The sequence below is a fragment of the Pantherophis guttatus genome, chromosome 4, assembly GCF_059756535.1.
Source record: "Pantherophis guttatus breed Tessera chromosome 4, ASM5975653v1, whole genome shotgun sequence".
Taxonomy (NCBI): Eukaryota; Metazoa; Chordata; class Lepidosauria; order Squamata; family Colubridae; genus Pantherophis; species Pantherophis guttatus.
The window spans coordinates 56,554,004-56,698,182 of record NC_142066.1 but is presented as its reverse complement, the minus strand read 5'-3'; the positions used below and the strand labels follow the sequence as shown (position 1 = coordinate 56,698,182).

General features: G+C 40.4%; 2 protein-coding genes and 4 long non-coding RNA genes across 6 annotated transcripts in view; 2 read left to right on the top strand and 4 right to left on the bottom strand.

Moving 5' to 3' along the window:
* LOC117664749 (uncharacterized) overlaps positions 1-13,162 on the bottom strand; it is a 13,510-nt gene extending 348 nt beyond the window's left edge. The window contains exons 1-3 of the long non-coding RNA XR_015733854.1: positions 9,385-13,162; positions 7,376-7,502; positions 1-236 (exon numbers count right to left, since the gene is read on the bottom strand). The exon at positions 1-236 is cut by the window's left edge and continues 348 nt beyond it. This is a non-coding gene — a long non-coding RNA (uncharacterized LOC117664749). The remainder of the gene's footprint in view (positions 237-7,375; positions 7,503-9,384) is intronic.
* Positions 13,163-25,148: 11,986 nt separating this feature from the next.
* On the bottom strand, positions 25,149-46,776 carry KIF18B (kinesin family member 18B). The gene is given in 20 exon segments (XM_087893664.1): positions 25,149-25,328; positions 25,330-25,374; positions 25,376-25,482; positions 28,966-29,285; positions 29,381-29,628; positions 33,256-33,260; positions 33,642-33,903; positions 34,074-34,331; positions 34,333-34,388; positions 35,097-35,175; positions 38,273-38,376; positions 38,378-38,446; positions 39,397-39,594; positions 40,603-40,713; positions 41,469-41,544; positions 41,546-41,577; positions 44,553-44,669; positions 44,671-44,714; positions 46,353-46,395; positions 46,397-46,776. Coding segments are annotated over 20 exon segments (2,505 nt in total). The 5' UTR covers positions 46,667-46,776; the 3' UTR covers positions 25,149-25,267.
* A 1,801-nt stretch (positions 46,777-48,577) lies between these two features.
* Positions 48,578-51,994, top strand: LOC117664753 (uncharacterized). Its single transcript, XR_004591160.2, has 3 exons — positions 48,578-48,666; positions 48,794-48,866; positions 51,351-51,994. It is a non-coding gene; the product is annotated as an uncharacterized LOC117664753 (long non-coding RNA).
* Positions 51,995-64,239: 12,245 nt separating this feature from the next.
* C1QL1 (complement C1q like 1) lies at positions 64,240-114,161 on the bottom strand. Its single transcript, XM_034416019.3, has 2 exons — positions 113,452-114,161; positions 64,240-71,266 (listed from the first exon to the last, which is right to left on the bottom strand). Exons 1-2 carry the CDS (start codon positions 114,073-114,075, stop codon positions 71,087-71,089), a joined length of 804 nt encoding a protein of 267 aa, XP_034271910.1. The 5' UTR covers positions 114,076-114,161; the 3' UTR covers positions 64,240-71,086.
* LOC117664752 (uncharacterized) lies at positions 101,139-102,953 on the top strand. The gene is made up of 3 exons (XR_004591159.2): positions 101,139-101,485; positions 102,157-102,363; positions 102,609-102,953. It is a non-coding gene; the product is annotated as an uncharacterized LOC117664752 (long non-coding RNA).
* Positions 109,112-111,731, bottom strand: LOC148114110 (uncharacterized). Its single transcript, XR_015734334.1, has 2 exons — positions 111,684-111,731; positions 109,112-109,464 (listed from the first exon to the last, which is right to left on the bottom strand). It is a non-coding gene; the product is annotated as an uncharacterized LOC148114110 (long non-coding RNA).
* Positions 114,162-144,179: the final 30,018 nt, after the last annotated feature.

Sequence of the window (144,179 nt, the reverse complement as noted above, 5' to 3'; positions counted from 1 at the left end):
GGGAAAAAACTGTTCTTGTATCTAGTTGTCTTGATGTACAGTGCTCTATAGCATCGTTTTGAAGGGAGGGAAGATTGCTGTGGCCAATGATGTTCTTCAGGCTTCCCCACACATTTGCTATTATATTAGCTGAAAACTAATTCTTCAGTTTTTCGGAATAGCTTCTCTTTGCTACTTTGATCTCCTTTGTTGATGCCTTCCTAGCCTTTTTTTTTCTTCAGAAGTTTCTTTGCAGCCTAAGTGGATTGAATTCTGATGTTAGATGATGTTCCTGCTGGTTTATTACTAGAAAATGATAATAAAGTTCTTATATATCTTTATTAGCTGTGCATCCACCTTGCCTTTATAACACATAGAGTGAACCAAAGCTCATACATGGATTTAAAATAACCAATTGCATGCCTGATTGTAACATCAAGCTAGTCACATCATTTTATTGTACTTAACGGTGGAACAACAGGGTCTTGTTTTCATTTTGGCAGTCTCACTGTTGCCAAGGAAGCCACTCTGGGACCAATTAACAAGAGCTTAAAAGTAGAGAAAAGCAGGCACCGAGAATAACTCTCTCACAGTGACCTGCAGCTGAATTTGAACTGTTGACCTCAAATCCAGTTAACCCAGAATTGGGAGAAATGAAAGTGGATTTTGGATAGATTTTGAAAGAAATTCCATTGTAATACTCTTGTTGTGGGTAAGCTGACCATCGGCCAAACCACTTGCAGCCCATGTCTTATGCCACCTTTCATTGTTTAATAGCCAGAGAGGCAGGGGAACATTATGACATCAGAATCAGATGAAGGGAATCAGAGACTCTAATGAGGCTACAGAGCAAACACAAAAGTTTCTTTATTCCCAGTCAAAGTGGTGTGGGTGCGTGTGGGGGGCATTTTTGACTTTCCCTCTTGAACAACAGAATTGGTGGGAGACCAGAGAAGTAGTCTGAAAAATAGGTGGGGTTCTGGAAATTGATGGTCGAGGATGCTAAAAATCCAGGACATAGATTTGGAAAACAAGGACAAGAAAAGGACAGTAATATCCCAGAAGGACCACTAACTAGCTTATAAGTAGTTTAGTAAGATCAATTAAATAGAATGGACGTTGGACTTACCTGATACGTCCGTTCTCTCTTAGTAAGGAACGTCTGTCAGACTGGGTTATGGACTCCACTATGCAGCCTATGACCGAGTCTGCGGATTTAAATAACTCCGCCCTCTCCTGGATGATCCCCAGTGTTTCGGCGAGGGCGTAGACGCAGACTGGGGTGTCTTTCTGGAAAATACAAAAGAGAGGTAAGAGAACACCACCCACCCCCGGGAACAGGGCACGGCAGAAGGGTGGGGCTGACAGACGTTCCTTACTAAGAGAGAACGGACGTATCAGGTAAGTCCAACGTCCATTCTCCTCAGCGTAAGGAACGTCTGTCAGACTGGGGACATACCAAAGCTGAATGTCCGCTGGGAGGGAAGATCAAGGGCCCTGTTACCTCAAGTCGAGTGGACCGTCTGGAGAACTCTGCGCCCAAAGGCCGCATCCGCAGAAGCAAACGAGTCCACCCGGTAGTGGCGAATAAAGGGAGAGATGCTCGACCAGGCGGCAGCTCTGCAGATTTCTTCCCACGAAGCCTGGGTCGCCCATGCAGCAGAGGTCGCCGCGCTCCTGGTGGAGTGGGCAGTGACGTGGTGAGGTACAGGCAAGGATTGTCTTTGGTAGGCCGTCGATATTGTAGCGCGGATCCAACGACCCAACATAGGAGCAGATGCCTTGGCCCCGATAGAAGCGGGTTGGTAAGAGACAAATAAAGCCTCTGTCTTCCGAAAGGAGGAAGTGCGCCTCAGGTATATTTTGAGAGCACGACGCACGTCAAGCGTGTGCCATGAGCGTTCTAAGGGATGCTGAGGGGACGGGCAGAAGTTGGGTAGGACCAACTCTTGTGAGCGATGAAAGGGGGAATTGATTTTGGGTATGAAGGAAGGGTCCAGTCGGAGGACTACCCTGTCCTGGTGAAAAACGCAGAGGTCCCTTCGAGATGACAGAGCCGCAAGCTCCGAAATGCGGCGGGCCGAGGTGATAGCGACCAAAAAAGAGACCTTGAATGACAAGAAACGGAGCGAGACGTCTCGAAGAGGCTCGAAGGGGGAAGCCGTAAGAGCTGAGAGGACCTTGTTCAAATCCCAAGTAGGGAAGCGATGAACGGGAGGAGGTCTTAAATTTGCAGCTCCTCGCAGGAATTGTTGGACGACAGGATGCCGGGAAATCGAGGATGCGGAGCCGCAAGTCAGAACCGTAGAGATGGCGGCAGCTTGCCTCCGGAGGGTGTTTGGAGATAGTCCGGCAGCAAATCCCTCCCGGAGAAAAAGTAAAACGTCCAGGATTGAAGCAGAAAGGGGATTAACACGAGCGCGCTGGCACCAAGAGGAGAAGGAGGCCCAGGTGGAGTTGTAGATCCTGACAGTAGAAGGCCGGCGGGAAGCTAAGATGATGTCTATCACGGACGAGGGGACCTTGGCCTCTTGCAGGAGGAACCGCTCAGCCTCCACGCGGTTAAGTGGAACCATGCCGGATCCGGATGGCGAAGGGAACCCTGGACGAGGGCAATCTGGTTGGCCGGAATAGACCACGGCCGAGCGACAGATAGGGAGATCAAGTCCGAGTACCAGTGTCTCCGGGGCCAGCGGGGCGCGAGGAGAATGATTTCCGCTTGCTCTTGAAGGATCTTCCTGAGCACCCTGGAAAGTAACGGAAAGGGGGGGAAGGCATATAAGAGACCGGGAGGCCAAGGGCTGCGAAGAGCGTCCGTGGCTTCCGCCCCGGGATCCCAGAACCGAGAGAAGTACCTCGGAACCTGGTGATTGGCCTGCGATGCGAAAAGGTCCACTTCTGGGAACCCGAAGCGTGTCGTGATCTCCTTGAAGAGAGAAGGGGGGAGGCTCCATTCCGCGTTGTCCAGCCGACGTCTGCTTAGAGCATCCGCTTGCGAATTCTCCATCCCGGAGATATGATCTGCACGAAGGGAGTGAAGGTGAGACTCAGCCCAGAGACCAAGTAGCAGGGTCTCGTCCATTAGCGCTCGGGAATGGGTGCCTCCCAGTCTATTAACGTGAGCCTTCGCCGTAACGTTGTCCGTAAGGACAAGGACGTCACGAGACACGATAAGGTCTCGGAAATGAAGCAAGGCTAGACGGATGGCTCTTAGTTCCAGGAGGTTAATTGGAAGAAGTTGCTCTGAAGATGACCACTGACCTTGCGCCATGTGATGTGTCAGGTGAGCTCCCCATCCCTGGAGGCTCGCGTCCGTGGTGACTATTACTCGCGGTGTTTCCCTGAAGCAGCAAGCTCCTGACAAGGCCGAGGACGTCCACCACCTGAGGGAGGATATGACGGATGGGGCTATAGGTACTCTGATGAGGGACGTACTTGATCGCTTCCGTTGATGGGGGAGCAGGAACCATTGTAATTCCCTACTGTGGAGACGGGCCCACGGCACTATATCGTAAGTAGAGATCATCTTGCCCAGAAGGCAAGAGAGACTAAGGAGAGAGGCTGATCGATCTGCCATACAGCGGCGGGCAAGCGAGCGCAAGCTGTCCTGGCGGTCCAAGGAGAGGGAAACTGTAGACCTCACTGTATCTATGACAGCCCCTAAATGTTGGATAGAAGTGGCAGGGACCAGATGGCTTTTGGTCCAGTTAATGGAGAACCCGTGTGATTGGAGAATTTGGATGGAAGTGGCCAAATCGGATTGGGCCTCCTGGAATGAAGAAGATTGCAGAAGAATATCATCGAGGTAAAATTGGATTCGTATGGGGAGGGAGCGAATGTGTGCCACGAGAGCCGCCATGATCTTAGTAAAGACACGGGGGGCTGAAGAAAGTCCAAAAGGGAGTGCAGAATATTGGAAGTGTCGCCCCCGGTAGTGAAAGCGGAGATATTTACGGAAATCCGGGTGAATGGGGACATGGAGGTAAGCCTCCGTTAGGTCTATGGAAGACAAGAAGTCCCCGGGGCGAATGGTTTCCAGGATAGTATGGAGAGTGTGCATCTTAAATTTGTGATACACAATGTAACGGTTAAGAGCCTTTAAGTCTAAGATAGCCCTCCACCGCCCAGAGGATTTGCTAACTATAAACAACCGGGAATAAAACCCAAGGCCATGCTGGTCGGGAGGTACTGGTTGTATGGCCTTGATGGTAACTAAGTGGGAAATAGCCTGAGAAACCAGGGATCTCCGGACCCTGTCCCTAGAGACTGGGCAAGAGATAAAAACCGAGGGGGGAGGGGAGGAGAATTCAAGAGAAAGACCAAACTGAACCGTACGTAAAACCCAAGAGTCCGAAGTCGTGGAAGCCCACTGAGCGGCAAATAAGGTTAAGCGACCGCCAATGGGAGCTTCCAGGTGAACCTCACTTGGACCGTCTAAACGATCTGCCCCTGCCTCCTCGAAAGGAACGTTTCTGGAAGGGCCTAGGGCCCTGTCTAACCTGTGAGTCCTGGGAAGGCTGGGATTGAAAGGAACGTTGAAAGCGAGGCTGGGAGAAGCCGGAGTCTTGAGGTCGAAATGACTGAGACCGGTGGTAAGGAGAAAACCGCGAGTTGGAACGACGAGAGACAGACGGGAGAATCTTGCGGTGGTCTCTGGTTTCCACCAAAAGTGGTTCCAGGGGAGGACCGAAGAGAGAAGAAGATGAATAAGGAGAAGAAGCTAGTTGCCACTTGCTCTTGGCGTCCGCTTGCCAATGGCGGAGCCATAAAAGGCGACGTGACGTTACTGTGGAGCCGATGGATTTGGCTGAAAATCGTGCAGAATTTAATGTGGCGTCTGCCGAGTACTCTAAGGCGGCGACTATCTTGTTTAAATCTTGGTGTGTACGAGAGTCCGAAGGTGGTAACCTGTCTTGTAATTGTTTTAGCCAAAGCAGAGAGGCTCGATTAAAAAAAGAAGCGGCCGTTGCGGTTTTGACTGCCCATGCTGCGGATTGATGAGCTTTGATGAGAGTCTTCTCCGCCCGTTTGTCTTCGGGTCGCAGAGATTCTTCCGGAGAGCTGGGAAGCCTGGAAGGAGCAGCCAAGGCTGCGACGGGGGCGTCCACGGGAGGAACCTGTAGAAGGTCCGAAAGAGCAGGAGCGGTTTGGTACAATCGCTTATCCAAACCATTGGGTGCCGGGGCCGAACCAGGTAAGGTCCATTGTCGTTGGACAATATCCGTAAAAAGCTTGGGGGCCGGAATGAGTTCTGGTTCAACCGTTGGTTCAGCAAATAAGGATGAGGCTGGATCAGAGGACACCTGTGATGTTGACCCCGAGACATTGGGAGACCCCAGTCTTGTGACTGCTAGAGCTTTAAACAATAAGGAACGGAATAACTGGGGCCTAAAGAGGCCAACAAAAGCGGGCTGGTCCGGAGCGAGGCCCTCGTCGTCAGAAAGAGACTGATCCCGAGGTTCCTCTTCCTCGGAGAGGGAACCATGGTCCGATTGCTCAGGAGAAGACAGGTGTTCCTGGCGGTCTCCAGAGTGGACCCGGCGAGATTGGGCTCCAGGAATGGGCGGGGGGGGCTGAAGGAGGCCTTGTTGCAGTCCTTGAGAGAGCCCCCGTTGAATGGCTCTGGCTATGATGGCCTCCAAGGCAGCATGGGGATCTGTGTGGGAAACGCTCCCTGCGCTGGCCTGAGAAGACCCATGCCCGGAAGGCTGGCAAGAGGGCTCAGGTGTAGTGTCTCTCCTCTGCGCCAGAGTATCAGAGGGGTCCGGAAGAGTCTGGAAAACCTGTTCTGCCTCCGATGACGTGGGACCCCGAGATGAAGGGCGATCAGGAGAAAGGTCCCGATCGGAACGGGCCATGGTAGATTGAGGCGCAGGAGGAGAGGGCCCAGGAGGTAAAATGGCCGACGTGCGGGACAAAATGGCGGCAGGCTGCTGTTGAGCCTTGAGAGCCGCTTTTTCCAATGCCCTGTGCCTCCTAAGTTCCTCCCTGGTGGGTTTGGTTAGGCCAGAGGAGGATGATGTTGTTTTAGATGGGGCTTTGCTCGGGCGGTTTTGATTGCTGGGACCCTCCCCCGGATCGCTAACATGTCGATGACGGGACCTGGTAGCAGCGGAGCGAGAACGAGGGTGATGAGAGGCGTCCGCCATCTTAAAATGGGTCAGCGCGCACCGCCGGGGGCCCCTGAGCGATTGGAGATCTCAAACCTCTAAGACGATGAAGCTCCGGCGATGAGTGAGGGGGAGGCAGGTCCGCTGCTGGTAGGCTCCTGGAAAACCGTCCGTGCGAAGGAGGCAAGCCGCTTGCTCAAGGCAGTCAGGGCGGCAGGAAAATAATGGCGCCGTTTGAAAAGCCCGCCAGAGAAAAACGGCGCCGATCAAGCTGCTAGGCGAATGCCGTTAAGAAGCAGCTATTTGTCTCCCGATGGTAAGGGGAGACTGAGGGGGAAATTTGAGCTCCAACCCCTCAGGGGGCTGTCGGCAAGCAGCCCCCTTGCCGCAAAAGCGGCTGCGGCCGGTATCGAGTAAGGACCCTTCGCGCCGCTGATGCGATTGAAAGGAAAAAAAAAAAAATTCTTAAAGCGTCCAAATTGAATAACAGCCGAATTTGAGAGGAAAGAAAATAAAAAAGAGGTAAAAATAGCAGAAAATACGTTGGAAACAGACTGGGTCCAGAAAGACACCACTGTCCAGCATAGGACCGAGTCGAAACACTGGGGATCATCCAGGAGAGGGCGGAGTTATTTAAATCCGCAGACTCGGTCATAGGCTGCATAGTGGAGTCCATAACCCAGTCTGACAGACGTTCCTTACGCTGAGGAGAAATGCATTTTACTCTTGCCAGTATCTCAACACAAAGACTTCTTTGAACTGTTAAAGGCAGTAAAGTAAGAGAATTTACAACTAGAAAATCAAAAATGAACTATTCATTGCTTAGTTTGCTTTTTCTTTCCCAATGACAAATATATAGCAGGGCCATAATAGCCTAAACAGAGCAAGAGGGGGAAAAATAGTTGCTACATGGATCCAATTCTCAGCTTCAGTCTGTACTATTGGATGCTTGCAGCAGGTTTTTTAAAAAATACTTTGAAACTCAACTAAATATTGGAAGTAAACGATTGAAAGGGGATGGGGCTCTGCCTCTTAGATAATAATAAAGGTCTTAAAACTGAACAGAATGGATCAGATTTGATGCAGAGGAATAAACCAGCAAAAGAACAATCAAGTCTGAAAATAGGCTGGAACCAATTGTGGTTGTGAAAAGGAAATCCTAAACATGTCTTCCTTTGCATCCCAATGGGAGAGGCAGTTGAGCAGAGACTCCAAATATTGGCTGCGGATTCAAGGCACCCCCACAGCACCCCTTATTCAAGGAGACCTTGTGCAGCCAGACTCACCCTGTCCAGTTGCATGCATATACATCTTGTAGTACAAGGGGAGAAAAGAAACACTTTCCCACATCCAAGGGGTATTTTGTTTCTCCTTTATGGAAAAGAAAATACAGATGCCTCTTATGAGCTGCTTCTGAAAAAATGGTTGGGAATACATTAAAAAGCCATGTTTTGAACACTTTTCCTACTTTGTTTTTTTAATGCATATAAACTTGCAGCTCCTGTGCAACATTGGTTTAGAACCACAAGTTTTGTGACATATTCTAACACACAATTGCTAAGCTAATGTCTTCATGATTTGTTGCACCTGAAATTGTAAGGATATGTATGCTGGGAGTTAAGATCCAACCTAACACTTAACTAATCCAACCTAACACTTAGAGTCATTCAGACACTAGCATAGGGGGACATTTAGAAACTAGCATGTGAATTGGGGTGTTGAGCATGGCTGTCACAGGGAACATAACCACTCATCAACCAGAATGCTCCTCAGTCTCTCTGTCCAGCAGGCTGTTCCATATTGATCTTGCTTAGTTTTGCCTTTGTTCTTTTTTATATAGTTACTGATTGATAAATATAATAACCCAAAGATATGAGGTACAACCAAAAATATAAGTGTTAATAAAATAAGAAAATTACAGAGTAGTGATTAAATGAGTACCATTGGAAGAAACTAAAAATATAACCATAGTGTTAATAAAGTCTAAATTCAGTAGCTCAGTTCTTTAACATTGTTATTAAATTCAGCCATCTATTGCTTCATCTTCTCGATTTTCATAAAATATAGTTTCAGTAATGTTATTTATATAGTACACTAGATTATTGGTATTCTATTATTAGGGCACCTTAAAATACTGAATATAGTTAAGAAATGGATATTGTATCATTATTAATCCTATTCAGGATTACGATTGTTACAAGCATTACAATTATTTGTCTTTTCTTCCAAATTAAATATTGCATTGGAAATGAAATGAAAGAGAACACATCAAGGTATTTGTTTTATAATAAAGGTTTCAGTCTTGCATTCCTTTATATTAAAAATTTATTTGTGTTGTTATATGGTGTATGTATGTATGAAGATGGATGGATGTGTCTTTATATATGTTAATAAACTCTATCTTTTTTTCTGGGCAACTGAGAACATTTTCAAACAAAGCATTGGGGTGCCATTCCCCATCAACTGTACTTTGTAGGAAAGATTATGGGATCCATTTTTGGAAATAAAGAAGATGCTAGAGGCTGGCATTTTTAATTATTCTTTTTTAAAAAAATATTACAATATTATTAACCAAAAAATTCAGGCAGAGCATGAACCTTAGAAGGCATCAAGGGAAGAGTCTGTAGGGACACTGGTGTGCCCAGGGGCTGTAAAACTGAGAAGAGCAGCTGGCCTTCTATGCTTTCACTAGCAACAGAGAGGGAGAAATTCTTAAAGAAGGGCAGTGCTACGACAAGGCTCAGCAAGATTTTTGTAATGTAACAAGCTGCCCAGGGATTCCATTTTGAGGCTCCAAACTGCAAAGCAGTGTGCTTACCGGATTTCTTCATGACTAAAAAAGGGGAGAAAAAGAACTGACAATATGTATAAAAGTTGCACTAATATGCAAGGCACACATTTGGAAATAATCATTATAGCAGAAAGGAGGGGGGGGGAGAGAAAGCAACTTAATTACAATGTGAATCACGGGAAGAAGAAAAAACTGCAGTGGGTATAATAGGAGTCTAGTGATCTTTATTCCTGCTTTGTCTCCTTCATGAATACTAGGTGTTAATGAGCAATTTCAGAGCTTCTGCTGTCTTCCATCTTATAGTTCTTGAGTGGGAAACATTATTAATAGAGGATATCTTTACACACAGGGAGTATCTTTTGGAAGTAGGAAAATGTTCATTGTAAGAACATAGAATAATAGAAACTGAAAGAACATAGAATAATAGAAACATTTAAAACTTCCCAGTGATGGAACACCTGCAAGTTCCAGAGACAGACTGTTCCACTAATTAATTGTTCTTACTTTCAGGAAATTTCTCCTTAGTTTTAGGTTGGATCTCTCTTTAATGATCTTCCACCTGTTACCTCTTGTGCTGGCCTACAATAAAGAAATAAATAAAAGAGAGAAAATAAAGAAATAGAGAAGCTTTCTATTGTCCTGAGTGTCTTAGTAGTTCCCTGCCAAACTAGTGTAAAATACACCAATCTACCGTATAATACAAAGAAAATACCAATGGATCATTCAGATATTTTACTGCTGTAGCATTTAAGAAATGAGAGTTGTGTCAGAGGTGGGTTTCAGCAAGTTCTGACCAGTTCTGGAGAACCAGTAGCGGAAATTTTGAGTAGTTCGGAGAACCAGTAAATACCATCTCTGACTGGCCCCGCCCCCATCTGTTCTCTCCCTCCTGAGTCCCAGCTGATCGGGAGGAAATGGGGATTTTGCATATCCTTCCCCTGGAGTGGGGTGGGAATGGAGATTTTACAGTATCCTTCCTCTGCCATGCCCACCAAGCCATGCCACGCCCACCAAGCCATACCCACAGAACTGATAGTAAAAAAATTTGAAACTCACCACTGAGTTGTGTTCTTCCAACTCTTTAAACAAGAAATTGCAAAACGTCTAAAGCAGAGGCAGTGAGAAAGTCCCAATCTTGTTGGAATAAAAGAACTGCAAAGGATAGGACCAGGACTTGTGATGGGAACTGAAGTTATGGGTACCAAGTAGCTGTGATCTTATTGCAGTTTTTTTCTAGTCCAACTCTCCAGAAGACTTGGTATTCAATCTCCAGTCAGCAGTAAGAGTACATCAGATTTGGGAATGGTTTTTCTTAATAATTGGCAATGTCAATAGTTATTGGAAGTGTACATGCAGTGATTAGACATATACAAGAGAAATATCATATGGATGGAAAATTTTGTCTTTTGAAAGAGCAACAACACAAGACAGACATAGATTTAGAAATAGACCTCTGTATAACAATTACCTCAATATTGATCAGCTTATTTATTTCTGGCTAGTTGACCAGATATATTAGACTACGGCCAGTGGAAAGGAACTGTGAACAAATAAAACAGACTTAGTTTTGGAATAACACTAGATGGCAGCTATGAATTGCAGTGCTGAACATTTTACCTGCTTGGGCTCCAGATCAAAGGGAAAGTGCCTGATCGCAAATCAAATATTTTATTCAAAATTGGTTATTAAAAAAAGAGCCAAGGTTCATGTCAATCATGAGAAACAAAAACAAAAATGTAGTAAAAAAGTTATAGGAAACAGCTTATATATCTGAAAAATAATATGAATTAACATAAATATTTATTTTATTTTAGTTTAAAAGCTTGATCCAATGCCATTCTGCCTAAAAACAGTCAAGACAGTGCAGGTAGTCTTTGGCTTAGAATCATTCATTTAGCGACTGTTTCAAAGTTAAAACAGCACTGAAAAAAGTGACTTATGACTAATCCTTGCACTTACGACCATTGCAGTGTTTCCACAATCGTGATCAGAATTCAGGCAGTTGGCAAACAGCATGTATTTATGATTGTCGCAGCATCCTGGGATTATGTGATTTCCATTTGCCAGCAAGCTTCTGACAAAGTCAATGAGAGAAGCCAGATTTGTGTAATGATAGTGTGATTCACTTAACAGCTGCACTGATTTATTCAACCATTATATCCCAAAAGGTTGTAAAGTTGGCCATGACTCACTCAACAACTACACAGCTTAGTAATGGGAATTCTGGTCTGGAGTATCATCATAAGACAAGGATTACCTGTAAACAATAAAAATTATATATATGGGATTTATTATTCCCGTACTATACTAAATTGCTGGCATATGCTGAGGATAGGCAAAGGCCACACTGCTCTTCTAATGGAAGGGGAACAAATCCATTCTCAAGCACTTTACAGCTGCTTTCAGCTGATGTAAATCTGGTATGGCAGTCAAAAAACCTCATCAAGGGAGACATGGTGTTGGTTTAGGGGTTTGGAGTAGATTTATTTATATATATTTTTTGTATGGAGATACAAAGTAGCACTAGTTGATTTGTTTAAGTTAGCTACTACTTAAAAGGTAAATAGAACCTTAACCCATTTAAAAAAATAAAATTTCCCAGCATTATTTCAGATGAACAGCATTATCTCAGATGCACAGAATTCTCCAGATGAACCCTCAGATGCAGGCTGGGATACCTTGAAAGGTGTATACATTACCATTGAGTAACAATCTAATTCTATAACCAATCAAACTGTGCAACATTTCCCCAAAATTCTGAAAAGTATATTTCATTTTTAAAAATTTCCTATAAGCTCGAGTGGCATGCCTGACAGCTGTGGGGGGGGGGGGGCACACACGCTCTGTGGTCTTCCTTGATGCACAAGTATAAGGCTTATTCATTTCTCTAATGGTTGATCCAGAGTGGGCTCAATTTCTTAGCCCAGAGGGAACTTTTGGAACCAAAGCCTACCTATTATCAATTCCCCATTCAAACATTAAGAGTATGCTCACACCTCAGGGATGACTCACACCCTGGTCACCACTTCTTTATCCTCCTACCATTGGGAAGGAGATATAGAAGCATAGCCAGCTGCACAAACAGGTTGAAGAACAGTTTTTATCCGTGGGCTGTCAGATTCCTGAATGCAAAATAACATCATAACTATGTAGTACAATGGACTTGGACTGGGTGGTTGTTAATATGATTTATTGGGTTAGGGATTTTCTGTCTTCACTGTGAATTGTTTTGTGTTGGTGAGGTGTGCACTGGGGGAGCTCAATCAATCTCATTGTACATATGTTGTGCACTGACAATAACGATTTGAATTTGAATTTGCTATGGATCTTTTCCCAGAATGATTGCCTTAGTGGTCCCCTGGTCAAGCACAAAACAGCCATTTACCAAAAGATGAAGTGATATGCTTTCTTCTCCTCCTCCCCAGTATCTCTGCTGCTTCTTGTTTATCTTCATCTTTTTTGCTGGGCAGTGATCATATTTCCAAACAAAGCCTTCTTTTTAACTGCAGCCATCCATAACTTTCTAAAAATACCTCTGGAGCTTATGTGGGACCTAGAGACATTCTTGGTAAAAATAGATGATACTAGAACTGACACATTGCTTTGCAGCATGCCAACTTTCAATGTATTTATATGTCTATTTTTAAAAGCATTGGGGAAGAAATACAGTCAGGTGAAGTAGGTATCCTTGGTAAGTGTTGAAGAAGGACACATTGGTCTGTCTCACTGCCATAACTTCCAAATTAAGCAGTTAAAATTACAGGAACAAGTTGATCAAATCAGTTAACTCTGATTTCTCTGCCACTCCCTCCCTCCTTTGCATCTGTGTGGCCAAACCTATCATCTCTGTGTTCAAGGTTGAACATCAATGTTGTATGAAATCTTCCTTCATCTACTAAGGGAGAATATTTTTCTCCTCAGCAATTCACTCATTGACTCACAGAGAATTAGAGTGGGGGGCAGCAATAGTTAGCAAAGATTAGGCCATGTGCCCTCATGTGATCCTAATTGATTCTACTATTAACCTATTGGGAATCCCACATTTATCCATGTCTATTAATCTCCCCTTATTGCCAATACATGTTGGGTAACTGAGAAAGCTTAAAAATGTCAAAAATAAACATATTCTTCACTGAGTATAGAAAGGCTTCTGGTTCAGGGGTGGGATCCTACCGATTTAACAACCGGTTAGCTAAATGCATGCTTTGCGCACATGCTCTCGTTGTGTGCGCAGTATGGAGAAAACTCACCTTCCGCATTGCTGCCAGCAAGGAAGACAGCTGAGGCGCGGTAATCCACTCTGCCGTGCCGATCAACTGGGCTTCGGAAATGGAAATATAGGTGAGTATAACACAGGGGCGGGCAGGCGGGCGGGCCCACATCAAAATCGTAGCGAACCAGTTCGCTCATTGCTGAAAGTCAGAGCTAATGGTTCGCCCGAACTGGTCTGAACCGGTAGAATGTCACCACTGTTTTGGTTGTGTTGATCATATCAAGTTATGAAATGTGCTTAGAAAAACACGAACATCTCATTATCTTCGTGCAAAATCTATATAAAGATCAGGAAATGACGGTATAGACAGAATTTGGCAAAACAGACTTTGGTAGCCAGATTAGATTATTGATATTTCTTTCTCCAGTTCTAACAGTCCTCTTCTTCCAATCCTGTTTCCCTAATATATTCAGCCTATGAGGGTATATAGCTTGTTCACTTCTGTGGCCGTGGCCAGGGGAGCTTTTTATCAGGTTCGCCTGATACACCAGTTGTGTCCCTTTCTGGACTGGGATGCCCTGCACAGTCACTCATGCCCTCGTCCCGTCTCGTCTGGACTACTGTAATGCTCTCTACATGGGGCTCCCCTTGAAGAGCACTCGGAGGCTCCAACTGGTCCAGAATGCGGCCGTGTTCCTCTCCCCTCCTGCGCGAGCTGCACTGGCTTCTGGTGGTCTTCCGAGCGCGATTCAAGGTGTTGGTCACCACCTTTAAAGCGCTCCATGGCTTAGGACCAGGGTATATACGAGACCACCTTCTGCCAGCAACAGCCTCCCACCGGCCAATACGCTCCCACAGAGAGGGGCTCCTCAGGGTGCCGTCGGCCAAACAATGCTGACTGGCGACACCCAGGGGGAGAGCCTTCTCTGTGGGGGCACCAGCCCTCTGGAATGAGCTGCCCCTTGAGATTCGTCTCATCCCCGAGACGAATGTGTACCTTTCGCCGCGCCTTGAAGACCCTTTTGTTCCAACAAGCTGGCCTGGCCTAATACGAATTTTAGAATGGGTGTATGTTTGTTTTAATCTATGGGCCAAATTTTTTATATATTCAATTTTAAATTGTTTTAAATTTTGTAAATTTATATGTGTTTTAATATGGCTGTACACCGCCCTGAGTCCTTCGGGAGAAGGGCGGTATAGAAATTTAATAAACATAAACATAACATAACCATAAACGTTCACTTCCTTGTCATCCTGGAAATAAAATAATAGGATGGGATGGGATGAGTGGTGGGCTGCTCCCGGTTTAGTCCGGTTCTATAGAACAGGTAGTCAAACCGGCAGGAGGCTCCGCCCACCTACCATGACATCATCACGGGTGATCTGTGCATGTGCAGAAGCGTGTGTGCTTCCGCTGCGAACTGGTAGTAAAGATAAGTGGAACCCACCCCAGGATGGGATGGGATGGGATGGAATAGAATAGGTTTATTGGCCAAGTGTGATTGGACACACAAAGAATTTGTCTCAGATGCAGAAGGTCTCAGTGTACATATGAACAATAAAGTAATATAATCATAAGATATCAATAGGAGAAGGTGGTAGAAAAGATGAGATAGTAGTAATACAGCCATACTACATGGGACTCTGTCTAGGTTTGGTACAGCAACCACACAGGACAGGTATACATTTCAACAGATAGGACCGCAGAAAAAACAATTGTAACCAGCCTGCCTTCCACTGACTTGTATAGTGCAAGAATAAAAAAAGGGGGCTGAAAAAACAGCAACAGACCCTTCACATTCTGGACATAAACTGTTTCAACCCCTCCCCTCAGGATGCTCTTTATAGGGCAGTGTTGGTGAACCTTTTTGGCAGAGTGCTGAAATGGGAGCGCGCACGGGGGGGTGGGGGGCAGCACCAGAAACCAGAAGTACCAAAAACCGAGAGTAGTTCCCTGGTGCGTATGTGTGCGCTGGGACACATGCCAGTCACCTGCTCTTCTGGTTTCTTCTGCACGCATGAAGACCAGCTGCCTGCACACATGTGCACGCCAGAACCCAGGACAGCAACGGGCGACAGCTGGCATGCCTGGAGAGATGGCTCTGCATGCCACTTCTGGCACACGTGCCATTGGTTCGCCATCACGGCTAGAGGGCACTGAATGCCAAAACAACTAGACACAAAGTTTTTTTCCCCTCATGACATCACTCTGAACACCTAATTCCCACAGTCTTACGTTTAAGGATATTTACCCATATAGTATGCACTGTTCTGAAGGAACAAATGTATTAACCTGGTCTAAGAAAAGTATACAATTTTCATGAGTCAAGGACTGCAACAGTATTTGAATGGTCTGTTTGGAAACACATTGCAAAATGACAACATAACAGAGTTAAAATGTGGGGGTAAAAATTGCATTAATTAAATATTAATATTATGCAACAACCCTTCAGTCCTGTTCTTCCTCAAGAAACTCAAATGCCAAGGGACAGTGAATAAATTCCTGTTTTTATCCTCATAACAACCTTGCAAGGCTGATTAGACTGAGAGCTGGCAAATAGGGAGCTTCACGCCTGAGTGGAGATTCAAACCAGATTTCTCCAATGGATGCCTTCTCATCCAACTATTTTTTAAAATATACCACTGATTTAAAGGAAGAGTTAAAAACTGTAACCAAGTGAAATTAACTGAGTTTCATTTTACCAAAGTTAACCAGTTTAATCTTTGCATTTTACTAATAAACCAGTCTTATCCCAGACTATTAACAAGGTCTCGTGTCATGTCTTTTTGTTCTGACATAAAGAACTGTAGTATTTAATTGCATCTTTGCTGCATCTTCAAAGAGCGAGAGCAGACAGGCGGAGAAGAGGATCGAACCATGGCAAGCATCTAGCTGTACTGCTTCAGCAGGCTTGTTATTTCTAAGGTGATAGCTTTGCACCTGAGGAATAAAAGGCCCACAACTGAATAATAGGGTATTTGGAGTGACCAGCAAAAGAATCAGTGAAACCTCCCCATTTGTTTTTGCTTTACCTCTCCAAGACAGGATCAAAGCAGGCATGTCATTTGTAACTACTGCACCCTAATAATAAAATCAAGTACTTCCTTCTTTCAGCAGAGAGCTGTCCTTTCCCCATGACCTCCTAATGAGAGGCACAAACTCAAAGGCAATTGAAATTTTAATTTTAACCTTTTTGCACGAGGCAAAGTTGTGCCCCATCTGCAAACCAGATTCTCTCTGAGACAATTCTTCCATAATCTAGGTCAGGAAGCATAGTAGGAGCACATGTGTGAGCATGGAGGTGGGGGTATAACTGCACCCTAGGGGGAGAATATTCAGATACTGCTTTTTTACCAATCCCAAGGCTAGCAAAGATGGATGATTGGCTGTCAGAAGAGATTGCATCATGAACCAGTACCCCTGAGAATTAGACTACTTAATGGTCTAATGGTACAGTGTTGGCTGGTGTTATCTGGATTGTAAACCATGAGAAGTCAATTGTTTTGCGATTGCAGGTACATCTCAAAGGGCTTTGCTGGGGTGGCTCAAAAAGTGAAGATGGTAGCCATGATTGCATGATAGTTGCTCATGAATCACACGAGACATTAAAATGAGCAGAGCTTCAGTCATAAAGCTGCCATGTTGAGTGTTCTGACTCCTTTCCATGGATGCCACTGAACATTTCTATAACTCCCCCCCCCCACAATTTGTTTCTCCCTAGGATATTCATATAGACACAGTCAAATTTTAGCTTCTCCATAATGAAATAAGAGCATTTTGTTTTGTCAGCAAATTCATAATATACTATGAGTTTTCTAAAATAGCAACAAAATAACAATCACATTTTGTAGCTTAAATACCACCTTTAATAATGCATCATTTTCTAGCAGGTTGAATTTTCTTGGTATTGGAATATGAAATGTTAGGGAGTTTTTAATTGCTACATGCACTATTTTCCAATTTTGATAAGATAGTAATTGCACATCTCCATGTTTTTTGGATGGCAAGCTAAATATGGCAATGCCTTATATCCCCCCCCCCCAGATGTTTTACTATAAATGAAAAGCTAGGAAATGAAATGTGTAGGTAAGACTACTTAGCCCTTCACCAATGTATTTCCTTTTTTAAAGGAAATACTAGAGTTGCCATACCCCCAGGATCTAAGCATGGAGAGAGATGGGGCAAACAGGTCGTTTCATGAGAAAGGATTTAAATTGCCTTGCAGAAGATTTATCTTTTATTGTAAAATGTAGAAAGTAGCAGGATCAGCTACAACATAGTTTTTTTTGTTTCGGAGTTCAGAAATTTGCCACATGGTGCTTGATACAAATTGCTGATCCTTGCCTGTACCCCATCCCATATACATAGTCTCGTGCATAAAGGATTCTGTTTTACTCAACTATACATTGCTGACTATTGTATAAATTTTTTTTAACTGTTGCTTTTCAAAATAGTAATATCCAGATATGATTTTGTTGTTGTTATTCTAATGGATCAATAAGGCAATAAACTGATAGATCAATTCAATTTAAAGCAATTGCTCTATCTACTCAATTCAAAAGATGTCTTCTGATAAAAATTGCTTATGGGCTACTTGGCTTTTCTGTAAAAACATTTTTATAAGATTAATGAGGCAAAGTTTTACCTTTCCCCCACAAGTAGATTGGATTATTCTTTTTCCAGTTGCAATATTCCCCAAGAAAAAATATTCAGAAAGATGTCAGATGTTTGAAAAGCAGACGATTTAGAAGCTTCTTCCTGTTCTTGTTCTTATATACCGTAATTGCAATTGTTCCAATTGCACATATTTTAGAGCTGAATGGAATGCAAAATATGTTGATTGCTTTGAACCTCATTTCAATTTGCACATAATATCAAAATAAAAATAAAATCATTTTGAATAAAAATTCATCATAAGATAAAGCATGACACACCTTGCTAGCATCCACATGTACTCTTTTCAACTTTCTGCTTCAGTTAATTACTGCCAAGTTCCCATACTTTCTGGTGCAAGATATCCTACCCGAAACATGTTGGGCCACCAATCTTTCTATTGTATTACTTTTTCAATAATATGTGCAATGAGACCTATTTTTGATTCAGAATAGATTTCTCTGGCTTGTAAAATCTTGCTTCTGTCATCAGTACTTGAAAACACCTTGTACTAAAAGCTTGCTAACAAAAGGCATGAACATGAGTCAATGTCTTTTCAATGCTTCTGGATGTGACTGAGCTTCAAGCGTCAAGTTTAATTTGAGAGTACATTCAATTGCTTGCAGAATACCCAGAAGATTCTGTGACTGGATGGATAACATTGACCCATGTTGATTAGTATGTTTGAACTGTATATTTTTTCTGTCCAGAAAAAACAAAAAAGTTGTTGCCCATAAACAAGATATACAGTTGAAAATATCAATATAGGTTGGTGCGGCATTAATACTTATAAGATGTAGAGAATCAGAAGAACAAGTAGGATAAGTTAATATTTGAACACAATGCAGTCCTGAGCACCTTTTATTTTCTCTCTGCAATCAAGATAACAGATTAAAGCTGTTATCAAAATTTTGCTCTCTGCAATCAAGAGGAATGTTCCTTTTTTTTCCAAGCTGATAATTTGCATTTCAGATAACTGTTCTTCAGTATTTACATCAAAGCTGATAAATTCAATAAAGCTTTGTTTAATGTTAAATGTACCAGAATATTTGTTGTGAACTACAAATTGGAATATCAATATATGCTGTTCTTGATGGAGGAATCAGGAGTAAAACCACACATGATAAAATAATAAATAGTCTTCTTTGTCTGCTAGGATGGCCTTCTATACCACATTTAGTGCATAGTTCAGTAAACTCATTCTGACTCTTCATGAGATAATGCACCTATCCTCACCTTAGTTTTCCCCTGTTTGAGTTTGGCCAATTGGTCACAAGGTATATTGTCACGGTAAGCTAGAGCCTTGATAGTACAGTGGTCTAAGCACCCTGTTATTAACACAGCTGCCTGCAATTACTGCTGGTTCGAATCTCTCCAAGGCTCAAGATTGACTCAACCTTCCATCCTTTTTAAGGTAGGTGAAATGAGGACCCAGTTTGTGGGGCAATAAGCTGACTTTGTATAAATATACAAAAGTATGAAGGCTATTGCTTAACGCATTGTAAGCCGCCCTGAGTCTCCGGAGAAGGGCGGCATATAAATCAAATTTAAAAAAAAAAAGCTATTCCAAACACCCCCTACCAGTCATCAAGTTGGTCAACTCATACATTATGTCATGCTAAATCTACTGGAGCAAGATGTAAAGTAATATAACATCCCATACTTTTTTTCAATATTTCTCACCATTTTGTGACTTCTGTTAGTATTTATTTTTGATTCATACTGTTTACCTAAAAATGAACAGTGCAATCAATGATGTTTTAATTTTGTTACATAAGGTTTACTGAGTTGTTTTTGTTTCCCTTCAAAAAATAACTAACGTGACTGGCCTTGACTGATAAAGACTCTTGGTAAAAATCCTGCCCTGAAATTCAAGAAATATTATGATCTCTTTTTGGTAAATCTTTTGACAGGTTGATAATAGTAATATTATTACTATTAATCATGTTTAAAAGACATTTTAAACATGATTAATAGTAATCATGTTACTAATCTATCTAATCATGTTTAAAACACATTTAACTGAGCCACATGATATACCCAGTAGTATCTCAAATGATCAGAATCAGTTTTCTTCACTGTAGACATAATCTTTCCATCCAATCAATTCCATCTTGCTTTGGTCATCTGTCTTTGTTTCTATTGCCTGGGACAGTTTGCAAAAAGGTCTGATCTGATTATAAAATGGGAGCATTGATTACTGCCCTTTAGCTTCTTTCATTTTATCTCCTTACAACTTTAGCTGCTTGATTAATATTTAATAAGAGAGTGAGAATGAGAAAAATTCTGTGAGACACGATGTCACTGTCCCAGAGAGCACTATCCCTTGCAATATAACCCTTGTGAAATATTCCATGTTCTTCGTTCTTCTCTTTTCTCCATGCACACAAGGGACTTTTAGGAAAGCATAAAGCATAACTCTCAATAGTCCCAACCCTAATTCTAAAATTACTGCACTGACACATCTGTTAAAAAGGGGCTTTGCTGGCCAGCTAACTTACTCTAACTAATTCACAGCACCACTTGTGCTTCTAATTGACTCCAGCAAATTTTACATTGAAAGCTTCATAGATAAGAAATATCCATATTTATTTTAAAGGATAACTGAACATAATTTGTCGTCCCTCCTGAAAATAGGGTTGTCATGTGGACTGGGACTCCAGTTTTTCCACATGCCATTAAAGAATATCTTTTTTACTACCTGCCCTTCCATACTTGAATTCTGGTACAAAAAGAAGACAAATAGCAAAGTTAACAGTGGATTTTTTAAAAAAAAACACTTAATTTTGTATCATAAACAATATCAGTACAATGCACAATGTTACAGAGTGGTCCTGGCAGCTTACTTTGTTCAGTTCACACGTTTACAAACTTATCTTCAGTGCACCACGGGGGAGGAAATAGCTTTTATTATTAATAATAAAAGCTAGTCAGAGAAGCTGACTAAATGAAGAATCATTCACTTTGGTATAAAATCATTAATTTAGGTCCAGAATGAGCTAGTTTTGAAAACTGAGTGCTCTTTTTACCCAACAGATACATGCTGAGCACCGTATTATCATTACAATGGAAGATACTGTATAATATTGAAACAAACTTTACACTTTAGGTTTTCCTAATAATTTATGGCAACTCAGATGTCATCTGTTAATTCAATGTACACCTGCTATTAAAAATGTAGGTATAGATATACAGATACTGTTATATAAGAATAGATGAAGCTAAAGAGATAGGGTGTCAGAATGTTAAAATGTTCAAGTAGCAGCTTGAAAGAAATTTAATGGAGTGAGCCTACAGTAGAATGCTGATTGCTAGGAATGAACAAATCTCTAGCACCATTTCCATGCAGGGATGCCAGATGGACATCCTGAGCAGAGGGGGAAAATATTAAGATGGGAGTTCCATGGGTAAAACTGTAAATAATAATAACTAGGGATTATTCTCTCTACTTCTGTTCCAGCAATGACAACTACCATTTTAAAACACTTACTCCTTTAACAAATAACAAAACAACCTCACATAAAACTAGATTGTTGCTTGAATAGAGAAGGGGCCAACTAACAAGTATTCAAAATAGCATACACATAAACATTCAATTTATAGGACAGTATTGGCACTATTATTGAAATTCCTGTATGTGCTTAAAAACTGACATAACAACCAAGTACTAGGCTAAAAATGTATACAGACTGAAGAGAATTGAAACTGAAAGAAGAGAAAAAAATTTGCTTGGCTTGAGAAAATATGAGACATTGCAGAAACAGTTTCTTACACCCATGATGTGGATTTTATGATTTTATTTTTATTTTTATTTTATTTCCAATTTATATACCGCCCTTCTCCCTGAGGACTCAGGGCGGTGTACAGCCAAAATTAAGAACATGAAATACAAATATTAAAAAACAATTAATATATATATAAATTTGGCCCCAAAATTAAAAATCACAAACCAATTTAAAACTTTTAAAAATTACTTCTTAAGCCAGCCCGGCTTGCTGGAAAAAGTGGGTTTTAAGGGCACGGCGGAAGGCGCTGAGGTCTTGGATTCTCCTTATCTCTGGGGGCAGCTGATTCCAGAGGGTAGGTGCCCCCACAGAGAAGGCCCTCCCCCTGGGGGTCACCAGCCTACATTGTTTGGCTGATGGCACCCTGAGGAGGCCCTCTCTGTGGGAGCGCACGGGTCGATGGGAGGTCGTTGGTAGCAGCAGGCGGTCTCGAAGATAGCTAGGCCCTATGCCATGGAGCGCTTTAAAGGTGATGACCAACACCTTGAAGCGCACCCGGAAGACCACCGGGAGCCAGTGCAGTTCGCGCAGGAGTGGTGTTACATGGGAGCGCCATGCTGCTCCCATCACTACCCGCGCTGCTGCATTCTGGACCAGTTGGAGCCTCCGGGTGCTCTTCAAGGGGAGCCCCATGTAGAGAGCGTTGCAGTAGTCAAGGCGAGAGGTGACGAGGGCGTGAGTGACTGTGCACAGGGAATCTCGATCAAGAAAGGGCCGCAACTGGCGAATCAGGCGAACCTGACAAAAGGCCCCCCTGGTTACAGCTGTCAGATGTTTCTCCAAGGACAGCTGAATATCCAGGAGGACTCCCAGATTGCAAGCCCTTTCTGTGGGGGCCAAAGACTCGCCCCCAATAGTCAGTGATGGAGTCAACTGACTATATCGGGATGCCGGGAGCCACAGCCACTCAGTCTTGGAAAGGTTGCGCCTGAGCCTGTTCCTCCCCATCCAGATCCGCACAGCCTCCAGGCACTTGGACATCACTTCAAGGGCATCGTTGGGGTGGCCTGGGGTGGAGATGTACAGCTGGGTGTCATCAGCGTACTGGTGGTATCTTACCCCAAAGCCACGGATGATCTCGCCCAGCGGCTTCACATAAATGTTGAACAGAAGGGGCGAGAGGACCGATCCCTGCGGCACTCCACAAATGAGAGGCCTCGAGGTCGACCTCTGCCCCCCTGCCAACACAAACTGCGACTGGTCGGAGAGAAAGGAGGAGAATCACCGCAACACGGTGCCTCCAACCCCCAACTCTTCCAGCCGGTGCAGCATGATACCATGGTCGATGGTATCAAAAGCCGCTGAGAGATCTGACAGGACCAGAACAGAGGAGCAACCCCTGTCCCGAGCCCTCCAGAGATCATCCACCAACGCGACCAATGCCGTTTCCGTGCTGTGCCCAGACCTGAAACCCGACTGGAACGGATCTAGATAGGATGTTTCCTCCAGGAATTGTGGAAACTGTCGCGCGACCACACTCTCAACAACCTTCGCCATGAAGCGAAGGTTGGAGACAGGACGGTAATTGGCCAATATTGCCGGATCCAGGGACGGCTTCTTGAGGAGAGGCCTGACCACTGCCTCTTTCAAGGCAGCGGGGAAGTGACCCTCACTCAACGAAGCGTTGATAACACCCTGGAGCCAGCCTCATGTAACCTCCCGGGAAGCCAGTACCAACCAGGAGGGACACAGGTCCAGTAAACATGTGGCCGCACTAAGTCTCCCCAAAATCCTATCCACATCATCGGGAGTCACAGCATCAAACTCCTCCCAGATAACATTCTCAAGACTATTCCTTGTCACCCTGCCCTGATCTACCCAGTCAGAGTCCAAATCCCCCCGGATCTGAGCGATTTTGTCATACTGGTATTGTCCGAAATCCTCCGCCCTGCCTTCCTGATCATCCTAACTTGTAATTTCCATGCTTTTGCAAATATGAATGCACATGTTTTGCCAATACAAATACGAATGAACAGAAAATATAAATCAGCATCAATACTTCTACAACACTCATTTGAGAATAGAACAATAGCCCTTTAAAATAAGAAACTTTTTCATTAATTCCATTTTCTCTGATTTTCCACTACCAACTGAAACTCCATCCCAAAATCACTGAAATTACAATATGGAATATGCCCATTGACTTCCTAAAGCAAATTTACCTGGTGCATTCTCAATCTGAAGACTTTATGGAACCTACCAATGCAGCTGCTTGGCAAGTGAGAAGTAGAACTGAAAAGAGAGAGAACAGTTTTATTATAGCCATATTTGGAAGCCAGGGATGATGGGGTTGAAGTTGAGAGCATAATTGAAAGTTGAGAGCATAATTGAGAGCATCATATTCGGAAAAATATTCTAAACTTCCCTATCTATTTGACATAGTTCCCAATCCAACAACCAAATAATTTGCCTATTCTTACACACATTCAGAATATAGGTAATCAATTTTTGTATAGCTTCCCATACCAAGAATCTATTACAATGGACTGTATATATTCCATCCATCCTTAAGCAAAAGATTGAAAAACAGATACAGGTAGTCCTCAACTTATGACCACAATTGAGCCCAAAATTTCCACTGCTAAGCAAGTGGTTAAGTACGTTTTGCACCATTTTATGACCTTTCTTGCCCCAGCTGTTAAGTGAATCTCTCTCTCTCTCCTCCCCTCTCTCTTTCCCAGACAGCATGCCATAATAATAAGATTTCATCAGAAAAGGAAAATCTATTCAAATCAAATCTTTATTCAGTCATAGACCAGCAAATGAAATACAAGAGTCACAATTAACTAAGATAACAGGACTTTTTTTTTTTTGCTGATCTATGACAGAATAAAGATTTGATCTGATCTGAAACACACATTTTCAAAAAACTGGAATATACTAATTTCAGAAAGCTGACAAGGATGAAGCTTATCTTAGGTGAAAAGAATTGAAAAAGTATTTCAACTATATTCAAATATATCAAATTATAAAATGTGCTTTCCCAAAAGACTAGTAGCATTTAAACAATACACTCTACTTTCCCTCAGGATTAGTGTTTGAATCAAATTATACTCCTTAACCCCTAGGCAAACTGATGAATGGTGTTGGGAATATGTTTGCTGGAAATGTCAGCAAACTGTCCATAATCTTTTATTTTTCAACAGCTTTAGGTGAGGTAAGATCACAAGTTACAAAGGGAAGGTGCATGGGTGTAGAATAGTGGAATGTCTGGAACCAGCCCCATCCAACTTTGGCTTCAGCCATACTAACTGCCTATTACTTTCCAAACCAGTTTATCACTGCAAAACAACAAAATGAAACAAAATCCACAAATCTTGCCTCATCTTGTCTGGACACAGAACAAGGCAAATATTATTTGTAAATTTCATATAATGTAGAGATCCACATTTACTCACAGTTTGTTCTGGATCTGTTGATCTTTTCAACGGATCCTAAAAAGACAGTGTGGATTAGGAAATGACTAATATACTAGCCTGCCATCTGAATATTACTCAGGATATCACACATGTCATCTGAGTTTTTGGTCAATGTACCGCCATCATGACATTTAGCAGATATTGCTGAAAATCAATTATAACTTTTGTGGAATTCTCTGAACTCCACAAAAGCCATTTGTTTGAGACTACAGTTGGACAACAGAATGCCCACCCCTATTAGTCACTGGAATCTAAGAACTGCTGGGTTAAATCTCTGCAAATAAGATAACTGGAAACAGTTGCCTTTCTGAAGATCCTACCTGGGTATAAGCGGCATGCCCTGATGGTTGGAGTCATGTGGACACTTTCCCAACCAGGCATTCCACAGTATTGACCTTCAAGACTGGGGGGCAGGATTCCTCAGAGGTCAAAAGTTATGTTTAAGCTTTGTAAAGGAGAGCAATTCAGAATGGTTGAGAAAGCCAAGGACATGTGACTCTTAGTAACTGTCAATGGGCAATATAATGGGCTTCCCCCGATTATTTAGATGTATTTGCCAGCGGAGCTTCTTATTCTGCGAGATTCCCCCCTCTCACAGGTGTGGCCCTCCACTCTATTGAGGACCTACCTTTATGACGGGCTTTGGCACCCCGAGAGGTGGCATGTTGCAAAAAGGGGATTGAGGGGTTTTCTGGGGAAATTTTTAGATAGATTTTAAGGGGTTCTAAGGGGTGGGAGGGTTGTGTGTTTTGGGGGTTAACCCACAGGGGGGAGGGGTCTGGCCCAGCTGCCAGTCGGGCCATGGAGGGTGCGGATTCCGGGGGTAAGGGGAGCATTAGAGTTCATTCTGCTCAGGGCTTCTCCATCAATACGCTGAGTGGGAGGGGCAGATATGGCGGGAGCAGGGGGCCATATCATGTGGGGGCGTGCACTCGCTATCTCCGAGCGGTGGCACACCCTGATCCCCATAGCCCTTCTCGTTTCCCAGGCTGTTCAGACTCTCAGGGCCCGAGCCTTCGGCTGTTGCTGTGCAATGCCAGGTCTGTGGTAAATAAAGCCCCCCACATTTGCGATTTTATTCAGGAGGGGGGAGTGGATCTGGCAGGTATTACGGAGACCTGGTTGGGCCAGGAGGGGGGAGTTCCCCTCGTAGATATGTGCTCACCAGGCTTCCGTGCATTCCACCAGCCAAGAGCTCAGGGCAGGGGCGGGGGAGTGGCAGTTATTATAAAGGAAGGTCTTGATCCAAGGGAGATCACTGTTCCACAGATAGCCGGATGTGAGTCCTTTCTTGTGAAGTGGGGCCGTGGAGTGCAGATGGGCTTGTTGATCATGTACCTGGCTCCCTGCCACATGGCAACAGCCCTGCCTGAGCTGCTCAACGTCATAGCCGAGGTGGCGGTTGATACCCCCAGACTTTTGGTCATGGGGGATTTCAACATGCCATCTATCGGTGAAACGTCTGAGGTGGCTCGAGAGTTCATGGCTTCCATGACGGCCATGGACCTGACTCAGTTAATTCATGGCCCTACTCACACGGGCGGGCACACTCTGGACTTAGTTTTTATCTCTGGTCAGTGGTCGAGTGGCCTTGATACAGGGGATATAGCCATCGAACCCTTGTCATGGTCTGACCACTCGCACCTTCAAATTGACTTTCTAACCACTACACCCCGCCGCAGGGAGGCGGGACTAACTAGGTGGTTCCGCCCCAGGCGCCTGATGGATCCTGATAGGTTCCAGATGGAGCTTAGGCCATTTCCTGAGACTCTGGCTCATGACTCGGCTGAAGACCTGGTGGCCACCTGGGATAGTGCGGCTAAAGCTGGGGCTTTAGACCGCGTCGTGCCTTTGCGGCCTCTGACCCGGCACCGAACTCACCTAGTTCCTTGGTTCTCCGAGGAGCTGAGGGAGTTGAAGCGCCAGAAAAGACGCCTGGAGAGCGGTTGGAGGACCAGCCGTTCCGAATCCGACCAAACACTGGTGGGGTCTCATATTAAGATTTACCTATTGGCGATAAAAGCAGCAAAATCTAGCTATTTTGCCGCCCTTATTGCGTCATCAGATAATCGCCCAGCCCCCCGGTTTAGGGTGACCCGCTTCCTCCTCCATCTGGGAGCGCGGGATGATCCCTTGCAGGGTCGAGCTGAGGATTTTGTGCAGTATCTGTATGACAAGATCGCTCAGATTCGGGAAGGCCTGGCCTCTGACTGGGTAAATCCGGACGGGATGATTGAGGCAGGTCTTGAGAGTTTTGATCCTGTGGCTCCCGAGGACATGGACAGGATTCTGGGACGGCTGAACGCGACCACATGTTTATTGGACCCGTGTCCCTCCTGGTTGGTGCTGGCTTCCCGAGAGGTTACACAAGCCTGGCTCCAGAGGATTATTAACGCTTCTTAGAGGGAGGGTGTCCTACCGGCCGCCTTGAAAGAAGTGGTGGTGAGGCCCCTCCTCAAGAAGCCCTCTCTGGATCCGGCTGTTTTGGCTAACTATCATCCAGTCTCCAACCTTCGTTTTATTGTGAAGGTTGTTGAGTATGTGGTGGCGCGGCAGCTTCCACAGTACCTGGATGAAGCTGTCTATCTAGATCCGCTCCAGTCTGGCTTCAGGCCTGGGCACAGCACGGAAACGGCATTGGTAGCATTGGTGGATGATCTCTGGAGGGCTCGGGATAGGGGTTGTTCCTCTGTCCTAGTCCTGTTAGATCTCTCAATGGCTTTTGATACCATCGACCATGGTATCATGTTGCACCGGTTGGAGGGGTTGGGGGGCACCGTTTTGCAGTGGTTCTCCTCCTACCTCTCTGACCGGTCGCAATCTGTGTTGGCAGGGGGGCAGCGGTCGACCCTGAGGCGCCTTGTTTGTGGGGTGCTGCAACGGTCGGTCCTCTCGCCCCTTCTGTTCAACATTTATGTAAAGCCGCTGGGTGAGATCATTCGTGTCTTTGGGGTGGAGTTTCATCAGTACGCTGATGACACTCAGCTGTACATCTGCACCCCAGGCCACCCCAACAATGCCCTTGAAGTGATGTCCCGGTGCCTGGAGGCCGTGTGGGTCTGGATGGGGAGAAACAGGCTCTGACTCAACCCTTCCAAGACTAAGTGGCTGTGGCTTCCGGCGTCCCGATATAGCCAGCTGGTGCCATCGCTGGTATTGGGGGCGAATCACTGGCCCCCACAGAGAGGGCTCGCAACTTGGGCGTCCTCCTGGATGCACGGCTGTCTTTAGAAGAGCATATGACTACCGTGGCCAGGGGGACTTTTTATCAGGTCCGCCTGATACGCCAATTGTGTCCCTTTCTGGATCGGGACTCCCTACGCATGGTCACTCAGGCACTCGTCATTTCCCGCCTGGACTACTGCAATGCTCGCTACATGGGGCTCCCCTTGGGGTGCACCCGGAGGCGCCAGTTCGTCCAGAATGCGGCCGTGTGGGGGATTATGGGAGCTACAGGGCGCTCCCATGTGACACCTCTCCTGCGCGAGCTGCACTGGCTTCCGGTCGTCTTCCGGGTGCACTTCAAGGTGTTGGTGACCACCTTTAAAGCACTCCATGGCTTAGGGCCGGGATATCTACGAGACCGCCTTCTGCCGCCAATAGCCTCCCACCGGCCAGTTCGCTTGCACAGAGAGGGCCTCCTCAGGGTACCGTCGGCCAGATAATATCGGCTGACGACCCCCAGGGGGAGAGCCTTCTCTGTGGGGGCACCTGCCCTCTGGGATGACCTACCCCCAGAGATACACACGATACCAGACCTCCGGACTTTTCGTCGGGCCCTGAAAACACATCTATTTCATCTGGCCGGGCTGGCTTGATCCCATCCTTTCGGTTTTAATTTGAAATTGGTTTTAACTGGGTTGTTTTAAATTGAGGGCCAAAATTATTTAATGTCTTTTAAACTGTTTTTTAAATTTGGTATGTTATGTTTTATCTCGGCTGGTCACCGCCCTGAGTCCTGTTGGAGAAAGGCGGTATAAAAATAAAATAAAATAAATAAATAAATAATGGAATATGATGATCAATTGGTCTGGAAGATTTTGCTTTCACTCCAAGAGGGGTGCTGGTACAGTCTACTTGGGCAAAATCAGACCATTCCTTCAGAGAATCCACTTTCTGGGATGAAAGACAAGCCTTCCGACAGCACTTTGCATACTACCTTTGGCTAGGTGAAATGCTTCTTTCAAACTGCAATACCTTCCTCCTCTTCTTTGTTGTTCTCTTGTTCAAGAGAGCATGTGGAATCAGCTCAGCTTCTGGTTCAGCAGGTTGAATTCTGGGATTGACTTTAGGACTGGCATGCTTGGTTGCAGGAAGATTGGCAGGGAGGATAGCTATGATAGAAAAACAAACAGTAACAAACATTGTTGGCATTCACTACACCTGAATTGGTCTGCACTTTCAACATTCACCCTTCTCTGAATTTTACCCAAAGAATCATCGTGATTCATAAATTGTTGCACATCTGGTTCTTCATCATGCCCATCCAAAACGGAAATGTTTAGTGCTCCATGGAACTCTTGATGAAGTATGGAAGTCAGCTCTTCAAACTGTGCTATAATTTCAGGAGTAAGTAGGTTGGTGACTTTCAACCAATTGTACTGTTTCTTGGCTACCAGCAGAGTAGCTATTATAAGCCTGCAATAAAATAATTCTATGAGATTTGAAACTGGAGAGCTAGTTAGTGTTAAAGTTTAAATAAGTGTATACAATGGAATGGAGTGGGCTGGTCTCTGTTTTCTTTCAATCCCTGGAAAAAGGCAGGGTATGGGAAATTTAAAAATCATCTGCAATGTTTCTTTGTGTCAGCCTCAGCTTTGCCTGCTTCAGCTGCCATAAGGAACGGGGGGAGGGACTAGTTAAGGGGGCGAAGGGGGGGAAGGTGCAGGAGGTGGTTTTTCCATTGTAGGCCGTGTCTTCCCAAGAAACGAAAGTGAATCTCCAAAGGGGCCGGCTGACCAACTGCCCTACATTCCTGATGAATGACGTTGCCAGACGTGATGCCACCTGACTTTTGGGAGACCTTTGGATTGGATGATGGCCAATGGACACGGGGGTGCGGTGGGGGGAGAAGCTTAGTAGATGCTATTTCGCGCATTTAGTTCACTTCCAGCTTTACCTGGGTTGCGATCATTTCATATTCAGTAAAAGTACTAATCTCTTCAAAATGATTGAGTTTGGGTTTTTCTTTCCTGGATATTGAAGGAAGCATACCTGACATTAAGCTGGAAGTCACATCCAGTCATCCTGGACAAAAACCGAGGGGACTGTAAATCCAAATTATGTCAGATCAAGAGAGTGACGGAGGAGAGCAAATGGGGGCAGCGAGTTCAACTGCAGCCGCCCTCCAAGCAGAGAAAGAGAATGCAGAATGGTTGGAAAAACTCCGTTTAGAGCCGGAGGAAGTCAGATGGTCGAAAGGAGCTGCCTCAGACGTTTCACCAATAGATGGCAGGTTGAAGTCCTCCATGACCATAAGCCTGATCAACCGACATCTTTTGTACATATATATAACACATTGAAAGTGCAGCTCGGGAGTTCATGGCTTCCATGATGGCCATGGACCTGACCCAGTTAGTTCATGGCCCCAATCACACTGGGGGACACACTCTCGACCTGGTTTTTCTCTCTGGCCAGTGGCTGAATGATTTTGATATAGGGGATATTGTGATCGAGCCCTTGTCATGGTCAGATCATTCTCTCCTTCGACTTGACTTTCAAACCGCTACACCTTGCTGCAGGGAGGCGGAGCCGATCAGGTGGTTCCGCCCCAGGCGCCTGATGGAGCCTGATAGGTTCCAGACGGAGCTTGGGCCATTCCCTGAGGTTCTGGCTCATGACACGGCTTAAGACCTGGTGGCCGCCTGGGATAGGGTGGCTGCTGGAGCTTTGGACCACGTCGTGCCTTTGCGGCCTCTGACCCGGTTCCGATCCCAGGTGGTTCCCTGGTTTTCCAAGGAGCTGAGGGAAATGAAGCGCCGGAAAAGATGCCTAGAGAGTGGTTGGAGGGCCAGCCGGTCCGAATCTGACCAAACACTGGTGAGGTCACATATTAAGACCTACCTTGTGGCGATAAGAGCGGCAAAGTCTGATTACTTTTCCGCTCTTATTGCATCTAAAGATAACTGCCCAGCTGCCCTGTTTAGGGTGACCCACTCCCTGCTCCATCTGGGAGCGCGGGAAGACCCCTTGGAGGGTAGAGCTGAGGATTTTGTATAGTATCTGCATGACAAAATCGCTCAAATTCGGGAAGGCTTGGAGTCTGACGGGATAGGTCCAGACAGGGTGATGGAGGAAGGTCTTGAGGGTGCTATCTGGGAAGAGTTTGACCCGGTGACTCCCGAAGACGTGGACAGGATTCTGGTTAGACTTAGCGCGGCCACATGTTTATTGGACCTGTGTCCCTCCTGGTTGGTGCTGGCTTCCCAGGAGGTTACACGAGGCTGGCTCCAGAGGATTATCAACGCTTCCTTGAGTGAGGGCTGCTTCCCCGCAGCCTTGAAAGAGGCGGTGGTGAGGCCCCTCCTCAAGAAGCCCTCCCTGGACCCGACAGTTCTAGTGAATTATCGTCCAGTCTCCAACCTCAGCTTTGTGGTGAAGGTGGTGTGGAGAATGTGGCAGCGCGACAGTTCCCCCAGTACCTGGATGAAGTGGTCTATCTTGATCCGCTCCAGTCAGGTTTCAGATCTGGATACAATACGGAAACGGCATTGGTCGCATTGGTTGATGATCTCTGGAGGGCTCGGGACAGGGGTTTTTCCTCTGCCTTGGTCCTATTACATGGCTTTTGATACCATCAACCATGGTATCATGCTGCGCCGGTTAGAGGGGTTAGGAGTGGGAGGCACCGTGTTGCGGTGGTTCTCCTCCTTTCTCTCTGACAGGTCGCAGTTTGTGTTGACAGGGGCCCAGAGGTCGACCTCGAGGCGCCTCATGTGGGGGTGCCGCAAGGGTCGGTCCTCTTGCCCCTTCTGTTCAACATTTATGTGAAGCCGCTGGGTGAGATCATTCATGGTTTCGGCTTGCAGTTCCACCAGTACGTTGATGACACCCAGCTGTACATCTCCACCCCGGACCACCCCAATGATGCCCTTGACGTGATGTCCTGGTGTCTGGAGGCCGTGTGGATCTGGATGGGGAGAAACAGACTCAGGCTCAACCCATCCAAGACCGAGTGGCTGTGGTTTCCGGCGTCCTGATATAGTCAGCTGGTGCCATATCTGACTATTGGGGGCGAGTTGCTGGCCCCCACGGAGAGGGCTCGCAACTTAGGTGTCCTCCTGGATGCACGGCTGTCCTTGGAAGAACATGTGATGACCGTGGCCAGGGGGGCTTTTTATCAGGTTCGCCTGATCCGCCAGTTGCGTCCCTTTCTGGATCGGGACTCCCTATGCACGGTCACTCATGCCCTCGTCACTTCCCGCCTGGACTATTGTAATGCTCTCTACATGAGGCTTCCCTTGAGGAGCACCCGGAGGCTCCAACTGGTCCAGAATGCAGCCGCGCGGGTGGTTATGGGAGTGTCATGGCGCTCCCATGTAACACCTCTCCTGCGCAAGCTGCACTGGCTCCCAGTGGTCCTCTGGGTGCGATTCAAGGTATTGGTTACCACCTTCAGAGTGCTCCATGGCTTAGGACCTAGGTACTTACAAGACCGCCTGCTGCTACCAATAGCCTCCCACCGGCCAATTCGCTCCCACAGAGAGGAGTTCCTCCGGGTGCCGTCGGCCAAGCAATGTCGGCTGGTGACCCCCAGGGGAAGAGCCTTCTCTGTGGGGACTCCTGCCCTCTGGAATGAATTGCCCCCGGAGATACAGAGGATCCCGGATTTACGCACTTTCCGCCGCGCCCTCAAGACCTTTTTATTCCAACAGGCTGGCCTGGCCTAACCTCCCTTTTTAATTGTAAATTTTAAATTTGTCAAAAATTTTAGGGTTGTTTTAATCTGTTCAGGGCCAAATTTATTTAATTAGGTTTTTATACTGTTTTTAAATTTTGTAATTCTGTGTGTTTTATCTCTTGGCTGTTCACCGCCCTGAGTCCCTCGGGAGTAGGGCGGTTTATAAATCGAATAATAAATAAATAAAATAAAATAAAATCAGCTGGGACTTGGGAGGCAGAGAATAGTTGGGGGTGGGGCCAGTCCGAGGTGGTATTTACCGGTTCTCTGAACTACTCAAAATTTCCACTACCAGTTCTCTAGAATTGGTTAGAACCTGCTGAATATCACCTCTGGTGCAGAGGCAGGTTTGTGAAACAAGGACTTCAGCAACTGCACTCAACTGAAACAATTGATAAACCAACTTAACCTGGAAAAAAAAGTTCACTATGATAAATGCTATATTGTATACTCAATTAATGCCCTCTCATTGACCCTCACTGTTTCTTCTTGCTTGAGAAATGCAGAAACCTAATCAAACTCAGCATTTCAGATTTTCCTTCCATGTGAATTAACTTGAGTTCTCACCTCTTCAGGGTGAGGAAGTAAGGAGCAATTACTGGTGGGTGTTAGTTTAGAAATGTTCATAGGATTCATTTACACACTAGGCACAGAGAAATCAGCTTGGATGAAATAAAAATGTAATGCTAAGTAACTCTCACAAAAACTGTGAGATAAATTATCTATGTGCTGGACTTATCCATGTGCTGGACTCTGACTTAGCCTCCTCTCATAGTTCTTGTGCTCTTACCTCCTTCATGAGACTTTTTCTTGAGCAATTTTGTTTCAAAATTTGGGAAGGTCCCATTTCTGTGCAATCATCCTTTTGCAACACTTTTGCAAGTATCTTCTGATCTATTTCCAAAACAAGGATGAAAAAATATTTAATATCAACCTCAACAGAATCAAAAACATGCCAGTCCAATTTGCCCATTCCCCTCTTTATGGCACAAAATTGTTCATTTGATTGTTTTCTAATGAAATACAGACTCAAATTTATTAACAAAGTGTGAGATAACACAGATATTTATTCTGGGAAGAGATAAGAGTTTGGCATTCCAGTTTGGAACTCAGAAGATAAAAATAAAAGGTATTGACTCACACAGAAGTGATCATATTTACTGACACATTGCCCATCTACTACCTTTTCTCCTCTTAGAGCAGGAGTCCCCAACTCCCGGACCACAACCTACTACTGGGGGACCCTGAGCCTTTCGGAACCGGGCTATGGAAGTGGCAAGTGAGCATGTGTGTGCACATCCCTAATTGTGCAAGTAGAGAGCAAGAGTGTGCACAGGTGCGCTTGCTCACTGCTCGCGTAAAACCATCCTCTTCCCCCTGCCAGTCTGCAAAACTGGAAATGTTGGGGAACTCTGCCTTAGAGGTAATGGACCACCTGAAGAGCTCCATCTGCTCAGAAGTATAAGGAGCCAGGGAAGGACTTAAGCTCTGGCATTTTTTCTTCATAAATTCAGAGACTCCCTTTTAAGTATGCCACCTGAAAGGAACAAAATGGTATGCTTATTTGGCTAGAGTTTAACTTTAATTTTAAAGTTAGAATTACCTAAGATAAATTAAAGTATCCACATTACAAACATGTTGCCCTGACTGAAACCCTGTGGTGATAAAGGTTGGTGAATAAAGTGTGTTCTCGATGCCTTCTCTCCCTTAAACTAATCCCAGTTGGGAGTTGCAAGTAGCTGGCAATTCAGGCATTAACATGGATACCAGCAACAAGAATAATCAGATACTCTACCAAATCAGACAGCCTTGTGCTGATATTTACTACAGCATACTTAGAACACTACATTAACAGAAATATTGCATCTTTATCTTGTATTGCCAACATGTCTCACAATGAGCAGCATCCTCTACCCTGAAAAGGCTTCTTCAAAAGTACAGTGGTTACTTATTATAGAATGCCCTAGGCTGCTATTCTCCAAAGGATTTGCCGATAAGAATCTTTCTCAGCCCTGTCTGGAGATGGTAGGTATGGATTACCAACTGACATTTTTCTAAACAGTCAATATCCCCAGAATTTCTGATGGATGCATCAACAGCTAAGGTTGTCTTAAATGTGCATTAGGCCAGAGGAATCAAACAAAATACTGAATCTTATTCTATTATATGGAACGCTTGCCTTTCATTGACTTCTCACCCCAATAAAAATCTTTTGGGTTTGAGACATAATATCAGAGCCTCTTACCTCTGCCTTTAGTTGCTCACAAATAGCTGCATATTTGCTGCTAGTGTGGTTCAGCCTTACCATGTTAGGTTTTACCAGGGCAAAAAATAGAAAGCAAAAAATGTTTATCATGAGAACTGCAAGAAGGCTTAGACACAGGGATTAATACTGTATCACAAACTGGAACTCCCACCCTACGTTTTCAATAAAGTAGAACATGTTGTAGAATAGTAGAGATTCATAAATATATCAGCAAGCCAAAATATGCCAGGCTTAAGTCATCCTTGCCCATGTTGCCAGAGTTGACCTAATGAATTTCAACATATTGGAAAAAGAAATAGAACCTATTAAATGTAATCCCCTACATGAGAAATTGAATTAATTAAATTTGCATAGAATTTGTCAAAAATATATCCAAGAAAATGGAAGACTGCCAAATGCCAGTGGAATATAATTTGTCTCCAAAGATTGTTGGAATTTTTGGTACAAAAGGAATGTGAAATATTTACATCATTATTATTTCAAATATAAAATTTGGGATTCTAAAGTCTGAAACAGCATAAATTTCTATCAATTACTCACAATATATATATTCTATAAACATGATGTACAATACTGAAAAGATTGTTGGGACACATGACCCCTTGACCTCACCCAGTAATTTTCCTTGGGAGAAGAAAATAAGTCACTTAGAAGCATCCGTACTGTACAATTACAGAAAACTATAGGAAAAAATCTAGGCTCCAAATGTCATTAGTTTCATATATATATGAAATGCAGATTTCTAGCCTGAATGGAATACAAATTACTATAACACCATCAGAAAATAATATATACTGTATTTCCACAAAAATAAGATCCGGTCTTATTTTCTTTGACCCCTGAAAAAATGGCTAGGGCTTCTTTTTGCGGGGAGGGGGTGTCTAATTACTGACTCACCTCATGGCCGTGGCACCGATAACCCCACCCAGCAGGAGCCTGCTGATGGCCCACTTCTTCTGCGGCTGCTTGCCGTCGCTTGAACACATCACCCCCAACCTCCATTTCGCCATCACAGCCTTCCGGAAAGCCCTCTACAGCTGAGAAACGGGCTCCAGATTGACACGTGTGGCATCCCCTGGCTTCTGTTTTGCTATCAGAGCCTTCCAGAAAGCCCCCTGCAGCCAATAACAAGGCTTCAGAAGGCTTTCTGGAAGGCTCTGGTGGTGAAATGGAGGCCAGAGACGATGCACGCATCAATCTGGATGTCATTTCTTGGCTGTAGAGGGCTTTCCGGAAGGCCTCTGATGGCAAAATGGAGGCCGAGGGCAACACATGCAAACGGCGGCAAGCAGCCGCAGAAGTGGGCCTGCAGGGCAAGGCAGATATCAGGGTGTACGAGGCCTGGTAAGTAGGGCAACTCCACTCCCCTCCCCATCCCCACCCTAGTTTAATTTTTACCCATGTACCTCACCCCACCCCCTGAACCCTGGGGTGGGCAGAGTTTTAATTAAGGCTTAATTTGAGGGTAAGGCTTGTATTGGGTGCATGTGTAAAAATTAAGCTAGGACTTACTTTTGGGGTAGGTCATATTTTCGGGAAAACACGTTAGTAGTTTATATGGTGAGAAAAGAAAAGGTTAAAAGAACAAAAGGGGAGAAGATCCATGTAGTATCAATATAATTAATTCAATATTCAAGATTAACATTAAATCTAGACCATAACTAAAACATATTATTTACTTTCAGGTTTTGAACACAAAGGTTTTTCAAAAATGTATAACAGAACTGATATCCAGAATCCATTCCTTGATGTCACAGGTAAATTATCAGAAAAAAAAATCTTTAAAATAACCATTACGAACCAACTGATTTAAATAATGTGTTTCTTTTTTGTCCCAGAGATTCCAAAATAACATCTTCCACGCTATTTTCAGATTTCAGCTCTTCCAAACTTTATTTTTTTTCCATGTGATTCTGGATCAAAACTTGCTTACTTGTTAAGAATTAAATATGTTCAGCAGCATTCAGGACTGGAAATGAAATCTCTGTTTAATTTACCCTAAAATTTGTGAAGATTTCAGAGAAATTACAAACTTGATCTCTCAATAGGCCCAAAAATGAATCCCCAAAAAATTCTCACCCAGAATATAGATGTCAACAGCCCAATGATAAAATTGGAAGTTTTATAGGTTAAAGTTAGACAGCAAATTCAATTTGTCCAGTATATTTGAATGATTTTGGTCTACCATATTTTTTTTTCATTCTTTTGTCTATCTGTGTAAAATACCTGATATGAAGTAAAACTGGAATTCCTCTTATAATATACATTAATCCTAATGTAATATTTACTTTAATTACTTTAATTTTACTCCAACAATTTAGTGGAAGTTTTTGCCATCAGGTTATATCTAATGAAATTGCATCTATATACTTAGTTCAATATATTATGATAAATTTCTGATAAAATATAAATTCAAGTATTTTATGGAACCTATAGATTATAAATTCTAAGTCCTTCTAGAGGTTTCTAGGCCTCCTGCTTTAGAATAAAGCTTTAACATATATATAAAATCCCCAGTGGAATTTCTGATTTCTCAAACAGAATTACAGGTAGACCTTGACTTACAATCACAATTGACCCCAAAATTTTTATTGTTAAGTGAGACATTTAAATGAGTTTTGCCCCATTTTACAATATTTCTTAACACAGTTGTTCAATGAATCACTGCAGTTGATAATTTAGTAAACCAGTTGTTAAATGAATCTAGCTTCCTCATTGACTTTGCTTGTAAAAAGGTTGCAAAAGGTGAACACATGACCTTGGGATACAGCAATGGTCATAAGTATGAACCAGTTGCCAAGAATCACATGATCATGGGGATGCTACCAAGGTTGTAACTGTGAAAAATAGTCATAAGTCACTTTTTTCAACGCCATTGTAACTTTGAATGGTCACTAAATGAACTGTCATAATTTGAGGACTACCTGTACTGGGCTACAGAGAAGAAATGCTTTAGACATATTTCTTAGAGTTTTTTTTAACCTAGAATTGTAGGTCTATAAATTGAAGATTTACATTACTCTGAGCTTTTCAAGAACTCATAGCAGATATACTGAAGGACACAATAACATGGGTAAGATTCATCCAGAAGCAAAAGTAAAAAAAATAATTTTCAAGCAATTACGCTATAAATGCAACTTTTGGTACCTACTAAAAGTTTGATTTTTTTAGCCCAGTTTGCATATTTGAGGGTGTTGTATGTGTCCTCATAGGAAAGTATGGAGGAGCTAATAGCTGCAGTCATGAGGGTCCAACGGTTTTCCACCAATAGAATCCCTTAGGAGGCGCGTTAGCTTGCTGTCCCAGTATGGAATGTGGATTTTTTTACTCTGTGTATCAACAAAATTAATGGAGGATTCAGAGATTCTATAAGAAACAACTGTTCCATATAATTCTTCTGCCATTACAAACACTATTCCTCCATGTATTCCTATTGTGTCTAAAGCAAATGAGTATATGAATTATATATCTGAAATATACGCTGTGCTGTTTATTTTAGAAGATTATTTATTTATTAGTTTTTAATCCTGCCTTTATTATTGGTGGTGAACAAACATAATACTCCTTTTTTGTATTTTCCTCGCAACAATCCTGTGAGGTGAGTTGGGCTGAGAAAGAGTGATAGGCCCAGAGTCACCCACCCAGCTTTCATGCCTAAGTCAGGATTAGAACTCAGAATCTCCTTGTTTCTAGGACAGCATTTTAACCACTACGCTAAACTGGCTCTTCCATGCTGTTATAGTATTACAGTATCATCTGTCATTCTGGAGGAGAAAAATCCTGCCCAGAGTTGAAGCTTAAGATTTTTGCCCTATCTTTATCAATTTATAAGACACGAAACTATCAAGGATTACAGATGTTAGTTTAGTAACATTATTTCATAAAAGTAGATCATATACATTCCTCAATATAGCGGTTGCACATTTATTTATATATTCAGGGGAATGTGAATCTAATAATGGAAACATTGGAAGGATATCTATATGGAGGAAATACAGCAAGCCGAGCTGCTTTTTCAATGTATCTTGCTGTCAAACGTGATTGCAGGGCATGGTTAAAGTGATGGCTGTAATGTTGTGATCAGATATCCATTGTTCCACTATCCCATTCCTTTCCATCTTATAGCTAGTTTTATGAGGCCATAATAAAGGTTTGATTTGATTTGAGAGGGAATAATTATGTGTAAATTTAGAATTAAAAATACAAAGCAAAGGAGTCCCTATACTATAAATGCTGTCGAGACAAAATAGCAGTAGATGAGGAGTAAGAGATAATTTACCTTGGCATCTGCCAGGACATTAGTAACATTGATAAGAGCCAGTAGGGATCGATTGATGTTGGCACCCACATGGAGTTGTTCTCCTTTGGTGTTGGCAGCAGAGGCACATTCAGAGCCAACCAAATCAACCAGGCTCGTTTTTGCCACTAGTTGATCCTGATGCATGCCCACCACAAGGTTTTGCTGCTTCACGCAGATCTGCAAAAAATGGCAGAGTTCGGTATAGATACCAGAGTGCTGGGTTGTCTAAAGAGCAGACAAATCTCAAGAGAAATCTGTCTATTCAAATTGAACTGAATCACTATTCAAATGCATTGCTATAACATCTTTCTCATTTTTGCTCTGATTTGTCTTTCCTTTTTCCTTCTATAAATGTGAGGGGCGATCAGGCCGTGATATCTGTTGATTGCCAGGGTTGATTAGGCTGATCTGGCTGCCTAGGCAGAATTTTTGTTCTGATTTGTCTTTCCTCTTTGCATCACTCTTATATATTTTGTACTATTCAGTTCTGCAGAACTTGAAAAACTATTCTCTATGTAATGGACGTGCTCATTGCTAGTAATAAAAGTACTGCCTGACTATGGATTTTATGGTTTCTTCTAGGTTTGCTATTTCCATTCAGGGGCCATTCCAATATATCAGACTCACAGAAAAACACTAGGTAGATGACAAGTATTTCTCATATTTCTGTACTTTAAAGCTAACCCTTTTGGAAAGAGGAAGTGGATCATCCAAATCTCAATTTCTAAAAACTATGTGCCTCTGCTTCAGCAGAAAGGCAAGACACTATAAAAAATTCAGAGGTGCTCCATCATTTTCAAGTACAACCAATCAATGTAATTACCTTTGTCATTAGCTGAAAGGAAAGTAGATATTCACTATCCTACCTTTGCCTAATCAAATACTGAGTGCCATAAAATAAGTAAAGGGTATACATAAAAAAAATTTCTCCTCCTCCCTTTCAATAGAAAAAGAAGGCAGTAGAACTACATGATTAAGAATCCATCTTATCCAGCACTCTACTTCCAATAATAGCCAGTCTGATGCCTCCAAGAATTCACATGCTGGGAGAAGATCTTATGGTAATGATGTTCTTGAAGGAGAAAATGTGATTGATGGATTAATGATATTAATGAGGAATTTTCCCTAATTACAATGTCTCGTAAGAAGCTATTAAGCATTTCTGATGAATCCTACTATACTTACCTGGAAGATTGCATGAGATTGTGAAGAAGTGGCATTAATGTCTGCGGGGTGGTGGGTACAGTTCAGATTTCCTTGCTTCAGCATCTCTAGAAACTGCATAGCAGATTTTGGCTAAAGGGATGAAGGGGAAGAAAGATTTGGTAAGACACTCTTTGCAGCTACACTCTCTACAAAGAGGCTTCCTAAATAGTTGCCTCCATAGGAAGATATATACAAATCATTTTGGACTTCCTTACATGACCAATATATTACAAGTATTCAAAATAGTTCTGATTACATTTTGCTGTATTCAAAGTAGTTCTGATTACATTTTGCTGCTGTAACTTGTCATTTGGAAGGATAAAGTCTAAGGAGCATCAAAATCTTATTTGCAGGGAGATCTAACAGCTTAGCCAATAAGAGCTGAAGAAAAATCAAATCTGCAGCAACTGGACTATTGACTTTATTACCCAGCACCAAATTCCACATTAAGAGGCACAATAAAAAACTACTGCAACACTTTCTGGCTGACTCTCTCTGGTCAGCCATGTGAAAATTAATATTAAGTTCACCCTAGCTCCTTCTCTTTTCTCTGCCCATTCCTATTCACAAACCCCCTTTTCAAACTTTTGCTTGTTTCCCTCTTCCCTTCAGTTTTGGTTAGCTACTTCTTTATTTCCATCTGATTCTGTCTGGCCTTTTTTTCATGACCATTCCTTAACTACAATGTGGAATAAAGCTCTCTGAGCAAGCATCAAATCAATGTGGTCTGTATAGCAATTTATATATAGGGCTGAAACTATATCAACATTATATGAATAATTGAGGATGACTATTCACTCATGAAATGCATGTCATCCTTGAAGTTCATACAATGCAAATATCACACTCATCTTATGAACTGAAAGACCTTGCACCAAGACACCTTTCTCTGGATTTTCCCGAATAGCCAGTGGACTCTGATTCCGAAATATCATAAATCTGCTCATTATATACCTAGAAGCAAAAGTTATGCATCATTCTACTTTAAGACAAAAACTGACTGTTTTGGATGTCTCAAAGTTCAGATTTTCAGCAGAAGCCAAGGGCACAATCTTTTCCAAATCCAAAGAACTAGAAACTTGGAAATTACTCTTTCAACCAATTGTGCTTCTTAAACCCATGAAAAACAAAATAAGTGATTAGTGTTTGGGGAATCTAGATAGTTGATATGAGCAACGAGGAAAATGTAGGCAGGCACCTAAAAATCTAAAGCTGATTACTTATTGAGGAAAAAGTACATTATCCCCAAATGACTATATTCTAACAAATTTCTGTTTATATATTGACACTGCAAACCCAGAACTGAGTATTTCCAATGGGCATCCTATATAATGGAATTCTATGCTATACTTTGTCTATTAGCTTGGCAGCCAAATTTATTTTTAGTTTTTCAATCTTTTCCTTTAAATAGGCGATGAACCCTAATAGGCTTTGATAGAAAATGGTTGCTTCCGATTTTAGCATGTATATAAAATGCAATCTTTCAATTGGATTTACTGACCAGTTTGCTTAGGATTGTAGCTATAACTGTGCAGAGAGATGCAAATACATGTCAGACTCTGAATTAAGAGCACAAACAAACAAAAAGGCCCCGTTTTTAAACCGTCACCTCCCTCTTCCTTGAGCAATCTCTACAAAAATCTATATACTTGTCAAAGTTAATTACATTTAGTATAGAAGAGCACAAAAACTGAAACTAGTAGAGTTGCTTAATTAATCTAATCACTAATTTGATTAGATGGTTAGAAAGGGATCACCAGATAATCAGGCAGCTACATTTAACTACACACACACACACACACACACACACACACACACATGCCATATTATTCCAGATGGTCCCTCAGCTCTCACTTTTATTGGGCAAGGTGGAGTAAATCATTTTATATAAACATAAGGTCTTTTAATATTATCCTGTGATAGATTTATACCATAGAAAGTATGTGTTTATCTTCTTAAGTATGGTTCGTAGGTATATACAAAGTTAAATAAAAGGTTTTATCAACCCCAAATTCACAATCTCAGAAAATTACAATATTACATGAAATCAATAAAACAAGGATTGTACATAGAACAATATTGGACCTTTGAAAAGTATAAGCATGCATATGTACTCAGTTCTTGGTTTGGGCCCCTTTTGCATCAATTACTGCCTCAATGCGGCGTTGCATGGATGCTATCAGCCTGTGGCACTGCTGAGGTGTTAAGGAAGACCAGGACGCTTCACTAGCAGCATTCAGCTTTTCTGCATTGTTCGGTCTCATGTCTCTCATCTTTCTCTTGGCAATGCCCCATAGATTCTCTATGGGGTTCAGGTCAGGCGAGTTTGCTGACCAATCAAGCAGAGTAATCCCATGGTCATTGAACCAGGTTTTGGTACTTTTGGCAGTCTGGGCAGATGCAAAGTCCTGCTGGAAAATAAAATCAGCATCCCTATAAAGCTCGTCTGCGGAAGGAAGCACGAAGTGTTCCAAAATCTTCTGGTAGACGGCTGCATTGACCCTGGACTTAATGAAACACAGTGGACCAACACCAGCAGATGACATGGCTCTCCAAATCAACACAGACTGTGGAAACTTCACACTGGACTTCAAGTATCTTGCAGTGTGTGCCTCTCCATTCTTCATCCAGACTCTGGGTCCTTGGTTTCCAAATGAGATGCAAAAGTTGCTCTCATCAGAAAAGAGGACTTTGGTCCACTGAACAACAGACTAGTTCTTTTTGTCTTTAGCCCAGGTAAGACGCTTCTGATGTTGTTTGTTGTTCAGGAGTGGCTTGACAAGAGGAATACGACATTTGAAGCCCATGTCCAGGATCTGTCTGTGTGTAGTGGCTCTTGATGCACTGACTCCAGCCTCAGTCCACTTTTTGTGAAAGTCCCCAACACTTTTGAATGGCCTTTTCCTGACAATCCTCTCCAGACTGCGGTCATCCATGCTGCTTGTGCACCTTTTTCTTCCACATTTTTCCCTTCCACATAACTTTCTATTAATGTGCTTTGATACAGCACTTTGGGAACATCCAACTTCTTTTGCAATTACCTTTTGAGGCTTTCCCTCCTTTGGAGGGTGTCAATGATGGTTTTCTGCACAACTGTCAGGTCAGCAGTCTTTCCCATGATTGTGATTCCTACTGAACCAGACTGAGACCATTTAAAGGCTCAGGAACCCTTTGCAGGTGTTATGGCTTACTTAGCTGATTAGAGTGGGTCACTTTGAGCCTAGAATATTGAACCTTTTCACAATATTCTAATTTTCTGAGATTGTGAATTTGGGGTTTTCATGAGCTGTAAGCCATAATCATCAAAATTATGATAAATCAAGGCTTGAACTATCTCGCTTTGCATGTAATGAGTCTATCTCATATATTAGTTTCACCTTTTAAGTTGCATTACTGAAATAAATGAACGTTTGCATGATATTCTAATTTTTTGAGTTTCGCATATATATACATATATATACATATATATATATATACACACACATATGTATGTATATGTATGTATGTATGTATATGTATGTATGTATGTATGTGTATATATATATATATATATATATATATATATATATATATATATATATGCATGCCTGTATGCTATTCTAACACCCTACCCTCTAGTCCAAATAAAAATAAAATAAATAAAATAATTGTGCATTCTTGATATTTCCAACACTGCCACTATTTCTACAAGCATCTCAGATATAACACTGTATGCAATATTCATCTACCCATTTAACCCCAGGAAAAGCAACGCTTTTGAATAAAACCCATATTGAATCAGTAATTATGTGCACATATATGCCACTAGTGCGTATCTGGACTTGTTAAACTAGAATACCAGTTCATAGAAGGCATGAACACTTCCATTTTACTAAGACAGAAAATGTAACAAAATTTCTCTGGAAAAAGTTGCTAGAGATGAACAATACCTCTTGATAGGAGATTAACACCTCACAGAATTTCTCTTCCTTTTTAACCTCTATTTTCTTATACAGCTACTTCATGGTGAGGTACATGATACCAGGTTCCTTCTCTGATCCCAGCCAGCATGGTATATGTTTTACCAGCTCTTGTTGCACCATATGCAAATACTGGAAAAGAAGGAAGACAATCATTCAGAGAAATTTCCCAAATATAACCCATATTATCCTAAGATGTTTTAGAATCAAAAGAGGCTAAAACTACCCAAACCCTGAGGCCAAAATACCTGAAAGAGTACACATGCATCCCTCTTTCTTCCCTTCAATCTATTTTCAGCAAACTTTATTTTTCACCCAACTTAGTCAGGTTTCCTTTACAAACTCAAACACCAAGAATCTTGATTTCAGATTCTGATTATGTGCCATCAAGTAGTTTTCAACCCCTAGTAATCACTGAGGTTTTATTGCTGAACAAACTTTCAAGAGCAGAAATATTCAACTTTAAGAACCAAAACAAGAAAGATCCATGAGGTATGGCACCTAAAATTAATTATTCTTGCACAAATGGGCAGTGGATTCTAACTATGTTTTTAAATTAATTTTTTTCAACAGTTGTATCTTCTTATTCCTAAAGAAACATTTGCTGCATCGTGTAGCAAATGTACACATTCTCAGCATCTACCTGGAGATGGAAGAAATAATGTATCATTATGCCTATGACCTTTTGGCTAGCACCTCTTCCAATGAAGTACAAGGAATCCTCCAAAACATCCTAAGTAAATCAAAAACCCAGCAGCCCCAGAAGAAAAAACAGGAGTCATTTATAATCTACGGTGTAAGGACTGTAACAGCCATTAGTTATATAGAACTAATAGGCAGAAGACTAGCAGAGTACATCCATGAACACCAACTACAGTAGCAGTCAGAAGACATGATGAAAACTCCTTAATATCACAACACATGGATAGACTCAACAATAGTTTCAACTGAGAAACTGTGAGTATCCTAGATCAAGCCAAATTCAAAAATGCCAAATAATTCCTGGAGACCTGGCACTTGGACAAATCAGTTATCAACAAGCACATAGAGATAAACAACATCTATATACCACTCAAAAGAGACAATCAAAAAGACCAAAAGGAAACAAAAAGACCAAAACACCTCCTCACCAGCAATCAATACCCATATGAGCAGAGATTAACATCCAAATTAATACCAGACAATCAAGTAAACAATAACTCAATCAAGCAATTATTAACACAGACAAACAAGCTAACAATAACAACAGTCTAGTCAAGGAATCACCAAGAACACTCCCATTAACACTGACACTAAAATAAGAACAAACCCTATTACCTTCTAGCATTGATGTTATCTAGTTATCTGCAAGAAAGCCATCAAGCTCAGAGAACACCAAAGACTCCAAGTTCAACCCTGAGGTACAAATACTCTCTTCTAAAGTGCAAGGAGTTAATTACAAGTATTACAAAAATTACCTTTGCTCAGTATTGAGAACAGGCTGGAAATAGAATTGGCTATATTTTCAATATTAAACTGAAACCAACTGACATTGCATTTTTACTAATTTATATCTTGCCTGTTAGATTAAAATCCCCATCATTTACAGGCAGCAAGGCCAAACTCTCAGACTGACACAATCTGATATGATCAATGAAAGCTTAAAATTTAGTTCAATGAGTGTTAGCAGAAAGTTATTTCTTTTTTTATATATTTTTTATGTTAGGCAACATGCTGTTTTTTTTGCTGTGCTGCTGTCATACTGTGAAGCCAGGAAAATACATTCCTTACCAGAGTAATTGTGGCCACTCAGCACACCATTCAGGATCTCTTTTAGTTGTGTTCTCAAAGACTTCCACTTGGGTAGCCATTTCTCCAAACACCTGATCAAAAATAAACTTCATATTCTTGTCTTTCTTCTGGGAGACAGACTCATGAATTTGGAAGCCCAGCAGGCTTGTTTCTTCAGGGTCAAACACTAGCATGCTGTCCCTGAGCACTTTCACTGTTCTTTGCCGGTTTCCTACTTGCTCTCGTAGAGTCTGTGACTGCACTCAGACCACTACTGTTACATTGCCTTCTTCAGCAGGTGGTATGAGCACCATTATTAGAGAATGCTGTGTCAGGGACAAGATGGGAACATGTTGATATGTACAGTATCAGATTCATATCTTTCTTAAACCTAAGAAACTGTGAAGAGTTCTTGAAAGGTCTCTCCAACTGGACACAGGGTATCAGAATATTGAAACCCTAATACAGTTCAGCACAAATCTATACAAGATAGATAGATAGATAGATAGATAGATAGATAGATAGATAGATAGATAGATGCCTACTGTCTATTTATTCATGACTGAGTGCAATTCCATTTTAAAATACAGAAAGAGTAAATAATATCCAGCCACATAGTTTTTCTCAGCATTCTTTCCAAAGTCTCAACAACCTTCTTGAAGTTCAATGCCCAAGAGAAAGGACAATAAATTTGCTTGCTTTAATGCTGCTAAGGCAACAAATTTACAACTCAGCTCAGCCACAAGGGATTAAGGGCAAAAGACATTCATTGATTGATTGTACTGGCTAATCAATGCATTCATTTGTTGCAAGACTATAAATGTGGGTTTTAATAAGACCTGTCTTCTCTGAAAAGAGCAATCACTTCTGATGGCTTTGTAGTAAGGAGCTTCTTCACATTCACCTTAAGATTCACTTCATGTACATCAAGCTATTTCCTAGTGATCCTAATTCCCATCACCTTACCCAATTTTAACTTAAGGGACATACTGGAATTAGATCAGAAACAAAAGCTTAGGAAAATAGCATCATGTAATGCAAAATTATAATTCCAACATTTTTTAAACAAGCTATGTAAGAAAAAGAATGTAGAGATGCCACATTTCTTTTTCATCTGAGTGTATTTCAGCATCAAGAAAGTGATACAAATACCAAAAAAAAAAGTGTGATGCTGCCCCAAGATAATTTCCTAACTTGCTTGTTAACATTTTTTTTTAAAAAAACAAGAGGCCCAGAAAAAAAGCAAAATGAAAAATGAGTATACAGTAGTCAAATTTTTGTTAACAGTGGAGAATTAGGAATGTAAAGAAACAGCCTACCCCAACATTTTGCCCTCCGGATCGTTGGCCTAATTGAATTACTATAGGACTTTGGGGGGGGGGGGGTTAGCCAGGCATGGAAAAGTCTATTTTAATAGGCACGAACACCCTTTTTCAAATTAACTTGTGGGCAACCCGACCAAGAATAAATAGCATTTGATTGTATGTGATCAAAGTCGTTTTCGATCTACTAACGATCCCAGAGACAGTTTTTCTCTATGACCATCCAGAACCGTGAAGGTACAAAGGTTCCCCCGTTTTCCGGGTCTTAGGGGCTCCGTTTCTAAGCCGAAGAGCTCACCCCGTCAGGCGGCGCTAAGGAACTACCGACCTTCGGATCGACAAGCGTCTTAGCCACTGACCCACCGCGTCCCTTACTTTAAAAAAGGAATACAATCCCTTTATTTCATAAGTAGACCTGACAGATTTTGAGCACTTGAAAGGTGTTCTTTTATTAATTATAACATTAATATTAACCAGGGCTACTCCTAAGTCACTTCTCCAAGTGTGCCTGCACCGAACAGCCACCCCGCTTTCCCCGTAAGACGACAGTTAGTTTCGGTACCGACTCGGGATCTCAACAAGAACCGAGTACTGTGTGCAGAAGGCCAATCCGCCAACTGTTTCGGCTGCCGACGAGATCTGGAAATGGCAACCGAATTCTAGGCCGTCACTAAACTACTTCACCGGGTCCTGCGGCTGTTGGAAAGGGAAAGACCCAGAACGGATTATTCCCAAGGTCCAACGAACTCTTGAGAACAGCGTCTGCCGCCAGTCCCGTTGTAAAGTTCAAATCGCCTGTCACCGCCTATTCGTTCACTTCCGATTGGTCGGCTGGCTTTCAAAGCGAGCTTCACATTTCTTCTAATTGGTCAGTCAGCTTCCCCTGAATTGCGCTATGCATTCTGGGTAGGATCGTTTTGAGGAAAGATGGGAGTCTGGCGTAGAAATTAGTCGTTTCTCCGCAGAGCAGACGCCCAAAAAGTAACCCAAAAGTAAATATTCTTGAACTTCCTAGTTGATTCTCTTAAGTAGGAGGAACTGAGGTTTTTGTCTTTTCCTCGAAAGTACGGATTTGAGAATAGACGAAATTAATGCTTTCTATACCATTTCTTTTTACAGTCAGAAGCGTTTTCGCATAGCTGCTTTCACGTTTTACAGTCAGAACCGTTTCACGTAGGTTGGAGATCGTAAGGTATTTTACAAAAATAATCAGCTGTTCCTACCCTATGCTCCCACGCCATCGACCTTGCAGCCACACTGTTTTCATTCCAGCAAATAAGTAAAATAGAGCTGTGTTACTGATGTTCGCTGAAAGATTGTTCTCAGCCATATGTCTGCTATACAACAAATGAACGTCAGATCACGTTTCTTCTACTATAACCCTCTCTCCAGTGGTGGGATTCAAATAATTTAACAACCGGTTCTCTGACCTAATGATTTCTTCCAACAACCAGTTTGCCAAACTGCTCAGAAAGTTAACAACCAGTTCTCCCAAAGTGGTGCGAACTGGCTGAATCCCACCATTGCCTCTTTCTGGTAAAATTGAACATAAAATAGTGAATTGTATTTGTCATTTAGTGGAAGGGATTTTTAAAGACTGATAAATCCATTTTATTTAAGGCAATTCTTTAAATTGCAAAATGTGAAGCATCTTTTGACTGATGGGTTCAAAAGAACACCTAGGATTCCACCGCAGTTTATTTGCATAAAAAAACATAGGTGTTACTGCTGTTACACTATGTTACATAAGTGCCAGATTCTGAGACCCAAATATTAGGTTTTAATATTCGCTTTACTCTGCCTTGCAGCCTGTAATTTAGTGACTTACCTGTCATTTAGCAATATTCAAGCACTCAGCATTTGCAAAAGTGTAATGAAAAGTTATTTGCCTTGAGCACTTTTGCATGATTAACTAATAATAATTAATAACTAATTAGATAATAAAGGAGTATATCCATAGTTCAGGGTTTAAATGAGGGATCCTCAATGCTCTCTGTTGTTTTCCTATTTCATTACCCAAAATAGATAACATCATCAGTACTATCAGGACTAGCAATGATGATGTTACCTAGTTTGGGTAATGAAACGTCTACAAGAAAACAATCAAGCTCAGAAAGCACCAAGGACCCACCCCTAACAACTTTGCATCTTTTTTCTTCAGAAAAATGAGAGTGGTGGACTCATCTCCAGGGGTGGGTGGGTGGAGGGATGAGTCTGCCTATCGAGATGAGGTGGACCGGTTGCTTTTGTGGTATGGAGGCAATAACTTGCTCCTTAACACCAATAAGACCAAGGAGCTTATAGTGGACTATAGAAGGAATAGATCAGACATCCAGCCCATGTTTATTAATGGAGACCAAGTGGAGCAAGTGGCCAGTTTTAAGTTTCTGAATGTTATCATAAAAGAGGACCTGACCTGGAGCGCTCACATTGCAGCACTGGTCAAAAGGGTCCAGGAGAGATTATACTACCTTGAGATTTAGGAAACAACTGAATGAAAAACTGCTGGTGACCTACCGCTGCACCATAGAGAGTATTTTAACTTACCGCACCTGTGTATGGTTTGCCAATTGCACAGTGGCAGATAGGAAAGCATTCCAGAAGGTTAACATCATTGCCCAGATGATCATTGGTTGCCCTCTCCCTTCTTTGGAAGAGCTTTATAGCTCCCACTGCCTTAAGAAAGTTCAAAACATTCTTAAAGATCCATCACATCTTGGGCACCCTTTTTTTGAACATTTACTATCTGGCAGACGGTACAGGACAATAAAAACAGAATTGCATAGACATAAGAAGCTCAAGATAATATATCCCCAGAGTTCTCCAGAGCAGAAATAACTAGGGCAATGAAAGGAATAACAGTTATAGCTACTGCAAGGCTGCTGAACTGGTTAATAGGATTGCCTCCATCTAAGAGCTGTTAATAATAAGCTCAATGGCATTCATGCCCTTTGAACTCAACAAAGAACAAGGAATTATCAATGTCTGATGTTTTTCTGCTATCCCATTCTGAAATAAAGAGCTCTCATCAGTAGACAAATTCCTGTGCAAAGATGTGGTTGGTCAGCTGTCCTTCTTTTGCTCTTCCACAGACTAGCCTCTAGTCATCCATTCTCTGAGTCCAGAGAATTGTTTGGTTAAAAAAAAAACAGCCTGTCAAACCTTGTTAAATATCAACAATCTTGTAAAACAGAAAGGAATCAGACATTTTTGTGTCCTGGATTATAAATTCCGGTACTGCTCATAAATGACAGAGAAATGAAGGAACAGAAATAAAGGACAAAATTAAGAGAAAGTCAGGGAGAGACTTCGTTCAAATACAGCACAGTGCAGAGAAAGGGAGAAGCAGAGGCAACTGCAAGTTTGCCAGGCCAAATCAAGGGCTGTCTTTTTCTCCAGCAACATCTCTCAGTAGTTATTCCTAGAACACATTTCCCACAGAACCATGTGTGGTGTCAAAACTTCTTGTTCTCTGCTTCCCTCAGATTGAAGGAATGGAAGAGGAAGTGACTGACCTCTGTCAACTATTCTGTGAAAGTGCTATACCTCATTATCAACCTATATCTACATGTACATGCAGGCAAAAAAAAAGTATATTATACAATTTTAGGTTAAATTTTAGACTGCATCAGAAAGTTTGAAGTTTTGATTAATAAATTGAAATTTATTCATACAGAATAAATTCATCATGAAGAATGGAGATTTATGTCCTGCAGTCACACCAAATCCAATTGTTATCCCTGCTTTAGGACTGGTTCTACAGCTTCAAGCAATGAGAAACATTTGTTAAAACTAAACTCCTATATAACACCATATATTATACTCAGGAATTCTGGTAGCTTTCTGACAATTGTGGGTAAAAATATCAGTGACATGAAAAAAAGTTTTGAGAACTACTGTATTTTTTCAACTGATGTTTTTTGCAATAGAAAAGGGATTTCTAAAATGAAAATTAGGATGAAGATGATAACATCTGATTCATGTTGGCAGTATAATATTTCTCTAGTTTTCTTACATATTTGATACAGAATTATTGTCCAGTAAAAATTTTTCGCCTCTCTACAATTGAAGTAGTTCAGCTAATGTCAGCCAAGTATCTCATACATATTTCTATCAATTTTTGTGACGTAAATCGGTTCAGCCGGACATAGTTAGCTTAATTGGTTTCACCAACACCAAAAGATTTCTTATTTTAATGTGTCTGCACTAATAGATATCCTGATTTAGAATATTTATTCATTTAAACGACTTATATAGCCACCCATGGTAACCCCGACTATTTCAGAGAACAACAATAAAAATATAAGCAACATAACAATAGTTTTGTAGCTGTAGATATTTTTTTATTTTGTGACTCTAGTTAAGTGTACAATGGCTTGAACAAAGGTACCTTAATTAAATATTTAAGAGTAGTATCCTAAATGTTGTTAAAACATTTACATTTATTATTTTGGTCACAGAAAGCCCTGAACTTGGATATAACTTGGATAAAATTAGTTTACTGTACATAATGGGTATTTCAAGTTCTGACTTCTTCATAGAATAATGATTAGAGGTACTGTGTTTCCTCGAAAATAAGACAGGGGACAGGTAATAAGGGCTTGGCCTTATTATTGGGGGTCTTATTATTTCAGGGGTGCAGGAGTCCTCAGGTGGCTGTGCACTCATAGCTGGGAGTCCGGCAGAGAGAGGCTCCCTCTACACGCCGCCATCAAGCCCCTCCCCTCCTGCGGTGTGTGTGTGTATAGAATGCAGAAGGGCAAAAGGCGCCAAGCCGTGTGAGTGCCTGACTCACCCTTCCCCTCCGGTTGCGTGCCTCCCAGGCCTCACCACATCGATGTGGGCAAAGCTGGTGAGCACCAGGTCATTGTAGCCAATGCTGCCAGCGCCCAGCACCCACACAGAAGCCATGGCCTGGGCCAGTTCCCCCTGTAGGATCCAGGTCCAGCCGTCACCATAGAGTGGGAAGCACACTACCAGAGCGGCCACTGCCCTGGCTGGGGTTTGGAAGCCGCAGAGGCGGAGTTTGGGGGAGAGAAAGAAAAACTTCTGCTGTTTCTGCTGCTTTCCTTGCATGCAGCCAAAAGATAATTATTTATATCTATATGTTTTCCCTTATTGGGCCAGAGATTTGAGTAGAAGAGATTTGGATCAGGAATATGATGTGAAGAAGATTAAAAATATTTCCCATTGCTCTAACTACCATTTGAACTGAGATTGCCTCATGGCTGCATATAGCATTAGGATGAAAAAGAAAGGAAATTCAGTCATTGTTTTTTCAGGATCTTATAGCATCACACATTCTTTTGCCCTTGAGACAAACTATAGTAGGAGAAGGATGAGGAACTTCCTGCCTTCTGAATTTTAGAATTCCATAATATTGATCAAGCTAGCTTGTGCAACTGAGTATTACTGTAATACTGAGTAAGGGAAATTCCTCAGATTAGCAACTTTGAACAATTGCTTTGAAGACCACAAAGATCATTGCTTTGGTGAATGCAATATTAATGCAACATCAGGGGTTTTCAATTTAATTGTATAGAATGCAAAGGATGTGTGTTTGTGTTTTATTTTTATAGTTATAATGCCACACTGAAGATGGCATTTAATTTCGTTGTATGAAGTGCAATGACAATAAAGTAAACTAACTAACCATTTCACCAAACGTAAGCTTCTTCAAGTTTACATTTCATTTCCACACCACAATGAAGAAAATGAGAAAGAAAAGATGCAAATATCACTTGATCTGGTCTAACCTAACAGAATCTGGGTAAGATCTAGTCTACAGCACAAGGGTCCGAATTGTGACAGAGTAAGGACGGATACTCCCATGCTGCTTCCAAAATTGACTTAACAAATTCCAATTGAATTACACTGGTTTCACAATAGAGTTAGGTTGGTTCTCAGGCTGAATTGATTGATTGCTTTATTATATTTCTTAACCATCCACCTACCTTGGAAATTAATTATGGCCAGTATAAAGCCTAATTGGTCATTTCCAGGGGTGAAATGTAAAATTTGTTACTACCGGTTCTGTGGGCGTGGCTTGGTGGGGGGGGGTAATGTGACTGGGTGGGCATGGCCAACTTTAAAAAAAAAACTTCAAAGCATTTTTTCTGCAAATGCAAAAAAATGCTTTGAAAAGGCTCTGCCGATCAGGCAACACAGCTGGGATCGTCAGAGCCTTTTCAAAGCATTTTTTAAACCACCTCTTCCGCTGAAGAGGTTGCAGAAAAAAATGCTTTAAAAGTCTCTCTGATGATCCCAGCTGAGTTGCCTGATAGTCAGAGCCTTTTCAAAGCATTTTTTTTAACCACCTCTTCCCTGGAAGAGGTTGCAGAAAAAAATGGTTTGAAAAGCCTCTGATGATCCCAGCTGAGCCGCGCGATCATCAGAGGCTTTTTTTTTTACTTTTAAAAGCATTTTTTCGGCGGAAAAAGTTGTAGAATAAATGCTTTTAAAAATAAAAAAAACAATGCGGCTCAGCTGGGCATGGGGGGTGTGCAGGGATTTTTGCTACCGGTTCTCCGAACCACCCGCCGCCATTGCTACCGGATTGGGCGATCTGGTCCAAACCAGAACCATTTCATCCCTGGTCATTTCCCTGTATCTTGACTTTTTCCTCAATGCAGGAAAGTCATACTTTACTGACTGGTCCTTATGTAGGCAGGTAATAAGATTTATCGCTGCCTGCTTTCTCTCTTCGGTATTGTTTCCTCCTCAGTAGTTCCATTTCCTTTTCCATATGTTTGCAACATATGGATTCCTTCACCACCAGCCCTTCCTACATTCTTTTTCTTTGACTCTAGTACAGATTTTTTCCTCTTTCTTTTATTGTATCATTATTGCTTCAGTGATCAAAGCAAAAGAAACACTGTTTCATTCTGGGCCCATAGAAACTGTGGCAATGAATATGTGAAAAAACAATTGTGACCATAAGACTACCAAACTCCAAGGTCTTTATGGATGAACTGGAAGAGGAAAAATGGAAGCTGCTGATTATCTGAGAAAATAATATTCCTGTAGACCAGTATGAAATCACTGTAGGTTATAATGACCAGATACTGGGAATGGATCCCAATTGTTCTAGCCAGAATTGGAATGTTGCTAGATTTGAATGAGATGCAATGGATCAAGTTTATGGAAGGACTTAAGATGGCTCAGGATGGAAGACAATTTCAAAACACAGGCAAGACTGCATTTGCAGTGAACTGAGAATAAATTGAGGACAATTTTGTCTGTTCTTGCACTTGAGAAATAGGGGATGGGGTGGTCTGTGCTTTTGATAATTGAACAGTATGGATCTGAACTAAGAATTCTGCCAAAGACATGAAATCCTTTTTTGCTTTGTCCATGTCTGCAAAACTTTAAAAGCCTGTGGCCCTTTTTGGAGCCACAAAGGCATGGGAGTGTCATTTTCAGAATATGAGCTATCAGTTAATGGCAGGACTGCTCACTCAAGCTGACTGGGATAACAAAAAGGGGGTGCTGAAGGCTTGACTTGGGGTGGTTTGTCTTCTTCAGGTCTTAGCTGTATTTTTGACATTGGGGATGTGACAGTGCCTGTTACAAAACAGCTGCAGGAGACTGCTGCTTATTAAAAAGCCTTTTCCTTTCTCTCCCAGAAGGTTTTTCCTATTTCATAGCTGAATTTCAATTGCTAAACTTCTATGGCAGAGTTTCCCACTTCTTAAAAGCAGGAAAATGAAAACATTAGTACAAGCCACAAATATCAAATCAACACATTCAAAAAGGAAAAGAAGTATTTCCCAAATCAGGAAAAGGGAAGGAAAACCCCAACCACACACAACATTCCATGTCTTTCAAGACATACTAAGTCTGGGCTTTGTCACTGAAAACTTATCCAATACTCTGAATAGATATTAGATTAGATTCTCCCCCCCCCCTCATATTTTGAAGGGATGCATCAAATATTAGAATCTGGAGAGAACATACAGCTTAAGTGTGGCATATTTTACTGGTATGATTGCTGTTCTGCTCATGTGAGTATTGGATTGGGTAAAAGGAAAGAGAAGCTCAGTGTTGGTTTTGAAGGACAGGTATGCTATCACAAGGTCAGATGAGCTGCCTGCCTCCATTATCCTGATTTTCTGTGTCAATTGCCACCTTTGTAAATCAATATACAGGTGGTCCTCAACTTACCACAATTTACTTAGTGACTATTTGAAGTTACAACAGCATTGAAAAAAGAGACTTATGACCATTTTTCACACTTACGATCATTGCAGCATCATGTGATTTATATTTGGATGCTTGTCAACTGATTCACATTTATGATGGTTGCAATGTCCTGGGGTCATGTGATCACCTTTTGGAACCTTCTGACAAGCAACGTCAAGGGGGCCCGGTGGGTCAGCAGACTAAAAGCATTGTGATTAACACCAGCTGCCTGCAATTACTGTAAGTTTGTATCTCACCAGGTTCAACGTTGACTCAGCCTTCCATCCTTTCTAAGGTAGGTAAAATGAGGACCCAGTTTGTGGGGGCAATAAGCTGACTTTGTATAAATTACAAAAGTATGAAGGCTATTGCTTAATGCATTGTAAGCCGCCCTGAGTCTCCGGAGAAGGGCGGCATATAAATCAAATTTTAAAAAAAGGGGGGGGGAACCAGATTCACTTAACAACCATATTACTAATTTAACAACTGCAGTGATTCACTTAACAAATGTGGCAAGAAAAGTCATAGAATGGGGCAAAACTCACTTAACAAATTTCTCAGTAATATAAATTTGGCCTCAATTGTGATCGTTCTTCCAATTAAAAAAAAAGAATATTCCTCATGGTGCAATAATGTGAGTGAGGCAGTTCCAGAGAACTGCACCTACTCTTCTTTTTTTGGGAAGACAACCCTATGTATGTTTTGCAGATGAAATGTAGATATAAATGTGACATTGGAATTACAAATCTAAATTTTAAATTATATTAGCTATTGTATCAATAGCTCTGACCAATGTCCTTCCTGAGGACACAGTGCATGGGAGAAGAAGGCACATTCTGGGGAAAAAACAAACAAGCACTGATCTGCAGCACAGAATGGAGATTGCAGGCATTCCAGAGCAGGCAAGCAGGTCAGCAACAACTACAATCTCTGGAGGAAGGAAGAAGGAATGTGGTGATAGTGGTAGCCATAGGCACTAGATGTTGTTGCTCCCCAACTGCATAGCCAGCATGGCTCCTGGACTGTACTAGGGGGTGGGGCAGTGAATAGTGATAAGAGGACAGAGTTTGCTGTGACACATAGTGTGTCCTTAACTTCTTTAACTTGCAAACTGCTGCCAATCTGTAAATAAAACTCATTTGCAAATCCAGTCGACTTCTCTGTATGAAATAGAGTGTGTGGGTTTCCTCTGAGGTGTGCAGTGCTTCTATTTGAGTCTAAAAAGATGCTTTAGAGGACAGCTGGACCAGTTTACAACTTTTTCAAGCAGCTTTACCTTTCCCTGGGATTGTGTGGCGGTGCATCTCTAGTATTTACTTCTTTATTTCAGGTTGCAAAATGTCCTTGGCAAGTCTTTCTTTGTTCATCCATTACTTGTTTACCCTCCTCGTCCTACATTTCTCCTATTCCCAACTTGTAGAATACAAGTTCTTTGAATCAGTAGAGCAGTCTCCGCCCCCCCCCCCCATGAAGCCAAATGTGCATTGATGCTAAGAAAAGCTGTACAAAGAGGTTAAACAGATGAATAGATTTTGGTGACTTGGTTTATTGAAACAGCAGAAAAGTGGCATTAACTTGGCAAATTGACAGGGAAAATACACATTTATTTAGTCTGAAGAACAAAAAAAAAGTTAATTAGTTGTCTAACCTACCAGAAATAAATAGCATTTAAATTTGTATATGCCCCATAGTGCTTTACAGCACTCTCTGGGCAGTTTACAATGTAAGCATTATTTGCATGTTGCCCCAACAATCCTGGATACCTGGTCTCCATACCTGTGACCTAAGGTTTATTCCTATAGTCCTGCTATTGAAAGTTAAAAGGCCTTTGATTTGCCCCCCTTTTTAGCAATCACTGGCTCCATCAGGGAGACAGGAATCCTCTCAGGATAAGGGAAGATGGCAGATCCCCTCATAATAATTTACACCTACGGGCAATCTTCCTTTACAGATTTCACAGGTACCTCAGGATCAAAACCCTGGGCAGGAGCACCTCAATCTTCACATCTGAACCGGGAGGACCATTACCTTTGACAATTACCTTTGACAGTCATACACTAGAACCAGCAACTACACAAACCATGCCCCCGTTAACCCCACACCAAGAATCAGTCCCACCTATAAAACAAAGTCTCTGGACCCCATTTTCTCTGTAGCCTACACCCAGGAATAGACTTTTTGTTTTGGGGAATAAATGAATCTCCTCCTCTCATAGTATGTCTGAATTTTATTTTGATTAGTTCTTGCATAACCCCAACTTGAATTGGAACCCCAAATTATTTTTCTAACAATTCCAATGCTTTAACCAGTATGTTGTGTTTGAATGAATGAGAGAAAGAATTAGAATTCTACCTTTGGTGCCCTCTTCCTTTGCTAATCAAGCCTTCTGCTATCCAAGGCAAAATCCGATGTTCATAGATAGCCTCTCCTGACAGAAGGAGGCAAGTGTGGAGGAGGCGAAAAGGGAAACTTTTCTGGTTCTTGAAAATAGTTTTACTGTGGCCAAGCAGCATCAGTTTGACAAGCCCCTGCAACACTATGAACTATGGTGACAGCAAAGGGCTTTACACAAGATGAACTGCCCAACAGCTAAATGTACAAGTTATGCACAAGTAAGAAAAGGAAGGAGAGAACTGCTCCTCATCCTCAAGATTGAAATTAATTCATTTACAGCAAGAACAATTCATAGTGTTTGTTTCTACTGAAAAGCTGAATTAGTTATTTAGAAAACATATATTGTGCTTTAGTTCCTTATTAATTCCTACTTTTGTTTTCCTGATAGGTTTCCCAGGAGCTTTTTTAATGTTAAGTACTGAACTGCTTGAGCAAAGTCTCAGTGACAAAGTAAGAATTATGATAGCTATGTAAACTCCACCAGCTTGTTTGGTCTCTGACTCCTGATTCTTCTGCAGTCCTCATACCTTCAGTTTTCAAGGTGTTTTGTTTTTTTTCCATGCTAGCAACTGTATTTTCTTGAGGTCCCAGATAGGGGATTTGTCTTATCCAGGCTAATATTTCATGTGCAATATAGCAGCTATACAATTCATCAACATTATGCTGCTGACATCCCTCTCCTCAGGATTGGAAATCTGTGGAGATTCTGTGGCATCAGAACTGCTAAAAATATGTTTAAACCAAGAGATGACAATGATAGCATCATCACTTCTTTCCTAGAAATTATGGAGCAGGGAGGGGGAGAAATATTGATTCTTTGTCTTTTAATCTGCCTGTGTAAGGATGTGTTTTCTTCTCTACAGTACTCCACCCACTCCCCCAATTAAGCTAAAAATTGCCCTCAGATCCAGCTTAGTCCAAAGGTTAGAATTGCAGAATATTTGGCTGGAGGAAATCCAGGAATTAATTGTCAGTTTTTCATTACATTTTGCAGCTAATGCTGCAATTTCTGTTATGGCACTTGAGCTCTCCCAACTCAAACCAGGAAGTTTCATTTTGAGGATGTGCTTCTTTCTTTCTTTTTCTCTCCTACATTCTTGAAAAAAGAAAGCTAATTAAAGCATACACTTCAAAAATGGATATTTGCTGCTAAGCAATTATCGTCTGAAACAATTATTCAAACAGTAATAAAGTATAGGCTGGAAAGGGCAGAACAGACATTCCCAAACAGGAGGTTCAAAGAAAGGTTGGTTTGTACTCCAGGCATAATCTGATCCTGTTTTCATTAGGAGTGCTTGCAATAAGCCTAAAGCAATCAGGCCAGGAACTTTCAGAAGTCATTGACTTGAGATTCATAGAGGCAAATAGCACAGCCAACTCCTGTAACTGAAACAATTCTATTCTCTATGCAAAATTTAAAGCACAATCTCTAGCACATTTATCCAAGGAACCAGGTAGCCTAGCAATTTAAATACTGCGTAATTCTTATTTTAATGGACTAATATTGGGAGGGGCATGGTATTTGTTAAAACAGAATATCCCTTTAATCCCAGTGGAATTTATGCACACGTAAAATAATAAATGGGATACTATACACATGCATAATTATATATTTTGTTTTTATATAAATGATATATTTTATACCAACATTTTACATGTGCATAAAATAATGAATAGGAAGCGAAGGATGGCAATCAGGATTTAGCACACACAGAGCAGCAGAGGATGTATGGACAGGGCATGCTATGAGATTTAGTACCCCAAATCTGCTAAACTGAGGTTTATTAGATCAATGGTTTACTAGATTACCTGACAGCCAAGCATAGCTTTAGGATAGCGTAATGACCTGAGTGCCTTGACACCAAAGGTTGACAAAAAAAACAATAAGTTGCCTTAGTGTGTGCAACCATAGTGGAACTTTAGATATGGCTATTATTTTCACACTTTCCCTATTCACTCTACAACCTAAGCTACTTCCAGATCTCTTAATGTGCAATGGCAACTGTTTACTGCAGTCATTTCATAGAGCTCATCCCCATTAGTTAAAGTCCTTGAACCTTGAGATGGACAGCAAATAACGTTGATAAATAATTAAAGTTACCTGACAATGTTTTATGTTCAATTAATGCCCCCTCCCCCCACTCTAAATGACCTGCTATTTATGTCAGGAGGCACTGTAGTTTCAAATTATTTTTTTGTGTATGTGAATCTCCTAAGCTTTCGTTTCCTTTCTTTTCTTTGTCAGTGAAACTGAGGAAGTCAAACTGTTTTGTTTTAACAGTTGTGTTAAGGCTGTCTCATTCTTGACTGTCAACACAGAAATGGGGGCATTTGATTTAGCCAGAAAAATCTTTTTAAAAAATTATATAGAAATGAATGTCCCATAGCATGTTTCCTAATATTTTGGGTGGAAATTCTAACATCTCTGTCCCTTCATCCTTCTGGTATTGTCTTCGTCACCCTCCTGAGCAGTCTAGTTATTGTGATGATGCATGCAGGTATATTATTCACAGAATCACATGGCTATTTATATTGTAACATTTTTATACCTAAAATTCAGATTGCTCTCCTCCCTGCACTTTCCCTGTTCAAAATAAATGGCAAATATTAGTATATATATAGGGATGTCAGCAGTGGCCAATTTGGTCCAAATATCCTTTATCCCTTATAAAATTTTGCAAGCTGCAGATATCTGACATTTGGTATTTAATGAAAAGAAGCCTAGCTTGTATAACAATGTAGAGTCTGTGAAGGGGAAAAGAACTGCAGAAAACAATCATCAACCTTCTAGAAAATAACCTCTAAATCTTTGTTGTGTGAAGACAATTCCTTTCCACATTAATCTGCTTTAGCTGACTTCTTGAATCCTGTGATTAAAGTTGCTATTGCAAATAACAACTACTTTCCATTGACTCCCATTCCATCTTTTAGGATTTAGGATTAAGAAGGGAATGAACAGCTGGGGAAAGGATGCATCCATTCAATATTTGATACTCATAAGGTGCTGTAGCAGTCTAGTTAAGGAGGGATACAATACAAATGGCATTCTGTCCATTATGGGTAATATAATAATTAGAGGTATGCCACATGAGACACCATCACATCTGTTTCCCCCAACTAAGAACACCAGTTTGAGCAAGTGTGAGGAAGATTTCTGGAAACCCTAGAGATAGAAAATTGGCTTGAGTGAACTATTGTTGTTGTTGTTCATAGTTTCTAACAGAATCTCATCAAGTTGTCATGGAATCTATTTTGAAAAATCCTGCCATAAGCCAAAGGAAGATAAGAAGTAAACAGGGCAAGGGATAAAAAAGCAGTTCAAAAGAACCATCTGAAGAAATAGGAAAGCCACATTCACGCTGGTAAGACAGAAAGGAAAAGCAATAAGAGGTAAGTTACCTGGTACAGAGGTACAGAGTTTATATATATTTATATATACAGATATATACAGATGATGCATGCACATACGGTAGATATATAATGAGAAAAGGAATTCTGGGCACTTAGTTCTACATTCTGTGAAACCTGTATGCAGAAAACTATGCACTCAAAGCAGCTGTATAGGTTTTGAAACTTGGATCCCAGCTTTAAATGGTATCAGTGCAAATGCTTTACTGTCTGCTTTGTGTGCAAAGCCAGTCCTTGCATTCTCTCTCCCAGAAGTATGCAAAATCCTTGACCTTTGATCCTTCTTCCTTCATCCCGTGGAAGAGTTCTTGAAGCCTTGTGTTCAAGCACAGTTGGTCTGGTCTCCACTTAGGGAGAGTGGCTGGCAGCTATGAACAGGGCCTGACAGATGTCAAAAGGCAGCCTGTCCAGTTAGGTTACCATTGGACATTTGCTATTGTCAGATAAATTGCTGTCCCTTTCCTCAGCCATGTCAACCAATATCACTTCAATGAAAGAGATAGTGCAAGTAATCTCCCTCACTTGCATTTTTGTAGATTTGCAGAGGCATATCTGTTGGAGCAATTTTAAATATAAATATATTAAAGACCTGCACCCCAATATATGGTAAGTTCTTTAATCAGGTGTAAGCAACCTATGGCCATCTAGTTGCTGCGGGTCAATTATTTTCATTCATAGCAAGCCATGGAGATGGCCCTGAGGGAACTATTCAGAAGCTGTTACAAAAATAAAAAGAACAGAAGTATTCATTTAGTCTTTGGAAAGATACTTCTTTCTGACTTCCTAGGGTAAAAGGAGAGGCTGAGGCTGAATCGGACTTGCAAGATTCTGTTCCCTATCTCAATAAAGCTAAATTCTACTCTTCCATGGAGTCTGTTTCCTGATCTGGATAATTTCAAAGTGCTGATACCTGCATGAGCAGGGGGTTGGACTAGATGACCTCTAAGGTCCCTTCCAACTCTGTTACTGTTACCTGTTTGAGGATAAGAGAGTTCTTCAACAAAGCTCAAGAGTACCATGTTGGGGAAGGACAGATTGTTTTATACATGTACAAGAAGAGGAGAGTCACCTGCTATTATGGTTCTGATTTACCATTTTGATTTTTAGACACTCAAGGAAATGAAGATTCAACACTGCTGTTTTGACAATTAGTTCTCATTATGTAAACTAGATAACCCATGATCTGTTGAGTCATTGTTTCAGAGATATTTCCCTACCTAAAGCTTATGCACTCCCCATGCACTTCACTCACTACCTTTCAAACATCCATGCACCATTCCTGATCTGTGGAATACCTCTTGCACATGCCTGTGCACCTTTCCAAACTTGTGCAATGCATCTCATACATCTTCTCCACATCCCTAACTCGTGTTTCACACAAACCCTTACACTTTTTTGCATCCATCCCAACCTGCTGTATGCACCTCTCATGCACCTTCCCTGATAGTGTGGCACCTCCAGCACACCCTTATTCCTTCCTCCATCTGGCAGCAGCCACTCATTTGCCTACCAGCCTGGGATTTCTGACTTCCTTATGCGAAGTTGATAGAGAGCATTGGAAATGACAATCACATGACAATAGCAGTGCAAGAGTGTGGCAATGTTGAAACAGTCACAACTCTGCCAAATTTCAATCTCATAGGAGTGATGGGTCCCAGATTTTGGATGTATTTTATAAGTTATCCCATTTGAGATACATTAGTTCAAAAACTGTTGCCCTGTGAAGCACTGTTTTGCCCAATTTACGATTAGAAACAGGCAAACAGATACAAGAGTTTTAGTTCAGTGGTGCATAGATGAACAAATTTCTTCTAGTTAAGTTGGAGCTTGAAAACTTAATAGGACAATATGGATTTCAATTATTGAGTAGTAAATGCACCCTGAAATAGCATTTTCACCCTTTTCTGTTCTGACAAGGGTTTTATACCTTTATTCTCAAGGAAGGATTTCCCATTGGTGCATCAAGCTTATTGACTGAAACTCTCCTCAGTTTTCATCAAATCCTTTAAAAGTCATTCAGAACTCCCTGTAGCAATAAACTTAATTATATGCCATGGAAGAAGAAATGGTTTGATCCTTATTTTTTTATCTATTAGTGTCAGTGACTGGTGATGAGTTTCTTTTCCTCAAAGAGAATAAAATGCACTTATTTTTTTCCTAAGTCATTCTGTCCTCATTATTTGTTATTTTATCTCAAAGATGTGGGAATGTCTCTTTCCTTCCCTTTTTGATAGATATATTATTATTTTTAGAAAGATTAACACTGATTCCTCCTCCTCAGCATTTAGCCTGGAGCTGCCTTTCTCCAGGCTTTTCCCTACTTGCATTTAATTACAGTATAAATATGCCCTGGCAGCATTTTTTTTTCTTCCCACTATATCTGCATTGTGTTGAATCTCCAATCCAAGAGTGTAACAGCTTTAAATCAAGTTTAGCTGTAGCTGGTATTTTCTCCTTATACTCTAACACCATTCAAGGGCAACATTAAGGTGTCTATACTCTGGTGGACTTAGTCAGGTGACTTATTGACTGTGAAGAAGGCAACGCAAGATAGGATCAGTAATGGGAATAGCACATTTACGTCAATGTATACTCTATTTACTCATAAGTTGTATGTACAACAATAACAACACATGTTAACTGAATCATAGTTTTATTCAACCCAATTTTCAAAGATCCTTTGATATATTGAACTATAAATGAGCTACTAAGCATGAGATTGACTACTGTACTTCAGTAGGACTTGCAAATATATTTATTTTTAATTTTAAAAATGACATTCTGGTCAAACTGTTGCACTTTAAAGCTGTCTGTATTGTCCTCCAAGCTGTTTCCAAACCCATTTGGGGCAATCTCACTTAAAGCACAGCTAGAGAACATGTGCAAAAGGAAAATTATAACAGAGATTTTTAAGGTGTATTTTGTTTTAATTACAGATTTTCTTCTCTGACTTAATTTCTCTGCTTATTATACAATTAAATTAAGTAAAGGCAAGGGATCTGTCCATGTGGTTTATTTAGCAACAACTCCATTATTAATAAAATGTCTCTTGGTGATGCTACAAGCAGTTATATTCCCCATCAAAATTGAATGGGCTCTCTACTTATTTTCTCTCATTTTTTTAATATAGCAAAATAGCACTTTTCACAATAAGAGAGAAATAACATTTTAAAATATTATGAGAAGAATGCAGTAATTTAAATATACTTGCTGCAGAATAGAAACTGCCCAATTAAAGAGTGATTCATCAGTGATGGATTATGTTCAAGAAAAAGCAAGTAGGTTCTAATATATGCTACAAGAAAACTTTACTGACTAGAATTTGTCAGAGTAAACATTTTAAAAGTATCTTCAATAGAATTGACCAATAATATGGACATTAATAAATGTCTTCTGTCTTTAATTTTACATCTAGCTAATTATTAAAAAACAATATCTCATTAATGCCAAATGCCCTTAATATAGAAAAAACTGCTATTCATAGACTATTTGGTAATATAGCAGTTTTTCATGGGGAATATTTCACACAGGTCCTGTTCATGTTACATACTTAATTAGGTCATGAGTGGGGGGGAGGCAGATGAATGTGGTGCCAATAGGAAAATGGAGCTAGCTAATTAATGTGATGGGACAGTAAGGGGTTGATTAAGCCCTAAAAAGCCTCAGGTTTGTTTGGATTGGGGCTAAAATAATTCTTTTGGGCACAATGCAAATAATTTATGAAGGATTAACTGCCTTCCCTATAGAGTTACAAAAATGGGACATCTCTAGACATTCTGATTGTATAGCCATTTTGCTTTTCACCTTCCCATGGTGGAGAAGCAGAAATAAAAAGGACAGGCATGCCCCCCTATTCACGATGATGCCAATCCTGATCCATTATGAGATCTCTCCCTCTCCCTCTCCCTCGTTTTCTCTCCATGAAATCTGATTTATCATTTTAATTATAAAATTATAATTCAGTCAATTTTTATAAATTTATGCAATTTAATTTCTATATCATAGAATCTGGATAAGAGATGATATTTTATTCTTGGGTATTCTCTTTTTCATGCTATAAATTTCCATATTTGGTACTCACATGCATTATATTGGCCTAGAATTTATACTAGTAAATTTGTATGATTTGGCCAGTGCCCATTTAGTAATTTGCTTGGTTTCACTAGTCCAACAATCAAGAAAGATCCAGCAATATTAGGTCAAACAGTTTGATGGACAGCCAACTAGTTAGTGACAGTGGTATGTTGGGTATATGACACATATCTCAAATGACTTCTGTCAGGTGCTTTGTGTAAAAGAGAAATCAGTAGTTCAGTCAAATAATTTTAAAAGACTGATCTTAATAGATTTATCATATTTTTTACAAGACAATTAATGTATCAGCTAAGTTGATGACCCAAATCAAATATCCTTATTATGATTGTGGCTCCGAGTAATTCAAATAATACAATTTGAAGAGTACAGGTCCCCATTTCCATTTCTCCAGACGGGATCTGGCACCCCATTAACTCTTTTTCCTGGCTAGTATCCACAAGACTTCATAAAATCACCTGGCCCTTATACATTGAAGAGACTGGTAGGAGTAAGTATGGCTTGGGCATTGTAGACAATCAAGATTTTGAAAGTGTGTTTGATATTGCCACTGTGATACAATAGTGAATTCTGTACTGGAGCTTATTTATTCAGCCATTGACAAGGATGGGATTAGTTTAACTATGCACAACTGGGCTTGTTTTGAATTATGGTTAACTCTCCCATGCTTATTTTACTGGTATTATTTTACTGGTATTTGGTGTAATGGTTAAGTCACCAGGCTAGAAACTAGGAGATTGTGAGTTCTAGTTCTGGCTTAGATATGAAGCCAGCTGGGTGACTTTGGAAATGAGGAAAGCCAATTTTGCAAACAGAAGGCCTTTCTGCAGCAAATTATCTTTTTTTTTTCCTATTTCCAAATGGCAAGACAAACACACGCAATATGAACTGAAAGCATGAGGAAGGAAAACCAACCGTTTATTTTATATTCCTGTTGCATGGAGTGGATTTTGATTACTCTGGGACTGGTAGTAGCTCAGCTAAAGTGTAGGAGGGGTGGTGGATGTCACCAATGGAAGGAGATGATAATTGTCATCTCATCTGGTCAACTGAAAGAGCACGAATTGTCTCCTGAAATCTCTACTAATCTCTACTAATAATATTAGTAGAGAATAGTAGAAGTGAGTGATGAGGAAAGTATTGGCTTTGAGCAGCAAGCTGCGGAATAGAAACAGTGATAATATGGAATTGCCTTTAGATACGTAGATGGCAGACCTGCATAATTTGTGGTCTTCTAAACCTGATGAGGTATATCAAACATATCTTATGGCCAAACAGATGGTAAGCAACATCCATTTTTGCCATCTCAGCAGCAAACCAGGAAGTGTATCTTGGCTCTTAGCAATGTTTTGATGGTATTTAAAATACGCTTTCTCCTTCTGCTTAGGATATAAATACTTCTAAGGCATCTTAGAAGAAAAATCTAAGAAAATAGTGTTTAAAGGTAGAAAAAAATTGTGTTATTTTTCCCCAAAGCAGTGGGGTGATTTTGATCCTATGTGTCAGTAGAAATAGCAGAGGAGAGGATTGGAAAACAGACCCACATATTCTTTTCATGAACTTCCCTTTATTGCTATTAAAATATGAAGTATTAAGAATATATGATCTTTATATTAAAAAAATCAGGGATGAAGCCACACATTTTTTTTCCAGCAACCCAGAGTCACAGTGGCTCAATCTAAAATTCTGGGGAAATGTTTTGTACATTGTGAGAACAGGAGCAAGGATTCTTTTTCAAATTATCAATTAATGACTGAAGACCATGCAATTCTTTATGCATTATTTCTTTTTTCTTTTTTTCAGTAGAAAACTGGCAGGAAATTATATGTCCACTGTTGCTCAATTTACTGCCCAATTGCAGCGGCATGATCTGAGGATTGTCAGGGGGCCATAAAAAGTACTTAAAAAGTGAATGAAAAATTGATATACTGACAAATAAGACTGACTTTCTGGCCAAAAATGGATGGAGGAAAATCTACTATGGGGATTTTCTTATCTCAGTTTCTCTGCATCTGATGAGAAAAAAAAACATTTGAAATGTCTTTTAATTTACCAAATTTGTCAGGGCCAATAATTGGGAGTAAAAAAAAACCCTGGATAATGCAATATCTTTTATTCCACGTTTGCTCTGTCTGTTTCCTTCATTTGATAAAGATTTTTAGGAAACAGAATGATGCCTCACATCCTAACACACAGTAGTAATCTCTCTACCCACACTGTCATTTGACCAGGTGAAGCTTTTTAGATTTTCAGGTTAAACATATTGTCTTATGGAAATGCAATTTCTGAATTTTGATGTATACAGTATATTTCCAGTGAATGAGGAAAATTCAAACTAGAAAACTCTGCTGGCTTTCTATTAGTGTTTAATTATTATGTAAGGAGTTGCAGTATGTATTTATGGATATTTCAACATCTGCATATTTTCATTTTCAATCTATATTTATGTATTTCACTATTTCATTCTTATTAATTTGATCATTAAGTATTGAGTTACATTTACCATATCTATTTCTAAATACAGTACATTTTTTACCTAGCAGTAAATCCCAATAAACTCATTTGTGAAAATATACTTATAATACTGCACTTTTTTTTTATTTAGCTTAATGTCTTGGTTCATTAATTTTTTGTTTATTTTTCTGGATAACAATATGTTGGAATAAAATAGTTTGTGTACAGCTGAAATAGTTCAGTCTCCTTCATCTTGTTCCTCTCCATGTTGGACCATGTTCTGGCCACGTTAGATAAAAAACTGGAAGTTATAATCCAAAACATCTTTAAACATTAGGCACTGAAAAACCAATCTAACAAATGAGATACAAGCATTTCTGTGGGAAAAAAGATGGCAATAAAACATGTTATGGAATTTGGTAGCTTTTCTGTTTTGTTTCACTTGTAATAAAATAAACCTTTATATTAAGATATTCTACACTCAAGCATCTGTAAACAGTATCCTTTGAGCTAGAATTTTTGCCTTTTATTTTCTGATGTATGGAAATCATGTTTATATACTTGTGGCACTAAGAAATATACTTTGTATATACTCAAAAGTATTTCTATCTGTTTTATAACTAAAGATCAGCATAAATCAGTGGAGTGCTGGAACTGGTTTGTACTTGCAAGCACCAATTCTTAATTTTTTTGGAATTTTGCAAGCCAGATGAAAGAAGAGAAGACCTGAGCCACCACACCTAGTGCACCGATCAGCTGTCTGGTGGCTAGCAGCACCACACAGTGGCAGCAATGGAGCTGGCAGAGTCAGTGTTAAATATTTACCAGAACACCACTGAGCATAGGAACCAACTGGAGTTGAATCAATGACCCCAGCTTGTTAAATTTTAGACCACAAAAATCTGGGAAGCTGAATGCCCACACTTTATGCTCAGGTTCTTTTGCCCATATGGTAAACAATTAATGCAGGATCGCATTACCAAGAATTTTTCTTATAACAGCTTCATTTCAAACCGCCCTGTAGAGATCATTTCCCTGTGCAGCCAATAGGATGTGCATAATGAATTTATAGAGTGTATGAGAGAAAGTAAAACTATACTTTTGACCTACAATAACATACATTCTCAATAAACAAGCTGTATTGGGGAGGGGGGAGATCTGATAAGCTTCACCTTGTTGATCGTTTTTTCATATTTTAAATAAGAAATAAGTTGTGGTCAGAAAGATTAGCAAAGGCCAACATGACAAATTATATATAAAAGAGAAATATGTCTGACATGAGTCTGATAATTACACATACAACCCTGTGTCATTCTTCTGATCTTTCCAATCTTAATGGCCAGAGACTTGATGAGGACCCAGAAGCATCCTGTTCTCCCTAGACCCATCCATTCTGAAAAGAAAGAAACCACAGTCACCTGGGAAGCAACCCAGTGAAGAAGAGACAGAGACTCCAAAGGAAGAGCTCGGCTTGAATTAAGTTTTTCTCTTTTTTTTCCCTTCCTTTGGTAAGAAAAATCAGCTTCCTCATCTCACCCTCTAAAAACTCAACAAAGAAAGATTCTATTAAAATACTAAATCACAAAGAAAGAATTGAGATTATATTCTCATTCTAAGAACTCTCGGAAGTTGAGGAGAGGGGCAATACAGTTATATAGTATTCTTGTAGTAGACCTGTTTGGATAATACGCACATATACTGTATGTGTAAACCTGCATGTACACACATACAGAAATGCATGTGCATGAGATCCTGGATACTTAATAGAATTATTGACTTAACCTGGTTGCATCTGGTTTTTTGGGAGTGGATGGGTAGAGCAGAATTAACTTTCACCAATCCTGGGTTCTCCATTTGTATTAGAAAACTTGCATAATTTCACCACCAGTATTAGGGATTGGGTTGGGAAAGACAAGATTATGACTTTCCACTCACTCAGTTGTACATGACCAATAATTACCTGACCAACAGCAAGCAGAACCACCTGGGACTACCCTCATGGAGGGACAGAAATCCAAGGTTAATATTTTTCTATGCATTTGAAACTTGGCAAAGTAATACTTTACCTTTAAAAAGAAAACAATGCACAGTATTTTTAAATCTCAGTAATCCCCTCTTCTAGTAAAGATATGAGGGCATTCACACAATATTCTAAACAACTCTAAAAGATTTCCAGGACCATGTATGCCACTATTTTACTCCCGTGCCAGAAGATTCTTTAAGTAAATTGAGTAGATTAATTTAGTGACTCATCCAAGTTCAGAACAATCACTATTTCTAGTTGGTTTCACATTCTGGTTTATGCTAGCCGGAAATGGTAGTTGCTTTAAATTCAGATAAGATGTTTAGCCTTAAGGAAGCCCTGGACATGGTTAAAAAGATACATATAAATATATCTTGGGAGGATCAGATGGCAATACACATAGTCCCTTCACTGATTAAGTTAAGTCTCCATAACCTCTTTCTTACATATAGAATCTACTCCCAATACAATAGCATGCAGCATGTCTCAATAAGTCATATAGGGTGGAAATGAAAATGCGTTCAAGGGCAATGGGATGATCAATTCTCCAGACTACATCTCAAGCCTCACCCCGGCTCCTTGGCTCTCTTTCTCTTCATCCTCCGTATTAATACTGTTGAAAGGCTTAGTGGTTCATGATACAATGGAAGGTAAAATAAATGGGGATGGTGATTGAATCATCAGTTGGCCATTCCAGTGCCCACTAGAGGAAAAAAACAAAATGACCCAACTCTGCTTTCATATAACCCATGGAGAGAGATTGGCTGTATGCAAAGACATTAGTATTAATGGATTCAGCAGCCAAGTTTGCCACATGGAGAAATCCAGGGGGCTGGGAGTCAGTAGGCTTCTTTCCAGCCTCAGTCTGAGTAGATTATGAAACCTGAAAAGGTACTGTATTTGTTGTTGTTGCCTCCATGGGCTTTGCCTCCATCAAGCTTGATGAAAACTTCATCCCCAGCATCCAGGTGTAGGATAACACTGTTGCTAGCATAGTCGTAGTTTTGATCAGCATCCTGTGCAATGGCACTGGCCCGCACCTAGGAGAGGAAAGTTCATAGGAAGGTTTGAGGGAAAGCAGAGGAACAGAGGGAGAGTTGGGGTGTGGGGGAGAGGGAGAGAGAGGAAGCAAAAGGTGAAATAGTAGCAGCAGTGAAAATTCTCAAAGCCAATATGCAAGAAAGGATGAGGATACAGAAACACCGAAGAAGGACTATCTCTGTTGCATTTTCCTATTTAATTTTTGGCTTCCTAATCAGCTCACTTTAATTCCCTTTAATAAGGGGGAAATCAAAACAGAGTAAACCTTCATTGCAAGTGACCAGCTTGAAGTCTGATTTGGAGATATATAGAAGGGCTAAATTTCACCAAGGTGGAAAGTTATGTAACAATCACTAAGTGTAAATATGCTCTTGGTTGCTATTTAGTATGACCCCAAAATAGTATTTGGATGCTTCTAAACAAACAAAGGCTATGAATGAGACCTGTGCTAGGGCTGGTGGTCTCCTCTCCCATCTAGAGCCAGGCCCACTAGAGCAGGGGTGGGCAAATGTGGCCTTTTACAACCTGTGGACTTCAACTCCCAGAATTCCTGAGACAGCCAAGGTGTCTCAGGAATTCTGGGAGTTAAAGTTCACAGGTTGTAAAAGGGCCACATTTGCCCACCCCTCCACTAAAGAACCTCTTTGCTTGGCTTTGCTCCAGTCATCCTTCAGCTTGGGAGTACAGAACAAACAGCAACTGTGCAGTTACTTGTCTTTCAGAACTGTGGGCTGTGGGCTACCAGAATGGTAGGGGTGAAGGTGTGCTGCTGCTCTTATTACCACAACTTGCCCTTGGAGATAAAATAGGGGATCTGCAGAAAGGAGGAGGTAATATTAACTTCAGGCATTAAAGTTCTTCATCCTGAACAATCCCAAACCTTGGAGACATCTCTTCATTGGGTGTATAGAGGGAAGAGCATTAGGGAGTCAAATCTACACCTGACACAGTATTTATTACAGTTCCCAGTGACCAAAGAAGCTTTTGGCCTAACTTCTGTGCCACTACAACACCATCTTTACAAATAGTCAGGGAAGCTATTGCAATTATCACTTCAACAAAATCAGCGCATCATATCTGTTCTTATAATACTTGATTTTGATCTAGCTTTTTAATTGGTACTAAATATGTAATAGTAGATTTGATATGGGGCTCAAAATCCAAACTCCGCGTACAAGAATGTTTACTGTTAAACACAGTGCCTTCTCCTTTGAACATTATTGATGCAACCACTTACCTCTCTGCAAGTCCAATTCAGGCATGCCAAAAAAGCTGCTAAAATGGCATCGTTGCCTTGATGATCTATCGGACTTAAACTCTGGGACTGTATTTACCTTGCACATTGATATACAATTTGGCCAATCCCATTCTAGCTACATGGGTCACACAAACCAGTCTCTGGAATCAGCTGTTGGTTTAGGCTGTTGTATGGGATCAAAAATATTAGATAAAATTGTATAAATGGGTTGTTTTAGGAGATCATAGCCTGTATATTATGTTATATACGGAGTGGCTAGAATCTACATAAGTTTTCATGCTCGCCACAGATTGGCTAGAATCTGCATAAAGTTTCATGCTCACCGCTGATTGGACCGTGGGAGATTTAACCTGCTGTCATTGGCTGGTTGGTCTGCCTGGAGCTCCTTAAAAGGGCGAGCTCTGGCAACCCAGTCGGCAGAGCGCAGTCACATTTTGTTGGAAATAAAAAGGTGCTGAATTCATTAACAACTCTCGCCTGCTGCTTTTGCGCCGATCTAACACTGGCGACGAAGGACAAAAGGGACCTGAGAACCTCCTCATGAACCACGCAGCTGTCTTGAAACAAGGACCTCCGACCACCTGCACGAATGGCATTGCAAGTATCGCCGGCCCCAACGGTCTTCGACCCACAGGCGGAAGACTGACACACATACATGGGCCATTTCAGAATGTTCCTGGAAGCCAACGATTACCAGGATAGGCCGGACAACAGGAAGCAAGCGTTATTCCTGACCTATTGCGGCACCAAGATCTACAAAATGGTACAGACACTGATTGCCCCAGCAGATGTGGAGACCATCGCCTGGGCCACCCTGCAACGTGCCCTGGAAGACCACTACGCACCATCTGCTGCCCCCATGGTCAGCCGAAATGAGTTTTACCACCGGCACCAACGAGAGGGAGAAACCGTCAATGGTTTTGTGGCCAGCCTCCGGGAGATCACTACCAGATGTGAGTTCATAAATCCCGAAGAAATTATGAAGGACCGGATCATCCTGGGGATGAGGGACCTCGCTCTACAAAAGAAACTGTTGATAAGGAGAGGGGTCTCATTCAAGGACGTTGTCGAGGAGGCCAGGGCTGCAGAATCATCAGACAACTCAGTGGCAAACATAAGGAAGACCAGTGGGGTGCACCACACATACCGGGAGCCCGACTAGTCAACTGAAGTCCCTGAGTACGATGACGACTGGGATGACACAGACGACACCATCCACCGCGTGTACCCAGAAAAGCAGCAAAACCCCAGGGACACAGAGAGCAGGCAGCCACGTTGCCCGGGCTGCATGGGTTTCCACATAAGGGCAGCTTGCTGTTTCCGGGATGCAACATGCCGCCACAAAATAAGGTACTAGCAGAATGGAGGTCAAAGTAACATTCCACGAGTTCCAGGGCCGGCTGCCGCTCACGGTCGTTGGCAGCCACCGGCCATCACTGCTGGGAGTAGAATGGTTTAAACTCCTGGGCCTGGACATCAGCGGACTGCACAACGTAACCACCCACGAACTGGACCAGCTGTTGGCAGAGTTTGCGGACGTCTTCAACCTAGGTAGATGTACGGGAAACCCATTTCATTTAACCTGGACCCCCATGTAACCCCCATCAGACTCAAACCCCATAGGGTACCATTTGCTTCGCAACCCAAGGTCGAGGAACAATTAGACAAACTCATTGCCCAGGAATCCTTGTGCCAACCGACCAAGCGATGTGGAACACTCCCATAGTCACCCTGGTGAAGCCAGATGGGTCCGTCCACATCTGCATGGATTACAAGTGTACACTGAACAAGGCCCTCCAGCAGAGTGCATACCCAGTGCCCGTGGTGCAACATCTGTTGCATTCCCTAGGAAGCGGGAAGATATTCGCCAAGCTGGACCTTGCCCAGCCTATCAGCAGCTGCCAGTAGACGAAGCCACCACTGAAGCACAAACCATAGTGACTCACAGGGGGGCATTTAAATGTACCAGGTTGCAGTTTGGGGTCAGCAAAGCCCCAGGACTTTTCCAGTGCCTAATGGAGCGGCTACTGCACAGGATCCCAGGAGTGGTGCCATACTTTGATGACGTTTTTATATCAGGGGAGTCAATAGGCCAGTTGATGGAACGCGTGCGCGAAACCTTGGGGAGGTTCCAGAAAAAAGGACTCAAAGTGAACCCTAATAAATGCAAAATTGGTGTAAGGCAGGTAGAGTTCCTGGGCTACCTAATAGATGGGTCGGGCATCCACCCGACTGACAGCAAGATGAAAGCCATTAAGAACGCTCCTACCCCGAAGAATAAGGCAGAACTGCAAGTCTTCTTGGGACTGTTAAACTTTTACAGCACATTTTTACAACAGAAGGCCACCATTGCTGAACTGCTTCACAAACTCCTGGGGAAGACAACACCGTGGACCTGGGGATGGAGGGAAGACCAAGCTTTTGCAGCAGTGAAAGACCTCCTCTTGTCCGACAGTGTCCTGATCCAATATAATCATATGTTGCCGATTTGGATCACCTGTGACGCATCCCTTTTCGGAGTTGGGGTGGTCCTCAGTCACCGCCTACCAGACGGAATGGAAGCACCGATAGCATACTACTCCAAGACCCTGTCATCAGCTGAGCACAACTACAGCCAAATTGATAAGGAGGCCTTGGCTATGGTGGCAGAGATTAAGCGGTTCCAAGACTATGTATACGGTAGGCATTTCGAGATTGTAACCGACCATAAGCCCCTATTAGGATTCCTCGCCGATAACCAGCAAACCCCACCATACATGTCCCCAAGGATGACCAGATGTGCCATTTTCCTCACGGCGTACGACTACGAGCTGATCCACCGCCCCAGTAAAGACATCAGCCACGCCGACGCTCTCAGCTGCTGCCCGCTGCTAGAATTGGTGGAAGACCCCGCACCCACCACCCAAGTGCTGTTGATTGACATCGACCCGGCCAACCCAGTAACCACCAGAGACATCGCTGAACACACCCAAAAAGACAAAACGTTAAGAAAGGTTCTTAACTGAGTGTTGAGGGGGTTGCCACAGGAGAACCTGGGGGAGGAGTTCAAGAGTTATTACAGCAAGCAAACCGAACTGTCAACCATTAAGGGCTGTTTGCTGTGGGGAGAAAGGATTGTCGTTCCCCAAAAGCTTCGGAGGCGCGCCATGAATCCCCTGTACGTGGGCTACCCTGGGATCGTGAGGATGGAGGCGTTAGCCCGGAGCTACATCTGGTGGCCCCAGATGGACAAGGACATTATTGAGTGGGTGGCCATCTGCAAACCCTGCCAGGAGCTCGACCAGCGCCACCATGGGCACCCACTCATGAATGGGAAGCGGCCAAGGGGCCCTGGTCCCACATACATATTGACTTTGCAGGGCCAGTAGAAGGACAGATGTTCCTGATTGTCATGGACACATACTCCAAGTGGTTAGAAGTGATCATCATGCAGACAACCACGACAGAAGCCACCATCTGAGCCTTCCGATGCCTGTTCGCCACCCATGGTCTACCCAACGTCCTGGTTTCCGATAACGGCCCACAACTGACAGCCAAGACCATGAAGGCATTCTTCGCAGAGCAAGGCATCCAGCACGTACTCATCTCTCCTTTCCACCCAGCAAGCAACAGGCAGGTCGAGCGAATGGTGAGACTAACCAAGGAAACTCTTACCCGAATGGGCCCAGGGAATTGGCAGGAAAAAGTTGACCAGTTCCTCCTCGCTCAACACATCACCCCCCATGCGACCACCAACAAAAGCCCAGCGGAATTGCTGATGGGAAGAAGGCTGAGGTTGAAACTTGACCAATACCACCCAGACTATCTTCCTGAGACCCCCCTGGACTCCACACAGCCCATGCAGGCATTCAACGTACAGGACCGGGTATTCGCACACAACTATGCGGGGTACCCGACCTGGCTGGCAGGCCGAGTCGTGGCTGTCACTGGCCCCAAGTCATACTGCATTGAGCTGGAGGATGGGCGAATCTGGAGGAGGCATATTGACCAACTCAGACACCGCCTGGGGGACACTGAGCTGAGGAACCAGGGCGACTGGACTGCAACCGGAAGGCCAGAGCAACAATTGCAGAACCTGAGGTCTCCACCCTGACGAGCACGCTCAACCGCCGGCCAGGAAGCAGACGAGCAGGAACCAGGCCTACCCGGTGGCCCAACAGGGGGACTACTCGCCAATCAGAGCTGTGACCATTCCTCTGGGATCGAGGGCATCCAGCGGGAAGCGATGGGTTCGGAAGCTGAAGGAACCAGGCCGGAAATCGACTCGCGGGCCGGAGAGCTCCAGAAGGTTCCTTCCCAGGCAGCCAGAGGAACACCAGACTTGACCACTGCAGTCATGATCCCGGAGACAAGTGAACTACGCAGGTCCAGTAGGAAGCCGGTGCGCCCCACCTACCTAGAGGACTATGTCGCATACGTAGGCAGGGGATTGGACACTGTTCATTCTAGGAGGGGAGGGGTGTTATGTACGGATTGGCTAGAATCTACATAAGTTTTCATGCTCGCCACGGATTGGCTAGAATCTGCATAAGGTTTCATGCTCACTGCTGATTGGCTGATTTAACCTGCTGTCATTGGCTGGCTGGTCTGCCTGGAGCTCCTTAAAAAGGCGAGCTCCGGCAGCCCAGCCGGCAGAGCACAGTCACATTTTGCTGGAAATAAAAAGGTGCTGAATTCACTAACGACTCTCGCCTGCTGCTTTTGCGCCGATCTAACATATTATTTGCACAGGGTTTCATTTTTTGGTTTATATTTTTCTGCCTCATATTTCCCCAAAGTAAGACATTTGATCCTTAGAGAGCAGGGATAACAGACGAAACAAATACCTCTCAAGAGTTTTTATATCATGCTTTTAAATATTTCCCAGAGGCTCCTTGAGTATTTAGAATGAGCACTTCTCACCTCCTCAAAAAGATCCAAAAGCAATCATTTTATTTTCACAATAAGAACTGGGTAATTGCCTTTTACTACCCTAATCATCTTGTTAGTCAGGCACAGATCAAGCTCTCTCGGCTGACCACATTGGTTCTCATCCCTGACTTGTAACCAAGACAGACAGTATTCAACACACATACATGCGCACACACTCACACACCTATGTCCAAATACAAAGAAGTAGCTGTAGAAAGGCATTCATTTTTCACAGATTTTACTGTAATTACAATTAAATATAGATCTGTTTTATGGCCAAAGTGGGAATATTTTCCATTTTTAATACAATTTAATACACTATCCTTTTAATTACAACCAAAAACATGAAGGAACTAGAAAATTTACTATGCATTCCTTATAAAATTACAAAGTTGGATATATCTGGAAAGATATGTAGGATCCCTTTAATATCCACTGTGTCAAGAGACTTATTAGCCACAGGAACTAAGGGGATAAGATCACAGAGGTTAAAAATACTGTAACAACAGAACATCCATTGCTGACATTTGTGGTTTCTGTGAAACCATTAAAATATTATTTCTTTCTTCTGCCTCCAAGAGAGGAGATAATTATGTCAGTGATTGTACTGCAGACTGTGGAACATGTTTAGAATCTATAGTGTCTATCTAAATTTTCAAACCTTAACATTTTAGCTTTTCACTAACTAATAAAATAGTAGTCCTATGAATAGATGATCAAACTTTAAAATTGTTTGTTTTTAGAAACAGAAAACAAACTTTCATAGATGGTTTTCAAATTTTCAATATGTGAACCAATTATGTTTGTTATATTCTTCTTAAATTATCTTCTGAACATTTTTCAGCAGGAAGATGTGATTGTAGGAAAATGAGAGTCACACAAAAAATTTACCAGATATCTATATTAGGACCAAAAAGTTACCTTTCACTTTGGTAAATGAAATTAAGCTCCATTTTTAAAATTGATTTTTTTAGCCCCAAACTATGAGTCTTAGCTGAGGGGAATTCCAGAATAATGCAAATTCAGAGCATTCAAGTATCTATAATGATATTGCTTGTAATGGATGAGGTATACCAAGCATTATTATTATGTGGGAAAAACACAATAGTTAACCCTGTGACTTCTCTTGCACAGACTGCAGGGTTTCAGTGGAGCAGAAAAATACAGATGCTATAATAGATATGAAGATTCTTTGAATGTGCACCACTGAATACATTCAACATGCAACAGTGCCAACAGCAGCATGCTTATGAATATTTTGTTGAGATAATTTGTATCATTTTGATAATGTGCCACAATGGGGTAGTGATCAAGAAGCGGAAAGATCCAGGCTCAAATAAATCTATCTTTAGCTGCTGATTCTCACTAACTGATATTGGGACAGTCTAACATAACTTTCCAAGTTGATGTATGGAGCAAAATGGAAGGAAGGAATACTTATACACTCCGCTTTGTACTCACAACAGGAAAGCGAGACCCATATCTAGGTAAATAAATAAATAATTAAATGAGCCGTGATGGTGCAGTGGTTAGAATACAATATTGTAGGCTCATTCACTGCTCACTGCCAGGAATTTGATCCTGACTGGCTCAAGGTTGACTCAGCCTTCCATCCTTCTGAGTTGGTAAAATGAGGATCCAGATTGTTGGGGGCAATATGCTGACTCTGTAAACCACTTAGGGAGTGCTGTAAAGCTCTATGAAGCGGCATATAAGTTTATTGCTATACTAGCATTACCAAAACAGTTTATTTACCGTATTTTTTGGAGTATAAGACGCACCTTTTTACCCCCCAAAAGGGGGTGAAAATTTAGGTGCGTGTTATACACCAAATGTAGCCCTGCCCACCCATTGGCCCCCACCCTTTGGCCTGTGCCTCGCAGCAGTTACCTTCTTGCAAGCAAACAGCAAGAAAAAACAGCCCCTTTCAGCTTCAGCATAGGTTAATTAGCACAAGTTGATTAGATCGGCCTCCCGACTCTCAGCTGATTTGCTCTCAGCTGTTTTGCGCAGGGCTTTCCTGCTTGCTGCAAAGAGTGCTGGAGCAGATTTTTTTCCCCTAGCGATGCTAAAAAAACAAAACTGAAAGTAAAGCAGGCTCTGCTGCAACGTGACAAAATGAGGCAGAGAGAGATTTCTTTTTCTTTTTCCTCACCAAAAAAGGTAGGTGCAAACAATGGGAAATTTAGGGCAAAAGAGGAGTTCAAGATTTTAAAACACAAAAGAAAAAAAAGCTCTATGTAACTAGGGAATCGTAATAATTGAGATACTATTAATTGTATATTGTGTTGAAAGCAGAAATAGTTAAGTTGTGGTTTGGAGGAATATATGGAGAAAATTATTTGGTTGATTATTATTGATAAATATAATTAATTGATTTGTAAGAAATTGAATTGCATGAAATAATTGGAATATTCATGTTCATATTGATTAATATACAAAAAAGATATAACTAATTGATTTATATAAAAATGTTGAATTTGTATTAATATTTGTAGTAATTTGTAGTAATATTAAATAATTAACCAATGTGAGGATGGATATAAAAATAGATGATAATGGGAAGGGGTATAATATAGAATAGAAGGGAAAAATTGAATTTAATTAAGATTAGAGATGAGAATGAAGAGTAATATTGGGTTTTTTTAAAAAAAATAGATGAGGAATAAATATGGCAAAAAGGAAATATGGAAATTGTAAATTTAATTGAAATGACTAAACATTGTTTAAATTTGTGAACCAGCCAAATATTCTGTTCAAAGAAAATACATTGTATGTTTGTATGTGTGTTTTTCTAAAAAATTTAAAAAAACTTTTTGAAAAAAACAACAACCAAAAAAGGTAGGTGCGTCTTATACTCCGAAAAATACTGTAAATCCATTTACTGTGCACAAAACTCTGCTATGGATGACAACATAATTATTCATCGTGTATCATATAGTAGAGCTGAAATAAATAAAATTCATACCCAAAATAGGTATGAACTATTTAGATTTTGCTACCCTGTTTCCCCAAAAATAAGACATCCCCTGATAATAAGCTCAATCGGGCTTTTGAGCGCAGGCGCTAAAATAAGCCCCACAAAAAATAAGCCCTCCCAAAAATAAGCCCTCCCTGAAAATATTTAAACGCATGTGCAGCCGGTTCCCACCATTTCCTCTGGTTAGGGTTAGGGAGACAGCTGGAAATCAGGTAAGATGGCAAGTGGAGCCCCTTCTTACTCCAAAATAATAAGACCTCCCTGAAAATAAGGCCAAGCACTTATTTCAGGGTTCAAAAAAGTATAAGACAGGGTCTTATTTTCGGGAAAACATGGTATGAAAAGCAATGTGATAGGAACTTGATTCAAGGGCCTGATAGGAAAAAAAATAAGGATGCTTCAGTACAAATGAGGATAGGGGCTTCTTTCCAAACAAAGTGAAGCCTGAAAGAAAATTATGGAATTGGAATTCTTCTAAAAGGAGGGAGAGGCTATTCTATGGGGTAGAAAGGAAGAAACAAAACTTTGTGTTTGAGAAAAACGAATAGAAGTTTTTCTATTCCACTGACCATAAAGGCAAGCCAGCTGTGAAATGTGGTCTTATGACCATGGGTGGGGTTGCTTCCATCAGATCACCAAAACTGGGTTGTAAGTACTTTTTTGTGGGGAGAGGGGTCGATTGTAACTTTGAACAGTTGCAACCAGTCATTAAGTGAGGACTACCTGTAAAGCTGTGAACAAAGTTATTGGGGAGCAGAGAGGGAGAATTGGTTGTGTGAATATGTATTGTGCTTCTACCAGATTATGCATTCTCTATGAGAGTTGCTTAGGTCTGAGGGAAGCATTCCTATTGAGTTCCTTATAAGTAAATAATATAATAATATCTCTTTAAGTATGTAATTTCCCTTTATAATGTTTTTTATTGTTGTTTTGTTTCCTCCATCCCACCCTAGAGTCTAGTTATGATAAGTTACAATTTACATTTAAAATGAAATTATAGATTTAAAATGCAATTATAAAGTTAACTTCTTTAAAATGGACTAGCAAAAGAGCTACTAAGAGGGTTAAGATTGCTGAGTCTTTAATAACATCTGCAGCTTTCATCTCTTCTGATATTGCTTCCAACCAGAGTGTTAATTAACACTCTCTTAATTTTATCTTCATTGTTCAATTCTTGTTGCCTGTGAAGATCACTTTATTTCCTATTTTTTCTTCACTATTTTTTCTTGTGGTTTTTGAAAAGCTATAATTTTACCATTAAAAAAAGTGAGTGAAAAAGTGAACCCATAATTAAGCCCCCTTCTGGCAGGAAGAAGAAATTATTACTTAAAAATGAAGTTCAGAGAAAATTAATCAACAGTTCTGCTGCTTAGGTAAAATATTTATTCAAAACTTTTTAATGCAGTGTCTATAATCAAACAATCTCTTACAGGCTATACGTTGCTATTTGTATAGAACCAAAAGTATAGATATAAACCTTCTACTGTATTAAAATACCACCGCCACAACATGATGGGATCCAATCTGAAATATTACCTTGATGATATATATGAATATTTGGATTCTTCATTATAAATGTTTAGTATCTATATAAGAAAATTTGAGCATCAGTTTTTCTTCAGTGTTATGAATATGAAGCCCCATTCCGATCTATCAGACATTTTCTCCAAATCAAGGAGAATAGCCATTTTTTATTTTTCTGATTTATCAACAGCTATATGTCTCTCATATAATTCATTGGAACAAATCTTGTCTGATCAGGATAGATTAGATCAGTTAAAAGCCATTCAATCTTTTTGCAAGCATAGCTATAAAAAGATTATAATCTATATTCAATAAAGAGCTAAGTCTGTATGACTCTGGATAAATTGGATAATTTGTATATCAAAGAGGTAAAAGCCTGTTGCCATAAGGGAGGAAGTTTTTGAAGCTATATTTCATTCATTACCAGGGTTAAGAGTTTCATCAAGATTTCTTTAAAAGTCTTTATATTGCACAAAAGCCATCCGGCCCTAGAGATTTATTCAACTTCAAATTTGATATTGCTTATTTTGTTTTATCTGCTTTTTATTGATCTATAAATTACATGACCTGTGTTATATTTAAATACTCCTCAATTGTCTCCAGACTTGGTATCTCTTTGTATAATAGAAAATAAGTAACAAATTAGTTCATCATCCCCTCTGGAGCTGAGACATACCTTCTTCCAAACCAAATTAAAGTAACATTTTTTCCCCTCTGCAGTTAATATGCCAAAATTTATCAGGTTCATTACTTTTTTCAAAATATTTCTATTTGGCAATCTTTATCTCTTCATAATTTTTCCATTAAGTCTAGTTGATTATGAAATACTTTAATATTTTGTTCTAAATCCAATTTCAGGTTTTGCCTGGGTCCTGATTCTATTTGTTTCAATTTATTCATCAATGTATCTGTTTGTTTTATTTTATATGGGTTTCTTTCTATTTGAAGCCAGAAAAACAAGCTTTCTCATAAACATTTTACTAGACTCTGGATAAAAATACATCACTCATTAGTTTGGAAGAGGCTCTGAATATGAATTAAAGAGGTTTTTTTATGCAGTATCTTCTTGTACTAATAATAAACTACAATATCTTAGCTATAATGAAATTATAATGGTAAATTTCAAGCCAAAAGTTCCTCTATGTAATCTTACAGCCATCATATTTTGATCTGTTTAAGAGCTGCATTTTTTATGGCTATATATTGAATTGACAATGAACTAGCCATTGAGCAAAGGAAGATTTCTGAGAATGTTCTGTGAACAGAAGAATATATTCTTTTTCTAAAGGATACACATGTTTCCAGTCATCTGAAAAAGAAAGTTATGTCATACAGGTAGTCCTCAACCTAGAACCACAACTGAGCCCAAAATTTATGTTGCTAAGCAAGACAGTTGCTAAATGAGTTTTGCCTCATTTTACGACCTTTCTTGCCATGATTGTTACATTAAAGTTGTCAAGTTAGTAACATGGTTGTTAAGTGAATCCAAATCTTGATCATGTGACCATGGGGATGCTACTACCATGGTTGTAAATGTGAAAAACATTCACAAGTCACTTTTTTCAGTGCCTTTGTAACTTCGCACAGTCACTAAACAATTGGTTGTAAGTTGAGAACCATCTGTATTGTGCTCTTTGTCTTAAAGTATGAAAATATGATGAATACATACTATGCTAAACTTCTTCTGTGTGCTATGCATGGATGTATTCTGATGACCAACTGCTTGTTGACCTATCAACCTTAACTGAAACCCAAACCCAGACAGAGGATTGCTGGTGTTGCAGAAGCATCCTCACAGGTATGCCTCCTTCTGAGGATTTCTACTCCTGACATGGATTTTTTTTTGTGCGGAATTGCTGACAGGAGGGCCATAGTAATGATAAGGACAATGTTTAGCTGATTGGTTTCAGCTAGTGACGGGACAGTCTGCTTGATGATAATCATATTTTGAGGACTCTAGGGATCTTTGATGCCAGAGCTGCCGATACTTCAGTGTGGTGTTTTGTAATGCTTTTTGCTTTGTGAAATTGTTGGCATCTCAGCATGACATTTCTTGCAGACTCCCTGTGCTTTTTGTGGGTTTTGCATTAAGGACTTTCCAAGTCTCCAATATTTGTGTGTGACACTGGCTAAATGAAGGTGGTGTCAGCAACTGACTGGTATTTCTGCTGGCTGTTGATCCCTTCCCTGTAGAAGTTTTTGTATCCTTTTCTGCTGGTTTGGAAATGACATTTGTAGTTATGGACTAATTGTTGTGTGGATTGTACTGATTCCTTCCGTGGATGAGACCTGGAGGGGAAGAACAGTAAATGTGGTTGTAATTTGAGAGGGGGCCCTGGGTAGGTCATTAAGAACACTTGGTGGGGTGTGTTGAGTATTTTGTTAAGAGAATGAGGAGGTGGTTGCAGATACCCCCTTTTGATGCCACTGAGAGCACTCCCAAGGATGAATGATACTGAGAACAGGAACAGATCTCCAATCTTGGGAACTGGTGGGAGGTGGTAGAAGGAAATGTTGGGCCTCAGGAGGAACTGGGGCAAGTGTGAACATCATAATGTTAATGAGCTTTGATAGATATGGTGGGAGGCTGGGAGTGGTAGTTGAGGAACATGAGACCAATGTCTTATATCAATTTCATATTCCAACTCTTGGAACACAACCACTGTGCCTTGTTAGCAGCCTTCAGAGGCCCTGCCGTCTAGCTGCTGCTACTAAATGTCAGGCCAGTGTTTAATAAGGCCCCTTTCACCAGTAATTTAATTACAGATTAGTGAGCCTACGTGGCATATATTACTGAGACCTGGCTAAGATAAAAAGGAGGCTGGGGTCACCTTTTGTAAATGTGCCCAACTGGGTTTCAGGTGTGGGATCAGTAGACCTGGGGCAGGGGTGGTAGTGTGGCAATTGTCATTTGAGAAAATGTTAAGGTTTTTAGGGATGCTGTTCCATAGGTTCTGAAAATGAGATCCTGTTCATCAAATTTGGCTCTAGGGATCAGTTGGAATCTTTGCTATTGTACAGCCTCACTTTTGCATAGCAACCCCCTGCCTGATGTTGCTGTGGTGCTCCCCAAACTTATGGTTCTGTGGGGATTTAAATTTGCCTTCACTATGGACAGGATTTGAGGCAGCTCAGATATTTATGGCTACCATGACAGCCATGGGCCGATCCCAAGTTACCCAGGGCCTGACGTGGGACAATGGCCATACAGCAAGTGTGATTTTTCTGTTGGAGCAATAACTATATGATCTGGTATTGGAAGAACTTCTAGTATCCTCCTTGTCATGATCAGATCATAGCCTGATTATCATGTGATTCTCTGGTGCCATTATCTGCATCAGGGAGGCAGGACCGGTTAGATCAGTCCACCCCTGATAACTGATGGAGTCCAATGAGTTTCAAAGGAAGCTGGGGGATGTTCCTGTTGATCTGCTGCATAGTCCATCTGAAGTTTTGGTGGCCATTTGGAATAGGAAGACTGTGAGGCTTGGATCAGGCTACACCTATGCAACCACTCATGACTCATGGATTTTATCATTCTTCATGGTTCACAGATGAACTGAAGGAGATGAAATGAGAAAAGAGACATCTAGAGTGCTGCCGGTGCACATCAAGGGATAAACTTGACTGAATACAGGTTAAAATTGCTATTTTTTTTTTTTTTTAAATTGATTTATATGCCGCCCTTCTCCGGAGACTCAGGACGGCTTACAATGCGCTAAGCAATAGCCTTCATTCTTTTGTATATTTATACAAAGTCAGCTTATTGCCCCCACAACTGGGTCCTCAATTTACCTACCTTAGAAAGGATGAAAGGCTGAGTCAACCTTGAGCCTTGGCGAGATTCGAACCTGCAGTAATTGCAGGCAGCTGGTCTTAAAACAGGGTGCCTTGTGGCCCACCTTGTGGCAGTAAGAGTGGCAAAATAGCAATACTTCTCCACCATTATGGCATCCAGAGACAGCCACCTCACAGTCTTATTTCAGGTGACTTGAGTCCTCTTGGCTAGACGGGGCTCAGAGATTCTCTTGCCTTGTGGAGGAATCTGCTTAGGATCTGTCAAACAAAATCCCCTACATTCATTCTTATCTGGATGCTGTCCTTGATGCAAGTGTTAAGTGGGTGCTGGTGCAGATTCTTGCTCTGCTATCTGGGACTGGTTGGGCCTGAGGAGTTTAACAGGATTCCTAAGACTGTGAGCTCAGTTATCTTTTTAGATCCATGTCCTACCTGACTGCTTAAAGCTGCCTAGGAGGTGTTATGTAGATGGGATCTAGTGGTGATGGGATCTAGTGGTGATGAATTCTTCTTTGAATGAAGGGATAATTCTTCTGCTTCTTAAGGAGGTATTTGTTCACTGGATTATCATTGTGATAATTGTAATTGTAATAATCATTTCAATTTTTGCCCAGTATCTCACTTCCCTTTTTGTGGGAAGGCAACTTCAGAGAGCTCTGGATGAAGCAGATTATCTAGAAACCCTTTCAATAAGGTCTGGGAATGGGATGGAAATGACATTGGTGACACTTTTAGACGGTGACTGGTAGGAGCAGACTCACAACTCCTGGAGTGGGAGGGTCTGTTCACAATCACTCGTGCTCTGGTCATTTCCTGAATATAATACAGCAGCACACTCTACCCTTGAAGAGTATGCAGGATCTTTAGCTCATGCAAAATATGGTGGTGTGGGTAGCTATCTTTTCCCTTAAATCATCGTGCTCTGATGCATTGATTACCAGTTTGCTTCTGGGTGCAAGTCAAGATGTTTTTATCTTTAAAGCCATTTATGGCCTGGGGTTGAGTTTCTGAGGGATTGCCTCTCCCCAATTATAACTGCCACTTGGTCCAGCAAAAGAGGTATGCTGCAGGTCCTGTCTGCTAAGGAGGTACTGTCATAGAATAATAGTGAATTGATGACATGGCTTTATTATTTATAACAATAACTCTCTGCTATTCAGTCATTAGTAGCTTTGATTGTGTTTTAATTGTTCAATTTTAATTGCCAGTTTTTATTATCTCTTTTTAATATACATCACCAGGAGTCACAAATCTGTGAGATGGGTGGCTATATAAATGTGATATACTATATAAGTCAATAAATAATGCTTCTTGAATTTCTAGTGATTCATCTTTAACTCGAGATATTCTTTAAGTAAATATTCCATTTCTCTTTCAAAACAAACTTTTTTTTAAAAAAAAATCTGGTATTTCTCTACACTTTAAATTCTGCACAATTTTGTTTCTGTCATTTACAGACTGGGTTCCATCAAACAGTGAGGCGGGTAAGTGATGCTGTCTTTATAAATATAATGCAGGACAGTTTCAGAGCAGTGAGTGGTGGATCCCCAGCTTTCATTCCTTTCTTACTCAGTGTCACTTGCTGGTAGTAGGAAAAAACTATCAATCATTGCCCAGATTAGGGTATGTGGCACAGAATGATTGGGGAATTTGGGATGCTCCTTTTTGCTTCACTCCTTACTCAGTCCTTCACTAACCACTCCATCAGAATACTGGGAGTGGGGGGAGTATTTTTTGTGACAAAAACAAAAACTTACTTTCTGCTTTCCTTTATTCCAATTGTAATTTTCAAATTACTTCTGTTTCTTCTTTTGTGCAGAGAACAGTCTTAGAGAGTCTTTCAAAGATTACTGAATCTCTCAAAGATATGAGTCTCTACTAATCAAACTTCGCATTTACTTCCTAATCCATTACCTCTTTCTTCTTCTGCATATTTACTCAGAAATAATAATTAATGCAGTGAAGCTTACTCATGCAAAGAATAAGCACTTACAAAACCAACCTAAATTAATAAAGAGCTTTCTCTAGGAAGTCCCTTTATATGAAGCATATATCACTTATAGATTTATAGATTTATAAAGAGGATTATTTATCAATATTTTTAAAGCATCCATATTATTTTGGTATCAAATTTGAAGCACTGCACAGTCCTATTCATTGCTATACTAAGTGACCAGTAAATTTGTCAGAATTAATTCCTCCACCAGCTCAAAGTGAAGTACTGTTAGTAACCAGAACCAGTCATATAATTTTAACAGTATTTGCCAATGATCTAATGCAGTCTGAAACAGAAGTCATTGGCCTAAATGAGCAAAGTGATTTGGACAAAGCCAGCTTGTATGGCTTTTGGCTGAGCAATTGGGGAAGGGGAAGGCTAGCAAAAGAGCAATACCTTTAGTATAAAAATATACAATCTGTAATAAAAGTGGATGTTTCTTCCTTAAATTGTTTTCATTTGCTAACGTGGGACAAGTATGTCCCAGCACAGTGTGTGTGTAAATATATGTATGTGTGTGTGACTGTCTTTGCTCGTCCTATGCCTCTTTACCTGTTACTAATAGTTACTCTGTCAGTCTCAGCTTTCTCCTCCATGCTACTTTATTGTTTCTGCTGAAGATCGTTTTGATAGACATCTGACCTGTATCTTTCTCCTTCCCACAAACTATGGTGTGTGTGTGTATGTGTATGTGTAGTGTCCAATGGTATCTTTTAAATTCTTCTGTTTTCTAGGCTTCTAATAACACCTTCATCTGCAAACAAGTCAGGTGATCATATTTCTCAGCGCTCTCTGTTCTGACTGTTCATTTCTACAAATAAAATTGAAAGAGAAAGGTTTTTTTTCTACAAATGTAAGAGAAGACAATTTTGTGATGTTGACTTTGGTGGAAACAATGGGGCTTCATTGTTTAAATTGCCATTGTTTTTGGTTTTGGAACTACCTTTTAAAATTTGCTTTTATTTCAAAATGAAGATAGATCGTGTTTTCACCCACTCCTCATTTGAATATAAAAAACAAATTAAATAAATTATATATATATATATATATATGTATATATATATATATATATATATATATATATATATATATATATATATATATATATATGATCTGTACAGCACTTTAGAATTGTGCTCTAAACGAGATGATCATGATAGCAGCTAAACAGGTGCTGTCTCTTCAGCTGCTTGGCATCAGTTGCACAGTTGTGACTGCCATCTTGACTTTTTTTACTCTTTCATGGCAGGTGTGTGTGTATCAGGAGTAGGTTCTACTTACCTTTACTACCGGTTCACATCGTGCCCATGCATGCTCTTCTGCGCATGCACAGAAACTTCTGCGCATGCACAGATCACTTCTGATGATGACCGGGTCAGTGGGTGGAGCCTCCCGCCGGTTTTACTATCGATTCTTGCGAATCGGTCTGAACTGGGGGCAACCCACTACTGATATGTATGTGTGTTTAGATGTAGATGAGGAGTAATGGGTATGGAAAAAGAATGGATGGCATGGATGATAGAAGCTTAAATACTTCTCAGTAGCTACTATTTCCCTGCAAATATGCTTTATAACGAATGACTGGAAATTCTGTATTAGTCTTTACTCATATGCAGGGGTGGACTCCTGGTGCTGGGGGTTCGCAGGAGTTCAGGAGAACCTCTAGCTAAGATTCTGTGCAGTTCAGAGAACCTCCAAATCCCACTCCTGGCTGGCTCCGTCCACTCCACCCTGCCCCTTCCTGGAGTCCCCCGCGGCCCGTTTTGGATGCAGTCAAGTGCAGGGTGTGCACAGAGGCTCAGAGAGGGTGAAAAATGGGCCTACCATTTCTGGCCTCCAGAGGGGCTCCGGAGCCTGTGGAGGCCATTTTCACCCTCCCGGAGGCTCGAGAAAAGCTTCCGGAGCCTAGGGAGGGCAAAAACTCCTCCCTGCCGTGGTCAGGAGGCCAACTTCGCCACACCCACCATGGCCATGCCCACCCAACAACTGGGCAGAGAACCCTTGCTAAAATTTTGAAGCCCACCCCTGCTCATATGTTATCAGAGAATAGTCATATCCTGCAGCATAGGAGATTTGTCAGCACAAAGGTGCCTCATTAAATGGATTTAAAGGACATAGACTCTGGACATTGCCTTCATCTCATCCCCAATCCGTAGTGGGGGTAAATGTAAGCATTCTTGTTTTAAAGTCGTGTTTTTCCTCATTTCCTGATATAAGACTTACTATTAGAACAAACCATTCTGAATATAATGGACAGTTCCCAGGCTAATAAGAACTCAAGAACATACCGTGAAATGTCATCTGAAAACTCCTAAATTATCAGTGGAAAAATCTATCAATTTGCTGATTCATAGCAAGAGGATAAAAAACAAGGTGAGAAAGAGTCAGTCCTAATGGATGTTGAAGCTCTACGGCTATATTGTGGGAAATATGTCAGTTGCAGGAGTGTTTATAACCTAATTGCTTCCCTCTTAAGAAAGTCTTGCTGAAGAGATGGATCCCTTTCCTGTGACAGACGTCAAGAACTATCCTTCTCTTCCCATCTATCTGTAAAAGTCTCTAAAACTGGTAAGTCACAGCTGTGAGGTAGGCAGCCATATGAATACATACATACATACATACATACATACATACATACATACATACATACATATATATATATATATATATATTATCCCTAGATTTTGCACCCTCAGCTGGTGACCTTTGGCAAGAGGGAATCAGATTGCTTTATTTGCTGTATTAAAATCAGAAGGACAGTACCATCTTCTTTCTTTGCTACAATAAGGGGAGCATAAAGCATACTTGTATACAGGTCTGCTATCCAACATCTTTGGGAAGAGCCAGAATTAGTTTCCTCTGCCTCTCTGCTGCCTTCTAGTGTTCATCCAGATTTTGCATCCCAGAAGTAGCCCTGTCATAGGATAGTGCTGTACTGGGTAAGTCCTATGATGAGACAGAACGGAAGGTGCCACCAAATGCTGAAAATTTTAAGTTTTAGTTACAGAATTGTTCTTATTATAACATTGCTGAATTGTTTGTTCCTGATTAATTTGCTCTATTGGCGAAGGGGGAAAGAATTAAAAGAGAACAAAAAATACAGGTAATCCTCAAGTTATAACTGGTTACTTAATGAGCACTCAAAGTTATGAAGGACTCAAAAGAAGTTACATATGATGCATCTTGAAAGTTATAACTGCTGCACCACACTTTCAGTCATGTTTGCATTTTGGGCATTTGCCAACTGGTTTACATTTACAACCAGTTGCAGCATCTGGCGACGATCAGACAATCATGTTATATGATTCCCCCACCTTCATTTTCCAGCCAGAAACAGCCATTGGATAAGCTGAATGTATATTTATGACCATAATTTGCTTAATGATGATGTAATCTACTTAACAACTGCAGTGATAGTTTAAGAACCATCATAAAAACTGGTTGTAAAATTTAGTCTGCTCACATGGCGATTCAATTTATGCCCACAAAAACTTATTACCAAAACTTCAGGTCCAATCATGTCATAAATTGAGGACTACCTGTATTGAGGTATTTGATATAGAGGTTAAGGCATCAGAGGAGAAACCAGATAGGTTACGGTACTTTAGGATGGTGGCAACAGCAAACCATTTATGAGAGAGGGAGGGAGGGAGGGAGAGAGAGGAGATAACAAGCCTCTTTCAGAGTTCTTGCTTTATGTTTGAATAGTCTTAGGAGTACCTTAAACTTCAAAATTCTCTTTAATTTAAAAAAAGGTCACCATGCACCTGCAGAAGCATTGGAGCTTTTTCACCACCAGCATTTTTCAAAATAATTAGCTGTGTAATTGGGTAATGATCTGGGGGAAAAAATGGAAGGTGGAGTTAGCATTAAGTTGAACAGTCCTGTTTAGGCGTCTCCAACATCAGGGTCCTCCCCTTCCCAACATGGCAATTTTTTCTTGCTAAACTCTTTTACTGCTTGCAAAAAAAAAAAAAAAAAAGAACAGATGTGTCTTTTGCAGAAAGTAAGGGATCTGATGAATGCAAGCAGCAGGATTCAGCCCTATATTATTTAATAATTTTTTATTGACAAGTATGTGAAAAGGAACTCGTCAGATTTTCTGCTTCCATGCCAAACATCTTCAGAAGGCTTTAGATCAGTGTTTCTCAACCTTGGCAACTTTAAAACGTCTGAATTACCACAATTCCTCAGCCAATTGAAGTTCAAACATGTTAGGGTTGCCAAGTTTGAGAAACACTTTTAAATATTACGCAACTTGCTGTGAAAGGATGGGGATTCTCTTTGCTGTCCTGTGCCACAAAAATATTTGGGGTGTGTGTGTAGCAGTTTGTGCATGTGCACATGTGTTAATCTGTCTTCTCTCATATATTTGCATTTCACTGGATGACAATTTCAGGGGAAAGGAGTCCTTTTCTCCTTTTCTTAGCAAGTGTGAGAAAAGACACAGCTGGATTTGATCCTGCTACTTCTTCTAAATCTGCATATGACACATTCTCTGTTACTGCCCTCCTCCAAGCTTTCCGGGTGTAACTCTAGAGCACAGCTGCTTCTGAGTCAAAGATAGTGTGCTTCTCTTGCAGACTTATCTTCAGCTTTAGCCTCCTGGTGGGTGTTAGACAGCAAGAAAGTAAGTGTCTTCATCACTCAGGAGCTGAGCCTCCTGTGATCAATTTATATCTCAAGAGCTCACTTAATTAGGGCTTTGTGTTTCCCGTTGAGGCTGACTTATTCGATGGAAATAAGCAGCCCTAACGCAAGGGAAGTTCATTATCTCTTCCACACATGCCCCCAGTTGGTACAGTCATTCCTCTTGCCCTTAAACATACTGGCCTGATATGCTGTTGCAATGTAAGGTCCCTCATACTATTCTCCGTTCATGAAGGAGCTGCAGGAGTAGAGTCGAACACAGATACCTTGCATATGGAAATTCCTATATTCCATTTAAAGTAGGTTTCCTCAATTTGATGTTCTTCTTAGGCATTGAGTAACACTTCCTATTACTTACCATCAATGTGCCCAAATTACATGCCATCTGAGACTTTTTGGGACTTTCACTTTTAACATATGAATGTTAGCCCACTGTGATGCAGTTAGAACAGATGTAATTGCCAGTGTCATAAGTTAATATATGTAAAGTATTAAAAAGGTAAAGGTAAAGGTTCCCCTTGCACATATGTGCTAGTCGTTCCCGACTCTAGGGGGTGGTGCTTATCTCTGTTTCAAAACTGAAGAACCAGCGCTGTCTGAAGACGTCTCTGTGGTGGCCGGCATGACTAAATGTCAAAGGCGCACAGAACACTGTTACCTTCCCACCAAAGATGGTCCCTATTTTTCTACTTGCATTTTTTACATGCTTTTGAACTGCTAGGTTGGCAGAAGCTGGAACAAGTAATGGGAGCTCACCCCGTTACGTGGCACTAGGGCAGTGGTTCTCAACCTGGGGGTAGCGACCCCTTTGGGGGTCGAACGGCCATTTCACAGGGGTCGCCAAAGCCCTCTCTCGTCCCCCCCCATGCCTTCACTCACCCTCACCCTCTGCCTCTGTTGGATCGCCCGGTCGCCGTTCGCTTACCCCACCCACTCCCAATCTATTGCTGCCTCCGGAATCCCAGCTGATGGCTAGAGGGAAAAAAAACTTTAAATTCTTGCTGCGGAGCTTCAAAGAGCTAGCTGCAAAGAGGTAAATTCCTGGAGCACATTTTTTCCCCCTAGCTATGCTGAAAAGCGAAATTGAAAGTAAGGAAGCAGGGTCTTTGCTGCAACGTGACAAAATGAGGCAGAGAGATTTCTTTTTCTTTTTCCTCACCAAAAAAGGTAGGTGCAAAACTGCAAACAATGGGAAATTTAGGGCAAGAGGAGGTTCAAGATTTTAAAACACAAAAGAAAAAAAGCTTTATTTAACTAGGGAATTGTAATAATTGAGATACTATTAATTGTATATTGTGTTGAAAGCAGAAATGGTTAAATTGTGGTTTGGAGGAATATAGGGGGGAAATTATTTGGTTTATTATTATTGGTAAATATAATTAATTGATTTGTAAGAAATTGGATTGCATGGACATAATTGGAATATTCATGTTCATATTGATTAATATACAAAAAGATACTTATATAACTAATTGATTTATATTAAAATGTTGAATTTGTATTAAACAACTGTATTACATAATTAACCAATGTGAGGATGGATATAAAAATAGATGACAATGCGAAGGGGTATAATATAGAATAGAAGGGAAAAATTGAATTTGATTAAGATTAGAGATGAGGATGAAGGGTAATATTGGTTTTTTTAAAAAATAGATGAGGAATAAATATGGTAAAAAGGAAATATAGAAATTGTAAATTTAATTGAAATGACTAAATACTGTGTTGGAAGAAATATCCTTCTGGGTTCTGCTCCAAGTGGGGAAAAAGACACTGGAAACATGGAGACTGCTTGGAAAGATGGTTTAATGGTGGACAGGATCACATGGCTTGATGGGGCCCATTGTGTTAGTTTCTGTTGCTATTGTGTTGCAAATGTCCTTTAACAAAGGATTGACTTTCTGCCTCTGGCCCATTAACAAAGGGTGGGGGGCAGGAAGGTGGGAGCTGCTTTGTCTGTAAAATATGCTTCTCCATTTCTCATCCAGGGAAATATAATATTCTGCCTTTTTAATATTTCCCAAAATATTTCATTCTTCTAGGAAAGGGGTGGGTGCTAACCTCCTACAACTGTTTAAATTTGTGAACCGGCCAAATACTCTGTTCAAAGAAAATACGTTGTATATTTGTATGTGTGTTTCTAATTATTGCTATTTATTCCTATTTGTTCTCTTTTATTCTTTAAAGTTTAACAATTCATTCTTTATCTTAATATCTTAATATTTGTTTGGGGTTGGCTTTCTTCCCTTTCATCTTTTTTATTGTACAGCAATCTTTCTTCTCAAACCTACCACCTCTGTCTTTTCTTTCTTTCTTACTTTCTCTTCCCTCCCTTCTTCTCCCTACTTCTTCTTTCTTTCTCCTTCTCCTCCTCTCTTCCTCCCTCTCTTACCTTCACTCCTACTCTAATTTCCCTTCCCTTCCTTCATCCCTCTCTATTGCTGTATCCTTTTATGCATATGGACTACTCAGAGGGCTGAAAAAGTTATTTTTGACTGGTCCTCGCACTTTTGACCAGTCCTCGAACTTACGACTGTCCTCACAATTTACGTTTTTGCCCTATCTTGTCACCATGGTGAAGAGAAGCAGTTGTGAAATGAGTGACACGGTTGTTAAGAATGCTACAATGGGCATAAATGATGACCAGTCATAACTGCGAAGACCGGTCAAAAGTGCGAGGCCCAGTCAGAAATCACATTTTTCAGCCCTCTGAATAGTCTTTTTGTGCACAGGGACTACTCAGAGGGCTGAAAAAGTTATTTTTGACTGGTCCTCACACTTTTGACCAGTCCTCGAATTTACGACTGTCCTCACATTTTACCTTTTTTGACCTATCTTATACCATGTTGAAGAGAAGCTGTTGTGAAATGAGTGACATGGTTGTTAAGAATGCTGCACAGGCATAAATGTGAGGATGGTCATAAGTGTGAGGACCAGTCAAAAGTGCGAGGACCTGTCAGAAATGACTTTTTTCAGCCCTCTGAGTAGTCCCTATAGATATAGCCATGCCCACCCGGTCACATGACCAGCTAGCCACGCCCACCCAGTCACATGACCTCCAAGCCACACCCACAAAATAAGCCACGCCCACAGAACCGGTAGTAAAAAAATTTAGAACCCACCAATGGTTGGGGATCACCACAACATGAGGAACTGTATTAAAGGGTCGCGGCATTAGGAAGGTTGAGAACCACTGCCCTAGGGATTCGAACTGCTGAACTGCCAACCTTTTGATCGACAAGCTCAGTGTCCTATAAAGTATACAAGTATATATATATATATATTTATATATATATATATAATATTTTTATATATATTTAAAGTATAGACATCCTGTAATCAAGCATTTGCTGACTCCATTAATGTGATTTTCTTGACGGTATTATGGAAGGGATTTTTCATTGTTTTTCAGTTTTCATCTTAGCCATCATTTCTGATATGCTCACTTGGTCCTTGATTAAAGTGTTAACCAGAGTTAACTCTGCTTAACTTCCAAGGGTAACTAAGGGAAGCCTTTATAGATGATAATACAAATACTTCTGCTTTCTCCCCGCCATTGTCTGCTATGTGCACTTTCTATTTCAGACTTCAGCCAACACACATAGATTCGTGCCACAAAATCACTACAGCTCCCTGATAATTTTAGAGAAAGTTGCACAAGTACTTCCACCTTTATAGCAGTAGTCTTTGGATGAATATATCCAGCTTCCATTTTGCTGACTGCCATAAGATATTCATCCTTGAAATTCTGAGCATGACCAAATTTCCCAGTATACCAAAACAGGACCCAGGACTTTATCTCTATCTGCACCAATTTTCAGTACTTCAAATAGCAGGGAAATCAACTTCAGCAGAACATAGGAAAAGGCTGAACCTGAGCAGGAACACACAGTTGTCCTGGGTTGTACTTTTCACCTTTATTTTGATTTTATGCTCTAACCTAAAGAGCCTCTTTCTTGTATGCTGATGGGGGCATCAGAGAGAGAAATGAGAGAAAGGCTCTCACAGCATAAACAAATAGAGCCAAAAGAGTGCAGGAAATCAAGAACCAGGAAGGGAGAAAAAGTACAAACAGAAGTCTGAAGTGCTTGCATATTGATTTAAAGTTAGAGCTGTCCTGATTAAAATTAACCAAGGCTTGGGTTGAATAAGATTGTCCTTGAATACTGACAGAGAACTTAAGCAAAGGGGTTCCAGACAGCCAGTGCAGCTGCTTTATTTTCCACCCTAGTTGTGCATCTCTCCTTCACTGCCAGTCTTTCTATAATGCACTTGCTTGTTAAACACCAATGGCAGCAAAAGCCATTTTGGCATTGTCACTAGGGCCATTTATCTCCACTCATTAAGGAGCTGCCTTGTCACAGTACATGAGCCTGTTATGACATTATCTGTTAACTAGTGAAGATAAATTGATGTTCCAGAAACAGGCTTCTGATGCTGTTTTTTTTTTCTCCTTCTTTCAAACAAGGTGTATATCTCAGGGAAATGGGACTGTCAGTAGGAGTGTGGAACCCAAGGCAGAGTAAATTCTGGAGCCAAATATGCCTGCTGACCCAGGAACAGATGGTTCATTCATTCTATGCCACAAGCTAGCCAGCCACATTTTAGCCTAGCATGTTGTGCAAAACCAGTCCCTGTGGTGAGTTTTCAATATATTGTGCAAACAAGAATAAAGTATAGTATGCTTTTAACTTCATAAAGCCACCCAGAGATGTTTGGGTTTTTTTAATTGGGCAGCTTAGAAATTGGATAAATAAACCATGGTTCATTTAATCATGGATAAGCATGTCATAAGAAGACAATTAACGCCTCCAAATCCTATGAGAAATTTTCAGAACAGACTTGAAATTTCAATGCAGATTAGGATCAGGTTGTATTTAGATACACAGAACTGAGAAGTTCCTTTTTCTGCAGGTTATTATAAGGATGTCTGACAAATCAATTTCTACAAATCCCCATACCAAATCATATTTTTCAAATGTGAATCTTAAAATGTGCCAAATTTCATAGTTCCCTGGCTACTGTCCTTGGGCATCTAAATACATTTACCTTTTGAAGTACATTTTTGAAAATCTTACTGATTATGCAGAAATGGGCAAGATAGAATTTTAGTAAAATCATACAAAAATCTTGTGGACTAAAAGGAGCATCTTCTCCTTCCTCTCAATCCATTCATTTTTCCTTCATTTATTTATCTTACAACTGAATCCTCTCTCATTCTCTAAATAACCAAATCACTACAATGTAATTCTGTTGCACTGTACCAATCACTCATTTTTCCTTTCAATCTGCATTTATTCAGCACCCAGGCATTCTTGAATTTATCTCTTCTTCCATCACAAATACTTCTTAAGTAACCATTCTTGCTGCCTTCAACTTCTGTGCTTCTCTTGACATACCAACTCTCATTTTGTTATAAGAACAAGGGCAAATGCTGTTATATATTGCTATTTTTGCAACAGTCCGCATATACACATTTCTGCTAAGATTTGTGCATCTTAAAATGTCTCTACCCATTTTCCCATTTTAGTAAACATTTTAGCAAGTTACGCAATCATCTATATTAATATTACTCTAATATTTTCTATAAATCACAGCCTTCATTCACCAACAAACATATACACACATTCACATCTTTAACATTATTATTATTAAAGTGATAATAAATTCAGTAAATCATCAAGGGGTTGTTATACATCCTTGTCTTATTTCCTGCTTAATGCTGGTCCATTCACCAAACATTTAGCTTATTTTCATGTATGCTTTAGTATACTCCACTCATACTACATTCAGCAAGCAATCTTTAACTTCGTATTCATTCAAAAATTTTATAATAACTTAACCCTATTCATTATGTCTCATGTGCTTTCCCTAAAGCAACATACACATTGTTAACGTTCTTATGTGAATATATTTCTCAATGACCAGCTAAATAGCAAAAATCTGATTTGCCCATTGTTGCCCAGCATAAATTCTTAAAGCATTCCCCAAATGTTGCTCATTGTCGTATCTTTTGTTCTTTCAGTCAGAATTTTTCCAAAGAGCTCCCCAGGCCCACATACATTAATCCCCCAATAGTTTTGGGTATACTGACTCCCAGTTTTCTTAAATCCCAAGTTAGTGAACATCTCAACTATAAATTACCTATCATTAGGCAGGATGCTTATTAATCCTCAGAATAATAATATGCATCACACACAGTCTAAAAGAAGTTGATACATTATTGTACATATAGAAATAATTATGATAATTAAAAGAGCATCTTTGAAAGGCTAGAAAATGATACAACCAAGTATTCATTCCATCTAATATAAGATACTAATTGTTAATTTCATACCCCTTGCTTTTGCTTCTTAGACTTCTTATTTTTTTAAACCGGACGCGAAACTATGAATCTTTCCATTTCATGGCATCTTAAAATAGAGATTTGTCTTCTTTAAAATCCTCACATTTCATCTTAGCAGCTAGCCAAGGAATAGATTTCTTGCAACAGAGGTACTGACATTTGGGGGCACATAACTGGTTCCCACCCTCCCTCCTTTATTTACTGCAATAATTGGTGTAATGAAAATGATGTATACTGACTCTGGGAAGTTTAACATATATTTTGAGAGAAGCCCTAATATTAAATATTGGTGATATCATCTCCTCTCTCTCACCCTCTTTACAGTCTTCAAAGATTATGTATATATTATAGAGAGAAGCTATGAGATGAATTAAATGTCCAGCTTGCAATGTAATACACTGTTTTTCACACTCACATGTGTTTTAGCTATTCATGCCACATCTGGGAGGCTGCAAAAATGTGCACAACTAATAAATGTCTATGAAGACATAGAGAAAGCTCTTAATTCTTTCTGCTTATAGTCATCCAGATTTATACAGCCCACCTAGAGTAGTTCTTCTTTCAAGGCAAGTTTTTGTGAACAAAAAGTGGTAATGTCACGGTCTTTGCAAAAGACAGATCCTATGTGTGCAATAAATGTGCAATGATTTGTTATTCATTTGAAAAGACTCCTGTTTCTAAAAATACTTGCTGGCTGGGTTCGCCCAAATGCTTAGTGAGGTCAGCAAGAGACCTAACGATTCCTTTGTACAATGTGATAAGCATGATTACTGTTAATTTGGATTTTATTTTTTCTATGTGTGTGACTTAATGCATTGCACAAATCTAACCAATCTGGATAGTTTTTGTGATTCAGTTTATTGGTTTTATTTGGTACCATAGCTTTTCCTTAAAAGGAATTATTTTGCAATAGTGAAAGTGGCAGTCTCGCATCCTTGACAACTGAACAACTAGACACAAGAACAGTTTTTTCCCGAACACCATCACTCTGCTAAACAAATAATTCCCTCAACACTGTCAAGCTATACACTAAGTCTGCATTACTATTACTATTAATCTTCTCATCGTTCCTATCACCCATCTCCTCCCGCTTATGACTGTATGACTGTAACTTGTTGCTGTATCCTATGATTTATATTGACTGTTTCCTAGTATGATTTGATTGCTTATTTGTACCCTATGACTATCATTAAGTGTTGTACCTTATGATTCTTAATCAATGTATCTTTTCTTTTATGTACACTGAGAGCCTATGCACCAAAGACAAATTCCTTGTGTGTCCAATCACACTTGGCCAATAAAGAATTCTATTCTGTTCTGTTCTGTTCTGTTCTGTTCTGTCCTATCCTATCCTATCCTATCCTATCCTATCCTATCCTATCCTATCCTATCCTATCCTAACCTATCCTATCCTATCCTATCCTATCCTATCCTATCCTATCCTATCCTATTCTATTCTATTCTTTCAAACACCTTTTATTAATCTGGCAAGAGACCATGTTACTTTCTGGTTCTTCTCATAACACTGAACAGGCTCCATCTCCAAACATAGATCCTCAAAATATCTGTGAGTAATGCAGAATCCACTATGAGTAATTCAGAAATATGCCTGAGAGGCAGATTGCTCCAGAAGACTTAACCAAACAAATCAAGCTAAATGCCTTTTAAGGAAAGCATTATCTGCTATAAAGCCTCCAGCCAAAAACTTTCCATCAAGGAGTTCTTTTAATTAGGTATAAATTGGTATGACTGCACAACATCCTCTGCTGATTTTTTTTTTCAAATGACACAACCTTACACTGATAATCCACATCACAAATTTTTATCTGTTGAATATTATTCTTCCAAGACCCAACTTTTTTATCCCCCATTCTTCCTCAATCCAGATCAATAATTATTGTACCAAGATTGATAGGGAGTCTACACTATTTGCAGATTTATTCTGACATTAAAACACTATGGTCATAGTCATGTCTGTAGACTTGCATATAGAAAACCTTTAGCCAATCAATGCTCACTTCTTTTTCCTTGAAGCTGGCCAATCAACAAATCAATGTTTGTTCATTTTCCTTTCAAAATAATCAGTAACTGGATGTCTCATTTTGCTATTCAGGTTTTACCAGGTCTATTCCATGACCAAACTCTGCTTCCTATCTTTACCAAAAATAAAAAATAAATTATCCATTCCTATGTTTTACGTATTTTCTCTGCACAGATTTGTGTAAATCTGTTATCCCCCCCACCAAAAATCCACCCCTTCCTAAAGACATTTGTGATTGTAAAACTATGTAAACCAATACATTGAATGTCCTCAAAAGCTTCCCAGTTGCTATGGCACCAGGCCGCCATTGTTTCCAAACCTTTGTAATTTCTGATGATGGCGTGCCAGCACTGTTATACCTGGGTATCTTTCTGAGCAGTATGACTAGGACAGCATGCTAGACAATATGAAGAGAAGGAAGGAAAGATCTCTGCATATATTCGGGAAACTCCACTGGCTGCTGAACCCTGAATTCCTAGGGTGGAAAGAGAGAACTTCATGCCATTCTTTTTAAAAACAGCTCTTTGAATGCTGTTGTTGTTTTTGTACATAATTCATGTGGTATAGGAATAATTCAGATTCAGATCTCACAATCACACACACTGTCTGCTTTTCTCTGTGCATTATGTAACTGATTCCCTGAATGAGGCTTCCTGGTGCTTGTAGCTCTCACCCTTTGGTGTAATGGATGAGAAGGACAACAGCAGCTGAGAGGTGAGTTATTTTTCTCCAGGGACCAGAATAGCTCTGATCACCAGTAGAGATTGCAATTACATGGGACGCTGGTGCTCCTGAAGTGCCACCGCTGATTTACGATCCTAACGATCTGGCATCTTTTATCCATGGTGAGCAAGGGCAGCGGGGCCCACTGATTATGAAAAATGAGAGGATGCTCTTCTGAGAGCCCCTGTGAATGACAGTTTAGAAGTGCAGGTGAGCGGATGCTACAACTCACCAAATCCCTCATCCTCCCTTGGAGGTTCCTTCTCATCCTAATTTAGCATATTTTGCTTTCCAATAATTCATAAGGAAACTGAAAGGTTAAGTGCTTTTCTCCAAGTATTGTCCAGATCAGTCATTTTCAACCTGATGCCTTCCAGGCATGTTGACTACAACACTCTTCATCTCCAGCTAGCATAATTGTGTAAGGCTGACCTAGATAATCATTGCAACAGTTGTGAAAAATAAAAACCCATATCTTAAGATCTACTAAAGGAAAGAGGCCAAATGCATTAGTAAATTGACCATAATTACACCATAATTCTCCCCTCTGATGTATTTTTAATTGATTATAGCACTATCCTTCCCATGCTTCTTTCTCATTTCCTATGGCACTCCTGGCAAAACCTACAATGTGTTATTTCAAATTTTATTTTTCTAACCAGACCCAAAGGACCGCTAAAAGAACCCTATGCATTGTGTTAAAAAAAGAGAGAAAACTGAACACATTTATGAAGAATGGTTTGCATTTTGAATTTGACTGACAGTCCACTCAAATCAGAAGGTCCTCCCCTGACAATCTTGGATTTTCTCAATCTCTTGCATTTATCATCAATACAGATCTGGAGACTAGGCTGAAAAGGCTGATTTAGGTAAGCAATGAAATCCATGAAGATCTGGCATTGTCTGATGACAATATTGCTTGATGAGGACTTTGGGTACAAAGGATAGGCTGCTCCCTGAATTTCTGTAAACTATACCTCCAGCATGCTTTCTATAAAAGCAGTCACTTAGCAGTCTCTTCCACCATTCCAGAGGCCACTTTTGCAGGGGAGGAGGCATTTCTAATCTTCTGCAAGCAACTAATCAGATAATATCCTGCTGTTTTTTTTACAAGCCAAAACCAACAACAGTCAAGGAAGGACAAGAAGGAACAACTGCCCCCAAATTAGGATCTGGATGGAGAGAATGTGTAGTGGTTTCACCCCCATGTTTGGAAGGCTTGTCCTTCAGATAATTCTGGATTTGGAAGACACAGCCTGGCTTTGCCAAAATGAGAAATGCTGAGCTCCAAACGGAAGTGAACTAGTTTTGCCTTTGCTTTTGGTACCTTTAAATAACAAGAGAATTTGTTTGGCAACCTTGCTTCAGCTTGGAGTGTGAGGTGGAGACCCTGCTGAGTGTGTTACAGAGAACAGGGAAGAAGGCATCTTTCAAGAAGTATAAATAAATTCCTAAAATTGAGAAATTAACTACTTCATTCCTTTTCAAGAATGAAAGGTTTAGGTTTGTATTTTAAAAAGTAAGTAGAGCTATTTGATTTGAGGCTCAGACAACAAGTTTGTGCTTCTATTATTCAGGCAAGAATGATTTCTGATATAGCAGCCAAAGTAGGGTTGTAGTTGTTGCCATTCTCTTCTCCATTAGGACCTTCTGGCTTCTTTACTTTAATTATAATCTTGGGCAGAAATGTAAGATATCCATCACATTTCCATTGTAAGGAGGGCTATAGTGGTTGAAATACTGCCCTGTATCACTGGTTACAGGGTGGGATGGAAATATAGAGGAAGAATGCCAAGCAGAAAGAGCTGAAAAAGCCATTCAGAGTCTGACTATCATGACTACCTCAGACCAATCATTCTCAGAAGAAGAGATGGATGCAATAGAGAAGGAATCCATTCAATTTAAGAAAGACCTTCAGGTCTCAGAATCAGACTTGGGACAACCAATTTATTTATTTGCATCCTGCTTTTATTATTTTTACAAATAACTCTAGGTGATGAACCTATCCAACACACCTTCCTTCTATTGTCTCCCAACAATAATCCTGTAAAGTGGATTGAGAGAGAGTAGCTGGCTTCCATGGCTAAGGCAGAACTAGAACTCATGGTCTCCCACTTTCTAGCCTGGTGCCACTTAACCACTTTGACCATGTAGTGTAAGCTCAAATTCTTGTTCCTGAAGATACTATGCAATCCCCAAGCAGTAGAATAACCACAACTAAAACAAAGAACCAAGAACTGAAAGGAGAAGACTGAGTGACTTCAGGGTAAAATAGGAGGAGGAAGAAATATCAGGAATTTCTCTGAGTAATCCTTGATTCTGAAGAACTATTGAACACTGCATGAGTTTGATAGAATTATTTGCTGTTTTTCCATAAAATCTTTGGACAAAATACTAGGTACAATCTCAGTGACTTTGCTTCCTGGGTGGCTTTGATCAAGCTTTCTTAACATGACTTCATTCTGTATTTTCTTTCCTAATTGTACTGTTTAGCCTTTATTATTTCTGAAACTTCTGCTGATTATTATGGCTATTTTTTTCTGCTACAGATGCCCCTTGTCCTGATCTTGGTTGGTAGATCATGTTTCAGTGTGTGTGTTCCTTTTGGACAAGAGGAACTGACAGAGAGGGATCAATAGGCTAGTTGAAGAGAAGATAACTTGAGTTGAATGGCTCTTAGACTTTTATCAGTAGGGTCAACTGGAGAATCAACTGGAGTTATTTTCACTAACAATAAAAATGCTACATAAAGTAAAGAGTATACTGTTCAATAAATACTGTAGAAGTTGCATGGTAGGAAGGAATTAGCGTGAGCGGAAACCAAAATATTTTTTAAAAAAACAACAACCCTACATTCAATATGAGAATTCTTACCAGCCAATACCTGTCCACCAGATTGTTACCGATTGCAAAAAAAAATGCAATTAATTAAACAAATAAAAATATGGGCTACAAAGCCCTTCAATTCTTCAGATCTAGCTGCTGGTGAGTTCCAAGAGGAGTATCAAATGGGTGGGTGGAGAATTTCTCAGGATTTTCACCAACAGCAGCCTGTTTGAAAATCTTCTTTCTGAGGCACAGCTCCTTGAGAGGCCAAAATCCTGTACTACAGGTAGACCTCAACTTACAGCAGTTCATTTAGTGACCGTTCAAAGTTACAATGGCACAGAAAAAAGTGGCTTATAGCCATTTTCCACACTTACGACCATTGCAACATCCCTATGGTCATGTGATCAAAATTCAGCTGCTTGGCAACTGACTCATATTTATGATGGTTGTAGTGTCCTGGGGTCATGTGATCACCTTTTACGACCATGTGACAAGCAAAGTCAGATTCGCTTAACAACCATGTAATTAACATAACAACTGTAGTGATTCACTTAATAACTGTAGCAAGAAAAACTGTAAAATGAGGCAAAAGTTACTGCCTCACCAACAGAAATTTTGGGATCAATTGTGGTCATAAGTTGAGGACCATCTGTATTCCTAATTGTACCAACTGGCACAGAACATGCTTCTTAAGCACTGAGCTGAATGTGCTAGGCTTCACTTTCTGTCTCTGGCACTGTACAGTATTATTTTGAAATAACTAATTTTCAAGACAAAGTACTCCTTGACTTTGCTAGGAAAACACTCCCTGTGAAATGTAACAGCTACTATGCAGTATGATTCTTCTAAAACTCAATACATTGTGAGTTCTTCAGTTAGAGACTTTCTACACATACTCAAAAGCACTTAGTCCAAGAATTAAAAGTGATCAGGTCTCTTCTGGAGAAAATGGAAAAAAATAAGGTTGAAGAAGCTATGGCGGGGGGGGGGGGTTTGGCTGTGGATGCATACATACATCCACACATATTACAAATGGGAGAAGTGTCATGTTGTTAGAAAATAGGCTTCATGAAGGAAATCTTTTTCTTTAACCATAGAGTTCTATATACTGTGCTAACAATAACAATTTGTATCTTAATTTTGGATACTGCAATGCAACATTCTTGGAAGTCTTGCTGAAAAAAACTGGAATGGGGAAAGAACCAAAGAGCTCTTCCTGTGCAAATGGGATAAACATAGCACTCTTCCCCATTTGCTGCGGGCCCATATTAAACTCAGCCCTGCCTATCCCATTAATAGTTGTGCAGAAGTGGGGATTTTAGCACCTCTGGCTTATGGCTGAGAATCATTCCAAGCAGCTTTAATTGGCTACATTCGTTAACATGAGACTTCAGGTTTTTACTCTAATTGACCACAAAACCATAGGTCCAAAATTACCAAGGCTGCACTGGCTTGTGCCAGCTTTTTTCTGCACTCCAATTATCCAGGATGTTGTTTGGTTTTTGGTTTGCACAATTTGCGGGGAGTGGGGGTGGAATAGAGGAAGGAAGAAGAGAATTTAAGGCAGTGGTTTGTTCAAAAATTGCTGTACTTTTCACTTAATTCTAAAATCTGTAAGTGGTGGGGATTAACCCTGGGACCTTTGATATGCAAAACAGATGTTTTGAAGGGGTGGGGTTTTGAGATGAAACAGTTATATTAAGCTCTGTGCAGCTTTTGACTCCTATATGATAAAAAAAAAACATGCATAGTAGAAATTCTAATTTTTCCACAAGGACTTATCTCTCTGCTCCACTCCTGCCTCAGTTTTAGCCATTTACTTTCATTATTTGCATCTCCTGACCTCTCTTTGAATGGTATCTTCACCAATTTCTCTAATCTCAGTAACCGTCCCTAATTCACAGGTAATATTTATGGATGGAAAAGGAAGGCTTTTACTCTTGTATTGTCCCTGACATTCTGATAATTTTTAAATGAAGGAAAGTGGCAGGATTAGGTGAACATTCCAGGAAACCAGGAAAAAAAAGTGTTTCAATCTTAAGGCTTGTTGGCACAATACAATAAACCTGGGTATTTATATTTAATACAGCTATGGTTGTAACAAAAATCTAACATATGATGCCATAGTTTTCTTAATCCTGCCCTAATGGATAAATTATCTAAATTCACATGCAGTAACATTTTAAATGGTAACCCATGACTTAGAAATCATATTGTCTACCTTCCCTCAACACACTAAACACAAGCAAAAACACTACATTGGGATTTAATTATGCCTCAGTTAACAAGTATAAAGTTCACACATCATACTAAATAATAATGTGGTTTGTTTGTTTAGCATGATCTATGCATATTATGGATTATTTTATAAAACAAATCTATGGTACATTCCTGAGTTTGACCTGATGCATTGAATTATGCCATCATTTATTTTATTGTGGTTTGCTGAATATCTCCGTGGTCTGGGTTGTATATAAGAATCCTTCATAAACCTTCATAAAGCTGGATCCACGCAACATGCTAAATCAAAAGCAAAGAAATATTATGGGCTAATGCATATTGTTGGTTTAAAACAGATTATATCCTCAAATAGAAGAATAAAGTTTGGAATAAGACCATTAATTGACTAAAAACATCATGACCCACCTTACATTATGCACCATAAGAGATAGATATAATCTCCTAAAGAGGACAGTTTGGAAAGTGATAAAACATGGAGGCAGCATGAGCTTCTGTAGGAAGTTAGCACCCACCCCTCTTCTAGAAAAATGAAATATTTATATTTCTAGGAAATATTAAAAAGGCAGAATATTTCCCCTAAAAGAGAAATAGAAATCTTAAGACAGAAACTCAGCCCCAGCTCCCTGCCCCCAGGGAGGCAGTTATTTGCAAGACAAAAGGCTGGGCCAGTTTATCTACAACACAAAAGACATGGCCCTCAGGACATGATAGGAATTGCACAAAGCCCCTTCATTACATCATCACCTAGTAAGATTCAACCAGGCCTAGGACATAGACAGCCTACTAAGTTAACTAAGACCCCCGCTCCCTGGGAGTCTGACAGCCAATGGGATACATTTCTTGTAGAGGAACAGGAAACTCTAAGGCAGGGCCCAAGAGAAGGTATAAAAATATTCCTCTCTCCACTCCATGTGCTCATTTTACCCAGAACCCCCCAAAATCCCATGTGGTCCTGTCCACCACTGAACCATCTTTCCAAGCAGTCTCCATGTTTCCAGTGTCTTTCTTCCCACTTGAAACTGAATCCAGATGGACATTTCTTCCAACACTCCAAAGTGTCCTTCCCCAAACTGACATTTTCAAGGAGTCTTAAGCTGCAGTGAATGTTTCATTTCTCAAATACGGAGATTGGCATTGTTACCTGCTAATATCAACAGAGCAAGCTGCTTTTAAAGGAAACTCTGGAGAGCTGCGTTCAAAAGCTGAGAACCCTCTGTGAGCACTTATACCTAGACATGACAGAACTGGGTCTTGAGGCTATAAAGTACTTAACACAGTAATCAGTGTCTCTCCTCTCCTTCCCACCATCAAACCTTGACACCTTCTGTGAAGTCAGCTAATATTGTCATCCTCACATTTTGGATTGATGGGAAAGAGGCATGATTTGCCCACAGCCATTTTGGTTTATATGTGATATATCACACTTGGAGCAGTTAACAAAGAGCCATTTGCTATTCTTGGTTCAGAAATGGAGAATTGAGAGAAAGTTAATATTTTAGATGGCAAAGGGTCGCATTCTGTACACAACAATGCTTCACTTTTTATCTTCTGCAGTACATTGCTGAGTTGAGCTTTGCAAAAAATGGAAACAGACAAGGGGAAACTAGGAGAAAAAGGAAGAGAAAAATATATTTGCTGATTGGGAAGTTATTAAATATTTAAAGTCACAGCACCTGCTGGCCTTTTAGACTTTTCAGACCTACAAAATGAATTAGAGAATCATATTTTCTTACTTAACAACTCTGCTTTTTCTCTCTCCTCTTTCCATCTTATCTGTGACACTGAAGAAAATTCAGGTGTGACATTCAAGGTGTGACAAGTGCATCCCCATTAAAAACTGACAATCAAAGCTTTAAAAATCACATGCCATTTCTTTTCTTGGACTTTGCATTTCTGAAGGATGTCAGGGTGAGCCTTGGGAACATTGTTGTTGTATAGAAAAATCCAGATGTAGCAAATATGGAGACTGGTCTTAGAACAATGTTTATTGAAATGCAATACAGATACAGTATTTCTCAGAAGCAAAATATGATTAAAAAGCTAAGTATAGTGACCAAAGAACTTCCTTTTTTATTTTTCTATTCTTAGTTCTCATAATTTTGCTGACCTTCACTGGCCTTCACTTATCTAGCTCTAGAGTTTCAGGGTGTTCTAAGCTCACTTTATGCACATAAAACACCTGCTAAAAGCAATGAATAAGAACACTATTTGGACGGGGGAGTAGGGGGCAGGCAGGCGCATGTGTCTTTTTTATATATATAAACTCAAAACCAAAGTCTTCCTATAGCCACTTTATCTATCTATTATATTTGGAATTTCCTTCCAGAACATCTACTTCAATCCCTAGATTATTGTTTCTTAACCATGGCAATCTTAAACTATGTGAACTTCAACTCCCAGAATTCTGAGTATTTGGGATGATTGGGAACTGCAATCTGGACAATAATATAGACGAGGGCATTGTTTTTCCACAACTAAACTATATAATTATTACACTTCTGCAAATAAGCCAGACTGGGAAAAGCCAACCCCACAAACAAAGAGAAATTTGATAAAGTTGTTTATCTATTTTTCTCGTTATTAATTATTTTTCTGCAGAATCCTCAGGATTCCCCTGGAAACGTGTCAGAGGTACTTCAAAGAGAAGAACACTAATTGGCAGACAAACTTCCATATAAAGAGTTCCATGCTCTCTGATAGTATTCTTTTTTCTTCTTCTCAGCAACAGATAAGAAAATAATTGACCATAATTGCAGGATGTAGAAGGATGAAGCAGATAGATTTTGAAAATGTTGGCTGCTGAAGCCTTTTTCGTTAAGCTGTGGATATCTTCCATAGCCAACATCCATTTCTTCCTACTGTGATTTTTTTATGCCAACTGAGCAGTTCCTGAAGCTTTCCTGTCCCATCAAGTACACAAAATAGAAGATTTTACTTGCACATAAAATTAAATAATAATTGCAATATTTTGCTAATATGTTAGTGCTGAGGCCATCTCTTTTAACAACTAGGGGAATCTTTTCTTGAAACCCCTAAATAATAAGACTTCAAGACTTCTCTTCTGCAAATGAAACAAACCCTTTAGATTAGACATTTCAAATTTGATACACCTTATTCCATCAGAAGAGGCCACTTACTGAAAATTTGATTCAATTCTACAGAGAACATTATCAGCAGCTACTTTTTTGGTTTTTAAAAAATCAATCCATAAACATACCAAACACAAAAATACCTTTCATCTATTAGTCTGAAAATTGGCAGGCTTCATACTGTCATAAAGGGCTAGCATTCCCTCAAACTTCATCGAATTTGAAGAAGTTATTTGTTGATTTCAAATCTATCAAACACCAATATTTTGATTTCTTCACTGAAATTTGGATTCAGGTCCTAAAATCAACTTTGATAGTCTTCTAGTCAGTTCAGAGCAAATTGTTTCCCAAATTGAGATGTGAATTGAATCTTGTGGTTGATGGGCACTTCCAATCTTTGTAGAATTTGTACAGTAGGCTACTGTAAAAGTGGCCAAAATGGGATTTACATGACATAAGATAAATCATGAAGACAATTATAATTAATATTGTGTACACAGAAGTAAAAGTAGTCACCCAAATCCTTTCACTTCTATGTCTATTTATTGGAGGAGCTGAGTCCTGACATGCATAAGAAGCAGAAATTCAGCAGATACCTTTTTGTTCCATTACTACACTTCCATATCAGATAAGGTGGCACCTGTCAAATTTCTGCTTCTCATGCAACTGTTCAGGGCAGAGAGATTCTTCAATGAACTGGTGACAATTCTGGGCAATCTAAGAAATCAGGAAACCTGCCAGGAAAGCAAACACTTGCCTGACAATATAGTACTACACACGCTAATATGCCCAGAGAAGCCATTTATTACTTCTATAAGAGCCTACGCTACGCTAGTCTGGAATGTTAGACCTGCTCAAACATTAGACAGAGTGAGCCGGCTGCTTCAAGAAAAGGATACTGGGAGATGGTGGTGAAATGTTTGAGGACTAAATCATATGTGTTGGATGACTTATTCTGCACCAACCAAACTAACAGGGAGCACATTTTCCTATCATCAGTTATGCAACTAAATTCAACTGTCACAGCAGTAAAGCTTTATACGTGATATGGGAAAGGCATCCTTGCCTTTCACATCAAGTATTTTGAGCCACTGTTGCATTTAAGACAACCCTACAACAACAACAACAAGAAGAAACAGGCTGCAATAGTTAATATTGTAGGGGTAGGGATGCTGACTTACAGTATGTCAAATAAAGCAATGAGAAATCTTTGTGTCATTTTCTTTAAATTAAAAGATTTTGTTAAGCATTTTAATCAGAGTTCTTTTTAGGCAGAGAATGATCTAGTCAAAGAACTCATAAACCATCAAAACAGAGATGAAGGAGCTGTACTTGAAGCTCCCACAAGCTTTGCTTGAAAGCATCCAGAGTTCATTGAGTTGGATGGCTATAACTAATTTGAATAAATAAATAAATGAAAAAGCAAAAGAGCACACAGTTAGAAGAAAACGATGAGGAAGTCAAGCCATTAGGGGAAACCCAAACAATTGAAGAATCTCCCCCTCATCTGCCTTTTAAAATTCTATTTATGCTTTTATTAATCAAAATCAGAAGCTGCCCATCTCACTCACAGCATGACACTGGTTGGTGTACAATTAAAAACATAAAAAGTATATAAATATTATAATCACTAGCAGGCAGTTAAAACAAGAAAAAAATAATAACTAAAAATTTGAAAGACTTAAGCAGCAAGCATTGCCTACTGGCAGGAGAAACGTGCAGTGATTTTTTAAGGGAAGAGCCTCCCTGTGCTGAATATTACACTTGGGGCTCTACCTTCAGAAAATTATCTTTTAAAATATAAACATATCTGGGAATAATAAAATTTATAGTCTCCTGTCTTAGATTTCTTCCCTTGGACCTTTGAGAATTAATGAGTTTGCAGTAAAGTTTTTAAAGATAGCCATACAAGGATGTATATGTGTGTGTTGTTCCATATTTAAGTTTATGCTAACCGCTTAGCTATTGATTAAAGATTGGATTTCTTTGTAGGACACGGTATCAGAGCAGTTACAAGTGAATTTAATCACCTTTTCAACAAATATTTATGGGTGAGCAGGAGATTGAAGTCATGACAACAAGTCTTCTGGTACCCTAAAGACGAACAAATACAAGTGTTGCTTGCTTTTCTTCATGTTAGATGCAGGATTTATTCCTCTCTTTCGCGCCATAAGATTTTTACACCTTTGGATTGAAACAAACCTAACAGTATTTGGAAATTGAACTCAAGTTTGTGATTGTGAGGATAGCATTATAGCTGTGGAGATTTCTGTTTGATTAATTAATGAAAACTACACAGGTGATATCTTTGCAAGCTAATATCTGTGTAAACACATGTTAAGCAGTGCTGAAGGATTACCAAGGAGAGGAGGAACATTAAAAAAGAAAGAGAGAGAAAGATGTTAGTTGGATACAACATGAAAAGCTGTTCTGCAGAGGCTGGACTCAATTATGAAATTCAATTAGAAAGCATCAAGAACTCATTGTTAGTCTCCCTCTGGCACTGGCAATATTAACTTGTACTATCACAAAGGGATGATTTGGTGAGAAAAAAGATTTTTGAGGTCCTGGACAGGGTGATTGAAGAGGCAGTTAATTTCCTTTTTTGAAAGGCTATTTCCCACCATTCAGGACTTATTTTAAAGAAAAGCAACATAGATATCTGTGTCTGTGTGTGTGTGTGTGTGTGCATGCATATGCATTAAAACGGAAATGCAACACATTTTGAGAATCAGAAAAAGAGACATTTAAATGAGCAAATTAAAGCGATTTTTCCATTTCAGTGTATTTGACTAGTACTGAAGCCCAGTGGTTCCCTTATTCCAAGGGTGTTAGGGAGTAAGCTCCATTGAATTCAGTAAGGTTTGCTACAAAGTATGCATGAATCAAATGATGCCGTAAAATAAGGTCAGGTTGCTTACTAGAGAGGTGTGGATAAGAGCTGGGGAGGGGGGGCACTAGAATGGCGGGGGGAGTGTTAGTTACCACTGATCTTTTTTTCCCCTCATCCCAACGGGCAGAATAAAGAGCAGAAATATAAATGACAGGAGACATTAACATTACTTTATTGGATTTTAACGGTCTTTTGGTGCATTAAGACGGAACTGCTGAATTTGTGTCTCTGTGTGGGGTGCTGAGATATAAAAGAGAAGGTTGAGGAGTCTTGCACCTAAGTTTCTATTAAGAAAGTTACAAGCTTCTTCTATCCTTTAGCTTCTATCCTTCCATAAGCGAAATATTTTGTGGTTTGGTTATTGAATCGAGCTTCCTATCGTTTCCAGAGGAAGGGGGAAAATGCACGGCATATCTGCCACTGATACTCCCTGTCACAACCTCTTGGACAGCTATGCTATTATAGAAGAAGGGATGCTCCCCACATATTTGCAATTACCCAGCGAGGTGCGTCTCTAGGTGTTTTGCAAATTATCTCCCGCAGAATTTTATACACTATATACTTGCGCAGAAGTAGCCTCTCTCCGTTCGGCAGGGTTTTAGTACTGACCGCGAGAGTATCGCAGTTCAGCTTTCGCGGGACAAGGCGCCACCTTCGCCAACTGCACACCTGCGGACTAAAGTTACTGTGCACTTTGGGGAGGCGGCATCCCAGGATCCCCAAATGGTTCGGGGAAGCCCTCCTTACCTCCAGTAAATAGAAAGGCTCGTCAGGTCTTTTAAAAACCGCTCGGCAGAAGGTCCACTCTCCCACCTTTCCCATCCCGAGGGACCGACAACTGCGTCTAGGAAGCCAAGACTCCCCCACCGGCCGGCCAGGAGAGCCAAGCGGAGGCGCCCGCCTACCTGCCCGTTCTTGCATAGATCTGCCCACATGCTGGTCCCGTCGCCGCCGCGCATCAGGACGTGGTAGGTGAAGAAATAGGTGCCCGGGATGTTGCAGGTGAACTTGCCCGTGGCGGCGTCATAGTTGTTTCCCAAGTTGGTTACGACGTCGTCGAACTTGAGTATCTCGTAGCCCTCGTGCGGGTTCTTGAGGCCGGCGTAGAAGGCCACGCGGGGCACCATGGTGTAGGTGGCCGCACTGATGGCCCCAGAGCTCAGCCCCGGCCCGGGCAAGCCAGGCGGACCGGTTTTCCCAGGATCTCCCCTCTCTCCTGGGGGACCCCGGGGACCCGGGGGACCCGGTTCTCCCGGGGGCCCCGGCGGGCCCGGCTTGCCCGGTCGCCCCGGCTTGCCCTGGGGCCCCTGGACGAGGGTGGATGGCGGGGGCAGTCCGCTGTGGTCGCTACTGGTGCTACTGAGGCTTTCGGCGCCCTCGCTCTTGATGCTGCTGGCGCTGGTCGTGGTGCTGGTCTTGCCCAGGTAGGGGTCGCAGACCATGCGGCAGGTGCCCAGCATCTCGTAGTGTCCGTCGATGCCCACGGAACTCACCAGCACCGGAATGAGGATCACCAGGATCAAGATCATCACCACGCCGATGGCCCCGGCGACCAAAGTTTTCCGGCCAATGCTCAGCCGCTGAAGGGGCTGGGCGCGTTGCCTCCCCGTGGTGGAAATGGTGACGGATGGCCGGGGCAAGCTGGCAGGAGAAGAAAAGCGGCGGGTGGGGAGGGCAGAGAGGGTAAACTTCAGGAAAGGAGAAAGAAAGATCTCCCGGCTGGGGAAGAGGAGGTGGAGGGGTGTTCTTGTGCCGTGTGTGTGTGTGTGTGTGTGTGTGTGTGTGTGTGTGTGTGTGTGTTCCGTCCGTGAAAAAGAAAAGGAAAAACAACGCCGTCCCCTCGTTGGCTGGAGTATCGCCCTTAAGACTGCTGCTCTTTGATGGCCTTTTTATAACTGCTGCAGGTATGATCCCAGGTTTGATATGGAAATGTGGGCTGGGTGAAGGTTAGAATAAAAGAAAAATTAAAGAAAAGAGGAAAGACAAACCGAGTGAACCAAGAGGCAGGCAGAGAAGTGAGAGAAGAGAGAGCCAGCACGTTCTTTACTGGATACATCTTAGTAAGATGCCTTCATTGATTTGTTTTCCCTTTTCCTTTTCCCCTCCTTACTCAATTTTCTTCCACCCCCTTCAGGGAGGGGGAAGAGAACAATCTACGATTGCAAGGGAGAAGTAACCTGGTGCTTGAGGCAAAGAAGAAAAATTTGAATGAAGCCATTGAAGTCCGCCGCCCCCCCCCCACACACACTTTATCCAAATAGCTAAACCAGCCCTCATCTAAAAGAACTAAAATATTGTTTTAAATGTTATTACTAAGTTTAGTCTCCCAAGGATCTTGTGAACAACTTCAGGAAATTTCATTGTTCCCGTTTACACTTGTCCTGATAATACCAGTTCCTTCCTCTACTCATAAGGTTGCCATGAGGGTGACCACTTAAATTAACTTAAATATACCAAGTCAGTGTCCCCTACCCCTTCCCCCCCCACCCCATACTGCCCTACAAGATGTATATACAACAAAATATTATATATTTTACCAGCTTTTACCTTGGAAGTGAACTCAGGAGACCAGTTAGTTGGTGGAATCAGAAGTCTGTCTTGAGAGCCACTGGCTGCCCTTCTACACTGGTAACCATGCAGCCTCCACCCCAGGCATTTCTTTCCCATGCTTTGCCCTCCCTGTTAGCAGTAGGTCACTTGAATTCCTTTTGTGTCTATGTTGTTTTTATGCTAGCTTTTCTTCAGGCTTCCAACAAAAGGAAGGAGGGCAGAACTGCACTATTTCACATGGGCAAGAAGAGGGTATGGCTTATTTGCAACTTGGCTTGGATCTTTCTCTATCAATTTCACTCCTGCTTCCCTAAAGTATAAAAAAATGCTGGCTGTTGGCAGCTAGCATTTCTCAGACTGCCTACTCTATAGGACCCTGAAAGCTAGAAGCACAATCATGATGGAGTCTGCTTCCTTCCTAGTTCCACTCTGGAGTCTTCTCCCCCCACCCTTATTTTATATCATTTTAACTTAGAAGATGCCCAAATGGTCTTAAGCTTTTAGCAAACAAAATCAACCTAGAAATGACAGGGAAGGTCCTGAACTTAGACCCTACTCATTGATGTGTGCTGATTGGTGGATGTTTTCTCCACTGATTGTAACATGCTGAAAGGGAACAGCAGCAAAATCAGTGATAAAATCAATCACCTGCCTTTCACGAGTTGCATATTCATTAAACATCCCATAATGATTTGTAATAGACCCAAAGGAGGCAGGATAAGGACTATCAAGAGTGTTGTGCCAGCTCAAAGTTGGGTGGACAATACTTTAGCTTAACAGTGAGGAGAAATGTTTTTCTTTCTGAACAGTCCTGGAGAGAACTGTTAAAAGAGGGATGAAAACAAAAATAAAAAAGAGACTGGGAATTATCTATTGGTGTTATATATTTCCTCATACCCCATCTTTCTTGATTTTGAGAATTATTAAAACTTCAAGGTTTTACAGTTCAATCAGCTTTTCGTTCTTCCTGTTTTGTTTTATATTTAGGAATATCAAATAAGGTAATAACTCTTGATATGCAGAAATGCACTATAATAAAACCTGCACATATACCCTATGTTATTTGTATGTGTGTGTTTATGTACATGCACACATATTAAACAGCACAATAAAATCAGAAGCCTGTATGATTATGTTTAGCTCAAACATTTGGAATATGAATGTCATAAATAGTAAGAATGAATGAATGAATGAATGAATGAATGAGGGGATTTAAAATTAACCAGTCTATAAGAAACAAATTTAAAAAGAAGTCCTCTTTGAAGTGAGTGAAAAGTATATTTACATGTAAGGAAGTAGGAGCAGCACCAGGTAGAAAGGGCATTGTGTGTTGGCTAAACGAATTTCAAAAGAGAAGTTCAGAAAAAATGGAAAACGAACAGCATTTGGCTGCTTTCAGAATAATGGCAAAGTAGAAATGCAAAATTGTGGAGAAAACTTGCTTTAAACATGTTAAGGCAAGATTCCTTTGGATAAGGCAATAATTAATGGGATAAACATATACCACTAGGCCTAGGGGATAAATGTTTGTGGGACAGCATCTTCTGAAGGGTTACCTAGTCTGAATTTTATTTTAGAATCAAAAAGTGTGACAGAGGGAGAAAGTGACCAAAGTGTCAATTGACACTTAGCTTCTGGATAGTTGATTGAACATGCATATTAGTAGTTTGTTTAGACTTGTCTTCTATAGTAATATATCTTGGAGTGGTGGTGGCACAGTGGTTAAAATGCAGTATTATGGGCTAACTCTGCCCCATAATCTGGAGTCTGATCCTGACCAGTTCAAGGTTGACTCAGCCTTCCATCCTTCCAAGATTGGTAAAATCAAGACCCAGATTGTTGGGGCAATATGCTGACTCTACAAACTGCTTAGAGAGGGCTGTAAAGTGGTATATAAGCCTAAATGCTATTGCTATTGTCTTTCTATTAAATTATAATAAATTTATTAATAAATTTGCTTCCATGTTTGCGTATGCAAATTGTATGCAAACTAGAATCCTTTTTTCCTTTCTGCTAGTGTAAAAAGGGTCACTCGAAAGACAGCAGTTTTTAAGGCTATCTGCAGCCAAATCATAACTCAGAACTACAGATACACAAAATGGTTTGTACACCAAAGAGCTACTTGGTTTCTGTCTGAACCAAAACATGTCTGTTTGGTATGAATACAGGTAGTCATTGACTTATGACGACAATTAGGGCCAAAATTTATGTTGCTAAGCAAGATAATTGTTAAGCGAATTTTGCTCCACTTTATGATCTTTCTTGCCACAGTTATTAAGTGAATCCCTGCAGTTATTAAGTTAGCAACATAGTTGCTAAGTGAATCTGGCTTCCCATTGATTTTGGTTGCCAGAAGGGCACAAAAGCTGATCACATGAACCTGGGATACTGAAACTATGATAAATACATGCCTGTTGCCAAGCATCTGAATTTTGATCATATAACCATGGAGATACTGCAATGGTTATAAGTGTGAAAAACAGTGATAAGTCACTTTTTTCAGTGCTGTTTTAATTTCAAATGGTCACTAAATGGATGGATGTAAGTCAAGGACTACCTGTATGGTACACATTGGTAGGTTGTGTTGTGGTTGCTACAAACTAACCTACAGTTCTGAGTATTAGTTTTGGTGGGGAAGAGTGAGAAAATCCAAAAACATAGACAAAAACTTCAAACGGTAACAACAATTCTGACTTCTGTTTCTGCTGAGCTGTGCCCATCCAGAATGATTCAGCAGAACTTCTAATATATTTGTTCTGAGATTCAAACAAAATATTTTTTGTTTTGTGCATTCCCGTGTTCAGTTTCTAACAGCAATTTCTGGAATACTGTCAGATTGAGAATTGAATATAAACATAAATTAATATCAATATGCAAATCATGTAGTGTTAAGTATGTGCGTATGTCTAGGATTAGAAACAATAACTTCACAGACATTCCCTGCAATGCATTGTTATTTCTCCCTTAGTCATTTCTATTGCTTTCTAAAGACACAAGATATAGCTTAGGCTGTTATTTTACTTACACTTACATATGAATAAATCCTGTTGGACTCAATGAGCTTTAAATCTGAGTATGCATATATAAGATTATAGCATGCAACCCATTTTTCTCTATTTATTTTTGTGCCTCTGCATCTAAATTAAGTTTCCCCCACATGCAATGATACTTTTCCTCTGCAAACTAGAGTTGTGATTTTCTAAGGGATCCTTATTAGTAAGGAAATATCTTTATTCCAACCAATCCTGCCCCAGCTCTCAAGAGTTTCCTTTCCTAAGCATTGGCTCTGTCTGCCCCAGATGGATTTTCTGTGCTTCGATGGACTGGAAAATAACACCTTCAAACTTCTCTACAGAGAAGCAAAGGTGCTTTAATTACCAGCCATCTTATTGCTGTGGCTGCTGCTTGCCATGACTTTTCAAGAGAGGAGGATAATATGAGATTTTCCTGCTTCAGTCTTTTTCCTTGCTTTCCCCAATAATTAAAAGTTAAAAAGTGCATTTTCTAGACATCACAGCTATAAGAATACAACCAAGTAGATTCTTGGTATTGCAGCAAAAATCAGGCAATGGGGTTTATAGGCAGTGCACTCCAGGGTGGGAAAAAGCTCTCTGTAAATGCTGAATTACCAGTCCTAATTTTGCACCTTTGCAAAGGAAATCTGTTTTGAAGGTTAAAATCAGCATTTTGTCTTTAGGATTAATTAGCCAACAAAGGCAATTATCTAACTTCCATTCTCTGAATCAGCTGAAATATCTATGTTGTCTCCAAAGGCAGCCTCATATACAACCTACGATTGTGGTCCATTGTGTGACTATAATATTATTTGTGATATGGATAATAATGGTCAGGTTGTCTCAGCACTGAAAGGGCCAAACACAAATATGTAAACTCCAGATTTGGAAAGTGCTTTCAGAAAGCAGAAGTCTCATTCAGAAATCTTAGGCAAGTCTTGGGTAAATCTTACAAATGTATGTGATCAGTGATTAGCAGTCCTTTCAAAGATGTTTACTTTATCTGAAATATTAACAGCAATTAATTAGAAAATCCTGCATCCAAGTAGACTATAAGGACCAACTATTTCACTGAGCCTTCTCCAACCTGACATCCTCAAGAGAAGGAAACCCTATAACATTTCAGACAAATGGTTGTCCAATCTCTTCTTAAAAACCTTCAGTGTTGTGAGTGCTCCAACACTAGACGTTTTTAAGAAGAGATTGGACAACCATTTGTTTGAAATGGTATAGGGTTTCCTGCTTGAGCAGGGGATTAGACTAGAAGACCTCCAAAGTCCCATCCAACTCTGTTATTCTGTTAAGATATGTTAGGACTTCAACTCCCAGAATTCCTAGCCATTACACCAATTTAGGAAGGCTGGTGTAGTTAAAATATCTGTAGATAAATCTGGGCCAGAAGGCAGCAGGAGGCTATATTTCAGTTTTTTCTATGGATACATGATTGACTTCTACTCTACTATGTTATTCTATTTTCCTCTCCATTCCAAAGCTACATTGTTTCCTTCAGAATCACCCAATTGTATCAATGCATGTAGCAAAATGAGTTAGGAATTATGAGGTAGGGAACAAAAGAATAAAAACAAAAATACATATTTGGAATCCATGTGAATGTGCTACACGTTTTACATTTTCATTAAAATTAAAGCAAAAAACCACCGTATCAAAATAAAATCCAAAATAGGACTTCCACATCATTCGGCTTCATAAGTGAATCTTTTCTCTTCTCCTATTGCCTCTCTCTCCACCTCATTTTCCTCTTCAATCTGCCTAGCTGACGTTTTCATCATGGTGTCCATAGATAAATCAATGCTTTCACAATGACATTGCACAGAAATTTCACAACAACTTTTGACTAAGTGTGGGAGCAGGGATCTTTTCCTCCAGAGTACTTAATACTGTCTTCAGAGTGTATTACCCCTTGGAAGCTTAAAACTGCCAAGGTTGGAACCTATACAGCCATTTCCAACCTGCCCTCAGGTGTGTCACTGAAATAAGTTGCATCCCATGACATACAAGTAGACAACTGATGAACAGTGATAAATACAACAAAAACTTGCAGGGAGTGATACAAGCCTTAATATAAAAGAGTAGGTCCCAGTTAGAGCAGAGAAGGGATAGTTATTGCTTTTAGAATAGAATGGAATAGAATAGAATAGAACAGAACAGAACAGAACAGAACAGAACAGAACAGAACAGAATAGAATAGAATTCTTTATTGGCCAAGCGTGATTGGACACACAAGGAATTTGTCTTTGATGCATATGCTCTCAGTGTACATAAAGAAAAATAAAATACACTCATCAAGAATCATAATCTATGACTTAGTGATAGTCATAGAGTACAATAAGCAATCAAACCATACTAGGAAACATTCAATATCAATATAAATTGTAAACATACAAGGAACAAAATTACAGTCATGCAGTCATAAGTGGGAGGAGATGGGTGACAGGAACGATGAGAAGATTATTAATAATAGTAATGCAGCCTAATGTGAATAGTTTGACAGTGTTGAGGGAATTATTTGTTTAGCAGAGTGATGGCGTTTGGGAAAAAACTGTTCTTGTGTCTCATTGTTTTGGTGTGCAGTGCCCTATAGCATTGTTTTGAGGGTAGGATTTGAAACAGTTTATGTCCAGGATGTGAGGGGTCTGTAAATATTTTTACAGCCCTCTTTTTAAAAAAAAAATTATTAATATATTCTATACACCAATACACAAATAAAATATACAATCCTGCCACCATGGTATAATGTGATTACACTGTCCATAAATATAAAGTCATTCCTTTATACATACATATTTGCCATCATATATATACATCAGAATTTTATAACAGCTGGAAAGTATGGTACGATTGGGTCCAGAAAAGGTGGGATAGAATAGATATATGATGATGTATTTACAGCCCTCTTTTTGACTTGTGCAGTATACAGGTCCTCAATGGCAGGCAGGTTGGTAGCAATTGTTTTTTCTGCAGTTCTAATTATCCTCTGAAATCTGTATCCGTCTTGTTGGGCTGTAGAACCAAACCGGACAGTTATAGAGGTGCAGATGAGAGACTCAATAATTCCTCTACACTCAGGAGAATAGGATGAGAGTGAAGATGGTCAACCAGGAGCAGAAGAACAGCACTGGGCTATTATGAAGAATGGAGCAGCCAAGATTTAGTATGTAACTTAATAGCTGGGACCATCATGTAAGCTTGAAAATCTTCCTTTTGTTTCTGCTTCATTTTAACCTTTAATTGCTCTGGCTCCCAGCTTTTGGGACAAACTGGCTCTACATGTGCATGTGTGTTCCTATGCACATGTTGGTAAGCACAAGTAAAACTGGAGCAGAACTACATGAGTCTCTTTATTCTAAACACACAAATACTCTCTAAGAATCAATGCTTTGGTGTGAGGAAGATACTAAATCAAACACAAAATCTGCCCATTTTCTTTTGCAATGAGCCAATTTTGGGGAATGACTTCATTTTAATAGCTTTTAAGAGAAAATGACAGAAAATTGGGGATGTAATTTGTTATGGACTCCTCCTCCTCCACTGTCTCCATCCATTGAATCTCGCAAAAAGATGTGTACATAAATAATAAAACAGCCAATTTAACATTTGAAGCCGCTGGAGGTCAAAGGGAGAAAGAGAAGAAGAAATTAGCTTTACAAATTGACAAGCAGCTATAAGGGGCACATTTAGAAGCATTTTGCCCTTAGTACCATATGCTAGTGGGAAACATTAATGTACAATATCCAACTCTATAGATCACCAATGCTTTTTCAGCTAGGTACCTGGAACTCTCTGATCCCCGGGAGTATTGTAAGAAGTAATATAATGCTAACCAATATGTGTTCAATCTCAGTCACATACTTCAGCCCCTTACAGTTTAACTAAGAAGCATCATACAAAGGGAAGAAATGACTAAATTTTCAGTTGGTGGGAAGAAGTAACCAATATTTCAAATAAAGGCATTATTCTTTATCATTGTTCCACCATGTAGATAGGCAAAACTAAACAAGCTTTCCCATCTTTTCTGTTGGGATTATAACATTTTTCTGCTTGGATTAGAGTCCACTAACTGCAAATAGAAGTTAATGAAGAACTAGCACTCATAAATACTTGGAGAAAAAGTGATGCATGTGGAGGTTACCAAGCCTTTATCTCTTCCTAATATCTGCCTGTCCCATTTGGCATAGGGTTACCACATGCGTGTGTAGTGGAATGGCTAAGGCAACCAAGGCAATGTTATAGTCTGTGTGATTCAGAATGGTTCAGAAGGTAACCAAATCAGAGTGTACTAATTTGTTTAAGGTACAACACAACAATGAAATCAGATTACTGAAGACATTGTGTCAGGTGTGCCTCCTTTCAATACTCAAGAAAGAAAAACCCCGACTCCATTTTCAAAGAGAAAGGTACTTTTACTGAATATGAACTGAATGCAACCAAAGAAAAGCAAAGGCGCAAAAAGCACATATAGAAAGCATCCCCCCCCAACTGTCCAGTGTAAATTATCCAATCCACAGGTCCTCCAGGGGTCATGTGGGAGCACACATCTGGCAGTGTGCTCCCACGTTGCTATGCCACGATCATTGACCTTGAAACATTATCAGCTTGAAAGAAAACGGTGCAGTAAAGATTCACTTTCGTTTTCCTCCAGCTCGCTTCCCCCCCAAGAATCCCCCTAGCTCCCCCTCCCCCGTTCCATAGCAGCCGAGCAAGTAAGCATTGAAAGAGCGGAGGCTGACATTCAGCCCCCCTGCAGAAGAGACATTATTCCTGGAAGAGATAAAAAGAAGATAAACATATAATACATAAAACAAATTAAGGTTTATCAGGATATTTGGTGTAAAACAATTGTACTTTCTTTGGCACTTGAACATCTCGTTTATTAACCCATTCAGCTTTAGATAATGGGAAATGTTTCCAGGCCACCAAATACTGCACCTTACCATGATGCTTTCTGGAATCTAAGATCTCTTTGACCTCAAAATGCTGTTCTCCTTCAATCAAAATGGGGACAGGAGGAGATTCTTAGTCTGGATGCAAAGGGGACAAATGTTCCAGTTTTAGTTCTTTGGTTGACATGAAATACCAGATGAATTTGTCTTAAATTTTTTGGTAACTCCAATTGTACCATGACTGGGTTAATGACCCGAACTACCGGAAAAGGGCCCACATACTTAGGTCCAAGCTTTTTAGACTTTTGGGTAGTTTGCAAGTATTTGGTGGAAAGGTAAATGATATCACAACTTTATAAGTCCATGCCTGACCCCTTTTCTTATCGGCTTGGGCTTTATGAGCCCGATGCGCTTTATCGAGTGCCTTACGGGTTACTGACCAAGTGCCCCATAACTGTTCGATCCAATCAACCAGGGAGGGGTTTTGTGGATTCTCTTGAGGCAACTCTGGAATGGGCACAAAATCTTGGCCGGAGACCACCTTGAAAGGGGTAAACCCTGTGCTGCTATGTATGGAGTTATTATAGGCCACCTCTGCAAATGGCAATAAATCTCCCCAGTTATCTTGCTGATAATTTATGTAACATCTCAGATATTGTTCCAATACGGAATTGGTTCTTTCACAAGCCCCATTTGTCTGGGGGTGGTGGGCGGAGCTTAAACCTTGGGTGGTGCCTATCAATCCTAGGAACTCTCTCCAAAAATGGGAGGTAAATTGAACTCCCCTGTCTGAGATTATACATTTTGGAGCACCATGTAACCTGTACACATGGTGGACAAACATTTTCGCAAGTGTTTTTGTGGAAGGGATCTTGGAACACGGAATGAAGTGCACTTGTTTGGAAAACAAATCAGTAACTACCCAAATAACTGTGTTCCCCCCCACTTTCGGGCAATTCTACAATAAAATCCATGGAGATCTCCTTCCATGGGGCATCCGATCTGGCAACACTCTGAAGTAGTCCAGGTGGCTTCCCAGGAGGTCTCTTGGCTGAAGCACACATGGGACAGCTGGCCACATATGCCTCTATGTCTTTCTTGAGTGCAGGCCACCAGAATTGCCGTTTGACTAGATGTAGCATTTTCACAAATCCGAAATGCCGAGCAACTTTGGCATCATGAGCGTGCTGTAGAACTGTTGCTCTCAAATTGGCGGGAACATATAACTTGGCTCCCACCCAAGCAAGTCCATCCTGAAGCGTACACTCATTCGAATGGGCCAGAAACCACTCGTCGGTTTCTAAAGCTTTTTGTAGTTGCTTAGTCAAGTCATCTGACAGAGTTGGATCTGCTTTCGCCTCAGCTCTAGTAATTACTGGTGCAGCCAGATGCACTGAGGAGATAATTGGCTGAATCACCTCCTCTCTAACACTATTGTATTGCGGCAGTCTAGAAAGGGCATCTGCCATGAAGTTCTTCCCTCCAGGAAGGTAACGCAGGGAGAAATTAAATTGTTTGAAGTGATGAGCCCAGCGGACTTGCTTTGGGGAGAGTTTACAAGGCATTTTTAAAGCTTCCAAGTTTTTGTGGTCAGTCCACACCTCAAATGGGTGCTTAGCCCCCTCAAGGAACTGTCTCCACATTAATAGTGCCCAATGAACTGCAAAAGCTTCCTTCTCCCATATGGCCCATCTCCTCTTGGTCTCCATCAGCTTACGAGAGGTATAGGCACAGGGCTGCAGTTTTCCTTCTGCATTCGTTTGCAGTACTACTGCCCCTACAGCTACATCGCTGGTGTCAGCCTGTACAACAAAAGGGGCTTCCATCTCAGGATGTTTTAGGACTGGTTCAGCAGCAAATAACCATTTTAGTTTTTCAAATGCTGCTTGACAGCCCATAGTCCATTCGAGGGGCCAGGAGGGCTTTGGTTTTATTTCTCCTTTTGTCTTCAGAAGATTTGTAATTGGCAATGTGATTTTGGTGAATGAGGGGATGAACTGTCTATAGAAGTTAGCAAATCCCAGGAAGCTCTGTTGTTGTTTGTGGGTGCGTGGTGTGGCCCATTCCAACACTGCCCGGACATTCCAACACTTTTTCGGATCCATCTCAATTCCTTCAGATGAGATGCGGTACCCCAGGTAGTCAATTTTGTTTTGGTGGAATTCACACTTTGATAGTTTGGCATAAAGTTCAGCAGCCCTGAGTTTTTTCAGGACGATCCTCACCAACTTTACATGGTCGTCCATGTTTTTGGTGTAGATAAGAATGTCATCCAAGTAGACCAGCACCCCCTTGTAGAGATGTTCATGCAGTACTCCGTTGATTAATTGCATGAACACAGCAGGGGCTCCTGGCAGTCCGAAAGGGAGCACCCAAAACTGGAAACATCCCAGCGGGCAGTTAAAAGCAGTTTTCCATTCATCCCCTTCCTTAATTCGGACTCTGTAGTAGGCCTCCCGTAAATCCTGTTTGGTGAAAATTTTCCCTTTGCCTAGGTGGGCTAGCATGTCCTTCATGAGTGGCAAGGGGTAGACATTTTCTACACAAATGGCGTTCAGGTTTTTATAGTCAACCACTAAGCAAAAGGATCCATCCTTCTTCCCCCAGAAAAGTACCAGTGCTGCCACCCTCAGCCTGGCCAGTTGGATAAAACCCCATTCTAGATTTTTGTCAATAAAGTTTCGTAGTTCCCCCAGCTCCCGGGGGTCATGGTGTAGATTTTTGGCTTAGAGAGTTTTACTCCAGGAAGTATTTCAATGGTACAGTCCGCTGGCTGGTGGGGGGGAAAAGGCAGGCCTTCTCACTGAAAACCTCCCAGAGGTCCCAATACTCCTTTGGAATCTTTTCCTCCCCCTCAATGTGGTCTGTTGCTGTTGCCACCCCCTCATTTTCCACTCCGTCCACCAAATGGGGTTCTTTCCTTTCTTTCCCTGGTTTTGCGAATGCGCAAAACTCCCGTTCTCCAGTTTATGCGTGGGTTCCATTTACGGAGCCAAGGCAGTCCAAGTATGAGGGCTGCTCCATACCCAGGGCCACAATAAAACTAAGAGTCTCTAAGTGATCCCCCATTTGCATCTCGATTGGTTCGGTCACAAAACTGGCTGGGCCCCCTCCTGCCACCGATCCGTCTAACTGACAGAATGCGATGGGCCTTCTCAACACTTTTAGTCTTAGGGCCATCTTCTCCACCACGTCTGGGCTGTGATTTTCGCACCTTTGCTTCAGACCTTGCTTAATGTCAGGTGTGCCTCCTTTCAATACTCAAGAAAGAAAAACCCCGACTCCATTTTCATAGAGAAAGGTACTTTTACTGAGTATAAACTGAATGCAACCAAAGAAAAGCAAGGTCTGAAGCAAAGGCGCGAAAATCACATATAGAAAGCATCCCCCCCCAACTGTCCAGCATAAATCATCCAAGCCACAGGTCCTCCAGGGGTCATGTGGGAGCACACGTCTGGCAGTGTCATCATCTTGCTATGCCACGACCGTTGGCCTTGAAACATTATCAGCTTCAGAGAAAATGGTGCAGTAAAAATTCACTTTCGTTTTCCTCCAGCTCGCTTCCCCCCCCCAAAGAATCCCCCTAGCTCCCTCTCCCACACTCCATGGCAGCCGAGCAAGTAAGCATTGAAAGAGCGGAGGCTGACACATTGGTTCTTCCTCCAAAGAAGGAAGATGTACCTTCCTTTGGGAGGTACAGCGTCTAGGAGAGTTATGAAGATAAATTTTCCAAAGTTTCACTGCATTGTTTTCATTGTTCATTTGTGCTCATTTTGGTGCTTGGTTTTTTAGGGAAAGTGTGTACATTGAGATTACACTAAAGGGAGGTGTGATGGCAAAATTTTTAGGAACTCTTGTTCTAAAATAACAAACTTGTATATCTATCTGAGATTCTATGGAAGATCCATTTAAAGAAGCAATACTTACCAAGGACTTAACAGTTTTCTGCTTACCTTCTTTGGACATCCATAACATGAAATGTTAACAATCTAACAATAGAAGATTTTACGGCACATTTATATTTTTCTGTGTTCATGAAATTGATGTTATGGCCTGATCTCTTTTAAATTATTGGGAGATGAAATACAGAGCCAGTCCTTGTTACAGTGTATTCTGTGATCCACAGAAAGGGGGATAGATTTAGAATTATGTTGATTTTGAGACTTTCTGTTAGAAAGTGTTTGATCTCAGAAAAAGAGGCATTCATTTTTATGACAGATGTCTGGTTAACCTCTGGAAACAGGTAATGTCCCAGGCAGTTAATAGAATTTTCTTAATGCATTCATTCATGATTTACTTTTGCCTAAGGAGATGAAATAGTTAAGAAACTAGCTAAATATAAAAAAAAATATCTTTATGGATTCAAAAATGGTTCAAAGTCCATTTTAGAATTTATTGTGATAACAGCAGCAATATAATCCTATTTTATGTCATCATTGCATTTGCCCTGTGCCACCAGGATGTATTTTAAAGCGAATGAAGGACATTTTAAATGCTATATTGATATATTTCACTTTGTAGAGCCTGAAAATGTGAACTTTTTTTTTATTTTGAAGCCAGTAGGCCTGCCATGGATATTTAACCTTTGCCCTTTAGTTTTAATTTGGAATCAAGAGTAACAGGATTTGTCAAATGATTTTAAGGACTTCAAAAGAGACACAAATTATGGTAAAGAGAAAGGATGGATGCATTATGCACCATACTTTTTAGTTCAGAAAATTGCAGTTGGGGATCATGTTAGCTGGAAATTATATTAAATAGGCTGAAGTAAAAAAATAAAATAAATCAAAGTACAGGAGGCTGTCCTCTGAAGAAGGGGTGGAGACAAAGAGTTTGGAGATCTTTTTCTTCAAACATGGATATTCAAAATAGGATTTGGGTCTCATGAAAGCTTTAACAGAGCTTATCATTGGATTGATCAACACATCCCTCTTTTCTTGTTATAATGGGTCAGGCTAAGGCCATCTTTTTTTTTGGCTCTTTATGTTCAATGAAGAAAGAATTAGATTTTTGAAACATGAAGATTCTATAATAATGAATGATCCTGAACTCAAAAAGTACACGAATCACGGAACACTAACTGAACAATTTTTGCTTTGGAAGTTTATCTGGGTTTGGGTTGAGAAAGATTAGCCATGCCTGATGATATGCCAGTATCTTTTCACTGAATCCATAGATAAGGTTACCAACAGTTACTGACCCAGCTGATAAAACTGTTCTGTCAGGCAGTAAGAACTAACATTCCAATTCTATTAAGTTTGCTATAGCACAATCGCAAGTTAGTGGTTCATCAGACTCCATTCCTAGAGCCTTCATACTTTGACACCACTCACTAATTTTGCCTTGCAGGACAGTGTTTCTAAACTCAAAAAATAGTAATCAGAAATAAAAATGCAAATGGTGAGGACATTTATCCCACCATTGTAATGCCATACACCAATCTCATAAGGCCTCTTGGATGGTTAGGTCATAAAACACTCCCTCTTTTGCAGATTTATACCACTCTAGAAGTGTCCCCATCATTATCTTTTTGTCCTCCCATTTGCAAGCCACTGCTCTTTCCAACTACCCAGTAGGAAAGCGCAAGGAAAAACTATCTTCTACTCTGCATTCCTCCTTATTTTTCCCTGACTTCCGTTACTTTTTGAAGCAAGGGGTTATTCAAAAGCTAAATTACAGCTCTGCAAAACTATTCAGAAGAATTGTGAAGAAAAGGAGGAGACCTTGGTGGTAATGTAGCTATAGGATGGATATTCCAAGAGCCCAAGATGAGATGGAAATATCCATCAATGAGAAACGCCCTGCGCCATATCTCCAGTGGGACTATACCAAAATTATTTTCTCTGAAGCAGGAATTGAACTAGCAACTAATCAACTCAGCTTTCCAAGTGGTATGTAAGCCAGACAATATTGTAGGAACATGGGAATGCACTGCTGATTCCCAAATATAGGAGAGACCTCATTTTGCTACAAGCAGATGCAGAAATGTTATGCATGCCCAATAACATACTGCAAATGGACTAGCTTTATCATTAGGTAAAGGTCTCAGAAGGCAGATATCATGAGGCAAAGTATAATAGCAGAGAACTGGAGGACAATCTGTATCTTTCCTACGGACAGAACTCCTTAGATGGCCTGTTACTTCAGGTGTGTTAGAAGATGCTATCCTTTCACTCCTAGGGCAGAGAAATTATTTGAAACAACTTTGACTTTTGGGGGAAGCAGCATTATTTATAGCATATGCAGCCATTTTTAAAAATAAAATCATGTATAGAAGTCTTGATTTGGACTTCTGTTGTGCTACAAATAATGATAGGAACCTAGTCTATTGCTGCCTTTTGGACCAGGACAGAATATTGCTTCTGTCGGAAGTTAGCATCCACTCCTCTACTAGAAGAATGAAATATTCTAGGAAATATTAAAAAGGCAGAATATTATACCTCCCTGGATTAGAAAAGGAAAAACTTTCTGGAAAGCATCCCCCACCTTTGCTAATAACCCCAGAAAGGCTGGACCAGCTTATCTACAACACAAAAGATCTCCACCCTCAGGACATAATAGGATTAGCCCTCTACCCATCTCACCGCATGGCACCTGGGAATATTACATCACCCAGCAAGATTCAACCAAGCCTGGGACTCAAGACAACTTACAAAGTTGCCCCTGCATGGCCCATGGGAGTCTGACAACCAATCAGGATACCTGCCCTTACACAGGAACTGGAATCTCTAAGATGGGGCCCAATAGATTCTCTCTCTCTCTCTCTCTCTCTCCCTCCCTCCCTCCCTCCCTCCCTCCCTCCCTCCCTCTCTCTCTCTCTCTCTCTCTCTCTCTCCCATGTGCTCTTTTTTGCTCAGGACCTCAAACCATGTGGTCCTGTCCACCATTAAACCACCTTTCCAAGCAGTCTCCATGTTTCCAGTGTCTTTCTCCCCACTTGGAACTGAACCCAAATTGACATTCCTTTCAACACTTCCTTCATCTAAATCAGTGTTTCTCAACCTTAGCAACTTTAAGATAAGTAGACTGAGAAATATGTTTCAGTATATAACAAGCATGGACATTTTATGTTTAATGTTAATATTAATGATATCTTTGTTATTTGTTATGCACATTTTATTACTCTTTTTGTTGTTTGATTGTTTTGTCTGTAGCTGGTGTGTGTGTGTGTGTGTGTGTGTGTGTGTGTGTGTGTGTGTGCGTGTGTGTGTGTGTGTGTGTGTGTGTGTGTGTGTAGACTTCAATTTCCAGAGATGTCCAGCTAGATGTGGCTGGAGAATTCTGAGAGTTCAAATCCTCACTTTTTAAAAGTTGTCAGAACAGAAAAGTTCTGTTTAAAGTTCTCTATATAAGTATCCAAGTATGAACAAACCTCATTCCCCAAGTCATCCCAAGGAAATGTTCCAGTGATTCATAATCTGCATGGAGTTCAACAGTTTACTGTACACTGTAAACCAGCTGAAGATCACAAATCTTGAAACTGTCATGGTTGAGAAACACTGCTGTAAATAATGGCACTAAACTAAAGATAAAAACAGAGAAGAGGGCAAGCAATTGCTGGACTACAATTCCTAGCATCTCCAGGTAACAAAGAATTTTAGTCAAGAATATCTGGAAAATTCAAGTTTGTAATAGCAGATGAAATTACAAAGATGCATATATTTTTTCCACCCAGGGCCTCCAGATACAATTGGGAGTTAGCACTTCAGAGGTGGGTTTCAGCAGATTCTGACCAGTTCTGGAGAACCGGTAGCAGAAATTTTGAGTAGTTTGGAGAATTGGTAGTAAAAATTCTGACTGGCCCCACCCTCATTTATTCTCTGACTCTCAAGTCCCAGTTTAACGGGAAGAAATGGGGATTTTGCAGCATCCTTCCCCCGGAGTAGGGTGGGAATGGAGAAAAGCTAATACAGTTAGAGAGAAATAAATGATAGACAAGGGCATTGGAAAGGATAAGGGGGTTAAGAAGAAAGGATGAGAGAGGCATAAGTCTATTGTTTACAACAAAAGAACAGAAAATAAGCAATACAGTATGCAAAGAAATGCTCTGAAAGTTAGAAAGAATATTGGAAGAGGTAGTATTTTAACTGCTTAAAATATTCCATCCTGCTACATGTTTTTTTTTAAAGCTCTGCTGAAACTATTTCTATAAGTGAGAACTGCTTTGCATGGTATTCTTGAAAAATCGACCATCTAGAAGTGATGCAAGCTTAACTGGCATAGCAGCCAGAAGACTAAAGGTGGTCTGATACTGACTGATAATTAGCCAGATTTAATAAGACAATGGTTGTTGTTGGATAGGGGAACAGTGAGAGGCTACTCTAGATCTGTGCAACTTGTTAACAGTCAAGTTGCAGGATTGGCTGGCCTGGAAAGAAACATCAAGAAGATACTTAAGAATAGCCTCTTATACAGAAGAGTAGAAAATTTAGGCCAAGCACAGACTAGTCATTTTTTAAAGATAATATTCCCCAAACCGGTGATGTACTGAGATTATTACTATTCCAATTTGCAGGTACTTGTGGTTCCAACACATTTGAAGGGCAGATGGTAGAAAAGGCCTGGATAGTAGTGAAAATCTGCTTGATTGCAAAGAAAACAGAAGCTAGGAAAAATATGTTGGTTTAGCATACAGTGCTTCTTCATTCACTTGCAGAGGAACTAAGATCTTGCAAAAAATTTGCCATCTACTGATTGCTCAGAACACCAACAAGAAGGCCTTCCAAGAAGCTGCTATCCCTCTGAACAAGGGAAATTTGCAATGTCAGCAGTAGCTCATTTAAAAATCTCTTTCTCCAAATTACTGTCTTATGAGGTCAGTTCAAGGAGAAGACTAGCTTTATATTTATATTTTAAACTTATTATAGATTAGATGAACAAGATTAACTCTCAGTTTATGACCCCTTGATGGTAGATAGAGAGTAAAGGAACGGTATAACAATCTACAGAATGGCATATTGAACCCAAGAGTCCTTTCTTACATGCACTAACCATATAAAAACATTATGTTGTTTAATCTCATACAATCATATAAGGGTATTTAGGTAATTGTCTGTTCGGTACAGCACTGGAAATTAAGTACACAAAGCAATTGCATTTTAGTCATTGCTTGAACACATCTAGTAAAGGAGAATCTACATTTCTCCATGCTATTGTTCCATGTATCCTTATAACTGTCAGGTCACCCAACCTGCATTTTGCTAGCTTGCCATTCACTATATTATGGGGTATTTTGTCATTGCTGAAATCAAGGTATATCATATTTATAGCTTTCCCATGATCTATTAGAAAAGTTATTTGATCAAAAAAATAATATGATTAGGTTGATCAGTCCTTGCAGATCAACCTCTTTACTATCTGCTACAATTTTTTTTTTTTTTCCAAATATGAATGTCAGACCATGGATGAACAGAAAAAAGTTATGGAAGATTATTTTAACATATGATTACTACAAAGAAATTACTATATGCATGGAGATGGAAAGATTCAGTACTACTCACTATGGAGGAATGGTGGTGAAGTTGACAGATTTTGCTAAAATGAATAAATTGACTTCTTCATTTACTGGAAACCTCTTATAGACTTTTTGCATAAAAGTGAAAACATTTCATAAACTGATGATTTAGAGTTCTGATCATTAGATAGGATAGATTACAGAAATATTAACATGATGTAACTTTAGAGAGCTTAAAATATATTTGTACTTAAAACTGTGAAGAATAGATACTTCATATTCTTTTCTTCTGTTTTTGTTTCCTTACACTTTTTGCTTTTTCTTTTATTTCTTTTTCCTTATGTTAATTCAGTGTATTAGTTTTTATCTTCTTGTTTAGAAATTTTAATAAAAATTATGTATTTAGAAAATATTGTTAGTTAAACATAGTTTGCTGAATCTTCCTTTCTTTCCCTCTTTTTTGAAGACAGGAACAATATTTGCTTTCTTCTATTCTTAATCATTTCACATGTTCCTTGGAATTTTTTTTGGAAACATAATGCATAAAGGTTTGGCCTGACATCAGATAGTTCTTTTGGAAATATAGAGTACAATTCATGTGATCTTGGAGATTTAAATTAATTTTCCCCTTATTCCAATATCCTCGAAGAGTAGACTTTAAGTATATAAAATCTATTTGGTTTTATCACTCATTACCTTGGAGAGAAGTCACATCGCTAATACTACTGGAAAAAGAGGTAGCTGAGGCAAGATAGTGGTTGCAATAGAAATAGCAAATTTTATGCCAGAATAGGTTTCTGCATAATTCTCATGGGTGAATGGAGAGCACCTCAGCTCTGCAGTAAAGAAAGATCCAAAGTCTTCAGTGTCCTTCAAATCAGGTACATATCAAACCTGATAGATTTCCAACTGGGGCAATTGGAGCAACATCAAACCATTTTAGATTGCTTCCTGGGCTGTGTTCTCTTCCTTTGTAGGCCTTTTGTCTTTAAAGTTGAGAAACAGGCATAATTGGCATAGCTCACCAGTTCCCTCAAGACAAAAGTGGTTACTTTGACTTCATTGAAAAAGAGGATGAAAAACTATCCAGACTTTCATAATTCTGCATATACTACTGATAAATAGACAGACAGACAGACAGACAGACAGACAGATAGACAGACAGACAGACAGACAAACAGTCCTTGGCACTCTGCAAACATGATTGTTTGCTAGCAGATGTTTCACTATCCAACCAGTTAACAATCAGTGTGATAGATAGATTCAAATTTAAAAATTATCTCAAAATGCAGAACACAAGATTAAGATTTAAATTATGGAAGGCTGGGTTTTGATTAAAATCTTAGGAAAAAGGCTCCCACTCAGTAAAGATAGTTGACAATTACCAAGAGCTTCCTTTTAAGCCTGTATTTTAGCAGAGGCTAGGGCAAGCATCTATTGAGGATGCTTAATCTGTATTCCTTATTTGGCTTGGAGTAAATGGCTTGAATGACCCTCCCCAACTTTGATTCTATGATTTTTGTATTGCACAAGGAGAAATACAATATATCTGGGTACAATGGGAATGGAGAAGTCAGAACTACAGTATGTGCCTATATTGATAAATGTTGGTGGGCAATTTGAAGGTCCTTATATTCACTTTTATGGAAAAAAACAACTGTCTTGAATTTTGATGGAAAGAAAAAAATGGCTTGGAAATCACAGAGTTAGAGATCATCACCAAATCATTTTACTCTATTCTCTCACAATGTTTTAATTCATCTACTCTCTCTCCCCCTCCCTCTCTCTCATCTGTCTGTCTGCCTGCCTGCCTGCCTGCCTTTCATCTATTTATCAGTACTACAGGATGAAGGTGTCTTCATATTATGGTTCTTAATAATAAGAAAGACCTGCGCCTGTGAACTGGATAAATGTGCAAGTCAGAGTAGATCATATTAGATTAATTGAGATCTAATTTTCTAAGATCTAAACTTGATTTTCATGTTCCTAAAAATATTTAGCAAATGTCTATTGTGCAACCAATTAGAAAACAAATCAAATTTATGTAAAATAAGCTCCAAAATGTGTGAGTTAGGATGTTGGGTAAATATTTTCATTTGTTAGTCTACTCTGGCTTTTCTTTCTTTGTCGTATTCATATCTCTCTTGAGACTGAATGGTACATATTCCAATATCATTCAGTCATTAAGAATTTGTCCTCCCATATATTATATAGGTTTAAAATGACCATATTTATGTAATAAAACAGATATTATAAGAGAGGATTGCCTGGAACACAGTTTTGGATTATTGGAATAAGACATTTTGTTGTACATGACTAATAAGCACCTATTATTTTAAAACTATTCTTTAAAAACTTACAGAAAAAAATCTCTTTGATATCATCATTAATGCAACCGTTTTCAGAAATATACCCTACAGCAATCATTTGTCAAGTCCTCTGAGCCACATGGCAGTTCCTCCTCCCTTTTTCTACCCCAAATCCTGAATCTTGTCATTGCCTGTTTATCCTCATATCACTGGGGAGCTTAGGAGGAAGGAGAAAAAACAGGAGGGGGGAACAGCTGGAGGTACAGCAGCAAAGGGAGGGGGTAGGAAAGTCCAAATCTTATCAATAATAAGCCACTTAAAGGTGATGGCCATTAGAACATGACTGGGTCCTTTGCAAAATTTCTCTTTCTCCGTATCTGGCTGTTCACGAGAAGGTCATCACAGTCCTTAGCTGTCCTGACAAACTATACATTCAAAAGCATACTAAAGTCTGGAAAAGTAGCTGTCAGAGAGTGAATTTGGGTGCCCATTTCCTACAAAATCTCAGAAAGATGCAGGTTGCCATGAAGACAGCCAGGGGCTATGTGGGAGAAGAAGGACTATTGCAGCAGCAGCATCAATAAGAGAAGTTGAGAAGTATGGTGAACTCTGTTAAGTTGCTAAATCTTAGCAGGGACTTGATCTCTTTCTTATGTGAAATCAATGCCCTTTGCAAGGAACAGCTATGAAAGAAACCAAGCGCATTAAGTCACTAAAGGCAATGGGATTCTATCAGATCTGATTCTGTCAGAATTTACAGAGAGATGCATGTTGCTCTTGGCTATATGTCCCTTACTGCATCTTTGGGATGTTAATGTTACATAGTCTGAGCCCTCCCACTGGGGTTTGATTGGGCTATATTACCTACTTCATAATGTTTCATAATATGTTCACAATAGTTTTGCCCTGTGCACCAAAACAGCTAACCCTTAAGTGTTGTGGTTTTGGTTAGTTCTTGCTTTCAGCATAATTCTGCATACTAGGACTTTGACCTGCTCTAAATCAAACTATAATCAAGGGTAAGCATGCTTAAAACCAGTGGTGAAATCCAAATTTTTTTACTACCAGTTCTGTGGGTGTGGCTTGGTGGACATGGCCGGGGAAAGATACTGCAAAATCTCCATTCCCATCCCACTCCAGGGGAAGGATACTGCAAAATCCCCATTCCCCACTCCAGGGGAAGGATACTGCAAAATCTCCATTCCCACCCCACTCTGGGGCCAACCAGAGGTGGTATTTGCCAGGTCTCCGAACTACTCAAAATTTCTGTTACCGGTTCTCCTGTCAGAACCTGCTGGATTTCACCCCTGCTTAAAATTCTGGAGTTAATTCTGTTATTCCCCTAAATGTTTTGCTATATTGATATGATATGGAGTGAATGAGTGTAGAGGGAGTAGTTTGACTTGGTGGAAAGAGAGCCACAAAATGGTTAAAGCAAGATGGGACCCTTTTGGGAAAAGAGAGCTTGGTCTGACCTGCAGCAAGCAGTTGCCTACAGCGGTGAAAGCTGGGCATTCCATTGTCTGCCATATCAACTGCCATTGATAAGAAATGACAGGTACCCAAAGGGAAATGAAGCACTAGAAAGAAATGCAGGAAAAATGCAACCTGTCAAGACCTCTGTAGAATTGTGGCTTTGTTAAGAGGAACATTAATGCATTTTTTAGCAGTATTTTGTTCTCACTGGCTCTGTACATCCTGCTTTTCTCCCTTTTCCAAAGCAGAATGGGGACTTAATAAGTGCAGAAAGAACAGAAGGAATCTAACGTGGAGACAATGTGAGACAATGTGAATCTATACTGAATTTGCAAGAAATATTTCTAGAAATTCCATCCATTTTAAAGTCAGTTATTTTGCTGCAATTATATTTCAGCAGTAAAGAGAAAGAATAGGCACCATCTTGGTTTTTTTCTATAAAGTCCTATTATGAAGAAGAGAGAATAGAATAGAATAGAATAGAATAGAATAGAATAGAATAGAATAGAATAGAATAGAATAGAATAGAATAGAATTTTCTATTGGCCAAGTGTGATTGGACACACAAAGAATTTGTCTAGGTGCATATGCATATGAAGAAGAGAGCCAGACTGGGTAATGATTAAGGCACCAGGCTAGAAATTGGAAGACTACAAGTTCTAGTCTTTAGGAACAAAGCCAAGTGGATGACTTTGAGCCGGTCATTTTCCCTCAGCCCTAGGAAGGAAACAGTGGCAAACTACTTCTGAAATTTTGCCAAGAAACTGCAGGGACTACTCCAGATGGTTGCCTGAAGTTAACACTGACCTGAAAACATTCACACACATGAATTACTTTTAATTCTTAAGTACAGAAACAGAATGGTTTGTTTCATAGAAATAGCAACTTTCCTTTCTATTCGCTAAGTTGCCATTATGACAGCCAGTTTGGTCTAACCAAAGTTAAGATCCTGGACTAATAAAGACCTTAATACTAAATCTACCTTAGGCACTGGGTTAGTCACTTTCTCTCAACAACTGATTAGATGCCATTAAATGATTTTTGACTCCTAGTGACTACGTAGATATTCACCGTTAGGAGCTGCCCATAACCTGTTCTTTCAAGTCTTCTAATGGCACGCTCATCACTGAATTCATCCACCTTGCTTCTGGCCACCGTCCTCTTCTCTTTTCTCCACTGTTCCTGGCATTAGGGAAGGGTGGGAAGAGGAAGAGGAGGTCATTATGTTGTTGTTGTATAAAATAAGTGGACCATTCCTCTAGCAGCTGATACCATTCAAGAGATGCAATGTTAAATATGCCTCCAAGAAAATGCAGTGATCAAAGAAAGCTTGTTAAATAGTTTCAGTATGCATTCTAAACATTTGCTCAGTTTTTACAAACTAAATATACATATCCATCACGGCATGTGTTCCGATAGAGCAAACCTCTCTGCATTATGAAGACTTGTGGCAAATTTTGACTAATGCTTTTACCATAAAATCACTGCTTCTGGGAAAGAAGGTAATGACATTAGACCCCTTTTTCTTCCTTCTCTTTCTTTTTGTTGGTATCCAATGATCTTTACATATGTACGTACCATGTGATGGTACTTCCCTTTTGGGATAAGTGACATGAAGAGTGCAGTAAAGTGTAAATAGTAAGCCTAAGAAAATAAAGGTATGCGATAAGAAAAAAAATGAAGCTAAACCTAATTTATAACAACAAACTATCTCTCCCTATCTTCTAATCCTGGCAAACTATCTTGTCTGCTTCCACATACATCCATAGCTTGATACACTGCCTTTCTTTAATTTCTTCCTTTTTCTTTTTGAGGATTTTATCAGCTTCCTTCAATCAGGATCTTCCCATTCTTCTCAGTCTATTCACTTTCCTTGCCTATACTTGTTCTACAACAAAAACCTAATTCATTTTTTCTCTCTGTAACCAAACCACCCCAGTATATTTTTTCCATATTAGTCACTCACATTTGTATTCAATCCACATTCATTCAGCACCCATTCATTCTTGAATTGATCTTTTATCACACAACTTTCTTAAGTAACCATTCTTGCTGCACTCTACTTTTGTGTTTCTCCTCACATACTCACTTCTAACTTCCAGAAAACAAAGTGGGCAGGTGCTCTTATATACACAGCTATTTCGTCATTCATTCCTAGCCACAGTCCAAATGTTACTCATCATCTTTCCACCAGAATTTAATCTTTTTAAATGTCTCCGTCCATTTTCAAAACATTCCAGCAAGCTATACAATGTGATCTACTTGTTCTAGTTTTTCTCCATGTATGTATAATTTGGCAGTTGGCCACATTGTTTCTATTATCAATTTTTTTTTTAATTTGATTTATATGCCGCCCTTCTCCGAAGACTCAAGGCGGCTTACAATGTGCTCAGCAATACAACTACTTTAGTCTTATAGATTAACTGTCAGATTCATACTTAATGCTGCATCAAGCAAATTAGCTAAGATTTTTTATAAATCACAAACTTTCCAAGCTCTAACCAAAGTATGCACATATTTATTACTTTTAGTTGTTATATTTTCCTATTGTGATCTTTGACACATTGATTTTCTGCTCTTTATTGCATCATATATAGCATTTTATATTCCCTGAAAACCATTTGAGTGCTCATTTAATAGCATAGCATCACCTCTATATGTAAATACATAAAAATACATATATTTTCAGGTCTTTAATCAATAAAGTTCTAACAGCATGGCAATAATTGTTAATACTTATTAATACATTTATTTATAAATACATTAAACAACCAATTGTACATCTTTATCTTACTCCTTGCTCATTCCTGAGCCATTTGTTAAACACTCCACTTATTCTCATGCATCCTTTATCACATACTGTACTGTTCTTATCACATTTGTTAATCAACATTCCCTCTCAGAGTTGTGAAAAAAATCCCATAATACAAACTTATACATTGTATCATGTTTTCTCTAAAACAACAAATGTGTCATAAATATTCATATTTTTCTCAATTATCTGCTGAAAACCAAAAATCTGTTCTGTATCTGTTCTGTTTGACATAACCAAACCACTCTTCCAAGTCTGATCAGAACTGGGCTAAATAATTTCTCAGGCACACTTACAAAGGAACATTTAAGCTAGCTTTCTTTTTTCTTTTTATAGGGGAATGATAAGGCCTATCCTTCAATAGCCAGGCAAAGATAGTCAGGCAAAGACATGGTTTTACATACACAAAGCAAGAGGCACCACTCCAAAGGAAAGCACAACCATATTTTAACATTTCTCCAGTTCCATAATCTACACCTGCAGCCTTATAATTTTCCAAAATTTCCAAAGCATGTATGATTTCCTGTTCTTCAATATTTTTCAGATATTAACCCTTTTAGCATTTCTTTCAGTTCCATTCTTATTATTCCCATATACAAGCTTTAGCTAAACCCAACCAAGCCAAACCAAACCGGTCTCGGTTTTTGGATTTCCTGATTCCAGGGACCTTCCATCTTTGTCTCTAAATGGAGTAGCACTGCTCCAGATAGACCCAGGAGGAGGAGCAGGTAGCAGGCATGGCTAGGACAGACGTTGTGCAATTTGGTTGTGTAGCACTTGCACCCATTCCAGGAACAGGAACCCTGCTCACTGTCACTCATCTTCTTGTGACCTCCAGATTGCACTATGCATCATGTTCTAAATGGTCTGCCCTTGAAGAGTATTTGGAAACTTCAACTGTGGCAGGATGTAGCAATGTTGGACAGTTAATGGTATTGATTACTTGGTTCATGTGACACCACTGCTTCATGAACTGCATTGGCTATCAATATGCTTCTGTGTGCAATTCAAGGTGTTGTTTTTCACCTTTAAAGCCCTTCATGTCTTGGGACTGTACTATAGGACTGTATCCAGTGGTGAAATCCTACTGGTTTACACCGGTTCAGGTGAACCAGTAGTGATAAAAAAAAGCTACTGGTTCGTCTGAACTGGTATTTCTGACGATCAGCTATGCTATGCAATTTAGATTCGCTAGAAAGCAGGATTTCCTAAATCGTGCGGCACACCTGTTCCCTCCCGCGGTTCTACTTACTTTGTTTAGGGTCCTTTTTCCACACAAAATGTGCGTTTGGCACACACCATGCATGCGTGGGCAGCAAACTGGTGGCAAACCGCAGAGGATTTCACCACTGACTGTATCTCCGGAATGAACTCTACCCATCCTCTTCAATCAGGCAGGAGGAGCATGCTCTGATATCTTTGGCCAAAGAGGCTCAGCTGGTGGGGCTCAGAAGGAGAGCCTTTTCTATACTGGCATCTGTCTTTTGAAAGCCCACTTTTACTCCAATTTTCTCATATTACTTTAGGCAAATTGTTGTCTCTAATCCATGGATTACTTTAGCAGCCAGTATCTGCTGACATCCCCTCAAGATGGTATGCTGAGATTCTGTGAGCATACTGACACATGCCCTATTTTTAAAGCCAAATTATTGGGAAAAATATTTTGTTTGCATTTGGATTTTTTTATGTGAATATATTTCCACCCCAACTTTCATGCATACTTTATTTATCTGAGAGCAAACCCAGAGATTTCAAAAGCATTCCTAGGCATTTTTATAAAGGAAATCAGAGATTAATATTTTAATCCTTTGCATGCTGCAATGCTTCATTGGATTCAGGTGGAGTTACTGCCAGGTAAACATGCTGAAGATTAAGGAAAACATTAGGAGTCAAAGGAAGGGCAGATTCAGCTGCCAGAAGTAATAGTTGCAGATCACAGCAATATGGGCTTGTAACTTCACTCTGGCCTTAAGTACAGATGGGGTAATGATACTGGACTCCTATTCTACATGTTTTAAAGTTAGGGCTATCATATTTGGGTTAAAAAAACCAGGTGACCTCTAGATAAGGGTTTCCCAATCCAGGGGCTATGGACCACTACTAGGTCATGGTGGCGGGTGAGCCCGGAAAGTTTCATTTGTGCATGTGTGGGATTTAGATTGCATTGCCGAAACCATTAAACCACCACCACGCCAGACTCTGAACCTGCCAAAGTTGCCACTGCCAATCTGCAGAATGAAAAAGGTTGGGGATCCGGCTTCTGGTCTGGCTTCCATCGCCGCCAGACGGTCCTCTGAGACCGCCAGCCCCGTCGCCCGTAAAGAGCTGCCTTTACACCTGAAAGGCGGCTCGAAAAACTCCATTTCCTCAAGGAAATGTGAGACAGAGCAGGCGAGGGCAGGTAGAGCCCCCTGCGAAGTCCCCAGAGTTTTTATTTTACTCTTGGGGACGAAGCAGGATGAGGCTCCCTCTTTTCCTCGCCGCTGCTCCGGGCTTCGGGAGAACTCTGCTTCTTGCAGAGCCAGGCAACGGGACCAAGCCTTTCAACGAAAATTAACAGATTGTTCAAATAAAGAGGATGAGATTTGGACTCTGGACCCTAAATCGCAAGTATTTTTAACAATTTTATAAGCGATTTTAAAAGCGAAGGAAAAAAGTTTAAAATGGCGACTAGCTGAGGCTTGAGAAGAAGAAAGCCGAAAGTGAAAGTCCTTCCGCATGAATAGTTTTACAAGCTACAAAGTAGCAGAAATAATAGTGTTGGCTAGAATTGAAAAGAAAAATTTCTAATCTATGTTTCTTTCTTCTTGGAGATTTGATATTGACATTGTTTGGAGAGAAGTCTTTTCTTTTTAAAAAGAGTCTGTCTGTGTGGCAGGATGGCGTTAAAACTAACAAAGCCAGACAAACAAGCAGTGGGGGGGGGTTTCCCCCATTTATAAATCACATGAACAAGTTTTGAATTTGCAGACTCAGAAGAATCGTTTTAATTTAAAAGAATTTGTTCTGGAGGAAATGGCAAGATATGATGAGATTGTGAACCAGAATCTTGGAAAATTTAGGCAGGAAATTAAAGAGTTGGTACAGCAAAAATATGTCAATTTGAAACAACAGTTTGTCACAGCTATGCAAACCTTCTCAGAAATAGTTATAAAGATGGATAAAGATACTAATTTAGAACTAGAGTCTAAAATGGAGGAAGTTGACCAAAAGATTTATAATTTGGACAATAAAATACAAAGAATTGAAAATGATTTGATAAATATTCAAGATAATTGCTTAGAAGTAAAGTCTAAAAAGGAAGCTGATCATGAGACTTGCAATGCAGATAATATAAAACAAAGGATTGAAAAAGAAGTCACAATGATGCAATACAGGTCCATGGAATTTGCGGTCAGAATGAGGGGATTACAGGAAAATAAAAGAGAAGATTTGAGGAAGATGTCTGCTGAAGTTCTGGCTGGGATTTTAAAGCTTAATCCTGAAGAGGTATCCTGCAAGATTGATAAGGCCTACAGAGTTAACTCTTGGGTGGCAAAGCAAAGGCAGCTGCCTAGAGATGTGGTGATTTACTTTACTGATAAAGAAATAAGAAATGATATTGTGCAAAAGTCTTTTAACTCAACTCTTGAAAAGTATGGAAGGAAGATTTGGATATTTAAAGAGCTACCGCCCAAGATGTTAAAAGATAGAAAGGATTTTGGATTTTTGGTGGCTGAGCTAAAGAAACAAAACATCCCATTTAGGTGGGATGCTCCAGTTGGAATAATATTGAGATATCAAGGAGAAAGATATCAACTAAATACTGTTAAAAAAGCGGAAGAATTTTACTATAAGGTTCTTAAAATGGGTTCAATATCTCCATGTATAACACACAAGGAGAATAAAGAAAAGCAAAATCAACAAGAGATTGAAATTCAGGCTAAGCAGATGGTGCTGGAGGTAACGGAAAAACAACAAGCTACAGAGGCTTTTGTGGATGAGCCACTTCTGGATTCTTCTTCAGAGGTTATTGTTGGACTACCTATAAATATAAGAGAGGCGGCTTTGGATTCTAATGGGATGATTTATCAAGCTACAGACCAGCATGGAAATCAAGCAGTTGATATACAACTTACAGAAAGGAAACCAGGATGGAGATCTAAGCCACAAAAAGTTAAGAAAAGAAGGAGCAGGTCCTACAAAAATAATTTTTAGACCAAACAACAGTGTAATGCCAGTTACTTAAGAGACGACTGAATATATGAAAATATAGTTGAGGCAAAGTATTGGTTTATATTATCTTGAGGAGGGTGACAGACCTCCGCAGTGCTGTACTTTTGGGATGTGGAAGATGGCCTTAAATTGAGTGGATCGGAACTTTCTATTTTGGACTCTTTGACAAATGGATTACGTTTATGTTGAGCTTCAAGGCAAGAGAATTATGGGATTGGGGCATGCAGAGGATCTGGTTGTTACCCTAACATGGTGGTTGGAATGAATAATCTAGAAGAAAGATATTACAAAAGACACTATATGGAATACAAATATAAAGATATTGAAAATATTATGTATGTAGACCTGTAGGAAAGTGGGTGGAGATAGGTTAGTTTACTGATTGTTTAGTTTAGCAAAAGGGATGTTATGTTATATCAATATACGTAAAAGATTTGAATTAAGAGATATATGTATGGGGGACGAGGAAATGGATAGATTATGAGTTGAAATCGCTAAATTAAGATTTATTATATAATTTTACAGCTGAATTTTGCTTTGAAAAGTATAGTACAAGGGGGATATAATAATATTGTTAGAAGGGTGGAGATAGGTTAGCTTTCAGTTTAAGAAAAGGGATGTTATGCTATAGATTATGAGTTGAATAGATGAAATTGCTAAATTATGATTTATTATATAATTTTACAGTTGAATGTTGCTTAGAAATGTATAGTATAAGGGGGACATAATAATATTGTTAGAAAGATAGGGTCAGTATATGGGGGGTGAGTAAAAGGATGGTAAAATATTATATAATCTGTTATTAATTTGGGTTTTATTTTGGAGAAGCCATGGGGGGAGGGGAGGGGGTGGGGGGTTAGGGAGGAGGGGGGGAAAAGGGGGGGAAATTTGTATTTGAAAAA

What these genes read in the sequence shown, in the direction of transcription:
- C1QL1 (XM_034416019.3), bottom strand. Translation starts at nt 114,075, where the DNA reads ATGATCTTGATCCTGGTGATCCTCATTCCGGTGCTGGTGAGTTCCGTG. An exon ending in ATCTATGCAAGAACGGGCAG is followed by an intron (nt 71,267 to 113,451) that starts GTAGGCGGGCGC and finishes TTCCTCTCCTAG; the next exon opens with GTGCGGGCCAGTGCCATTGC.